This window comes from Xenopus tropicalis, chromosome 4, assembly GCF_000004195.4.
Source record: "Xenopus tropicalis strain Nigerian chromosome 4, UCB_Xtro_10.0, whole genome shotgun sequence".
NCBI lineage: Eukaryota > Metazoa > Chordata > Amphibia > Anura > Pipidae > Xenopus > Xenopus tropicalis.
Genome location: NC_030680.2, coordinates 120,442,456 through 120,564,373, shown reverse-complemented (window position 1 = coordinate 120,564,373; position 121,918 = coordinate 120,442,456). Strand labels below are relative to the sequence as shown.

Genomic DNA, 121,918 nt, shown 5'->3' with positions numbered 1-121,918 from the left:
TTTCACATTTGCAAGGCATGGAAGAGAACATACTAATTCAATTCAAAAGTGTTGTATTGTTTATGGCTTTTTGCAGAATGAATAGGACATAAAACAAGTTCTTCAGCATTTCCTGGATGTTGGTTGTGTATGTTTTGTATAGAGAGTTAAATTGCGTAGTTATTATAAGATATGTTTTATAAATTCATGTTATTCATTATCTGTAACAATCTATAAGGCCTTCTATTGGGGGCTTCCCCGAGTTTCATTAACCACCCCTTGACAACCTCAAATGCTACTCCTCTGTTTAACAGTCTTTCCTCTAACAACTGGTTACATTCTGTGTGCAATTCAGAAACCTTAGGTCCCTTTTTTTAAGAAAAAGGAGAAAAGGCCTGTGTGTGCCATACTCTGCCCATCCTACTCTGCCTGTGTGTGTGCCATACTCTGCCCGTCCTACTCTGCCTGTGTGTGCCATACTCTGCCTTCCCTACTCTGCCTGTGTGCCATACTCTGCCTGCCCTATGCTGCCTGTGTGTGCCATACTCTGCCTACCCTATGCTGCCTGTGTGTGCTATACTCTACTTGCCTTATGCTGCCTGTATGTGCCCTGCTCTGCCTGTCCTATGCTGCCTGTGTGTGCCATACTCCTGCTCTATGCTGCCTGTGTGTGAGATACTGTGCCTGCCCTACCCTGCCTGTGTGTGCCCTACTCTGCCTGCCCTACCCTGCCTGTGTGTGCCATACTCAGTCTGCCCTACCTTGCCTGTGTATCATACTCTGCCTCCCCTACACTGCCGGTGTGTGCCATACTCTGCCACTCTACCTGACCTATGCTGCCTGTGTGTGCGCCATACTCTGTCTGCCCTACACTGCCTGTGTGTGCCATACTCCTGCCCTATGCTGCCTGTGTGTGCCATGCTATGCCTATCCTATGCTGCCTGTGTGTATCATACTCTGCCTTCCCTCAGGCTGCCTGTGTGTGCGCCATACTCTGCCTGCCCTATGCTGCCTGTGTTCCATACTCTGCCTGCCCTATGCTGCTTGTAATGGCCATATTCTGCCTGTCCAATGCTGCCTGTGGGAAATTAACCTGGCAGTGTTCTGGGAGTTTGTTAGCATTTGGAAATAGTTGTGAGGGGGTCCCTAAGGCAGGGATCCCCAGCCTTCTATAACCACGAGCCACATTCAAATGGAAAAAGTTTTGGGAGAGCACCACAAGCATGAAAAAAGTTCCTAGAGGTGCCAATAAGAGCTATAATTGCCTATTTAATAGCCCCTATGTTGACTGGAAGCCTATAGAAGGCTCTGTTTGGCAATTACACTGTGTTTTTATGCAACCAAAATTTGCCTCCTAACCAGAAATTCAAAAATAAGCACCTGCTTTGAAGCCCCTGGGAGCAACATTCAAAGGGTTGGCGAGCAACATGTTTCTGATGAGCCACTGGTTGGGGATCACTTCCCTAAGATGTGTAATTATGTGTTTAGGGTTGCTGTGCTATCCACAGGGGCGGAGGAGCCATATGGGATTAAGGGTATGTCTCAATATGACTTAATAAACTTCTACCACATATGAGCATAGGGGAATATCCCTGCAGTGAGCACCAATTATTTGTTTTTGGTGTGCTACCGCCTTTGATGTGGATATGGTCTTTAAAGCTTTTGTGATAACATACATACAGTGGATATAAAAAGTCTACACACCCCTGGTAAAATGTCAGTTATATGAACAGTTCCAAATACCAGTCAATATTGGCACAAAACCTTCAGGCTTCTGCTAGAAAGCTGAACATGAGGAGGAACTTCATCTTTCAGCATGACAACGACCCAAAGCATACATCCAAATCAACAAAGGAATGGCTTCACCGGAAGAAGATTAAAGTTTTGGAATGGCCCAGCCAGAGCCCAGACCTGAATCCAATTGAAAATCTGTGGGGTGATCTGAAGAGGGCTGTGCCCAGGAGATGCCCTCGCAATCTGACAGATTTGGAGTGTTTCTGCAAAGAAGAGTGGGCAAATCTTGCAAAGTCAAAATGTGCCATGCTGATAGACTCATCCCCAAAAAGGCTGAGTGCTGTAATAAAATCAAAAGGTGGATCAACAAGGTATTAGTTTAGGGGTGTGCACACTTATGCAACCACATTATTTTAGTTTTTTTGGTTTTCTTCCCTCCACCTAAAAGATCTCAATTGAGTGGTACAGTTTATAGGTCACATTAAAGGTGGAAAAAGTTCTGAAATGATTTATCTTTGTCTCATTTTTGTACAGCACAGGAACCTGACATTTTATCAGGGATGTGTAGACTTTTTATATCCACTGTCGTTACATAGGGTTCATCAAGTTTAACCCTTCTAAGTGAACCCAGCACACACAAACCTATACTGACCTATCTATCCACTCACATACAGACCCATACTGACCTATCTATCCACTCACACACAGACCCATACTGACCTATCTATCCACTCACATACAGACCCATACTGACCTATCTATCCACTCACATACAGACCCATACTGACCTTTCTATCCCCTCACATACAGACCCATACTGACCTATCTATACACTCACATACAGACCCACACTGACCTATCTATACACTCACATACAGACCCATACTGACCTATCTATCCACTCACATACAGACCCATACTGACCTATCTATCCACTCACATACAGACCCATACTGACCTATCTATGCACTCACATACAGACCCATACTGACCTATCTATACACTCACATACAGACCCACACTGACCTATCTATACACTCACATACAGACCCATACTGACCTATCTATACACTCACATACAGACCCATACTGACCTTTCTATCCACTCACATACAGACCCATACTGACCTATCTATACACTCACATACAGACCCATACTGACCTATCTATACACTCACATACAGACCCATACTGACCTATCTATACACTCACATACAGACCCATACTGACCTATCTATCCACTCACATACAGACCCACACTGACCTATCTATCCACTCACATACAGACCCATACTGACCTATCTATCCACTCACATACAGACCCATACTGACCTATCTAGGGGGTGTTTAGGGCAGCGTTTTTCAACCACTGTTCCGCGGCACACTAGTGTGCCGCGAGATGTTGCCTGGTGTGCCGTAGGCAGGGCACCAATGTACTAGGGGGGCACTGCTCTTGGCACCAATGTACTAGGGGGGCACTGCTGCTGGGCACCAATGTACTAGGGGGGCACTGCTCTTGGCACCAATGTACTAGGGGGGCACTGCTGCTGGGCACCAATGTACTAGGGGGGCACTGCTCTTGGCACCAATGTACTAGGGGGGCACTGCTGCTGGGCACCAATGTACTAGGGGGGCACTGCTCTTGGCACCAATGTACTAGGGGGGCACTGCTGCTGGGCACCAATGTACTAGGGGGGCACTGCTCTTGGCACCAATGTACTAGGGGGGCACTGCTGCTGGGCACCAATGTACTAGGGGGGCACTGCTCTTGGCACCAATGTACTAGGGGGGCACTGCTGCTGGGCACCAATGTACTAGGGGGGCACTGCTCTTGGCACCAATGTACTAGGGGGGCACTGCTGCTGGGCACAGAGTTAAATTTTTTAACATTTTCTAATGGTGGTGTGCCTCGTGATTTTTTTCATGAAACAAGTGTGCCTTTGCCCAAAAAAGGTTGAAAAACACTGGTTTAGGGGATGCGACCGGGGGCGGACGGTTTTGAAATCCGGCCCTGCCTAGTTCCTGTAGTCAATGCCCTTTTTTTATACAAGACAGCACTTTATTTGCTTTAGTAGCCACTGAATGACACTGCCTTTAATTAAACAATTTGTTATCAACAAAAATCCCCAGATCCTTCTCAATTAATGATGCCCCCAACACACTACCATTTAGTGCAGCGTTTCTCAACCTGTGGGTCGGGACCCATTTGGGGGTCGAATGACCCTTTCACAGGGGTCGCCTAAGACCATTGGAAAACACATATTTCCGATGGTCTTAGGAATAATGTTATGGTTGGGGGTCACCACAACATGAGGAACTGTATTAATGGGTCGCGGCATTAGGAAGGTTGAAAACCACTGATTTAGTGTATAACTAGCGTTTATATTATTTCATAAATTTGCACTTGTCAACATTGAACCTCCTTTTCCATTTTGCTGCCCAGTTTTCCAATTTTGTCAAATCGCTCTGCAGCATTCTGCATGGAAATTATAGTTTTGCACAATTTAGTATCATGAGCAAAAATAGAAACATTACTTTGAATGCCTACCACCAGGTCATTAATAAACAAGTTAAAAAGCAAAGGACTAAGGACTGACCCCTGCGGTACTCCACTAACCACACTGGTCCAATTAGAAAATGTTCCATTTACCACAACTCTTTGTAATTCATCTTTCAGCCAGTTCTCTATCCAATTACACATTATATTACACATATGTTCTGGGTCAGGTCCCCAAATTTTTTTTTTTTTTTTTTACCCGTGAGCCACTTTTAAATATAGCTTTGAGACCACTGGGAGCAACATCCAAGGGGTTGGTAAGCAACATGCTGCTCCTGGGCCACTGGTTGGGGCCACTGTTCTAGGCCAATATTTCTCAATTTTATCATTAATTTTTTTTTGCGGTACTGTAGCATATGCTTTAGCTTCCATTATCGGCCCTCAGTCACAGAAGTTGTACAGCACTGATATAAATTATAGTTTTCTTTCTGAAGCAAAGACATAATTCTTACTTAAAGGAACAGTAACACCAAAAAATGAAAGTGTATAAAAGTAACTAATATATAATGTGCTGCTGCCCTGCACTGGTAAAAGTTGTGTGTTTACTTCAGAAAGTCTACTATAATTTATATTAATAAGCTGCTATGTAGCCATGGAGGCAGCCATTCAAAGGAGAAAAGGCACAGGCACATAGCAGATAACAGATAAAACACTATTGTATTCTACAGAACTTGTCTGTTATCTGCTATGTAACCTGTGTCTTTTCTCCTTTTTTCCGGCTTGAATGGCTTCCCCCATGGCTACACAGCAGCTTATCATATAAATTATAGTAGTGTTCCTGAAGCAAACACACCAGTTTTACCAGTGCAGGGCAACAGTGCATTATATTTTTATTACTTTAAAGCTCTTTCATTTTTTGGTGTTACTGTTCCTTTAAATCAGCACAGAGCGACCGTACATTATATTTTACTTTCTTTAAAACACTTGTTTTTTGGTGTTACTGTGCCTTTAAAATGGGATTATCTAATGACATGAAGTAGTAATTATATAGTTTACATATATTTATATTAGGGATGCACTGAATCCAGGATTTGGTTTGGTATTCGGCCAGGATTCAGCCTTTTTCGGCAGGGTTCGGATTTGGCCAAATCCATGGACCGAATCCTAATAAGCATATGCTAATTAGGATTTGGAAGGGTTAATGTCACCGCATAAACACGGAAGTGTAAAATTTTTACACATTTAACCCTTCCAAATCCTAATTAGCTTATGCTTATTAGAATTCGGTCCATGGATTTTGCTGAATCCGAACCCTACCGAAAAATGCAGAATCCTGGCCGGTATTCTGCCCAATCCCTTAACATGGATTCGGGGGTTCAGGGGGTATATATATATATGAATTTATATGAAATGTCACCGATTGCACACTGAAGAAGTGGGCATGTGATTGAGGCTGGGTTGCCTTGGGCACCTGTCTAAAATGGCCTGGCTCTGCAATAGGCAAGTGACAATTTTTAAAAAAAAAAAAAAGTATATAAAAAATATAAACAAAAAAATATAAATAAAATGCACAAAATATATATGATAATTTGTTCTTTACTGCACCCAAATTCAGTGTATCTCTGTCTCTTTTCCTACATAAAGCTACACATTTCTACGTACAGAGAATCACACATGAGCCTTACTGCCATTTCCTACACTTTGTCTAATAGCAGAATAAAAAAGGCTGGAGCAAAGGGAAGAAGCCAAGCCATGAAAAGTACCGAGTGTGTGGGGCGGGGAACAGTGAGCAAGTTACAGCCCGTTAGATTGGGTTGTTCTGCATGGGAATGATATGGGCTACAAAGGGATTGAGAGCATGAGAGGGAGAAAATGACCAGGCAGAATACAGTGTGACAAGAGGGCAAGGGCAAAAGAAGCAGAGAGCCAAGTATAGAGGTGGCAGAGTCCAAGAATGCCTTGGCAGAGTGGCAGAGAGGCAGAGAGCAGACTGTGGGAGGGGAAGGGCTCACCAGGCAGAAAAATACCCAAACAAAGAGGGGAGGGGGCAAGCAGCAGCATGACAGGATGAAGCAAAGCGTTACTACTAAAATCCAGAGTAGAGTGGAAACACTGGCAATAACAATATTAAAGCAATAGTGGGGCAGCAGCAACTTTAGCGCCTTTATCAGCACAGGCAAGCTTTGCAGTCTGACACTGCAAGGGTTAATGAAACATTCAGCCAAGCACAGCCCTTTCCTGCAGAGACAGAGTGTAAGGGCTGAATGCCTCCCTTCCATTCAAACCCCCCAATCGGCTGCCTTCCTTCCCCCTGACTGCCAGCTGAGTAGGCCAATCACTGATGGGCTTTGAATCTAATGCAGACAGCTGCATCCTAAGTTGACAGCCCAGTGTGTGTGTTTGTGTCACTGTCATCTGCACACTCACCAGGAGAGCACAGAGAGGCACCCAGCCAACGTCACTCACCGCGCTTTCTCTTCCTCTCCTCTCACTGTGGGTTTCATGCTGTGTTTACTTTTTAATGTGATCCTTATAGCCTGCCAGCCTCCTGCATTGTTCCTTTAACCATTACCTCGCTACTTAACATTGCTTCTTTATCTGCTTTGTCGTTATTACTGCAACCCACACTCCTGAAGCCGCTCATTGCTTGCTCGTTGCTTTCTCATTGCTTCCCTCAGCCGTTTTCACTTTGTACACCCTATTTTTTGCCTTTTATTTATTTCTTTGTGTCACAATAGAAAAGATCTGCGTGTTTTTCTCATTCTCCACTCACTATTTGTTTTAAAGTTAAAAAAAAAAATTCCATGCTATATTGTGTGTTTTTTTCTTTGCAGAAGCTGAAACATTTTCCATGCACCCTTATACTGTGCCTCCTCCCATTTGTCACGGCAGTGAATTTGCATACCGGCAATTTGATTATCTCTCGACCGATTTGATCTATTTCCTTTCTTCATCCGGGGAGAAATGATGAAAATTTGAATTCATAAAGGATTGGCGACATTTGGTTAAGAAAACTGACAGCAGGGAAACTCTGAGAAGTGAGGTTCTATCTATCTATCTATATATATATATAATATACAGGAGCAGGTAAATAGAATTGAATAGAGGGTGGGGTATTGTTGGGACCACTGGGTTTTCATGCTAGGCAAATAAAGTCCATATACAGTATAACAAAGGCTCAGAGGAGTGTGACTTGCAATCCTTTGTATGGGCTTCAGATTGAATGTAATGTTCCCTCCATTGTGACTTTTATGCTTATTAACAGACATATTTCTGCTGGAAGCAAAACCATGACAAAGAAATGGTGTCTCCAGAACTGTTTCTTGACCCTGCCATTCTCTGCCAGTGTACCCTTAACAATGGGGCTCTAGAGCTGTGTATCCCCTTCTCCATGGGCAAGCAGTAGGCCCAAATTATAAAGGCTGTTTTCTATATACATAAACCCTGTGTGTACTCAGGTCTGGGGCCCTAAAAATTGCACCTTCTGCCTTCTGGGACTTTCTGTATCTGTAAATGCAATTCCTCCACGTGCTGTTTATTACATGTGTAGATAAGACATCCCGGTTTCTGTAAAACTTGCTGACAAATGTATGGGGGCAGGGGGGAAAGAAAACAGACTTGGGGAACTTTTTGTAATAAGCATGTGTCTTTTATGATTTGCCTATTGTTGATTTTGCTGTGGAAGCTGTACCTGTTCAGTCTGGCTATGTCTTCGTAGTGGAAGTTACCACAAGTTTGTGTGTCAGGTTTAGACAAAATAGCAGTGAAGTCTATGAAGTTGGGTTTATAAAAATCCTTAGCTGTGTCTGAAATCATTTACAGCTTCCAAATACAGTGAGGAAATTGTAAGAAATTTAATGGGTAAAAATAGTGGATATGGATAGAACCAGAGACAGGAGCTACTAATACTTTTAGATGTCCCTGGTATGTTCCTGCTACCCATATAGCATTGACTGCCTGGGAAAGAAGTTTTAAAACAAAAAGGTCTGATCTGAAAGAACATTGTTCTACATTTATGCAATTTGGGGGAATGAGTGCTTTCTTAAATGGCGTTCGGACCATTTACGAAGTTTGTAATCAAATGCTATATTAAGTGCTATACCATAAATGTAGTTTATTTGATTAGGTTTGTTATGTGCAGAATACAGCACGTAGGCTAGACTACCAGATCACTGAAAAGCAAAATTCATAAAAATTTGAATTGAATACAGGTATGGGACCTGTTATCCAGAATGCTCAGGATCTGGGGTTTCCTGCATAAGGAGTCTTTCTGTCATTCGGATATCCATAACTTATTTCTACTCAAAAATAATTTAAGTACAAGGTACTATTTTATTTTTACATAGAAAAAAGGGCTTCCCTTAATTCTGAACTTTTTAAATAACTGGTTTCCAGGTAATGGACCTGTATGCTAAGGTGTAGAACAATATTCTCCATTATCCAAGCATGTAGTGAGTGTAGAGGAGGAGATAGGAGATTTTTTTTAAACTTAGTCGAATTGATAAGATCAATCCATCAGTTATAGGAGGAGATATATTGTCTGGGTTGCTTAGGAAAATGGCATGGTGGATCATTACACTTGGTAATAGGCAACCTTTGGGCCTGATTCATATTCAACATTAGTATTTTCATTCAACAACAAATTCCCAAATTATTATCATCATCTTTTTGTTTTCCATGATCAGTTGTTCAGGTATGCACTAACATTTGTAGTCATTATGTAGTATAACATTTGTAGTCATTATTTAGAACTAGCTAATGTTCAGTGTAGCTGGGCACATTGACTGTGCTGTGTTCATTCTTTAAGTCTTGCCCAGTCTTTTGGTGTTTGCACCTGTGCTCAGTACTCTGCATTTAATTGTTATTGGTCATTGGATGTGTCTGTTTGGAAGGGAATGTTTTAATGTCACCATTTATTGTTGGATTATGGTAAATTTCTTAGTCTATGTACCTTGTGCATGAAATACATAAGGGATCTGTGATTTTAATGGGATTTATAAAGATCATCTGATTATATCCTCTTCCTGTGCTTCATTGTTGTGCTGCCAAGTTTATCGATTCCAGCCCATTCAGTAGATTGCTAGGGGTACCATCCTTTTGGTAAATTATTATTTATTAAGTACTGTATAAATCCTTTATTCCTGGATACTGACTTGAGTAGCAACTGAAGGGAGCGTAGAGCCCCCAGGCCCTTGAGCAAAATTTAGTGTTAGGTTCCCTCTTCTTATCACTGCCAAACACCTGTTTCCCCAGTGCCTACCGGGATCTTATTCCCACTTCCTATATTCACCGAGTGAGAACGTTTCCATTGATTACAGTGGCAATGGAGTGAGCAGTGTGTTATGCTATGTACTGTAATGCCGACCACCTCATTGTAACATGGTTTCCATAGGTAGGCGAAAATGTCTCGGCGGAGTAAACGTCTTGGGACAGTGGAGCAAGAGGACGATAGGATCAGCACCAGCAGTATTGAGAGCCATTCCTTATATAAAGAGGGTCCTACAAGGTAAGACTTTATAGGGTTTTAGTATTTGGCCTAATGAAACCATAATTTTAAGGAACATTCAGATTTATATTCACTCAAAAATAGTAATGGTTATTTGCAAATGTAGTTGCATAGCAGCATTTGTTTGCCCCTTTATATACTCTATATACTCTGGTTCTGATAGGGAGGCAGGCCAGTCCCTAGCATTGGCTTGAGGTTTGCAGGCAGGTAGACTATATAACCAAGCTCAGCACTCCTTTATGAGTTTCTGACACCACAAAATGATGCAGTCTGATTGATTAGGTGGGAGAAATGTGATTCTGGGGAAAACAGACAGCAGCCTAAGCTCACACCTTTGGAAATCTCTCCGCCCTTTTCCACAATATCCTGGTCAGCAGGTCTCTGAAGATATTGAGTGGTGGAATCTGATTTGTCAGATGAGAGGTGTGTAACCCCTCTTTTCTTGGCACAATTCTGTAGAAAAGATTCACACTCTCTTTTTTTGGCTGTTTACCTGTATTTGGAATTCAGTAGACTTTGCCCCTATGCATGAAATGTACTGGGAACTGGGATTTACAGTGCAATGCCTCCACTTAATGGGCACTGAGGAGCACACCTCAGGGGAATTCCACCAGGAAAATAAATCACACACAGGTTTGCAGAAACAAAGATTAACTTTATATAAAGATAAATGAAGCATGAAACAGAATTTGTTACAACCCCTGGATACACGTGGGTCTCTCTAAATCCTTGCACTGTGTCTCAAAGTGCCACAGTCCCACAATCAACTCCGGGTGGGCGAATCAATTGCTCAGTTCAGTCCCTGGCAAAGTGTCCCTTCCCCAAGAGCTCTTTTAATACCTCAGCTAGTGCTACCTGCCCCAAAGTACCTTTCCCTTTGGATAAGGCAGGTCCATGTAGCAAGCATACAAGAAATACCTATCCTCACACTGGGGGGACACAAGGATGGCAACAGGCATCCATAGCAGCTGAACAAGATGCAGAACACTCTTTCTCTTTAGGACTGGAGCTCAAAGCTGTGCCAAGCTGAGCACACTGCAGCTTCTCTGATTACTAGCAGATCTTAAACTTCTCTGCTTTCCTCTGTTTCTCTGGATCCGGCTCTGGTTGGCTGCTAAGCAAGGAATCTTTTATAGCTTGATGCCTGATTTCTTGTAAAAGTGCCAATGACACAAGGAAGCGCCATACAAGCTGCTCTGCACATGGACCTGGTGCAAGTGCTATATGAATTGCATGTAGTGTCTCATCTGCTATCTGTGAGATACAAGTGCTGTGTTGCTCGCTTTCTAACATCCTGTGGTGTGTGGGGAGGAAACTGCATTCACACAGGAAGCTGTGTTGTCCCTACTGAGATGCAGGCTCCCCTGCACATACCCCTCGGTTCCACCTGCATCAAAGCACCATAGATTTAGCAATTCAACAAATCTCAAAATCGTTTCTAAACTGCTGTATTCCATAGCAGAACTACCTCCCAGACATAGTCATATCACATGCTGCCCAAATAATCAGAATGCAAATATTATCATAAAGGAGATTGTGTTTACCCAGAGCATAATCTCTCCTTGGAACACAAGCATTAATAATAATGATACACAGGCAGTAATGTGTGTGTGTGTGTGTGTGTGTAGCATGAGGCATAGGATAACATCCTTTTTAAAGGTTATTTAAGGTTATTAAAGTTTTAATTATTTAACAATGCAACAAATATTCATTCCACACTACCCAACCATCACAACCTAGCCTGCCATGCTACAAAGATTTCTATACCTGCACTCAACCAGCCCATAAGCAGTAAACCGGTTGGTCAAAAGGGGGTTGGCATAGTATGGAGGGACTGGGCCGCTTATATGCCACTGGAGAATAAATTGTAAGCCTGAACCTACTCGACCTGCAGTTAAATACATGGGTTTCTGGCTAATCTGCCCACTAATACTTGGGCAAACCTGAGATTGAAGCTACTCTATGTTGCTAACCTTCTGGTAGAGATGTACAGATAACCCCTAGGCACAGTAGCTTCTACTTATCTGTCAGCTTAAACAGTAAAGTTTAGCGTAGGAGTGGCTGGGAAGGGGGAACTACTATACAGCTACTATAAGGGTCCGAGCCCCCAGGGTCTGCTGTATTGTATTTGCACCGCTTAGATAGAGACTTGTTTATTCAGAGCTCAATATACTTAGAATGTATTTGCAGCTTGAAGGAATACTGTCATGAGAAAACATTTTTTTTTTTTTTTTTAAAAATGCATCCGTTAGAGCTTCTCCAGCAGAATCCTGCATTGAAATCTGTTTTTCTAAAACATAAACAGATTTTTTTATATTTAATTTTGAAATTTCGCATGGGGCTAGCAATATTTTTCATTTCCCAGGGTGCCACAGGCATGCATGCATTGATAAACTTCAGTCGCACTTTACTGCTGAGCTGCTGCAAGTTGGAGTGATATCACCCCCCTACTCCCAGCAGCCGATCAGCAGAACATGGAAAGGGAGCAAGATAGCAGCTCCCAGTAGGCAGCACTCAATAGTAAGAAATCCAAGTCCAGCTAACAATAGGTTACCTGAAAGCAGTTCTAATGTGTAGCGCTGGCTCCTTCTGAAAGCTCAGACTCAGGCACAATGCACTGAGATGGCGCCTACACACCAATATTACAGCTAAAAAAAATACATTTGTTGACTCAGGAATACAATTTTAAATGCTTGTATTGAAAAAAAGTATATGGAAAAATCTACTGCCTTTAAATGGCTAATAACTTAAAGTAAAATACTTAATTTACATCATTTAAAGCAGTGCTGTCCAACTTTTGTGGTACAGAGGGCTGGAGTTTTTCTGGCCTACATAGTGGACGGTTGTTAATGGAAGCCAGTTTTGACCACTCCCCTTTTTAAACCACACCCACTTCAAACCACGCCCGTGTTAACACAGGAGCTTTTAAAAAAATATGGCACTAAAGTGCCTAAAACAGCCCCCATAGACAATGTTGGAAGTGTTTGAGGGCTACATACAGCGTTCTGCACAGCATATCTACAACCCTTCTGGAACTTAGCAATGGCTATGGAATAGTTTGTGTATGTATACTGTATAATATATTATATTTCTAAAGCAAGAACAAGGTTTTTGCAACTTCAAAGGGGCTGTACTGTATGTTATATGTAAATTCTTATTAACACCTTTCTAAAATGTTACTGGTTCCTCCATACATTAGTTATACTGAGAACATCCATTTACACAAAGTCTTTTCGTGCCCCTCCACCAATGGCGATGCAGTTTGCAGATGGATGTCTCCAGTAAATGCTAACATGTGACATAGTCCAGATATCAGACATTCAGCTACGTGCTGTTTCTCTACAGGTTTCTGCTGGAAACCATAAGAACTAGTGGGGATGGCAGACAGTTCCTATCCCCTGAACTTCTCCTCCTTTTATAACTGCTAAGGAATTTGAGAGCTTAAAACTTTGCTGCCCCTCAAAATGCTCCTCTGAATTAGGAACAGCATTAATGCCGGCAAGAAAGGGAATTAGCTTTAGGCCTGTGCTAGCACAAACAATGGTTGGTTAATACATAAAGAACATATAAGGGGTTATTATGAAACAAAAGGCAGTGCAGTATTCCCTGGGGCACAGGAACTTGTTAAGTGAACACTAAGAATCACACTCTTGCCCCCTTAGTGCTTTAGCACTTGCAACCCGGGTAAAGTAAATTACCCTTATTATATTTAACATTGGTAGATACTTTAGTATATACATTAGGGCTGTTCAGTCTGTGTCTCTCCAGCTGTTGTTAAATTCCCAAATTATTTTTTTTTTCACTCAGATTGTGGCCCTTTTTGCAATGCCTGAAGCCTCACACCTCGGACCCTACCCCTGTTATTCATTCTTAAACCCAAAATGATGTTCCAGTTAACTCAATATCTCATTCAGCAGAACAGACGCTCCTAAACATCAATGCAATTCACTTTTCAGCAGTACTTTTAATGATTCACCATCACACACCCTCCTAAATCTAAATCTGACACACCCATTATGAGCAATATTACACCCTTCCTATCCCTGTACATCGCACTCCTGATCCATGGGTTTGTTAGCCCCTAACATGGGTTAAGTGCCAACAGCCATCCAAATGACTCACTACAGCATGACGAAAACAGAGCTCTCGTTATTATAGAACCTTTCTTCCTGTAAAGAAGATGCAGTGCTAAGCAGCATTCCTACTGGGACTTTTGTCATGTACCCATATGAACTCTGCACAGGCATCTTTTTCCACTTACCAGCTTATTGGCACACATTCTTAATGAATTATGAGAACCTCATTATGCTGTTGCCCAGGGACAGCCACCCCTTCTCTTTAACTGCATCAGTCACAGCTGAAGTATTAGATGGACCTTCACTGATTCATTAGTTCATAGTTAACTCTAAACATGGTATAACCTTAACAATTAAGTTGGGGACACTTGGCAAAATGAGTTGCCCCATGTGGCCATATTTGGTGTAGCTAGATGCAGTTAGTTAGAGTAACTCATGCAACTAACAAATGTCAATGTCAACCCTCACCCACCTGACTTCAACCCAGTTCAGCCATTTGAGAATGCTGTAAGGCACTTTAAGGACGATGGCCCACAGGGAGATTTGTTGCCTTTCCACCAGCAACAAAGTGAATTGCTGGTGGAAAGGCATGCACGTTTGTTTTCTGAAGGAGCGTGAGGCAAGCCCATCAGCCTTAAAAACTCTCCGACATAGATGCAACGATTAAAAGTGTCTTATCTTGCTTGGCCTTATCATGCTCAATTTATACAGTAGAGTGTTTACAAAGACTGTTATTGTTTATCATGGGCGGCCTTATGGATCTTATAGTGTAGAAGGTGGGCTGATAAAAGCTGCTGGTGGAAAAGGTTGACAGCTTATCGGCATATTTGGGAAAAATTCACTAGTTTGCTGACCTTACCAAATGAGTGGATCTTTCAGTGTATTGGCCAGCTTAAGTTATGTCTCATGAGTACACCCACACACAGGTCCAATGTCATCAGTAGCCATTTAAACTACCAGCAAAGGACTACCCAATGAAAACCCAAGTAAAAGGGGAGTACTTGGGCCACAATGGTCAGTAAGCCTCCTAATGATTCCTGACTTACATTACTGATCATAAAGTTTAAGACAGCTATGAATGTAGCTTTGTGTTTGGTGGGTACAAATATAGTATCTAATTTTTACAGCTAAACTTGCTCTTGCTAGAGATACGCTTTAAACAAATTGCTGTAAGAGCTTGTCAACCCTGTGACCACCACAATCAACATATCTGTATCTGTCTTTTGCAGGAGCCTGAGGAGAAAAGTGACCACCCTAAAACACGCACCAACCCCTCGCCAGTCTGCCCATCACTCACACTACAGTGAGACAAGCTCCTACATCACCAGAGACAAACTAGGGCATACTTCTGAGCTTCCAGAGACAGACTATGATGCCTCCTACTGGGGTGAGACAGGAAAAAAACAAATACAATGCTTTTCTCCTTGTTAAGGCCTGCATAGTGATGTTATCATTACTGTTTTCAGCAGTTTGACAAACATTTAGATTCTCAATGTTTATTCCATCACTAGTTGTAGTTTATAGGAGGTCCCTATTCCTGTGGTGTCCCCTTCTCACTTGAGGTTATCAAGCAGCCAGTGACAGCTAGGAAGTGGTATGTTGCACTTGGCAGCAAATGAGGGACAAGGCAGGTTCTTTGTGATCTTCCAGCTTGTAAAGGGGGCTGCCAGTCTGTCTGCATTACAAGGAGTAGTGTCCTTTGCATTTCCTGGCCTTGAATTTCATTTGCATATGAAAAATGTAACAATTTCTTTTAGCTGGACTACTAAATGAGAGAGGATCCTGTGCCATAGAATTACTATAAGTTCTGTCAACTAAGGTAAATTATTTAAAATATATTCAAGTGAAGGAATATATTAGAACTGCCAATCCTTTGAGGCGGCTGTTTGCATCTTTTAATGCCGCCCTTAAGATATCATGGCTGGATCACATTCCGACAGGTCATCATAGCCAGAATACACTGGAGATCATAGGCTATATTTAATCATGCATTCATTTCTTTCTTTTTTTTTTAGGTGAATTTTTTTAATCAGCTGCTCAAAACAGGGAAATATTTTATCTCAGTGGAAAAGTAGGCAATAACTGACTAGAGTTAATTGTTCACCCATTGTTAAATCTAGCCTTTTTAGTTAATGAAAATTTCTACAAGAGTTGAAATGAGTTTTAATACCATCACCAGGAGATAACTTAGTGCGCTCTCGTGTTGGCTTGGAGAGGTCATACCAAAGCAAAAATGGCGTCTCAGAAACACAACTCTCTTACGACAAGTCTACTTCATCTTCTGGCTATTCCTCTGAGGAAGATTTTACAGGTATTGTATTTCTCCCCTTAGGAGTATTTTATACGTGGCTGATACTGTATACACATACTGCCTGTATTTCACAAATAGACCAATATATAAATATGGAGTGACTGAAGGTACATGATGTTCTTGAGATACTGGGGGCAATTTAATAACAGGTGAAAAGTTTACTTCAGGTCTAGTAAGCCATGGCAACCAATTAGATGTCTACTTTCATTATTCTAACTTCAATACGCTGTACAATGTGATGTGCCGATATACATATGTCTATAGTTATGCAGCCAAAATTTGAAAAGCCATACAATTATTAGTCAAGCTCATATTCACCAGTGGAAATATCAATGTGTGTTTGTGGCAAGATTTATAGGGAGGAATTGTAGGCACAAATTTGTGAAAGTTTTCATGTCATTTATATAAACGTTGCAACAAAATTGCTGCAGTGCACAAGTTGTGCCTATCAATATATATGAGGCAGTGGTGCAAGACCAGTGTCAGACTGGAGTGTCTGGGGCCCACCAGGGCTGCCACCTCAGGGGCCCCCAAGCCAGCCGGGAACTCTTCCCTCCACTTGTCAAACCCACTGCCAGCCTCCAACTCCCCCCTTACCCCATGTGTGCTACATACTTTTTACTTCAGGGGTGGGGGTGGAGCACCAAAGAGCAGGGACCAGCCTGGGTTGGCGGGGCCCACTAGGTATTTCCCGGTGTCCTGTTGTCCCAGTCCAACCCTGTGCAAGGTGCAGAGGGCCAGGGGACTGTATTTTACATATCCCATTGACTGAGCTCCACATACAGGGCTCCCATTAAGCATCACTGTATGAAGCGCAAGGGAGATAATATTTATGGCCACGTCCCTCCTACAACATGCCTATTTCATCTCAGGTGAAATTGCTTACGATTTGCTACCACTGCATAATTTTGTGCCTGAGTTATCGGATGCAAAATTTGTGGTGGGTTTCAGAGCGTGTAAGACTATAATTCTGGGGGAAATGCTGCAGTGTGGGGAAGAAACAATGTTTATTTGTTTTTTGCACTTCACCTATTTTAGTGAATGAGGTCCATTGAGCATTTGTTTCTGAGATCTCTGTTAATCAGTTGGACTAATTAATTCTGTGTATACTATATGCATAGAAATAGGGATATAACTTTGATCGGATATTTAACATAGATATACGTACTTTATTTTACCCTCACTCCCACACTTAACTGTTGTGTTGTATCCAGGCCAGCCTGGGCCCAGTGAAGATGTTACACGGCTTTCCCGTTGGAAAAGCATGGCCAAGAGTGTGGCAAAACTGCCCTTGCTCCTGTTCTACTTCCCAGGTACGCCATATTTAAAGAGGTGATATGATACTCTCCCCAGGAAACAGAATTTGCTTCTGCCTATTGAAAAGTAATTATGAGCATAAAGGTGGCCATACACGGACCGATTTTTTACTTACAAACGACCGATTCCCGAACGATCCGATGCTATCGTTAAGTTATCGTATAGTTGGTGGTGTACGAACGATCGTCGGCCCACTAAACGAGCCGACATTATCGTCCCCAAAATCGATCGGCCAGGTTTAAAAATTTTGGTCGTTTAACGATAAAATCTGCCAGTTGGTGTGAGTGTCAGACATTTGTCTTTCAACGATTGTTCTCTGCGCATGTCACGATTGCCAGCAGCGGAAGTCAACGACATTCGATCGTACGTAGATGTACGATCGTACGTATTTTACGATAATGATGCGACAAAATCTTTCCCGAATTATCGTTGCCCGTGGATGGCATATCGTATGGGAACTCGATTGCCATACGATCGTTTGTCGATATAATCGTTCATCGCACAACGAGCGAAATCGCCTCGTGTATGGCCACCTTAACGGTCAATTTACGAAGGTTTGGTCAGGGATGCTGGGTGTAATGGCTGATGTTCAACAACAGGTAAAAGGCCACAACATAGATACAACGGTTGCTGTTAAAGATTGGGAGCTCAGCCTTATTGCTTTGCCCCTGTACCCAGAGCCTAATGGGTACCCAACTCAAGGCCCCACCACCCAGTCAGCACCGCTCCCACTCCGCCCCCAGCCACTGCTGATCCAGCTTTGCTAAACTACTTAATTCACTGTTAAAATTTAATTTTTAACAGCAAACTAAGTAGCCCTGCAGAGTGGGGAGCAGTGGTGACTGAGGATGACTGGCTTGCAGGAAGGTGACTAGGCCCAACAGGGTCGGGGCCACAAGGAATTTTTCCAGTATCCTGGTGGGCCTGGTAATGGGTATTATTACCCACTATTATCACACAAAAATGGTTTTATAAAAAGGCAGTGGAGTCCACACCTTAGGATTCATTTTTAGTAGTTTCCAAGAAATTATCTGTATTCTGGTTCTGATAATAGGGTTTTTCCCTCAGAGCTGCTGTGCTCTTGTTGCAGGGGTTAATTCATTATCCAAGCAGTATCTTCAAGGAGATGTCTCTCTGCATAGTGCCATCTCTGCCCCCTCTGGATTTTACAGTGGTGCTGACAGCAGCTTCTTCCCTCCAGCTCAGCACAGCTATTAAATGGGTCCTGTGAGTGTCATGTGTTCAGTGTTGATGCAGTGACTGGTCCGATTGTTGTTTCCTAGTCAGGAAGGGACTTTTCCCCAATGAAACAAATTGTTGGAAGTCTCAGACTGTTTTGTTCACCTTACTTTGGATCAAGTTGAAATTATTTGTGTAAAAGTTTGTAATTGATGAACATCAATTATCAACTTTTTTTAACCTCACTTACTATACACACAACCACATATCTGTGTCATTTTCTTGTCATCTTTCTTCTGCTCACTGTCTTTCCCTTCTCCATGGCACAGGGCGTGTGTTTGGTCTCCTGTACTGGTGGTTTGGTACCACATGGTACCGTCTTACCACCTCTGCTTCTCTCCTGGATGTCTTTATCTTAACCAGGTCAGTGATCATGACATAAATGCATAGATCTTTATTAACGGTCAAACATACACACATATGTAGGAAGGCATGTTTTAACATGCCTTAAGGCACAGAATACACAACTAATTGTACACAAAGCACAGTACTGCCAGCGTGATAATAGCTTAGTGCACTACACTGCGCCTTCAATTTCTACACTGCCAGTAGTATAGTGTGCAATACTTACTGCAGGATAGTACACATGTCTGAGTGACACTGACAGATTCACAGGAACTGTACGGTGGGTATGTCACAAAAATCTAAAACATATTTTTTTGTGAAATGACAGAATGAACTATATAACCATTTCCTTTGGATCAGCTAATTGTGTTTTACAAGTGGGATAATAGGCTATTACATATACGCACTCTATAGGAATGAGGTTACAAAGCCTGCTTTAAAACAAGCAAAAACTGTTTCATACTGGTGCACTGAATTCAGGTGCTAGAGTGGGAAAATTACCACTAAGATGTTGCTAAATGCTCCACATTGCTTCACTTCCTGTGTTATTGTCAGTATTTCCTGTTATGTAAATAAAGCAGTACATCTGTATGTTTTCATATGTAAGTGTATGGAAAATAAATGTTTTCTAAAAAAAAGACCAAGCGAGAAAGACTGTTTTGGAGCCATGAGGAGCCTTTCTTGTACACAAAGGTCAGTTTTGCCTAAACCAAAATCATTGAAACATTAAACCCAATAGGATTGTTTTGCCTACAATAAAGATTAATTATAGCTTAGCTGGAATCAAGTACAAGGTACTGTTTAATTATTAAAAACAAATCACTTATAAAAATGTAATTATTTTATTAAAATGTATATGGGAGATGGCCTTCTTATAATTTGGGGCTTTCTGGATAATGTATCCCATACCTGTATAAAGGGGATTTACTCCCCTTTAATGTATTAATGTGAAAGGACAAACAAGTTTAGTGAAAATGAGTTTAACATAGGTGCTTACTTATGCCAGTAACTAACAAAAATTACAGGAGTAAGCAAAGAATTAGCTGTGCCAGTCTGCGAATCCCAATGTTATGCTGCTGTTTAACTTTAGGGGCGATTTACTAAAATAGGATATTTAATAAATAGCACCAGTGCAGTTACTCACTGTAATCTATCAGCAATTAGGTTAATCTAACTAATACAATGCTTCCTTCCCAATTAATTGCACTTTATTTGCTATTTTCAGGAAATATATTGCTTTGTGTGGCTGGGGAACAGCTGTTAAAGTACAATTTCAGCACCTTGCACTAGAGAATACTGGAAACTGTTCAGTAAATGCTAGCTAAGAAGCCTATTATGGGCTCATATATTTAATATTTGGTTCTAGTTAGACTGTGGTCAATAATGCTGTTATGTATATACACATAAAAGCGCAATAATGTTACATGAGAGCAGTGGATTAGTTTGGTTTCTCTGCAAGTGGCACATGTTTGGGATTAATCTGAAGCATTTTTGTATCTACAGGCATTACAGCATGCTAAAGAAGCCTCTGATTATCCTCCTTCTCCTGCTCTTATTAGCTCTGCTTGGTGCAGGTAAGTGCCATGGATGGATGGTCAGCATCTGCTCCCCCTGCTACGAGTATTCTTGTTGGCTGTACTGTTAGACAGGTCACTGGGAGAGCTAAGGAAAGGTAGGACTGGCTTAGTTGCATATAGAGATTATGCACCTTACTCTGCCATTCCTATCTGGTGGGAGACAGGGAGGCCTTTTTTTTCCCTTAAAACTCGTGCATTAGCACAGCCTCTGAGGCTCAGGATTAAAGGATTAAACCAAAATATAAGAGGGGTGGGCATACTTCAGTCTGCCACTTACAAGCTGCTGCTGATATCAAGCTCTTGGCTTCTTCAAAAAAAACCTTGATTAAGGAGCTTCTGGGAGCTGTATCACAACATTTGGAGTGTATTTATTTAAAGACAGCTACTGTATATTGGGGTGTGAGATGCATAAATCCCTTTAGGGGTGGCCATGATGAATTACCTATACATGGGGAGACTGACTATAACTACGATTATTTATAACTGAATGTACTTGCAGTGCATTATATTTGGCTGTAACTGCACTGTCTATGATTGCATGAATTCTGGTTGGATATGACTGCACTCTTATAATAAATGGTTATGCCTGCACTGAATTATAATTGGCTGTAACTGCACAAGCACAGTATTTTGTATTTGCTTTTGTAGTACGAGGGTAAACAAACAAAAGGCCCAGATTAGGGAGGGCAAAGCCTCTAAAATAAACCCATTTTATTCGATTCATTTGTGTGTGTGGCTTTAGACATATGTGTCTATAGAGGATCTTCTACAGTCAAAGTATGTTTTAAGTCATAACTATGTTTTATCTGGCTCACTTACCGCTTGGGACCTATGTCAGCCCTCCTCATCCACCTGTCAAAGCTCAAAAAAGGGTAGCTTTTAAATGGGCTTGGGAAGGAGGAAAGGGTTTGTCTGTAGGATGGGGATCTGTCTCTGGATGGAATTTACTTGCTTATGAAGTACTCAGCAAATTTCTGAAAAGAATGTAGCAAGGTGAGTGTGACCTATTGTGTGTGTAGAAAGGTGCTGAATATGAAAACAAGCATTTGTTATTGTTCATGGCTGCTCAACGCTAAAGGTCAGAACTGAGCCATCACAGGAGAAATATATAGCAGAGAAAGTCAGCTTGTGTATAGGAATCCTCCATGCTCTTTTAGCAGGATGTGTGACCCACTGCTTTGTTTATGATACTAATTTTAACTTAATGTATGTATTTTGCATCTACATTCTTTATATTTTATCCCCCCAGGATTATGGCATTTCTATCCCTATGGGCTTGGTGGTTTGACTATCATCCCTACATCATTATTTTCTGTAAAGCACACACCCAAGGGCGAGGGAATCCCACTGAAACAAGAGGAAACAAGATCACAAGCACAATCTCTTTTATCTGAGGTACCACCAAATGATCCTCTTATTGCATCTCTCACTAAAGAGGTATCACAGCAGTCACAAGTCAAATATGGGACTCATTTACCAACACTGGGCATATTTGTACCTGTGCAATAACCCATGGTGACCAATTGCATGTGGGAATTTGCCAGGTCATACTAGCAAAGCTGGATGAGTCCAGGCCTGGCGGCACTTTCCATGCGCTGGCAGACTGATGCTCACTGTTGCAAAAAATCTTCTTGCAGGATGAACACGTTTATTTTTATTAAGCAATAATTTTGTGTTTGTTTTGAAACTGCTTAAAAATCATCATCAGTCATGGGGTGGTTGCTTTTTTTTACATGCCTTTACATTTTCCTCAACCCAAACATGCTGTTGACATCATAGAGGGGGAGGGGCTTGCCACTGATATCACCAAGTGGGAGGGCCTGCTAAAGCAAAGAGAAGGTGCAGCGGCTGAAGGTGGCAGGTCTAGAAATTTCATCAGCTGGACCTGGCACCTAAACCCATAATGGCAATCCCCTTTGTTACCTGAACCTGCCCAACTCACATATTGATCCACAAATGCCATGAGTATTCGATACACCCATGCATCACTAGACCCTATGCTGTAAGAGTGAGTCTTCATGATGGCTTTTAATTACGTGAGATTTCTTACGAACATTAATTTACCTTAAAGCAATTCATTCCCTGTGTGTAGGCTTATTTAATATATACCCGGGTATACAGGTTCTCCTAGCATATACAGTATGTCCTCCTGGCATACCTTAGTCTTTCTATACTGAAGGTTTCCCACTTCCCTCTAAACTTCCAATAGTCCTATAGGGGCTACAGCTGTTGTTCAACAAAAATATGAGGTAGTTGGTACCTCTAGACATATAATCTCTCTTAGTTAACAGAAATCAAATAGGTGTCCTGTCAGCCCTCTAAAGCTAAGGTCCCAGCATGGCAACTATCCTCACGCCTTGATAGTGTGTAGGGGGTTATAACCTTACATTTCCTTTCAATGCAGGCAGAGTTTATCTCTCGCATGGAGTCATTAGAGAGAAAGTTCCACAGTCTGGAAAAAGGACTGACCTTGCTCCAACAACAGAACATGGCAAAACCCAAGGAAACAGAGGTTCCAAGAGATGTTGGGGTTAGTCGGGAAGAAATTTTTCAGATATTTTCAGAGCTGTCAAGTGATAGGGAAGCTGCACTGATGGACAGCATCCAACAGCAAGAGGCCACAAAGGCCAAGGTATGAGAATGTCCAGATTTTATTGTGAAATAAGTAGAATTTTGTTAATAGAATAAAATTACAGTTTATTTTGTCCCAAATAACAGAATAACTTGAGGAACCTGAGAGAAGAGCAGCAAGGAAACCTTCAGGAAATGGTACAGAAGATGCATAATATGTTTAAGGTATGTGGGGCCTTAAATAGAAAAGTACTTGGTTCCCTCAAATGTTATAGAAATGACTCCCAAACTGCAGGGCTAAACAGAAACAAATAAATACTGTTTTCAATTGCAAATTCATTTATGGCTCACTGAATCTTTGTATCAATGTATATTGGACTGTACCTTAAAATAGTATTTGGATGGAGTTTGCATATAAAGCTTGTGGATAAAAAATAATACAGATGATAAAAAGGGATTTGCTTGCACATTCAGAATTAGTCAAGTGCTGCTTTAAGAAGGCAGGTAAAGGGAAACTACATGCAGACAGATGAGCTCTATCTAAGTGTTATTTCTTTGTTCTTGTAGGATGTGGAAGCAGAGATTGTGCAGCTGAAGACAGATATGAAAAGGTAAAGCCCTTCCTATTTATTGTGCTAAAACCCTAAAAAAGTTGTAATTAAACCCGTGCCCCTATAAGCAGGGGCGTAGATAATAGGGGCACATAGGGTGGGACTTTTAGCATGCACAGAACCCATGATTCTCGGGCACATTAGCAATGCACCGTATGTCATACCGGGGCTCCATCTTTTATGCTCCATTACAGTTCTGCCACAGATGACCTAAACAAGAACCTTGTGGAGGTAGAAGGAAGACTAAGTGGTGAACTTCTGGGGATAAAAGAACAACTGAAGGCTGTAAGAAAGACTCAAGCGGATTTGTCACAGCAAGTGGAAACTGTCCCAAAGCAAATACAGGGTGTAAGAGATGGAGTAAGTTTATTCAGATTGTTGTACTGTTGCAGAGCTGCTGCCTCCTGATTTCCTACATACTCGCTCTGTTTTATTGACCTTCTCTTGTTATTGGTACTCTCTCTACCCCCAGATTTTTCATCTCTTGACCTACATCCATACATCTATATTGAACTCTTTCTTCTAGTCCTTGTTTGGCAAACTTTGACCATGTTAGATCTCCTTTGTCTTCTATTTGCTATTACTTCTTTGATATTTCTGCTGAAACCTGTCCCATAACAAAATAGCATCCTCTAGGCCGGGGATCCCCAACCTTTCTTACTCGTTAGCCACAGTCAAATGTAAGAAGACTTGGGGAGCAACACAAGCACCATAAAAGTTCATGGAGGTGCCAAATAAGGGCTAAGATTGGCTATTAGGGCCTCTATGCACACTATCAGCTTACAGGGGGCTTTATTTGGTAGGAAATCTTGGTTTTTATTCAACCAAAACTTGCCCCCAAGTCAGGAATTCAAAAATAACTCCCTGGTTTGAGGCCACTGAGAGCAACATCCAAGGGGTTGAGGAGCAACAAGGTATACGATAATCACTCTATAGTCCTATACATTAAAACCCTAAATTGGAATGTTTTCTAAGTAGCAACAGTATTATATACAGTAGTATCATTCTGTGTTTGCTTTCTTGATTTTATTCAGTATCCGTTATGATTTCCATAATCCTCTTTCCTTTTCTACCTATTGCAGGTAGAATTGCTCTTTCCAAAATGGCTTCGGACCCAAATGGAAGATGGTAGAACTGGACCTCTTGCTGAGCTCTTTCTACGTCGGGATGAGCTCCAAAAACACTTGGTGGAGCTAGAGAGGAAGATATTGGCAGGCATAGCAACAGAAAGGAATGAATGGGCAGCTCGTGCTCACACCTCTGTAGACAGAGAGTTGCAGGCAGGAGGACTATCTGGTATAACCAGAGAGGTACTGTATTTTACTGTATCTATACCTCATCTTTACTAATGCTTTGTTCTCCATACCGTTCTGTCTACTTTTATAAGTCATAACTTATTTTCACTCGCTTTCTAATGTTTAGGAGGTCCATGAGATTGTAAATCGTGCAATCCAAACATACAGTGAAGACCGTATTGGGATGGTGGATTACGCTCTGGAATCTTCAGGTTAGTTGTGTCTAAACCTTTCTATCACTGTAGCCTAACGAAGTACCATCTAATACATTGCTTTTGTATCTATTTCAGGAGCCAGTGTCATAAACACAAGATGTTCTGAGACATTTGAGACAAAGACAGCTCTTCTTAGTCTGTTTGGTGTCCCTCTTTGGTACCAGTCCCAGTCTCCTAGAGTCATTCTTCAGGTAAAGGGCTGGTATCCAATACATATTTATTTCCTTTACCCTATAATAGGATAATCATGATTGTCTTTTCTTTTTCAGCCGGATTTGAACCCAGGAAATTGTTGGGCTTTTCGAGGGTCTCAGGGTTATGCAGTTATTCGTCTGTCCAGCCCTATCCACCCAACAGCAGTAACTATTGACCACATACCTCGCTCCTTGTCACCTAAGGCCACCATTTCCAGTGCACCCAAGGACTTCTCTGTCTATGTGAGTTGTTGTAGATTATAGGTGGTCGTGTAATGTTAATTGGTCTTGTGATAGAGAAGTAGGATTTCATTATATATATATATATATATATATATATATATAAACCAATCCTCAAGTGATAACCTTGAATCAAATGCATGTATTGCATAGAGCTGCGGCCGAGTTGCAGTCTTTTCCTAGCTATGTATATACTAAGGTTTACTATAATAAACCTGGTGAGTAAGGGCGCCCAGTGTGCATACAGACATGTGTATAGAGAAGAGTTTCCTTTTCTGTCTGATTCTAGTCCTAATCCTAGTCAACTTCTGACCGATAAACCCATTTCTTGGCAATCATGTGACATGAATCTACTACATTCAGTGATACTTTGGTCCTTGGTCAAAGCATTTATATGAATAATACATTTCCTAAGCAATACACATTTATAAATGTACTTAAAATGAAGGCAAACCTCTAAATATTCATTGGTTATAAATGTTGTAGAAAAGGAGTACATTTATAGTGTGCATTACGTATGATATTTCATCGTATAATTCCTTGCCAGATATGGAAGAGTGGCAGTTGCCACGTAATGCAATACAAACATGCAGATACATAATATCCTTTATACAAAATAGACTATGCGCCTATGTTTCCCAGAAATTTCTTAAATAAAGCAAAAACTTGGTCATAAACCAGGATTTTTCCTAGATGGTTCTTATTTATATTTATAATATTTATCAAATACATGTACTGCAGCAAGCATAGGCTTAGGGCTAGAGTTAGCCACCTCACCCCTTTTATACCAGGTACATATTGAATCCACTTCCTGCACGGCTAGTTAGCAATTAATTTAGATGTGTGATACATGGCTGCACATAAATCAGTTCAGTCTGCAGCATGTATCTAAATTAAATTCTAATTAACCATGTAGGATATGAATTCAATATGTGGCTGGTATTAAAGGGGTGAGGATGATTTGCGGATGATACCGGAGATAGAATACCTTTTTCTTGTAGCACCATTTAAGACAGTTTGCAGTTGGTGTTCATTTTTCATTCTATTTTTATTTTTGCTTACTCGGCTTTTCAGGCTGGTATTTTGAACTGATATGGTTACTAGATGCCTACTTACCTTAGTTCTGAGAAATAGGAGAGGGTCGAAAAAGAAATGATAAAAATATTTAAAAACTCTATCCTCCTGATTAGTTGGGTGTTTATCTTTGTCAAATAGGAGGTATTTAAATGCTAACCCTTCTGAGGTGCAAGTAGAATGTCATGGATTTGTATTAGTTTAGATTCCAGCAGAACCAGTTTTAATAGTGTTAAATAGGCCTCCTGGTATTCCAATTGATTGCGACGTATAACTGCATATAGCAGCAGCCACCGGCTGTCATAGTTATACGCTCTGAATCAGCAAAACCTAAGTAATGCCTTTATATCTCTATTTTCCTCATGGCACGCATACATACACTAAGGGGCAGATTTATCAAAATGTAAGATTAGAGGTCACCACAGAAAAACTCACCCACTTTCTATTCATTCCTATGGGATTTTTTGAAGTGTATTTATCAAATATATCAAACTCAAATATATCAATATATCAAACTTTCACCCAGTGATAAATACTCTTCTAAAATTCCCATAGGAATAAATATAAAGTGGGTAGCTCCAATCTCACATTTTGATATATCTTACCCTTATAAGAGTCAGAAAAGGATGGAATGAACTTTCTGCTAGGAAAACATAAGCCTGAGAGAAGCTGGTTGATACCATATTGCTTTGCTCAGTCTTCAAGTCTGGATTGGCTTCAACTGCACATGCTTGGTGTCAATGATCACTTGCAAGAGAAGACGCAAGATGGTGACTCTCAACCCTGCTGAATTACTTTGCTTTTAATCAACTGCCAATGAAACGGGCAGATTTATTTTTTGTGGGGGGGGGGTGCAAATTGCTGTGGTTCCGTCAGGGGAGGGTGAACTCTCCAAAAATACATCCTATGTGATGTGTACCATAAAGCAATGTGATTGGTGACTCTAAAAATAAATCTAAATCTTAAAGGAGAAGAACTAAATAAGCCTTATCACAAAGGTCTATGTAAATACAGCCATAAGCACTTACAGTAATGCTGCACTGAGTCCTCTATGAAAAGAAACACCACATTTCAGGGCACAGCACAAGCCTGCTCAGTTTGCTACTCTTCCCCCTCCCATCTCTGCTGTAATCTGAGCTGAGAGCTGTTACCTGCCTGCACACTGCTGCCTGAAAGTCAGACCAAGCTAAAATGGCTGCTACTATCTTAAACAAATAGAGGGAGCTCTAGGGCCGTTTATAGTAAAGCATTCTGCAGAATAAATATAGTGTTCTAGCTTGCACTATTGTGAATATTATGCATCTATTGGCAATAAAATGCCTTAGTAGCTTTTCTCTCCTTTAAGGTAAACATGGTGATGTGTTTATCAATTTGCAGGGTTTAGAGGAAGAGTCACAGAAAGATGGACTTCTGTTGGGAAATTTTACCTATAATCAGTATGGGAAACCAATACAGACTTTTTCTATACAGGTAACCATTTAATTTCTCCATCATATTAATATATTTTACAAATGTATTTTTTTTCATTTACAAGTGCCAACATAATCCATGGGACAGTACAATGGGAGACAGGTACATACAGGAAAACATGCACACTAGCCATGCCCGCCCAAAAACCAACTTGACCCAGCATGCCACCGTTACGTCTACACCTGTGCCCCCTCTCTGATGTCACCAAAGGAGGTGGGGCGGGGGGAGTGAATAAATGAGCAACAGGCCACACAAGGAATTGGAGTGCACTGACCTTACGGGTGGGGCCATGAGAAAGGTAAACCCATGGGTTTCAGGCCAGCCCACGCACTACTGATACACACATAATGAAAACTGTTGCTGAAATGATTGATTGGATAACATGGAAAATCTTTATATAAATCTGAATATAAATTCCTTACTTGTGCTCCGTTCCCAGCAAAATTATTGCTGTTGTTTTTTTTTCCAAGGGAGGCGACATACCCACTTATCAGCTGGTGGAACTGAGAATTCAGAGCAACTGGGGCCACCCAGAATACACCTGTATTTACCGTTTCCGTGTTCATGGCGAGACAGAGGTGTAGCCAAGTGTATGGCGCCAGACTTCAACAGGAAAACTGCAGCACCATGCGGGAGTTCCACTCTGTGCATCACAGAGCCCACACTCCCTGCTTATTATTACAGGCTTCTCCTATGAGGATCTAGTCTGAGAGCCAGTCATATTCCGCTTTCTGTAACAGATCCCCAGCTTCACCAGCGCTGACATTTAAAGACCAGATCAGAAGGAGCCCCTTTTGCTTCAGCCTGTAATAAGCTTTGAATGCATCTTAAAATCCTACAAAAAGTTATTTTGCTACACGAAGTAAGTTAAGTAAAAAAACAAAGTATTTCTAAGCAATGCCAAGGGATTGGAGGCAAATGTGTAGCTATGTAAGGAGCCCTCCTACAAGCCAGACAGGACATAGGAAAACATTAGGCCTGCATCTGTCCAACTGAGAATAATTATAACATAATGTAACAATGCAAAGTGCAGGGATAACGCTTGTACTTATGGGATGCTCCCCCTACTCACTTCCCTCCTATGTTAGTAGTGCTGCCCTCATGCATAGAATGAAGGGGTATAAACATTTGTGCTTGCAATTGCAGCCAATGGCCATTGATATGACATTATTTTGCCCTCCAGTTGGCCAGTGGCAGGGCTAGCTTTAGGGTAGAGAAGAAAGGGCAGGTGCCAGTGGCTGCCAATAGTGATGAGTGAATCTGTCCAATATTTCCCAAACAATTGCAAAACGCATTGAAGTCAATGGGCGTTTTTTCATGGTGAAATTTGGTGTATAATTTCACTCATCACTGGCCGCTAGTATGAAAGGGGCCCTATGGGGTGGGGGCATAGTAGGTAAAAAGGGCTTTTTGGAACCATTGTTGGATATTTTTATTATATACATCAGGTGCATCCAAACTGCAGTCCCCCAGCTGTTATTGTACCTCAGTTTACTGAACAACAGCTGGAGGGTTGCAGGTTGAATATTACTGACCCATGTAATTTCCCCCCGCTGATATGGGCCCCAGCCTTCTCTTTCTCTGCTCCTGCTAAAAGTATAAAAGATCTTCGTTAATAAGAAATAACAAGTCACATGACTAAGGTAGTTTTAGGAAGATGTTTTTCAAAAGTTGTGGTTTGGTTGTACATGTATATATATGTATTTGTTCTTAATTTGCACTTAACTGCCTGGGTTTATGCACTGGTAATTTAATGACATGGACTGACCTCCCCCCAGGCAGTATTACATGGAAGTTGTCACAGTATTAAATTCCCAGCCAAACTGAAGTTCTGTACATGAAGTTCCAATTGGGTATTCCACACCGGCGCAATAATCATAGAAAGGAATCAAGGCAATAGCACTGGGTCGTTCCCACTATAGGCACATCCGGACTGCTGAATCCAGCTCCAGCTGAACTTCCACCCCATGGCATCCTTCAGCGGCTGGAGGGCCACAGGGTAGAAACCTATAGTATTCTGTTTTTAGAAGCAAATAAGTGTGTTCTTTGTTTAGTATATACACCTGTGGTCCTCCCACATTTGCTGAACTGCAGCCAAAGGCAGTTGTAGGATTCTGTGAGTTTTAGTACAGCAACAGAGAGGGCCGCAGGTTGGGCATTCCTCATTCACACAACTCTGGCCCTGGCTATTTAATGTCATTGTATATTTTATATGTATATGTGTTCCTTTGTGTATCTGGAGTTGCACTGCCCTGCTTATGTTATTCTAGTTACTTCCTCTCCTATTGCCATTGCCCAGTCATAAGTCATTTAGTAAGGTGTCCTAATGTTAATTACCACTGAATTTTTCTAGCCTGTGGCACACCTTGCAGTCTGACATTTTGACAAGGGCTATCGTAAGTAATCATGGGCCCCCATAATACTAAGTTATCAGCTCCCTCCCACCCCAGGAGGACCCAATAATTAGCACTGCCAATAAGCAGAATGAAGCTTCAACAAAAAATAATATCCCATGCATGCATGTTCATGTCCCTGGTCTGCCTGGCCACACCCCATTATGCCAAAACCCCAATTATTCACCCAGACCCCACCCCATTTACAACCTGCAAATTACACATTTGAGTTTCTTCAGGCACCCCTGTGCCATAGCGTCCCACCTTGATAGCAGCCATGATTCTGATGTGCTCTCAGACAGCAACAGTAAAATACTGCCTGGCAGAGTGAGTATCTCTGGGTTCCAAATGTCACTGCCAGCTCCTGCCATGGGCACACTTTTCCCCTTTCTTTTGAAAGCAGCACAGCAGTCTGATCACTCCTACCTGCTGTCAAACCATGGGCATTTAAAGAGAGATAGAGACAGGTATTGGTACATTGTACTCCAACATTACAAGCCCCCCAGGTACCAGATCTTTTACATGAATGGAGTTTGCACTTTTTAAGCAATGATTATATTTCTGCTGTTAAGGAAGAATGTACATATTTTTGACTATATATATGCAGTATTCATGCTATGTATTTAAATACCACACAAGAGTATTTGGTACCAGCTTGTGCAGACTGTTAGTAGGCTGTATGACTTGGCACCACCAATGGACTTCTGCCACCACATCTTAGGTGAACCCTACACCATAATATTTAATCAGGCTTTGTTTATTTGTCAACTTTGGACTGTGCAGCCACCTATTACTTGGTCAAATGCATAGGACAGTGTGACACCGTGCAGGCAGTGAGGGGCAATTAGGAGGTAAGATATAAGCATACCATTTATTCAAGTCATTAGGTATGTGTAAACTTGACAGGGGCAAACTGACATTCAACCCAAAGCTGGACAGGTGGCTGTATCCCAGGGGTGGGCAAACTTTTTGGCTCACGGGCCACATTTACTCACCCCCGGGTCGGGTCAGACCGGGCCAGGGCGGGCAGGGCCAGGCCAGCATTACGCCCCCTTAGTCTCTTTAATTCCGGCCCGCCAATGACACCAAGTCTCGCGTGATGAGACTTGGCGTCGTCGGTGGGCCGGATTAAAAAGGCCAAGGGGCCGGATGTGGCCTGCGGGCCGTAGTTTGCCCACCCCTGCTGTATCCAGTGCCACCTGTCCAGATTTGGGTTGAATGCCAGTTTGCCCCTGTAAAGTTTACATGGGATGGGATGGTAGATATCATCACTTATCTTGGTTGTAGTCATATCTCTCCAGCTTTAATATATGCAGTTTGTGGACCTTGTGGATGCCATTCCAGGAAATGCTGGAAATATCCAAGGCCCTTAAAGGGAATGTAAAACAAAATCTAAACTATAACAGATGTTCTAAATAAATCAGATGGCAAAGCAGTTAAAACAGGGTTAAAACACTGCTATCTAGAGCTCTGTATCCCTCAGTGTCTGCAGCTGAATGAGGAGTGTTTCACTCTCTGCTCATGTCTCACTTCCTTATCTGAGCCTGACTTGCACTTATCAGCAACTGACCAATGACAATCCAGTAAGCAAAATCCTGTCTGGTATAGGACAGTCCCTGTTTTTGTTTTTCTTCATGTTTGGTACAGAGCAGTCCTCTGCTTTTCTCACATCAGGACAGCCACTGGCCCTGTAGGTTTCCAGGAGCTGTGACCGCTCTGGTCACAGCTCCTGGAAACCTACAGGGCCAGTGGCCGTCCTGATGTTCTCATTTCAGGAGAACAGTGTATTAGCTTCTAATTAAAAAACAGTAGAGACGTTTTAATGGGTTTATATTGCAAATTTATTTCATTTGGTCTACGTAACACACAAAAGAATTGATTTTTGACTATACATCCCCTTTAAATATGCAGTTATGTATGATAGTAAAGTCATACAGTAAAGCACCATTCATTTGTGACCACTATAGTTCTGCCTGTTGAGGCTTCTCAAGCCCAAGGTAATATGGTGGATTCATACATACAAGTATTAAGGGCTGGCTGGTCTGTGCACACACATAATAGGATAAGCCATCATACACCCTATGTAAGGGCAAAACATGGGAGATTAACGGATACTTGTCCCTTGCCCCTCTTCTTTAAGGAGGTCAGTTAAGGAGACCCTGGGCAGAAGTGCAAGAACACAGAAAGGAAAAAGTGTGCGCCCCATAGCGTCTCTGCCGAGGGTCTGGCTACCAGATAGTGAACCCCCAGCCCCAGATATGTCTATCTTGGTTATAACGGCAGATAGAATAGGGAAAGATGAATTGTACTAATGCTCCTGTATACAGATCATCTTACAGTATTTACAAATGTGGCACTGCAGTGGTTATAGAGGTGTGGCCTTTCTCCAGAATCTCCCCTACAATCATGCAAAGGCCATCTTCTCTTCCACCTTGCAGGGGCTTGAGTTCTATGAATGTGTTATAAATTATAAATAAAATGTTCAATTCTGACATGCATTCTTGTCATTTTGTTGTGCGGCGCTTAGGTGCAATCATAAACCTGCCCCTAGGACATTCTGTGCACTAAGCTAAGAAATGCCCTTCTCTTTAAGCAAAACAGGATTTGCTTGTCACTACATTGCAATATATTCAAGATGGCCAACTTCAACTTGAATTATCAACCAAAAGATCTCCTCCTTTTGTGCTCATTGCTGGAACAAGCAGAACCTCACAATCCACTCTGCATGGGACTCAAGAAAGAAATCTAGAGATAGATATATTATATGTTAAGTTATATACTTATTTCCAACATAAATAAATGGATATTCTTTCTCCACTTATTAGAAAAGGTAGGGCTGGTAGTTCCCCTGTGACTTTAAGATACTTCATCATCCCCCCTGTTAGCAGTAACTATGGTACTGGTCAGACAGGGATCCATTTGTGCTATAGAAGCATGCTTAATAGTGAGGAGCACATCACATTGCCAAACTAAGTGTAGACAGACAAGGTATATGCCTAGTACCCCCCCCCCCCCCTTCCTCACCCGCCTACCCCTTGTTCCAGCCCTGAATACTACTAACATAGTGGGGCTCTGTTGAGTTGAAAGTTCTCCTAGACAGGCGCACGAGGAGCACTGGTCCAGGTGAAATAGGCAGGCAATGAAATACATTTGGAAGTGACTAACATATTGGCAGCCAGCCCCACAGTATATAGACCTCCCCTTTTAAAACCCATTTGGTGCAAGGTGGTGTGAGAACAAAACCGAAACCCGAAGTAGCAGCTTCACTTGTAAAGTCATTAATTTATTGTCACTTAATTCTTCTCAGTGAATCTACTGTATGTCTCACACAATAAAGAATAGAATCAGGAGCATCAGCGAGCAAAATGTCATTGAGTCAGGGAAAATGACAAATAGCAGTTTCAGCTTCACAAGTTGAGTTAAAGCTGCAATTATAAATCTGACAAATCTTGTACCTGGATAGATTTACATACTGCCCATTTGTAAATGGAAGCTTCCTTTCTTCTTGGTGACACCAGTTTTAAAACTGAAATATACACCTTTTGTTACAGGGAAAGTCGCTTCCCCGGCATCCTTTTGCACAAAATTACAGTACCTATTGCATTTCATTCTGATCTGATTTCTTGTCTCCTGATACTCAGGGTATTGTAACAGACCACTGTATCTGGACCATCAGGCCATAATCACCATTTCTTACTACTTTTGCTCTACCATCAGAATTCACCTAGTCCTTACAATGAATTGTTCCCTCTGGCCAACCTTTCTACCTATTCCAGCTTCATCTTTCTCCAAATTCTCCACCCAGCATGCTTCTATCACACTTAACACTGATGTTCACCTCCCACAGGCAGCATAGGGCAGGTAGAGTATGGCACACAGGCAGCATAGGGCAGGGAGGGTATGGCACACACAGGCAGAATAGGATAGGCAGAGTATGGCACACACAGGCAGCATAGGGCAGGCAGAGTATGGTACACACAGGCAGACTAGGATAGGCAGAGTATGATACACACATGCAGCATAGGGCAGGCAGCGTATGCCACACAGGCAGCACAGGGCAGGCAGAGTACTGCCTGTGTGTGCCATACACCGCCTGCCCTATGCTGCCTGTGGGAGGTGAACCACAAACTAAAAAGGAGCCATAAATTATAAAATGAAAAGGAGCCATAGCCTCCATACTTTTCTTCTGAGCGATCTAGATCAATTAAAAGGGTAATCTGAACTTTTCCATAAATGGCAGGAGAATAATAAACTTCAAAGAAGGACATACGCTTGCAGGTATTACATGGTATATTGACAGATGGACCTGAATGTACAGATACAACATTCACATGTATGGCCATCACCCTCTCACCAAAATGGTGTGTGTGCAGATAAAATCTTTAAGCCTAACAGGTTACCCATAGTCAGGGGACCACAGGTCAGGTCACACAACCTGTCATATGTCCCCAGTAAGGTCAAATGATTCAATCTGACCAACCAAATAAGGATGCAGTACCTGGATAAACGTGTCTTTCCTGCTCATGCTCCGTCAACATGGAGAAAGAATAACCGATGGGTATTCTTCTGCTGGTTCCCAGCCTGGACAGAAGAAATGGTTAATTTTCAACCCTATAAAGCCAACCGCTTCCTCAATAACAATCAGTCTTTTTCTTCTGTCCCAGCCTGGGTATACGGGGGGGGGGGGGGGGGTTCTTTCTCTCTGACTTTGTTTTTTAATATTTTTCTCTTTCTTTTTTAAGGTTTTCAAAGTTACACTCATTTGTAATTGCCGCAGCAGTTCTTTGGAATGTCCCTCTGCCCATAGTCGTATGGAATTAAATCAAATGTGAAAAACTGGCTGTGCAAAAATTTGGGTACTCTTGTAATTTTGCTCATTCGAATGCATGTAACTGCTCAATACGGATTACTGGCAACACCAAATTGGTTGGATTAGCTTGTTAAGCCTTGAACTTCCTAGGCAGGTGTGTCCAGTCATGAGAAAAGGTATTCAAGGTGGCCAATTGCATGGAACATAATAAACTTTATGTCACTGCTGAAATACTACTGTTTCCATAAGACATTTTATATATTAAAAGGAAGTTGCTACTTTGAAAGCTCAGCAAAAACAAAACTCCAAAGAATTAAGAGGGGTTCCCAAACTTTTTCATGACTGTATTTGCACATCCCTATAGCATCAAAAATATCTATTTTTCCTTCACAACCAACAATTCTGTTGCCTTCCATTTGGTCTGGGGACCTCTCCCAGGACCTTCAAAGTTTTGGTGGTAATTATAGCCAAGTTGAGACAGGAATATATTTAAATATACCACTATTTATACAACCTCCTTTTGGCAGCTAGAGACTCCACTACTCTGCCTTCCAACCTTAGCAGGGCCAAGGAAATCCTATAGCTTTGGCTGGAACATATGTATGGCCAACTTAAATTGTTCCATCACAGAAAATGGTGTACTTGGGAGTCCAGGTAGATACTATATACTATGCTGGGACTTATTCTCTCCCTCAGGAGAAAATCAATCATGTTGTTCGTGTCTCAATTTCAGAGGAATTCAGCCACTTTAGTGAGAAATTTTAATTCTGCTGGGTCTTCTAACATGGACCACAGGCCTTGTTAGACTGGCAAAATGGAGAATGAAGGCAGTTTAGCTTTCCTTTCTGAGTCAATGTGACTCAATGAAGCAAGGCTGATCTCTGAAAAAAAAAAAAGCAAGAGGCATTTGGTTTGCCAAACAATCTCCTGGGAGGTCTCACTGTCGAGGGACCAGCATGGATATAGTTATACTATAACTCATCTTCTAGATCTCTCTGTTCAGAGAAGATGGCCAGAGGATCATTTCGATGCCCCTTCCAATATCCTGGAGTTCAGGGCTGTTTTTCAAGCCTTTTATCTCTTGCAAGGAAGTTCTCCTGGGATCTGGAGTGAAGATCAAGACAGATAATGCTGTTCTGAAGCTTACATCAAAGGACAAGGAGCAGGATGTTATTCAAAGAGACGGTCATGATCATGGAATGGGTACAAGTTCACTTTAGGCGTAAAACCATGGGGGGCGGGGATTAAATATGAAAGTCTTTGGAAAACAGGCTAGATTCAGTGAGTCTCAGATAAATGGCCTGGAAGTTAAAAGGAGGATACTAAAAGAACACAGATGTTTCAAAACGTGTTATTAATACTCATCAAAGCTTGGAAGAACAGCACTAAGTCTAAGTACCATAAAATTTAGGACTCTTTCCGCTCCTGGGCCTAGAGAAATCCCTAAATCATTTGGCCCTATCAGTGGTAAATATTCTGTTGTTTCTCTAGACAGGGTAAATAAATGGGCTAGCCCCAAGTATCCTGAAGGGCCAGGTATCAGCTATCATTGAGAAAAAAATGGTCTAAAGATCCACTAACAGTGGTCCAAGCAGTGATTAGAATCTGGCCTCCAGCATCTACCCAGCTTGAGATGTTTCTCTTGTTTTGAAACCTATATCAGCTCCCTTTAAATGAGATCCCTTTATGGCCTCTAACGCTGAAGCTTTCTTCTTCTCACTTTGGCTCTTTGAAGACCTTCTCAGCAGATTCTCCTTACAGTCTTTCACGAGAAGAATGTAGTCCTAACACCAGTTTTGAGTTTCCTGCCAAAGGTCATCTCTAAGTTTCATATTAATGAGCCGATTATTTTGTCTTAATTTGATCCTTTTGTATCCTATCAGGATGAATTATCATGATGACAAAGGAGATTAGCAAGTCCAGAATGTTCTTTGTTATCCCTGCATGGAAGAGAAAAGGAGAGGCTGCTTCCAGAAGTACTTAAAGCTTTTGGATGGTCAAAGCTATTTCTAAAGCTTTTGTAAAACAAGGCAGTACCCCTCAGAAGAGAGAGCTCACTTTACACAAGGTATGGCAGCCTTTTGGGCAGCAGAGATAGGAGTGTCTTCTGTGGTGATTTGCAAGGCAGCAACTTGGATGAACCACAATACTTTCATCAAGCATTAGCAAAATAAAATTCAACATGTTATTTTTCTCTTATCCACATTAACACCCACAGGCATATATTCCGGTGTCAGAGGCTGTGGTGTCATAGCTGAACCAATCTTCTACCACCTGCAAGCCAAGCTCGTTACCTTTTCCAGTCCCTGAACTTTCCCTTCACTACTCTTCTTGCAATAGAAACATACACCTTTACATCTTTGGATGCCTTATATGCCATAGTTAACTTTGCTCCTTCTATTTTTTTGTTAGACTTTCAACTAATTTTTTTCATTGCCTATTAATTTACAATTAATATAAGTTTCATCTCATGGGAGGATAACTTTCTAAATATGACCCTCTTTGAAGCCTCTCTCTCTAAATTCAGCTGTGTCAGAGCCTATTACTTTGAAACAGCGTGCTCTGTGCTTCCTTTGCTTAGACCAGTGCTGTTGAACTAGCAGCCCAAGGGTCTACCCTATGCGGCCTCTGCATTAAAGTCTGGCCCCTGTGACTGCTTGTCTTGTGCAAGCATTAAAAGGTATCAGTATTAGATTAACTAGTCCCTGCATTGTTCACATCTTAGATTCAGTCTGTAAGCCCCAGCAATACTCTGCTATACAGTCTTGTTGGAGATGTTGGAGCAGCCTGGTGGGGGGTTATTAACATATGGAAATAGTTGTCAGGGGGTCGCTAAGGTTTTTTGGTGTGCTACCAACATTAGTGTGGACATGGTCTTAAACATTCTTGTAATAACATTGGCGTGGTTTAAAGACTAGAAGTGATCAACAGTGGCTTCCAATATCAGCCCTCCGCCATGAAGGCCAGATAAATTCCAGCCCTTGGTACTACAGAATTTGGACAGCACTGTCCTAGTCAGTCTATTAAAGCTATGGTGTATTTGACCTGTCAATCAAAATCTGACTCCTGCATGAAGACAAGCCAGACCATGGTGGTAATGTCATGTTTTTAACCAAGACAGTTTGGCTGCTTCAGTCTTTCCATCCGTGACACTTTCAGAAATGGACACTGGTGAGAATAGAGTTGACAGATAGCCAGAACATTTGAATGTTATGCTTTAAATATTACAGCGAGATCAATAAAAGCACCACTCTAATAAAACAATGGTACACATGGTGACTTTTTTTTTAAAAAAAAATTTATTATCTACAAAATGGTGTCAGATGGTTCTCATGACAATTTAGAGAAATGAATTTTAAAAATGTAATAACCACTCCAGCAAACTAGAATGGTAACATTATTTAAAGGTATGGGGCATTATCTGTAACTGAAAAACAAAATTACACCTGAGAGAAATGCAACTATAACACAAAACACAGAAGCTGAAATAACAGTGAGATGAGAGGTACAGACAACCTGCCATGAAAAATAAATCTAACTAATGTGAACTTATTAATGCTTGTTAAAAGAACCTACCTTTGTCTTTGTCACACATGGCAACAAAAATGCCAAAATAGTGTCTATATAGTGGGAGGGTCAATGTATTTAGGAGAGGCATAACACTGTAGATGTCCCCCACCCCCAGAAGAAAGGAGGATTATACACCAATCAAGGGAATTATAAATACAGAGAAAAAAGTCTTGGTGACAGGGAAATAAGGGAGGAATGATGCTTGACAGTCTGGAATTTTACCTACCTGGAATAACTCAGGAGTAATAAAAAAAAGGAAAAAAGCAGCCACAGTAGCTTTCAAAACTTTCTGGCAAAAAAAAAAAAAAAAAACAAAACAGGTAAAAAAAAACAAAAAAAAAAAACCGAAAAGCCCTGCAAATACATCAAGTCATCTTAAGGCTACTGCCAGAACAAAGCACATAGAATCCTGAACACTAACTTTAAAGAACAGCTTCAAAGATTGGAAAAGTCTAATTCCCAAACATTGCTGTGATCAAGATAAAGGAAAAACAAAATGCAACAAAACATAAAGCTTACTGAGGGAAATTGTGTATTACATCAACTGGTAACACAGGCTAAAAGATAAAAAGGCTGAAGAACTCATTTACGTGTAGGTGGAGGTGGTGGTGGAGGAGGAGGGGGATACTGATAACTGGCTGCCTGGTTCATATAGTTCAATAGGCCAGAGGAGCTAGGTGGGGCAAACTGCTGTGACATCAGTGGCTGCGGTGCCTGGGCATATGCTGCTGTGCCATAATTGTTAGCTACTCCTGTGAAGCCACCCTGTCCGTAGCTGTATTGGTTGGGTTGGAAATTGGAAACCTGGCCACCGTAGCTGTAATTTGGCCGGTTCTGATCTCGCCCGGTTGGATTGTTAGAAATAGCACCATCGCGGTTATTGTTCCTCCCATCACGTCTTCCTCCATCTTTACCATGCATTCTTCTGTTACACTCTTCCTGGTACATCATATTTGGATTGTTATTTGTGGGAATGCTGCGATATCTGGATCGGCCACCTAGAGAGATTTAGAGCAGTTTTTAACATATGGTTTAAACACAGGAAAACAGTAAAGAAATACATTTGTTTACACATTACAGAAAGAAGAGACCTAAAGAGGAATAGTTTAAGAACTTTCTTCAGCTTCCAATGCACCTGCCAACATTGTTTATCAGCAAAAGTGGGATGCTACACAATCTGATCCCTCCTGCTGTAATGTAAGTCAAATCAGAAGTAAGATGGTGCGTTTTGTTAACGCATCTACATTGACGAAGAAAACCAACAAAGTCTTTTAGACACTATCAGATTTTACCTTGTCGGACACAACTTGCAGTGGAGTGCCCTGCCGGATGACAAATCTGCCATATACATTACACATCAGATTTTGTTATCAGTCCCATTATATTTTGACCTATGCAAGGATGTAATCAGCCAACCTGCCACCATTCTACATCTCCTGTGTAGCTTAGCTCTAAATCTTCAGGACAGATTTCATCTGCCATCCATCAGGATCACAGGATTGTCAAAAGCTCATCCCTCAACTGACATACACATCTAGATGGTCAGTCAGTAAAGTTGAAATAGGCCAAACTGCTTTAAGCAGGCCACACATGCCCAGAATTGTTGGGTAGTCTCCTTTGTATTGATATATTGCTTTATGCATGTCCCAGCACACACTTGTTATCTAAATATAATTTAAGATTTTAATTGTGAGCTGCGTTTGTCCTAAGGCAGAGGTGAAAGCTGTATACTGCTCTTTATACCAGCCACCCCTCCCTTACACTCTGCTACTCAGGGTGGAAGAGTACATTTAAATTAATAAGTAGTTAAGATTTTTAACACTTGTTACTTAAAGACAACTTCAAATCCAACCATCACATTTAGTTATATACTGTACACAAACCTCAGGGCAATGACCTACCTCCACCACCGCCACGGCCATGGTCCACCAGCTGCATTAGTTTAGGGTTGATTGTTTGATTTGCTTCTTCTAGAACTTTTACCAGTTCTCTGGCTTGTTTGAGGTTACCAGGTGTGAAGAAGGTGTAAGCTGTGCCTTTGTTAGTACTACGGGCAGTACGGCCAATGCGATGTACGTAGTCTTCAGAGCTGTTTGGGTAGTCATAATTAATGACGAACTTGATATCCTCCACATCTAAAAATTGAGTGGGAAATTGACGTGTAGGAAATACACACGCCAGAAGAGTGACAAAGATTAAAGTTAGTAAATGTAGAAAAATCTTGCCTCAAACTATTTCTGATTTCTACTACACTTCAGTGACTAAAGCTTAGAGTGTCTAGGCAAACTGTGATTCCCTGTAATTTCTGTTCCAAAAGCTAAAGCTGCCTTTATCTTGGTTCTTATCTGAAGTCTTAAATTAGAAATCAGAATATTGACCATTTCAGATGGATTAGGGCTTCATATGCAAAGATGCATAATACTATTTACCAGTCACAATTATGTTAGAAAACATTGAAGATAAATTCACTGACAATATAGTTCAGAGAGCTATTCCATAAACTGTAACTAATATAATGCCCAAACTGAACACATCAGATATGAGATGACTGACACTGAACCAGTTAAAATCCTAAAGCTAAAAGAGAAAACCATTAAAGCACTAAAAACCATAAATAATTTAAATTAAACTTAGTGGGATTCTTCCTCAGAAGAGCTGGTGTCCGGACCGATGCACACTCCCTCAGTGAGGTAGGGAAACAGCAGTCGCCAATCCCGTCTTTTTGGCTCATGGCGGTGTCGCCGCCCTTCATCCTTGGATAAGGGGCCACTGGAGCAGGGAGCATGCATCAACGGTCCAGGCGCAGCAAGAGGTCCCAACAGGTGCACTGGTTGAGCGAGATACTTCTGTGGGGGAGCCCTTCTCCCAAGTCCAAGTTTGTGAACCTGTCAATGGGCGAAGAGAGACCCCATCCTCCAACACTCACCATCTGCCATCAATAAAGTTATTAAAATCTTTGAAAGGTGGATGTGGACAAAGCTGCTAATTATCAGATTTTACCAAAAGGGAAGTTTGGATAAATGTCTGTTTCTTATTACAGAAAGGTCACTCACAAGAACTGCAGGTTTGGCTAATTTACAGCATAATATTAATTTAAAAAAAGGAAAAAATGGGAGAACAAAGTTCCACTATTTAGGAGGGAAGAATAACTTTGAAACCAATAGGATGAACAAATTAAATTTTTGCTCTGTCCATTAGTTTAGTGTGTTAAAAGGAAATGACAGGTTTCTAGGGCGCTCACTTTCTTATGTTCTCCATGACAGAATGGGAAGTCACGCACACTGCCACATCCTGCATGTGCAGGCAGGGAGAAAGGAGGAACTAAACAGTTTAGGAAGTAGCCACAAAAGGTCTGAAGAAGGGCAGAAGGGCTATTCTTCTGCTTTGACAGCCAAAAGACTTCCCAACAGTTGCCCAGCAGATGGCATAGTGGGAAGCATCTGTGTGATCTCCCTTCTAGAAAGGTGGTCCTTCTATTCAATAAGGCTGGGCAAGAACATGACACTGAATCAGCAGGCAAATGGGACGTAGAAGTAGCCCAATATCAGTACTCAGGGTGGAATGCCTGCATTGTGCACCACCATGTTGAGTGAGTAACTTAGGGGGCTCGGAGTTGCAGACCCAAAAATTGCCTCTTCAGTACAAGACCTTTGCGAGGGAGGAGTGTAAGAAGCCAGTGCCCTTTAGGGGGGCAGCTTCCAGCGTTCATCCCCCTGTATTTTCGACGGGCCCCTGGCCCTGTACTGAGAGAGATCTGCAGCTTCTGTCAAAAACAAAACAAAAAAAATAAGTTTTAATATCAAATTTTAAATTAAAAATATGAAATTAAATTGCCTACAGTGTAGAAGACTCATGCTCAACTGGAACTTACCTGGCTGCTACCTAACAGCTATAGAACAGGTAGCCATGCAATTTCTTAAGAGCAACAAATAGCCAAAAGACATTTTCAGAGCACTAAAAATAGTAACTACATCCAGAAGATACTGTGCCTAGAAAAGACCATTCCCTACAAGTGAACCACCTTTCCATTGGGGAGAAGGAGACCAGTAAATTTGTGGCAAGTTTTAATGGCAAACTAAAGCCAAACAGTTCCACATCCTCCCACCACAAAAAAACACAGATGGAGGAACTGAGTAACAAGAAACAGACTGTGGTACTCTTCCTGCCTTGAGAAATGCATGGTTTGCATCAGTGGATTGGGGCACAAATTAAAGGATACATATAAGCACAACTTAATACTTAGTTTTAAGCACATTCAAGATTTAAAAAAAATACTAGGAAAAAAAGCTATAACTAATAAAATGAATAAGTTACATACCAAAATGCACAATAACTTCATTTCATTAAAATAAGAAATTCACCACACACCACGGTATGTGTGGGAGGCCTGGCTATCAAAATGGGGAGCAGAAAATCCATGTACACTTTTAGTAGAAGGTACAAATCAAACCTGACTGGATGGATTTGTGAAATAAAAGGTAAATAGACTTCACATATGCTTAGCCAAAGTTCCAAAGATGTCAAAATACATCTAAGGTTTATAACGATAATAAACTTGTATTTCACATATCCGTGCTGTGACAGGTCCAGTATGTGCTTCCTATAAAAATGACATGAATATAATATGTAGTGTGTATATTTTACGTAAAAATGGGATGCAGTTTGCATGCAGTGTGTATTATATGAAGATATTCTAATAACAGCAAGCTAGAAAATACTGCTTAAATATATTAAAGCTTGAACTATAATGTACTGCATAAAGGAAAGCGCAGGGTGGCAGGAGAGTGGAGGGAGGAAAATAAAGAAAACCTCCAAAAATACAAACCTAGACCCCGGGAAGCAACATCTGTTGCAATAAGGATAGGTGCTTTCCCAGTACGGAACTCTGCAAAGAAAATTTTAAGCGATCAGTTCCTGAGCACAACATATATCAGTAACATACTTCTACTTTCCACTTTGAGAGGCACATTTTCACATATCACCATTCTAATATCAAATTTTTATATTTATGGCTAGCTACGATCATGTATAGTCAGGTCCCATTTACTCTTGATCCCAACTAAGATAATTTATTCTTAATATATTCTACCAAAAAAAAATGAGCATTATATTCATGCATCAGCTTAGTTAACACATGGCAGCAGGCAAGCCAAGAATAAATGCAGAACAATAGACTCAAGAACACTAACACAATGCAATGGGGGCTATCTGTGCTGGTAAACTTATTAAAAGGGATACTGTCAATTTTTATGGTGTACTTTTTATTTCTAAATTACACTGTTTACATAGCAAATAATTCACTCTACCATTTAAAATGTTATTCTTGAACCAACAAATATATTTTTTTAGCTGTAATATTGGTGTGTAGGTGCCATCTCAGTGCATTGTGCCTGAGTCTGAGCTTTCAGAAGGAGCCAGCGCTACACATTAGAACTGCTTTCAGCTAAGCTATTGTTTCTCCTACTGCCATGTAACTGGAGGAGTCCCAAGCCGGACTTGAATTTCTTACTACTGAATGCTACTCTGATATCTACTGGGAGCTGCTATCTTGCTCCCTTCCCACCGTTCTGCTGATCAGCTGCTGGGGAGGGAAAAAGAGGGGGATGGTATCATTCCAACTTGCAGCTCAGCAGTAAAGTTTGACTTAAGTTTATCAGAGCACAGGTCACATGGCTGTGGGACTCTGGGAAATGAAGAACACAGCTAAACCCCATGTGAAATTTCAAAATTAAATATAAAAAAAAAAAAAAAAAGATTTCCATCTAGGATTCTGATGACATGTAAATTATATGCTGAATATAATTCTTATCATACAAAATTAAATTTCTTTGTCTGGCCTATAAGTAATTTAAAAGTAGAATCTCACCACATAGAACCCAGTCACGTTCTTGTTGGCTTTTGTCACCATGGATACACATTGCAGGCCACCTTGGGAAAATATAAATTTAGCATAAAGATAACCAGAGCAGGGGAGGGAAAAAAAAAAAAACTAATGAAAATTAAACTTTTTCCTTACCCATCACGCCTCATTCTGCGGGTTAAGTCATCACAGCGGCGCTTTGTTTCCACAAAGATGATGGTTTTATTCTCTTTTTCGGCCATTATTTCTTCCATCAACTGGATAAGCCTACACGCAACATAAAATCTGTTAAGTGCCAGTAATATCCAGAAATAAACACTAAACGCATAACGACAATGTTAATTTACCATCATTAAAATTATGCTTTTTTTAATTTAAATACTTATTTCATATAGTTTATTTTTGCTGAGGTTCAGGGGTGTTTAAACACAAAGGCTCTACTGGATAGGTAGGCCTTTGTTAAAGGAATAGTAACACCAAAAAAAAAAAAAGTGCATGTTTTAAAGTAATTAAATGAGAACGATCACAAAAATAACAATTTAATATAAAATACTGAAATAAGAAACTTTATAAAATAATCAATTAAAAATACTGAAATAATCAAGTTTATTTTTACTATCCCTCTCTCAGCATCTATTTTGCTTCGTTCTCTCTTCATGCAGGAGTAGGGTGTCAGATTTTGACTGACAATTTCAATAAATCTTAATATTTGATCTAACTGTGATTCAAAATCAGACTCCCAACTACCGCATGAAGAGGGAGGATAGACAAATGCCGAGAAGAGGGGTATAGAGAAGTGTATGACTAATAGCTTGACAGGTTTTTTTATTGTTATTTATTGGGCTCCAATCAAAACAGGATGCAGGAGCCCAATGCTACAAAGCATTAATAGTATTTTAAAGGGCAACTGTATGACTGAGTTGTAAGTAAGATGATGAATAATAAAAAAAAAAACTGTCAACCTGTCAAAAAGAATCTATTTGTAAGAATTACTACTCATTCACTACAGTTCAGCTCATATTTATACCCACAAAAATATAAAAGCAACAAAACTAGATTACTTTTTTTTTGCAAAAAAAAAATATAAAGGTTAATCCTTTTTGCCTTTTGACAATATTCCTTTAAAATAGAACACTCAAAATAATAAAATACTGCACTTACTTGTGATCTTTCTCACTTTCCTGGCACACATCTACAATCTGGAGAATGTTGTGGTTGGCAGAAAGTTCCAAATTTCCTATATTTATCTGAACATAGTCACGCAAGAAGTCCTCAGCTAGCTGGCGCACCTCTTTTGGCCAAGTAGCACTCCACATAAGTGTTTGTCTATCAGGCTGTGAACAAATTATTTGCAAAGTTTTTTTATATGAGGTTAAAATAACAGACCACACACCATGGAATTTAAGGACTGAAACATGCTACAAAACAAAAAGTAAGGGAAAAACATCTAGTATAAATAAATCTAAAGCTAAAGTAATCACTGAAGACATTTCACTACTCATCCGAGAAGCTTCTTCAGTTCAACTGACTGGTATGGGAAGTCCTCAGCATATTATGAATGTCTTCAATGGCTACTTAATAAGTCCAGTTGCTTTAGATTTATATTAGATATACCATGACCTGGATGAATGAAAATCCTCATAGTCATAAGGGAAAAACAGACTTTCAAGACATCACAGATCCCAATTCTTACCCTGATTTGGTCAACTATTTTGCGGATCTGTGGTTCAAAACCCATGTCAAGCATTCTATCAGCTTCATCTAGCACAAGGTAGGTACAGCGTCTAAGGTTGGTTTTTCCTGCTTCAAGGAAGTCAATCAGCCTGCCTGGAGTGGCAATGCAAATTTCAACGCCTTTAAGAGAAAATACAAAAAAAATATATATATTTTTGGTCACTTTTGAGAATCTTGATACTTGATCAAATTTTGATCCAATCACTATTTTTTTACCTCTCTCCAGATCTCGTATTTGTGGTCCTTTAGGAGCCCCACCATAGATACAGGTACTTTTTAAGCGAGATGACTTTCCATAGTCATCTGCTACTTGTTGTACTTGCTGAGCAAGCTCTCTGGTTGGAGCCAAAACAAGGCACTAGAAATGAAAATGCAGCAATAAATTATTGCTTCTTGAGTGTAAAATCGATATTGAAATCAATATTTATATGTTACTATCATTAATAGAACCTTATTTAACACAACCCTGCTGACAATTTCTAACACGCTGAACTTTGCAGAACAAGGTTTTTCAGCAGCACTGGGCTAGGGAAGCCTATGGGCTTAATTACAAATGTATACATTACTCTAGGCCTATAACAGGATCACACCGTCAACAGCACAATGTGAGATTTGACTGCTACTCTGCACAGTTCAATGCCGCATCCTCAGGTGACTGGGCAAAAAAAAAAAAAACACCTACAATGACAGTGGTTGTTTGATAATGTCACACACAGCAGATTCTCCAGGAGAACTGTTTGTGACTTCTCCCTGTGGTTCCAGTTCGCTCAAGAGAACATTTCCAGGCAGAAAGGCACTCAACACCTGCTCTCTCCCACAAGTTGATGGGAACCTTTGGAGGCAGCCACAGGTTTTTCTGCTATATATTCTAGCATTGTAATTAGCCAATGATTTGATGAAGGGCTGGAAGCTCTGAAACATTGTCATTATTACCCAGCATGATACATAAATTTCAGCTTTTTTGTTCAGACCCTGGAGTGCCACTATTTTAAAGCAGCAATATACCCGCTTGTTATAAACATTTTTGTTGTAAAAACAGTCAAAATAAAGCATGATGATGTTTGTCATTTCTTAAGATAAACAATATGCACTGGTAACCTAGTTATATACCTCTCAAGCACCAGAGTACCTGCAATTTCCATTTACTTCTTTAATTTAAGAAAAGCTTAAAGGAACAGTAATACCAAAAAATAAAAATGTTTTTAAGTAGTCATAATACAATGCACTGTTGCCCTGCACTGGTAAAATTTGCACATTTGCTTCAGAAACACTTCTATAATTTATATAATAAGCTGCTGTGTAGCCATGGGGGCAGCCATTCAAGCTGGAAAAAGGAGAAAAGGCACAGGTTACATAGCAGATAACAGATAAAACACCATTGTATTGTACGGAACTTATCTGTTATCTGCTATGTAACCTGTGCCTTTTCTCTTTTAAATGGCTGCCCCCATGGCTACACAGCAGCTTCATTTACTAAACTATAGTAATGTTTCTAAAGCAAATACACCAGTTGTACCAGTTATGGCAGCAGTACATTATACTGTAGTTCCTTTTATACACTTTGATTTTTTTGGTGTTACTGTTCCTTTAAGAAATAACCAAAATCATAGGACTTCTATAATAAAACAACGGGCAAACAGTACATTCAGCACAATTCTTCACTGAACCCATGTTGATCAAGGGGGTATACTGCAGTAAAATGAAATGCTGAGATACAAAATAGTTTACGAAATCCTTAACTGTCTTACAGAAGAAGCTGAATTTTTATTGGGGGTGTCACATGGTTGATCACTGCAAAAATCTACTATTATCGCCTGTAAAGGTCGCCCCTAAGTAACTGACTTTATTATCCCTTAAAAATATTCTTTTTAAGTACCAGTAAAGCCAGTTACTGAGGATGCCCTTCACAGCAGATACTAGTAGGTTCTTGCAGTTTGCAATCACAAATTTATTACATTGGGGTTTCAGCATACTTACAATTGGCCCGTCGCCTCGCTCTAGGTAGGGTTGGTGGTTAATATGCACCATGGCAGGCAGCAGATACTTTAAATAAAGGAAACACAAAATTAATTAATATGAAGTATTACAACTAGATCACACACAAGGCAGCATTAGCTAGTCTATGCTGTGTACAGTCAGCATGCAGATTCAACATCTTTGCATTACACTGTACATTTTGTATGCAACTCTTTCTTCTAAAAAATGTATTATGCCTCAGCTTTCTGAGCAGCCACTGTCTGTTTGGCGGTTACGTTATAAGCCTCCTTAACACCTTGCATTAAAACCACACTGTAAGAAGCCATAAAAGTGCATGGACAACTGTACCCTACATTTCTCATAACAGTACAAGACAAAATCTAATTCTATGGCACTATATGTATTCCTCTACAGTAAGCACAATTCTGCAAACGTTAGTAGAAAACAGCGCATAACAGATTATACAGTAGCTTAATATACAGAGTACTACTGAACTACTAATGCGAGGAAACTGTTGGAAAACTAGAGCTTAACATTACAGGCAACATTTTCCAGATTTTATTGCTGTTTTAGACAGGTAATTTTGTGTGGAATCAATTACCGCAAGTGTCTTGCCAGATCCAGTTTGGGCAATGCCCACCATATCGCGTCCGCTTAAAGCAAGGGGAAATCCTTGGCACTGAATAGGCGTGGGCTCCTTAAATCGCTGGTCAATAAGAACATCGAGAACATATTCTATAATCAAGAAATATGGAATTAATGTTAACCAAAAAAACCCACACATTTTGCAAAAGTTCTAGGCAATAATATTAAAAACTTACGTGGAAAATTGGCCTGATGGAAACCATATATAGGTTTAGGGCAGTTTACACCACGGATAGTAATTTCTTTCTTCCTACGGAGCTCCTCCACATCATGCTAGAGAAAAAGAATAATTGCAAGAGATTTTTGTAAACAGGTAAAAAGTAGAGCTTTCCCATAGAAAAAAAAACAAACCATAACAAGCTGCATGTGGAGACATGTATTTTGACCGCCATGGTACGTTAAAAGAAAATCATGGGTGCCCAAACATGCCTATGGTCATAAAAACAGAAGGGGCTCATCCAGACTCACCTGTGTCATGCGTGCCACTTCGGGGTGTTCTGTATAGAAATTCTTTTCGAACTTTGGCAGCTCACTCAGATCCCAGCGTTTCTTCCGGAGACGCTCCCCGGGGTTTCCAAATTTTGGAAAGCGTGACATACCAGCACCACTAGTCATCCAAAAAATAAAAACAAAGTATATCAGGAGACTTTTTTAGCACTTTTTGAATATTATAACCTAAAGCTATTCATTACATCATATAAAAAATGTATACATCCCCAGTTGGAAACAAAAAAGCTGATGCTTAGTGAACAATCCCAAGGGGCTGACTGCTGTTAGGGCTCTGACACATGGGGAGATTACCGTATATACTCGAGTATAAGCCGATCCGAGTATAAGCCGATCCGAGTATAAGCCGAGGTACCTAGTTTTACCTAAGAAAACTGGAAAAACGTATTGACTCGAGTATAAGCCTAGGGTGGGAAATGCAGCAGCTACTGCTAAGTTTCAATAATCAAAATAAATACCAATAAAATTACATTAATGGAGGCATCAGTGGGGTATGTTTTTAAATATTTATTTAAAAGAAATACAGTAAACTAGCTCAATCAGCAACCAAGCTAAAACACAAAGAGTTAAAATCCTTCAAAACTATGTATAGTTTATATAGAATATAAATTGCAATGTCTAGTGCAGAATAGGACAGGTAAGGATGATAGATGAAGATGAATTTGGGACGGGCCAGGGCACTGGAGGGTCTGGTTGCGGGGGGGGCCTAATTTGCACACAAAGGACAGAGGGTGCTGGTCTGGAGGGACCCATGGCAACCGACTCGAGTATAAGCCGAGGGTGACCTTTTTCAGCACATTTTGGGTGCTGAAAAACTAGGCTTATACTCGAGTATATACAGTATTTGCCGAGCGACACATCTTCCTTATCACGGGCGACTTATCTCCCCAAAATGCCATCCCACCAGCAAGAATGTAAATCGCCGGTGGGGTGGCATACGTGGCGCTGTGATTTGCCGAAGTTTCTCTCAAGGAAACTTTGGCAAATCGCAGTGCCACATATGCCATCTCACAGGCGATTTAGGCTGATGCCACACGTGGCGTTTTTTCTCAGCCTCAAAACGCCGCACAAGCCACACAGCCCCTGACTATGGCGTTTTTCAGCTTAGTACTGGAGACGTAGCAAATCCCGTTTCCATGGTGCTAATAGTGTGAAATAGTAAAAAACGCCGTGTATTTCCACTAGGTCTGGCAGCTGTCTTTGTGTATAAATAGGAATAGCTTGCTGTGCAAATACTGGCGTATTTTGGCAAATGCTTGAAAAATCCATGCTAAGGCGTTTTCTAGTGTATTCCCGCATTGTGTGGTTTGCTTCGAGTCTTTTTAAGTTAATTCTATGGATGATGATATCGGGCGTTTTTCAGCCGCCGAGAGAAAAAACGCCTTGTGTGGCATCAGCCTTACCTTCTAGCCAGTGGGATGGCATTTCAGGGAGATTACTCGCCTGTGACATGGAGTATTTGTCGCATAGTGACTTATCTCCCCGTGTGTCACAGCCTTTAGAGTGTAGTGCAGGGGTCCCCAACCTTTTTAGCTGTGAGCAACATATAATTATTAAACAGTTGGGAAGCAACTCAATCATGAAAAAAAGTTCCTAGGGGTGACCAATAGGGTTGTGGTTGGTTATTTGGTAGCCCATAGGGTTGTGATTGGTTATTTGGTAGCCCAATGTGGACAAGCAGCCTACAGAAGGCTCTCTGTAGCAGTTCACATGGCCTTTATGCCTCCAAAACTTCAACTTCAAGTCAGAAATGCAAAAATGGGCACCTGCTTTGAGGCCACTGGTGTAGTGGAAAGGAAGGGGGGTCAGCAAGGACAGAAACATTAATTGATATAATGAAAAACAAGACAGTATCCAAAGTGAATGGATAATAAGCACCTAGAAATACATTCCTACTAATTATGCACAGACAAAAAATATATCTGCCCATGGGTTTGTGCTGAAGGTGCAGGTTACTGGTGGGGGCCCTGCAAAACTGTGTGTGAGGTGGGATCATTTCCCTATTCTCAGGGTTTATTATTGCCCCCAATTAATATATGTCCTGTATAGAGAACTGGGAATTAAACTTTATTTATACACGTTGCACAGGGGGCAGGAGGAATGCAAGTCTATGTACTCTATAAATAACTAAATGGCGCTCAGCTCACGGCTACCCTTGAAATAAAACAGAGGCTTTTACACGTAATGGCGGACACAGCACTGCAAGGAATGGGTGGGAAAACTGCGCTTCAACTCCTGGCGAATTCCAGCTCCCACCAACCGTGAGAGGCAGCTGTCGCACCTATGTGCCTTTGTGTCGCTCCGCTCCGGCGCAGATCGCAAAAACAACGCTATACTGCGTCAACAAACCCGATACCTCTTGAGAACAGTGCGCATTTTCAGCCAATGCTTCGGAGCTTGATGTGCTTATCAAACCTTATATTATTTATGCAGTGCTCAATGCCTCGCCGTCCTAAATGTGCAGCTAAATGCCCGTATCAAAACAACGCTCACCCGCCTCGGTCGCGATCCATAAAACTTCCCCTCATTTTGAAATCTGCTCGTATAACCAAAGAGACACTGGGACACCGTTCAACCTTCTAAACCCTGGGCGTTGCAACGCTGCTTAAACAGTATCCAAAGGCAGGGTTCCTTAGTGAAAGTTAACAGCTGATGTGCTCTAAAACTGAGCAACACGCAAAATGGCGTCCGAGTTCTTTTCCGCTCTCTTAAGATTTCTTGAAATGGAGACTTTACGCAATACGGGCGCAAGGACCGCCTGTATAAATGGCCTTTTCACTACCACTTGCGTACAGATAATAGAGAATAGCGACCAGCCTCCTGTGACGCATCTCACCCTGTTGTTTTGGAAAATGGTGTGATGGCAAGGCGTGACATCTCAACTGGCCAATCAGAGGAATAGAAGGCGTGGCTGCTTTGGAGACCTGCTTTTTGAGACGGGAAGCGATGTTTATTGTTGGTGTTACCTGTTATCGACTTGCAGTTTCTAGACAAGCAAGTGAATAATGCTGGGCGTCTGGAAACGTAGACCCTCATTGACTAATAAAACAAAGCTATGCCCCGTTTGAGTGTATATTAGGTTCTTCCATTTGCAATTTTTGCAAATAATTGGACTAAAGCGTCAGAAAATGTTTTCGTGTCTTGAGAACAGTGTGTTTAGTATGCGTTATAGTAAGTAGTAGTTTTGAACAGGGAAGTTTATTTTTTATTTATTGGTCTATACATATAAAGTGTTGAAATATCTCCAAGGTGCTTAATAAATATTTATGTATGAGGCCCAGCCCCAGCAGAGTTAACTATCTAAGGTACCTATCACATTCACACACACTGTGCTCAGTTTATTCAGAAGCCAGTTAAGTGCCTGTATGTGTTTGGAGGATGGGGTAAGTGGGGGTACAGAAGAACTAATGCAAGAATTTCATGCAGGAAGCACCCTGTCCGGGACTGAACTCAGGACCCCAGCACTGCATGGCAGAGGCGCAACCCCTTGGTGTTGCCAAATAAAATTGTTATTGCCCTTCTTCTTCTCATAAGGACAAATCTGTAATACTTTATGACTAAGATACTAATGAAAATTGGATGCCATAGGGCTTATTTTGAATATCATTCTAAATCTGCTAAATAGTGGGAGAAACCGGCAAATCTGTTTCATAAATTCCCAGTCTCTCTCTGCCAGCCAGGCAGCTTTCCCCACTTATGGCTCTGGCACACGGGGAGATTAATCGCCCGCGGCAAAACTCCCTGTTCGCGGGCGACTAATCTCCCCGAGTTGCCTTCACAACTTACATTGTCGCTGGTGGGATGGCAGGTGAAGGCAACTCGGGGAGATTAGTCGCCCGCGAACAGGGAGTTTTGTCGCGGGCGACTAATCTCCCCGTGTGCCAGAGCCCTTACTGAGCAACCCAATGTAGTTCATATGGGAGGCACAGACAATGGGGCACATTTACTAATCCACGAATCCGAATGGGAAAAATTCGGATTGGAAACAAACATTTTGCGACTTTTTCATATTTTATGCGATTTTTTAGTCGCCGTTACGACTTTTTTGTAGCCGTTACGACTTGCGCGAATTGTCACAACTTTTTCGTAGCCATTACGATTTGCTCGTATATTGACGCAACTTTTTCGTATTGAGTGTTCGGAAACGGCGGCCAAAACTTTCAGACTTTGCATGATTTTGGAAGCCTCCCATAGGACTCAATGGCACTCTGCAGCTCCAACCTGGCCCAAGGAAAGTCTCCCATAGGGCTCAATGGCACTCTGCAGCTCCAACCTGGCCCAAGGAAAGTCTCCATAGGGCTCAATGGCACTCTGCAGCTCCAACCTGGCCCAAGGAAAGTCTCCCATAGGGCTCAATGGCACTCTGCAGCTCCAACCTGGCCCAAGGAAAGTCTCCCATAGGGCTCAATGGCACTCTGCAGCTCCAACCCGGCCCAAAAGTCGCGACAATTTACGGAAAAATCGAAAAATACCGATCATTACGAAAAAAACGCATTCGGACGCTTTTCTGACGTTCGTGGATTAGTAAATGTGCCCCAATGATTGCCTCTGCACAGGCATGCCACTTCCTTAACAGTTCCTGCCAATTAATTAAGTCAGTTAGCTGAACTGTGCCAGCCAATTGGATCAGGGATATGAAAATGAAGTAGTTGTGCCAAGTAGAGATTGATACCTGTAAATTTGAAATGCCAGAGCCTGTGTTGAATCTTTTTTGATCATGTGGCCTGCATCCTGAGTCCAGATTTTAAGTGGTTCTTCACCTTTAAATTCAGTTTTAGTATGACATAGACCAGTGGAGTAACTATATATACAGCAGACCCCATGGTCACAGGGGGGCCCAGACCGCAGGGTCTGCTGTACCCTAGTCCCCCATCCCTGGCACGGTTGGGCCGGGAGGTGCGGCGTGGTTGGGGCCGGGGAAAGAGAGACTGGTGCAACATTCAACAAAACTTTAAATATGTTTTTTTTAATGAAAAACAAAAGGCAGACTACATCTGAAACTAAATACCTGTTTATTGGGCTCATGTTAATACAGACATATGGTGTCTATTTAAAATAACCAATGTTTCTAACTAGTTTTAACCTCCAACAGGAAAAGAAAAAAGCAGAACTTTATGAAACCTCTCTATTATATTGCAGAGTTTTATTATGAAGAAGCAGATTTGACAATATGAAGTCTCTTTTTTCTGCATTGGTGATCACGCAACAATTATTCCTTTGCATCATTAATACCACCAGAAGTTATGGCAAACGTGGCTTCATTTTCTGGCATTTCTGGGCTATAAAGGAAATAAAAATTCTTCAGCTTAATTATTATAATCGTTTATTTATGTAGTGACCTTGCACCAATGGAGCTTAGAGTCTAAGGTCCCTATCACATTCACATTGACCGGTTTTATAAGGAACTAATTAACGTTCCTGTTGTTTTTTGTGTATGGGTCAAAGCCAGAGTAAACCAAAAAATCATAGTGAGCATATACACATTCTAGGCAGATAGCAATACAAAAAAGGCTGTGATTAACCTCAAAAGGGCAAATATTATAAATCCGGATGGGCAAAATGATTCGCGCTGTGGAAAAATTTGCCGCACATCTCATAATTTGACGCAGATGTCACTTTCTATGACGCGCGCAATGGCTTTTGATGCATGTGTAGTTCTTTTTAACGCGTGCGTCATTCCTTTTACTGTCGCGTGAATCATTTCGCCCATCCCTAAATATAAAATAATATAGAAGCCATTTCTTGTAATGCACCTCAACTTTGGGTTTTAATTAAAACGGGACTAAAAGCAATTAACAATACAAGGCTACATATGCAGAGTTAGCTGCAGGATTGTGTATTAATTCGTCTGATGTGTTTAAAGCCCAAATATTCCTTTTTCAAGTGTCTTTGCAGATAGAGCTTGGGCCATAATCAAGCAAAATATTTTAGGGTGGTATATTGCTTGTGAAATCCTGTATGCTGAAATTAGGGTCACACTGCCAAGACCCTATGTAGTCTAGCCACAGCTTACATTGTGGGGTCTTGAAAAGAAGTTGTTGGTAGGCGAGCTTCAATTAATATCACTGCTGAAATCCCTGTATGGCTTGGGGAGACTTGCCACTCTCTTAAGCAGTAATAAATATAGAGCACTCAGTGTTTATACATTATTATGCAATAATGCAACATTCTTTATAGTGACATTTATGGCCATGGGTAAACAGCCAAGAGAGACCCTCCAGTTTGTCATCAGCTGCAGTCTAACAATACTAATTTGGCATATTATAAAATGCAATTACCTGTCATAGATTTTAGCTATACGCAGTTCACCTCTTCCTTTCCTTAAACTTATTCTGGTGGTGGAAGCATGTGCCAGAATATGGCCCCCTATAGGTTTTTTAGGGTCAGCCTGGAACCTAACAAAAAAATGTTAATTACATTTCAGAGATATATACACAGGCAGCCTAGGGCAGAGAGAGTATGGCACACATAGGCAGGGTAGGACAGGACTCTACCTGCCCTATGCTGCCTGTGTGTGCCATACTCTTCCTGCCCTACCCTGCCTGTGTGTGCCATACTCTACCTGCCCTATGCTGCCTGTGGGAGGTGAACCTGGCAGGGGTTTGTTCTGGGAGTTTGTTAGCATTTGAAAATAGTCATTATATGGTCCCTAAGATGTGTAATTATGTGCTGGGGGTTGCTGTGCTATCCACAGGGGAAGAGGAGGCATAGGGATTTAAGGTTGTGTCTTAATATGACATAATATAATTCTTTCACATATGAATGAAGGGTGAGCACTAACCATTTTGGGGTTTTGCTGCCCTACCACAATTAATGTGGGTATAGTCTTAAAAGCTCTTATGATAACATGGGTGTGGTTTTAAGTGGGTGTGGTTTAAAAAGGGGGAGTGGTCAAACTGGCTTCCATTATCGGCCCTCTACCATGTTGGCCAGAAAAATTCTGCCCCTCGGTACCACAGAAGTTGGACAGCGCTGAACTAAGATATAATGGATCCTTATTGGATCAAAAACAATTCTATTGGGTTTATTTAATGTTTAAATAATTTTTTTAGTAGACTTAAGGTAGGAGATCTGAATTATGGACCCCTTATCCAGAAAACCCACTGTCCCAAGCATTCTGGATAACGGTCCCATACCTGTACTGTGAAAAAAATGCTGTTTTACATATTTACTGTACATAACAACCTGCAACAAATCTATTGTAAGGGGCTAAATATGAAATTTTTGTTTATTCTGTTGTTTTGTGCTATCATTTGAAGTGATAAATAACTTGAGGGAACTTACGTCATGGTTGCTCCAGGGTCAGCAGTCATTTGATTTGTGACAAATACAGCTACATTATATTCTGTAATTAAAAAAAATCAAGAACACACAAAAAACCTATTAGGACCTTGATAGAATAAATCACCTGTCATACAGGTCATACAGGTCCAATATTGAGTGTCTTGCTTGCTTCATATTTGAATAGGCCCAATGGTATAAAGTTATTGACACCTGAGTGCATAAAAAGGGACAGGCACATTGGGAGGAAGCCTTGAGGAAAGGCCTTTGAGGGGTTGGGTTCAGGCAGCTATGCCACTGAATGGGCCAAACACAGGACAAATCTCTGAAATGGGCATTCATAGTCCCATTCAGGGCCATTTCTGGTGTTGCTGCTATCTGAGGCTTGCTTGCTTGCTCTTAGGAAAGGGTGAAAGTGGGGGTGCATTCCTAGTGCAGACCGTGCAATTGCAAATGTTTTTGTTAAAAAGTAGAAAATCAGCTTGTAAAGTTCAATAAGTGGCTTTTTGCCACCCCCTGGTAAAATGCTGTCTGACACGAGATTTTCACTTTGCCTCATGGCAGAAACTCCCTTGGTCCTATTTGAGAATCACTAGTAACGACTAGCACTAGTGCTTTCAGCTTAATCTCCTAAGAACATAGCAACTAATAAAGAGGCCAGAGGCCACTAGTTCCCCAGTACATCAAGACAGAAAGCAAACTGCCTTGAAATTGCAAGCACTGTGCTCACATTCATTACAGGGCAAGGAGATCAAAAATCTTGGGCATAACTGCACATAATGAACTTGGTCTACTGGTGAAATAGGTAGGTCCTGAGTAATATTCTACTAGAGCTTTAGCTGGCTAAAGATGAACCATGCCTATCAGGTCCTAGTTATCTTCACACTGCACATGTCAATCACATTGTTTGAAAGCAGCAATATTGCATAAGTGATAGGTAGGACAAGTGGCCAATTTGGGTTAAAAATACAAAGAAGATAATTGTGTTAGCTGAAGCCATCCATTCCACCAACTGGCACTGCTAGCAAGTGGGTTGTATATAAACAGAGGTGGCAGGCCACCAGGAACCCTTTGTTAATACACTGTTATACTACAATATAGTTTTTAATATTTACTTTCACTTTGTTTTAAACTTGCCTTCAGAAATTTTCTGAAGCCTGGACAGCATCTGAGCTAGTTTCTGCTGCCGTTCAGCCAGCTCTCCTCGACCACTGAAATCTACTCTGAATAGAGCCATGATGGAATCAATGATCTAAGGAGAGGTATAACACAAGAACCTCATACACAATACATTATATTGCATTCAATATTAATACAAACAACATTCTCTGAGTAGCAAACTGTCAGTCTGCACAGGTTTCATGTTGCTCCAAGGCCCTATTAGGGGTTGCATATAAATCTACATATGTCACAGAGGTTGTAAGGTACACTTTGTCCCTGTATGAGCCTGTCAAAAAATTGTACATTCATTTTAAAGGGGAACTCATCCAAACACAACTTTTGCTTTTTGAAAAGTAAAAAAATGCAGCCTTCTCATGATTTTCAATGTAATAATGTGGTTTGGAACAGTTATCTAAGCCTGCCCCCCTGTTTTCCTGCTGATCTGGCTGACTACTTTGAGACTCAAATAAAATGTAAGAGTAGTTGACTGTACTCAGACTTCCTTCAGCCTGCATCCTCCAAATCCCACAATTCTCTGCACACGTGATGTCAATAAGGAAAGGAACATCACAGAAGTTGTTACAATTTATAACATCAATATTTTAGTTCATCCTCCCCTGCCAGGATTTCAAATGATGCAAAAAGAGAAGAACTATTTTGCAGCTGGATTTTAGCATATAAAATGTTATTTATTTATACTTTTTGAAGGAACAGATTACAGCGATATGTATTTTAGGGGTTTCTAAATACATACTGAGAATTGCCTCTGCTAAAATACGTCAAGACAAATATCAGTGAATGATAAAAGCATTGTCTATTTTGGTAAAGTAGCTCCATGTGTCTTCACCTTTAGGGCAGTGGCTAGCGATAAATCTTTGCTATTGCGGACGACTAATGTTACAGAGTTGCTGCTCGAATGAGTAGTGAAAAGTTTTCAATGATTACTTAGCATGTTGCTTTAGATTTACTTATACTAGATATTACAGACATTTAGTAGCCGTGACAAGTAGCTGCTACTAAGTAGCTCCATGTGGCTTCACCCTAACTGGAGAAGTCTCATGCTGGACTTAGCTCTTACTATTGAGTGCTATTCTGATATCTACTGGGAGCTGCTATCTTGCTGCCTTCCCATTGTTATGCTGATCGGCTGCTGGGAGGGGGTGATATCACTTCAACTTGCAGCACAGCAGTAAAATGTGACTGAAGTTTTTCAGAACACAGTTCACATGGCTGTAGCACCCTGAGAAATGAAGAATATGGCTAGCCCAGTGTGAAATTCTAAAATGAAATATAAAAATATCTGTTTTTGTTTTTCAAAATTTGATTTCAATGTAGGATTCTGCTGGAGAAGCTCTATTAACTTATGTGTTTTGGAAAAAACATGTTTTCCCATGACAGTATTCCTTTAAGAATGGTGACCTAATGAATGTGACCAGGGAATGACAGTTAATATGAGTGTGAACATTTCCTGTCCCTGTATTATTATCTAAAGTGACAAAATATTGGTAGTAATATTTACCAAAAGCTTAAAAATGCCAGGCTCTTCATGAAATTTAGCTGCTACGTAATCTAAGAGCTCCATTTGATGCTCACCTGAAAACATACATAATATTAGTTAATTGCAATACGACATATAAAATACACCTATCCATAAATACCATTATATATTTACTTCCCAGGATCCCGCTGGTCTAGTCCCACCCTGGCTGCTTTTGCTAGGTCGCAAAATAGTTTATAAATTGTTACTTACTGGTATATGCCCGGGCATATAAAACATTGTCCAAAACTGCATCGTGGTCTACACTGAATCGATCAGCTATGTCATGCAGCCGATCTGGGCGGCTTTATGTAAGGTTGTTAAGAAAGTAATAACACGTAATTATTGGTCATTTTTTTCCTGTTCATTTGGGAAAAAAAATGTTCAACTCAATTGTAAAATTATGCCCTAGTGCTAATGTAAACATTGCTTATATTTTGTTTAAAACAATTTTAGACAGATTTTACTTAAAGGGATTCTGTCATGGGAAAACACATTTTTTACAAAATACATTAATAACGCTCCTCCAGCAGAATCTTGCACTGAATTCATTTTTTCGAAAGAGCAAACAGATTTTTTTTTACGATTAATTTTGAAATTTGACATGGGGCTAGACATATTTTTAGATTCTCAGGTGCCCTCAACCATGTGACTTGTGCTTTGATAAACTTAAGTCATTCTACTGCACTGTAAGCAGATCAGTGGAACAATGAGAAGGTAGCAAGTTAACTGCTCCCTAACACCTGTATTGCTAAAAATGGTCCCATGACCCACATAGTAGTATATACAAGAACAACACTCAATAGTAAAACTCCAAGTCGGGTTCATCCAAGTCGACTTCTCAAGTAGGAGAACCAATAGTTTATCTGAAAGCAGTTCCATTGTGAAGTGATGGCTCTGTCTGAAAGCTCAGAATCAGGCACAATGACCTGGGTTAGCTACCTATACACTAATATTACAGCTAAAAAAATACATTTATTGGTTCAAGAAAAATTTTTAAATGGTAGAATGAATTATTGCATTGTACATGGTGACATTTAATAATTTAAACTATAAAATAAAAATCAGACAGAATCCCTTTGATAAATGAAAATAATATACAAAATATTTGCAGTGCATTCTATATACAGGAACCTTTATCTGGTATACTGGGGGTGTTTCAGATATGGGGATGTTTGGAGCATGATTCTTTAAGAATGCTACAAAAAATGTAAAAATAAAAAAAAAGGATTTGTGCTATTTTAGTTATTATGAAGTAAAATGTACCATTCTATTATTACAGAGAAAGGGAAATCAAATAAGAATTGCTTAAACAGAAAGTTGTGGATAATGATATTCCTATATATGTATAAACTGTTTTTGTTATTCCATTTATATAATCTCTCTTGCTACTTTGCTCAAAACTATGATTTCTAAGTACAGTTGTTCAATCAAATTGTGATGCCTAGATAACTTTGTAGTTTTGTAACCTGTGCAACATACCATGACTCTGTGCCTTTGACTCTTCTTGCTCAATCTGGCGCAAGAAGCACTGCGCAGCTTACCTTGGGGCACAAGTACTTGCTAAATGATCATTAAGGGACATTTTTTCTAAAGGGCAAAAGTTGAAATTTAGCATATTATCACCAAAAATGAAAATTCACCATGACATCAGCAATATACTAAAAGTTGAGCCAGACAAATTTTGCTGAATTAACTTCAGACTGGCAAACATTATCTTTGCATTGGTGAAAATGTACTTCTTTTAGCTGGGCAAAATTTCTATAGTAAATTTTCAGCAATTTCTCTCCAGGTTAGGGGTGCCACTTCTCCAGTTTAACCCAGACAGTTTTTCAAAGGGGCTGTCAGGGTCAAAACTGTCTGCCCGGTTTTCCAAGTAAGGAAATTCGGACAACTGTGAAGTAGCTTCTTGATACAGAGAACTCAAACCACAACAGATAAAAACACTACTGTAAGAGACTGAAAAACGGCTAGCAATCAAGGAATTAAAGTAACAGAACCAAATTAATTCTGAGAAAGCTATTTCATGCATTATGTAAACATTTTAATTAGCGTACATCACCTTTCAGTTAACTTTTAGTATGTTATAGAATGTTCTATTCCTAGCAATTCTGCAATTGGTCTTCATTTTTTTTTTATAGTATTTGAATTATATACATCTTTCAAGCTCTTAAATGGTAGTCACTAACCCCGACAGCAAAAAAACTTGCTCTATGAGCATACAATTTTATTGTTATTATTACTTTGTATTCCTTATCTTTTTATTTAGGCCCTCCCTATTTCTATTCCAGTCTGTCCTTCAAACCCCTCCCTGGTTGCTAAAGTAAACAAGACCCTAGCAACCAGATAGCTGCTGAAATTCCAAACTGGAGAGGTGCTGAACAAAAAGCTACTGTTTACATTCTCGGCACTCATGGTTCTGACTCCTAAACCATGTGCAAGCCAGCTGATTAAAAGACCAAGTGGATGGTGAAGATGTTCCATTGACAGTGGTTTATAATTGTGAAGATTGCTTTCTGTTACACTCTCTCCTTACAAAAAAAGATACAATAACTGTGCAGACTGATGCAATTCATTAATGGTACTTGTGCCTAAAGACAAGCGTCTTTACCAAATGTAATTTTGCCCACCCTGTCTGTTCTGATAAATTGTGCACATCAATCTATGAAGACAGGAATCTCAGGAGCTACTGCCACCCCGAGGGTGGCAGTAATTCTAGGGTTCCCACTGCTTTAAAATTTGCATTTTCTGCCTATAGAAAAAATTGCTAGCATGCTAGCACTGGCAATTAAGCCATGCATCTGATAAAAACACAGTAATGCAATTTCACGTGGTTTACTGATAACTTATTACGTGGGAATTATGACAAAAACTGACGCTCTGTTCATAAATGAGCCCTATCTTGTGACAACAATAACATTTGGTACATTTACATCTACTAGTTCTTTAAGTGGGCCCTAAATATCAAGTTTTTTGTTGGGGTCTAGCAGGCCCAGTTTGACACTTTTAACCCATTAACTGTGCCATATAGTTTTTAAAAAATGCACACAAAAACAATAACACACTATATTAGAAGGATACAATGTGTTTTCTGTATCAATGAAGATTATTTTCCCTCCTGTATATCCATTTGGTCCAGGTAGTTGAGCTGTAACTATGAATAAGAAAGCACATATAAGATTAAAGTAATTGTTTTAACATATTAAAGAATAAACATATAAACAATATATTCATAGATTTATATGTGATATTAGATTCTGTAATATTATGTTCCAAAACACATTATAATTGAAGGAAGGGATATTAAGCTTACAGTTTAAGTGAGTAGTGAGGTGCCTCTTCTGCCTACCCCTAGTTCTGGCTTTGCTGATAACTTTAAGAGCTGAATTTCTGTTTTTCCGGGACCCACTCTGATGTGGGAGAGGTAAGCGTGGAGCAGGTAAGGGGGGGTGGCAGCAGCCCCAGAAAAGCCACTGAGCATGCCCCCTAGTGCTAATTTTAAACCAGCTGCTAGGGGTTTTGCTGTGCTCTGCACCTAACTCCAGACTGGAAATTCAGTGATAAACAACCCCGTCTTTAAGTACATTTTAAGGCATTAAGTACAGGACTCTGTAGCAGTCTGCGACAACCGTTACATCCTAACTTGTGTTTCTGAATGATCTGCAAGTTTGGGGATGGTGGGGGAACAACTACGTACTTCCCTCTGCCCGTCCCTCGTGAATACAGCACTGATAAAGGCAGGCATCACTGGGCACTGCACAAAGAGCAAAAAACTGTGGATTGTGTCTATTTATTTGGACTTTAAATCCTGCCCTACATTTACCAAATGATCTCTATATCTACAATGGGTTTTGGGTTTCTAGTTAAAAAGATGTTCTTTCTGACCACCAGCCAGGCTTATATCGTACCACTGGCCACATATGTGCATGGCTACCTTCCAGCATTTAGGCTGACTGCCCAAATAATTGGAACTGCAAGAGATTAACTCATAGCTCACTACATGAGCAGCTCTTTATTTGACCAGTTTTTTGTCTCTCCATACCCTTCCCCTGCTGGTCTGTGGCTGCTAATAAATATGGCCATACATTGCCAGGTTTGTTTGTCAGTTCAGATATTTTTGACCATACTGCCTGCCAGGTCAGCTGTAGGTGGAAAATGCAGATATCCCAGGACCCAAAAGGGTGTTAGTGCCAAACTTAATCAGAGCTGCCTTTTTGCTGGGTTTGAAGTTGACCAGAGTAGTTACCACTATGACAACACTATGATAACAAGCATGCAATAAATAGGGCTGGTGCTGGAAATGCTTTCTATCTATTTCTTTTTTAATCAAAAAATAAAGTTTTTGTTAATTCTTGCACTAAACCAGGGCATTCCTAATTTTTTTTACTGGTGGGCCACCTTAAACACTTGGTATTTCATCAGGATGCCTAGCATTTAGGAAAGGAATGCCTTTCTTTTGTAAGTGAGCCCTCAGTTACAAAAATACTGAGAAGTTGTATAGAAACCACTTAGTTACTAATATGTGTAGGGCTTTTCTTGTCCAACCAAGCCAATCTGTGTGCCTCAGTCTGTTCTGTGCTGCACTAAGCTTTGGCTTGAATATATATTGAATTAAATTAAATTAGCCTAAAGCTACATCTATACTGAATTTAAACACGCATGCAAGATTTTCATTTCTTTCTGGTGGCACCAGGACTGATGTAAGTTATAAAACATGCATAAGGAAACAGATTTTTCAATCTGCTAGAAGTTCCTATAGAAACGAATTGTAAAAATGTAATTTGCACAAATAAAATTGTGTCACCATTAGAAATGCAGAGATTGTAGTTTCAACACAAGTCCTATACATTGTTTTCATTTTTATCAAAGGTGCCTAATTTTAACAAATCATGCCTACTTGAAAATGAAAGGATACCAATGGATTGAACCAAACTCTTAGCAGTGTGCTTATATAGTGCTGAGAGAAAACAAACTGCATAGTAACCTACAGGTCACTGGTTCAGATCCAGGCAGGATGTTACAGTAGTACAGAAAGAAGGGGAACTTAACATGTGCAGTTGGCACTCAGGTTACCAGAGTTTACATGTTTAAGGATTTTACTTTGTTCTAATAGCTTTAACCCTAAAAAAGGATTCAAGACCGCAGTTTGTTCCTGACTTTGAGTTTATCTCAATGGACTCTACGGCTGGTTCTGACCCAGCCTTTCTGATTAGGCCCCACTCTGTTATTACCAGCTCCTTTCCTGCAGTATATGTTTGACTCCCCTGCTTGCCCCTGTGGGAGGTACTGGATGTTCATGGTTTAAAATCTAGTGGCTCCAGAGTTGCTGATGGCCAGGCAAAATGCGAAAGGTGGTTGTTGCAAGCAGGGGTTTGGGTTTGCCAGGTACAAATAAGTTTTGTAAAGAACTTGAATGGCCTTTACATTTCTATCCTTATTTAATATGATTGCCCTTACTGCCATCTTAGTGGCACACATTCCACATTACATCAAATTTAAACATTTTCATAAACAAACATTTCAGCAATAATTCATATCGTATAATTACAACCTTACATTATTCATGCACATTTTTTCCAACCTTTTTCCGATCTCCATACCTTAAGTCTACTAAACAATCTCTTATATATTAATTAAGCCATATAGGATGGTTTTGCCTCAAATAAGAATTGATTATATCTAAGTTGGGATACAATTAATTAAAATGGAGTCCATAGGAGATGGCCTTTCCATAATTTGGAGCTTTCTGATAATGTGTTTCTGGATAAAGGATCCCATACTTGTACTAATAACCAACAGCTTTTGCATTTTACACTGTTCTTAAGAAGTGGTATGAAAAATGTGTATGAATCATTTACCACTGGTAACACTACACTTATTTGAAGAAAATACATACCACACAATGTATGTGCCAGCTGAGTTTTTCCAGTCCTAAATTCTTGGAAAGGAAAAAACATCATGATGTGTATTTTTAAACTTCAGATCTTCAAGCAAACAACACTTAAAATGATAAGGTAATATATGTAGAGGAAAACATTTTTGTTAATATCAATATTTTACAGAATTAGTAAATACCTCCAAATGTCTCTGTTATTGCCATGCTTTCTATCCCTCCTCCTAGTAATTTGCTGGAGAAGCAAATAGGTTTTTTTAGGATGTAGGCTCAACAATAAAATCAGCAAGCTCAGCAAGAAACTACATTTATAGTAAACGACTACACAAAGCAAACAGTTCATTCAGCAATGAGATGTATAACAGCTGTCCAACTGCTGTCTTACTATGCATGGGTAGATTTATTCAACTTTAACTTATAAAAGAGAATTACTCAAATTCCTGGCTTCCAGTTGATATGTGGAACACCATCCTTCTCTTTGCACTGTATTCAAAAGCAGTGAGAAAACCTGGTTCCTATAAAAGAAGGCATATCACATTAACAGAGTGTTTTAGAATTCGACAGTTATAGTCAAAACATAATCATATTGCAAAACCATTTACACAAATGGGATTTCCAGGATAACATTTTTACATGGTGTAAATGAAAGATGTTGAAATATAACCTGATTGTTTTCGCTGAGACAACTTTATTTTTCCTAAGAAAGGTGAAGAAATAATCACTATCTAACACCTTGACCACCATTTAAATTTGCCCTTACCCTTTATAAATCACTGACCTGTTTCACTTTTCATGGGATGTTAAATGGAGTAGTTCATTAGTATAAATATGATCAAGTAGTGGTATTTGCAACTAGTCTTCAAAACGACGAAACCAGCAAGACTTTTTCCTCAAGCACCAGCTTATTTAAAGAAATAACACAACAGAATAGTGGTGGTTGTGTTTTTTGCAGGGAAACAATTCACACACAAACCAAAATCACATTGTTCCATTCATTTTCAGCGAAGCACAAAATCTTGAATGTTTTATTAAACTGGGAATAGAAAAATAATGAAAACTGACTTCTAGCCACTTGCTGTTTTCTTTTCCTTTAATGAATTTTGACGTTTTTTAAAAAAAATATTTTAAAGTATACTTGTGTTCACATTTTTCCCTCTATTTTTTTTTTTGCATTGCGAAAAATAAAAAATACTGAGGAAAATGAGAATTCTAATAGCTGAGAAATGAGTCTTCCATATTCTATGGATATTTTTTAAGCTGGCCATACACCTAAAGGTCACCTATTGATTTGGCCAGTCAGTACAGTAACCCATAGTAACCAATTGCACATTCTGTTTCATTATTCTAACTGTTCTCATGTAGTGGCTTGAGAATAGCTGATAGGTGAAATGGATTGGGTAGATCAAGGCTGATTTAGGGCCCGTAGGTTCTGGTTACACCCACTGTCCAATATTCAGCATAATGTAGGATTCTAGAGAGCTGATGTGACTTGGAACACTGCATGTTTTGTGCTGAATATTGGGAAGCAGGTGTAACAAGAACCTACTGTGCTTACAATATGATTTGTATATAATGAATATTGGAGGTGCAGCTCAAGGGTTTTTAAATATAGCTTTTAAATATAATAAAAGGAGTTACACTACTGTGAAATCACATGCAAATAGTGGAACACTGTTCTTTTACTACATTTGTCCAGTGTTTAGCATCCCTAATGGTATTAGTGACTAATTCACTTGGCTTGTTGCTTCTGTGGTTGCAAACCATTAACACTGGAGTTGCCTCCAGGTCCACACTGCTGGTAGTTTCAGCGTTCCCTTGTGTCGACAAGTGCAGCTCATATCAGAGCAAGCAGGGCAGAATGCAAGCTTCTAAGGAGTATGTATGGACTGAATACCATCAATACCCACTCAGTTTTACATCCACTTTCGTTTTGCATTTGCATTTTTAACTAGTGACTAGTTATTTGCCAGTTTTTCTAAGTTAGTATAATAACCTATGTGAATGCTCCTCTACATTGCTTCAAAAGTCCAGACAAATATTGCCCTCTCCACCAAAGGATTTAGCAACAAATTGTATAACCTTCTATTATGTATTTATTAAAGAAATTAAAAAATCAATGCCAGAAAAGGGCTCTAATTATAGTTCATGCGTATGTATCTTTAATTTGTCAGTTACCTGTCCAAATTAATGAGCTATGTAATACTTAATTTTATTTATTTAGTTTCATCATTATTAGATTCTTTGATAGATTGTGTGTGTGTGTGCCAGTAATTGACATTATAGAAATTTGGAGGGATTAAAGCGGTTATTCTCCTTTGAGTTAACTTTTTGTATGATGTAGACAGTAATATTCCAAGACAATTTGCAATTGGTCTTCATTTTTTAGTATGTGTTTTTTTTTTATTTCACTTTTTGTTCAGCAACTCTCCAGTTAGGAATTTCAGCAGTTATCTGGTTTCTAAGGTTCAAAATACCTTAGCAACCAGGTATTGGTATGAATGCGAGACTGGTAAATTAAGAATAGAAGAGGACCTGAATAAAAAAAAAAAGTAACAAAAAGTAACAGTAACAATAAAAATGTAGCCTTACACAGCAATAATTTTTTGGCTGCTGAGGTCAGTGACCACTTGAAAGTAGTAAAAAGTCAGATGAAGAAGTCAAATAACTAAAAAACTATGAAATATAAATAATTAAGACCAATTGAAAAGTTGCTTACAATTGGCCCTCCTATTGACCATACTAAAAGTTAACTATATTTTAACCACCCCTTTAACAAGATAGGGTTGATTCACTAAAGTGCGATAATGCTTATCGCATGATTTTTTGCGTTAAAAGTGACATAAAAAAACGTGCAATTTGCTAAAGTATTATCGCATGCGTTAAGTTGCATATCGCCTGCATTAAATAGTGCGCAACCAAATGCGTGAATTTTACCGCATTGCGTTAATTCTTGCACAGAAATAATACTAATGCATGATTCACAAAAACTTCACTAAATATCGCATTAGTCTGTGCAAAAATTAACACCTACTTGGGGCAGGCGGTAATTATAGAAAAGTACAGTTCATGAGCTTTTGGCAACACAATAAGGACTTTGCAGTGGGATTTATTCAAGTCTGTGTTGGCCCTAGAGTGATGCATCCTCCGGTTTGCAAGGAAATGGTCATTTTAAAAAAAAAGTCGTTTTACAAACGTAATAGTGTGTATGGCTAATATGGTGTGCGCGTGATAAGTAGTGCACGTGCGAAAAGTAGCGCAATGTGTCAAATACCGCACGAAAATAGTCTTCGAGACTTAAATAATGCAAACAGCATCCCGTATAAATTAACGCAAATATCCTTTTAGTGAATTGTGCGTTAAGACACAAAAAATAAGACGCGATAACATTTTTAACGCATGCTATAAATAGCACTCGTTTAATTGCACTTTAGTGAATCAACCCTGATATCTGTTACTGGCCTTTAGTAAACAGCTGACATCTTACTATAATTGTAAAGTTGGATGTAACTTGATATACATATAGTAATGTGTGCTGTTTAATGCTATAGGAACAGAAATCTGTACTTTTTTTAATAAATAGAATAATGTGTAACAGGCTGATGCTTGGAAACTTACAATTACTTTATTCGCTGCCTCTTTTATTTTTTCCACTTTTGCTTCAGAAAGGCCCTTAATGTTGCACAAGGCTTTTCTAGTGGTCATCTGTATTCCTTTGATTGTGCAGATTCCTACAGACTTCAGCTTCTTTATGTCTGCCACATTCTGTTGAATAAAGATGTTTCTTTTTACATATTAAAGGGAAACACATTACATTAAGTAGTTAATAATGCGTTTCCATACCTACACAGAAGTCCATGGCCACAGTCTCTAAACCCCTACACCAGTGAAGATCCTATGGGATTCTCACCCCCCCCCCTTCCCCAGTATAAGCAATACTATATACATACAAATGTCTTTTAACATTTATATGCTGACCCAAGTCTGTCATTCAAAACTAAATGGACACTTTCTCTCCATGTTGTAAGATCCAGGAATTTACAGAAATCACAAGCTCCTTTCTCAATGGTATAGAACCCCCTATGCTGTACTGTACTGCAAAACCTTTCCCACGCTTTATATTTTAATTAAATAATAATAATTATTATTATTATTAACATTTATTTATAAAGCGCCAACATATTCCGCAGCGCTGTACAATAAGTGGGTTTCATACATTGGACATACAGAGTAACATATAAAGCAATCAATAACCGATACAAGAGGTGAAGTGAGCCCTGCCCAAAAGAGCTTACAATCTACAAGGAGAAAGGGTTGAGACTGAAATAATGACCTCACTTTGCATGACTTCTTTGTCTCAATTCCTTTTTTTCTTTCTAAAACAATAAACTATTTTTTTTTAAATGCCTATTACACAGAATATGTAATTCCAGGAAAACCTAGAATGATGACTACCTTAAATAAAATGTTACTTACAACTGTGTTAAAGAATAGCAAAACCAAATTTGTGATGGCTTTACACTCAGGGGCAGATTTACTAATCCACGAACATCCGAAAACTGTCCAAATGCGTTTTTTTCATAATTATTAATTCAAGCTTCAGTATCGTGACTTTCCTTGGGCCAGGTTGGAGCTGCAGAGTGCCATTGAGCCCTATGGGAGGCTTTCCTTGGGCCAGGTTGGAGCTGCAGAGTGCCATTGAGCCCTATGGGAGACTTTCCTTGGACCAGGTTGGAGCTGCAGAGTGCCATTGAGCCCTATGGGAGACTTTCCTTGGGCCGGGTTGGAGCTGCAGGGTGCCATTGAGCCCTATGGGAGACTTTCCTTGGGCCAGGTTGGAGCTGCAGAGTGCCATTGAGCCCTATGGGAGACTTTCCTTGGGCCGGGTTGGAGCTGCAGGGTGCCATTGAGCCCTATGGGAGACTTTCCTTGGGCCGGGTTGGAGCTGCAGAGTGCCATTGAGTCCTATGGGAGACATTCCTTGGGCCAGGTTGGAGCTGCAGAGTGCCATTGAGCCCTATGGGAGACTTTCCTTGGGCCAGGTTGGAGCTGCAGAGTGCCATTGAGCCCTATGGGAGACTTTCCTTGGGCCGGGTTGGAGCTGCAGAGTGCCATTGAGCCCTATGGGAGACTTTCCTTGGGCCGGGTTGGAGCTGCAGAGTGCCATTGAGCCCTATGGGAGACTTTCCTTGGGCCGGGTTGGAGCTACAAAGTGCCATTGAGCCCTATGGGAGACTTTCCTTGGGCCAGGTTGGAGCTGCAGAGTGCCATTGAGCCCTATGGGAGACTTTCCTTGGGCCAGGTTGGAGCTGCAGAGTGCCATTGAGCCCTATGGGAGACTTTCCTTGGGCCAGGTTGGAGCTGCAGAGTGCCATTGAGCCCTATGGGAGACTTTCCTTGGGCCGGGTTGGAGCTGCAGAGTGCCATTGAGTCATATGGGAGGCTTCCAAAATCATGCAAAGTCTGAAAGGTTTACCCGCCGTTTATGAGCACTCAATACGAAAAAGTCGCGACAATATACGAGCAAATCGGAACGGCTACGAAAAAGTTGCGCCAATTAGCGCAAGTCGTAACGGCGACAAAAAAATCGCAAAAAATACGGAAAAGTCGCAAAATGTTCGTTTCCAATCCGAATTTTTCCCATTCGGATTCGTGGATTAGTAAATGTGCCCCTTAGCCTTGTGAAGACACCCCAGAGGTGGCAAGGGGTCCCTGGCACCCATGATACCCATCCCTTGTTTTCAGGATGGACATGGATTCTAGTTCTCTCTTTTGTTTCTTTTAAAATAATAAACACATTTTTTTTAAAATGCGTTTTCCACATTACACTGAATATGTAATTCCAGGCAATCCTAGAATTATGACTTCCTTAAATACGAATCATAAAAAAGTAAAAGCATTTTTGTGATGACTTTGCCCTTATGCAGTTCTCAAAAACAATATAACACACAAAAATGCCATCATATTTACTTTTATTTAATCACAGAAAATAGGAACAGATGTAAAGTTAAAAGAATGTAAGGATCCATAGGGTTAATAGCCCATATGGCTTTAAATCCTTACAGGTTTAGTTCCCTTTGTTGCTGGGAAGAAGGGAATGTGAAATTAATTTACAAATGTGTGCTATTTGGTAGCAGGTAGGGTGACCACTTCCTGCCTCACTTTGATATAGTTCTGGGAAAGGAGTGCTTCCTATTTTGTTCCACCCCGGAAACATGGTAAATGTTGCTGCATACCTCCCAACATTCGAAAAATGAAAAGAGGGACAAAAAGATTTTTTTGACCATGCCCCCTTTTGTGGCCACGCCCCAATTACCACACCCTTTAAAAAAAAAAAAATACTCCTTTTATATAGTTGAAATGGCGGGATCAGACGCAAATGTGCTATACCCTCATACTGTACTACCTAAGTTATACGTGAGTTATAACTATGTACCAGTTTTGCCCCCCCCATACACAGGTGCCCCCCCACACATTAGCCCCGCCATACACAGGTGCCCCCCATACAGAGTAGCCCCCCCATACAGAGTAGCCCCCCCATACAGAGTAGCCCCCCCCATACACAGGTGCCCCCCCCATACACAGGTGCCCCCCCCATACAGAGTATCCCCCCCATACACAGGTGCCCCCCCATACAGAGTATCCCCCCCATACACAGGTGCCCCCCATATACAGAGTATCCCCCCCACACACAGGTGCCCCCCCATACACAGGTGCCCCCCCATACAGAGTATCCCCCCCCATACACAGGTGCCCCCATACAGAGTAGCCCCCCCATACATAGGTGCCCCCATACAGAGTAGCCCCCCCATACACATGTGCCCCCCATACAGAGTAGCCCCCCCATACACAGGTGCCCCCATACAGAGTAGCCCTCCCATACACAGGTGCCCCCATACAGAGCCTCCATACATGCTGCTGGCTGCACGTTAGTCCTCCTCTTCAGCGTCTCCTCTATATGCGGCTCCTTGTTCGGCGGAGCCAGGCCTTTTATAAGGTTGCGCCCGTGCGTTCGTGTGACGTCAATACGCACGGGCGCAACCTTATAAAAGGCCTGGCTCCGCCGAAGGAGCCGCATATAGAGGAGACGCTGAAGAGGAGGACTAACGTGCAGCCAGCGCGTCCCGCTGTCGGGATAGTTCCATGAATGTCCCGCATTACGGAAATGCGGGACATTTATGGAACTATCCGGGACAGCGGGACGCGCTGCCAAAACCGGGACTGTCCCGCAGAAAGCGGGACAGTTGGGCGGTATGTTGCTGGGAGCCTGGGCACGGGTCCAATTAAAGTTGGGAAACAGGGCCCCAGGAATGGTGCATTTCATAGTGGCAGGTATTGCTCCCATATCAGTACACTCTAGAAATGTAAGGGTTGATCTAGAGAGAGCAGTTGGATAGGGGTGGCAGTTTTGCAGGTATTTCCCCCAGGCCATATTGCCTGTAGTGTAGGGATCCCAGTGGATAGGCAGTTGGGATAGAGGAATTCCCTGAGATTATCTAGGCCACTACCGTCTGTCGCAGAAGTGAAGTGCCAAGTCTGTCCTCAGGGGAGTGTCAGCCTATATTACACTCTACATGTGATGTTGCCTGTACCACTTCCTCAGAGGAATCATGTGTGAGAAAACCCTGTGAATGTTCAATAAACTTTTTTCTGTTTTGCTGTTGAAAGAACCTTTGGTACTCTCTGTCTTTATTTTTGTAAAGACAAGGTGCCGCTTCTGTATAGCAGTACTTTACTCTTCCACTTAGCAAAGTCCCATTCTTGGTGAGAGTTCAGGAAGGCAGTTATTGTGCCGAAATAGAGGTTACACCATGATGAAAAAGAGGATATTTTTTTTTAAAAAGCTGCCTTTATCCATCTGTCAAAACTACGCACTGACCCTGTTAAAGGGAAAGTAACCCCCCTTTTTGGCATCAGCTTATTTTGTAGGGCTTTATTTAGAAAAGGTGCATAAACATCTAAACTTCCACACATAAGTATAAATGTATTTATATATTACCAGAGCTTTAGACTGTACACAATTGAATAAAAATAAACTATTATACATTATTATTAGTGTTAGTATATTATTATAATCCTTTCACTACAACCGTTTTGCCAGGTTAAGTAGCGTGCTAGTCAATGCAATTTTTTCAGAGCATATCCTCAAGCTATTATTCTGTGACTTTTAATAGGCTCCAATATTTCAACAGACAATTTCCCTTTTCATTACAAGCAAACTAAAAATAAAAACGCATAACATATACATACAATTCCTTGCTTCTGTAACATCTCAATATCGTGGAAAAATGACTCCTGAAATAAAAATAAAGACAAACTATTTAGAACCAGACTTTGCCCATTTGATCTCATGTTCTTTGATGTTCTGATCTTTATCATATGTTTTTTATCTATTTAAAATAAGAAAATATTTTAATGTTCTGCAATTTTTTTTTCTGTAATGCAGAATAATTAGCAATATTTTCTGAACCAGAGCAATGCTATACAAAATTATTTTCAGTTCCATCTCTTAAATATGCCACATAAAAATGACTATAAGAAAAGCAAGGAGTATGCAGGTTAGTTATGGCTATAATAATTAGAGATGCACTGAATCCAGGATTCCTTTTTAGGCACGGTTCGCTTTCGGCTGAATCCATGGCCCTGGCGGAACCGAATCCAAAACCTAATTAGCATATGCTAATTAGCATTCAAAGGGTTAAATGTTAGGTGGGGGGGAAATTTCACTGCGTGCAAATTCGGATTCAGTTAGCACTGCTGCTTTCAGGTGTTTTACATTCAAATCAGTAGGAGGAATTTAGGCTAATACCAGACAAGGCGTAGGGCAGATATTTTCGGCAAGCGGTAAAGCGATTGCTGAAAATTCTGCCCTACGCCTCCTACTTGTGCCTGCACCTGAATGAATGAGATACGCTCGGGTGCAGGCACAAGTAGCGTAAATACGCATAAAAACGCAAGACTTTGCATTATCTCGCGTTTTCATGCGTATATTGGCTACATGTGCCTGCACCCGAGCGTATCTCATTCATTCAGGTGCAAAAAATATCTGCCCTACGCCTCATCTGGCTTTAGCCTAAGGGGGTAATTTTAGCTGCTAGGAAAATGCCTCTGAAACTTGCCCCATATGCCAAAAGCCTTCACACTGCTTGTGGTACTTGTGGTAAATGTCCCATAACAGGACTACTGGTTGAAAGATTTGTACACTATATGAAAACTAGAATGTAAAGTAAAATAAATATTTTTTGGTCCTTTTAGATTGTATAATTTAACTTATTCATCTTATTTTGTGTACCTCATCATGAAATCCTACGTCTTCTTCAACAACCTGATCCTCCATTGATTTCATGACAGCAGTTAATGATTCTGCCACCTAAAGAAAAAACATTTTTCATGCAAAGCACTGTATGAAGTAGACAATTTAGTATTGTAATGAACTAGTATTAATGCACTATTAATGTAGTTTGCAACTTCTTGTAAGGTACATACACATGAGCTCTAAATGGATGTAATGCTGTTCTTCTCCTGGCATTCACAGCACATATGCATGTAGAAATGTGTATGTGTGTAACTATGCACATCTATGTATGCATCTATACTATCTGGGACATAAATAATTCCTATAGATTTTTATCCAAAATATTGGTATCTTGGATTTCCTATTGAAACACTTCTGGAGCTTACTGAATGTAAAAAATGTAAACAAAAAATAGTACAGGTATGGAATCCCTTATCCGGAAACACGTTATCCAGAAAGCTCTGAATTACGGAAAGCCCGTCTCCCATAGACTCCATTTTAATCAATTATTTCCGAATTTTGAAACTGATTTCTTTTTTCTTTTTAGTAATAAAACAGTACCTTGTAACGGGTCCCAACTAAGCTATAAAGAATCCTTATTGGATGCAAAACAATCATATTGGGTTTAATTAATGTTTTATTGATTTTTTTAATAGCCTTAACGTATGGAGATCCAAATTACGGAAAAAACCCATATCCAGAATACCATTGGTTCCGAGCATTCTGGATAATGGGTCCTATACCTGTACTTTTTTTTTTTTTTTTTTTTTACATCTGCTTGGCTTTATGTTGCCATAGATACAGTGGCTTAACTATGGGGCATGGGCCCAGGTGCAAAAGTTGCTATATGTGACTTTGACTCCCTTGTAAAACACACTTTCACTGTCTTATTTTTAATTTATTTCTAAATGTCACAATTTAATTTTCTTAAAATGTTAATAACTCAGCCCATCCAAACATGATTACCTGGAGATTCTGACCCTCCCCAAACACAGGATCACAGGAACTCACTCAGGGCATTCTGAGGGCAATAGAATATGAATGATTTGCCAGGTTAGAGGCAGAAGGCTAAACAGTTGAAATCAACGCCCCATTTACTAATATGGTTCTGTCCTGCACCTTGGTGGACCTTGATGGACAGGTGAACCTTGATGTTTCCAAGCAATAATTACCTGACAGGGGTGCTCCAGCATTTACATATTTAATGAATATCCTGAGAATCCTGAATTTCTCTATAATCAATCATATGATTTTAAAACATTTGCATAAAATGTCCAGTGCTTGAAATTGCCAGTGGAAAATTGATTTATTCCCATTTATTAATGTACTCTACATAATGTATTTATAATCTCTCTCTGCAGGAAAACGACTTAAGGTGCCCATACACAGATCCGCTTGCTTGGCGATGTCGCCAAGCGAGCGGATCTTCACCCGATATCCCCACCTACGGGTGGGCGATATCGGGTAGCAAGTAACTTAAAAAAAAAATTATCCGAATTGGATTACATTTGTGGTTATGGGGCAGTCGGTTTGGGGACCGCATCAACGAGCCGATGCGGTCCCCGATCTGACTGGATTTTCTAACCTGGCCGATCGAGATCTGGCCAATTTCAGGCAAGATATCAGTCGTATCGGTCGAATCGGCAGCTATAGTCGGCCCGTGTATGGGGACCTTTAGACTAAAAATCCAATAGGTAAGTTAGATCACACCAATCAGTATAAATGTTGCCAATTAAATAATAGGCCATAGGATACCATGTAATATATAAACATGGCATAGTTTTGATATAAAAAAAAAACATGTACACAACAGCTGAGCTTTCAGGAGGGGACAAGTAGGTAAAAGTATCAAAAGTAATACATCTGCATTAGGGAGAAAAAAATCCTGTGTCATTTGAAGGAGACATTTGATTCCTTACACAGTAGTGGTGCTGGGAGCTCTTGTAGATGTGCAGGCATAGGTGAAGCGTGATTTTTTGGTTTGTGGGGCTTATTACAGCTATATACTATATACTGTTTGTTTCACAGTCAAATGGTGCAGGAATTAATTGAAACACATACAATGTAGCGCCAGCCTAATACATAATGCCTCAGAATAGTTTCAATTCAATGTCAATGTAAATTGTATCCATGTGGTAACATAAAAAGATAAGGCTAGCTCTGTGTAAAATAGTCCAGAATACCTGGCAAACCTGGTGCCCTAGAACCTATGGCTGGATAGATACAGTGCCAATTCTACTGATTATACCTCACAACACACAGGAAAATATATAGAGCGCAGGTTCTGTCAGTGTGCATGGGCTGTGCTTCATCAGACACTCATACTCAGTCAAGTACACAAACATTAGAAGATTACAAATCAGGAGCTTTCACTGATAATGAACCAAATCACAAGTACCTTATTCCAAACCTGCTGTTTGCAGATATTGCTTGTCTTCCACTCAGTTTAAGTCCTGGTACAGCATTACAGGGATTGGATAAGCTGCAGGGTGAATCCTTCCAGCCTATCCAATCTGTGTTCAGCTGTACCGGGACTTACACTGAGATCAAAACAGCAGTATCTACATACCTACAGACAGCAGACTTGAAATAGTGAATCAGTTCAGGACAATTTGTGGATGCCCATGCCTCGGATCCTGACTGAGGAGGTTACAAGTATAAGTTTCCCGCCAAAAAGACAGAAGCATCACTTCAGCAAATTAACCGGGTCATGTGACCTGTCTCTAGTCCCTCTAGTGGAAGCACAGTTTACCAACCTAATACTTCAGCCATCACAGGACTTGCTAGTTTAGGATGGTGAGTTTTAGATGTTTGATGAGAGGTTCACTGCTTTTTTCTGTTTATGAACTTCAGTACCCAGCATCTTGCCTTTGTTACTGCTGGGAAGCTGCATATCACCTCAGGAGAAGATGCAAAACTAATTTATAGGGGGACCTACGGTACTTTGTGCACTTAACATACTTAATTATTTGAAGGATTTTTCAGACATTAAAAATATAGGTATGTGACCTGTTATCCAGAATGCTGGGGACCCATGGTTTTCCAGATAAGGAATCTTTCTGTAATTTGGATCTCCATACTTTAAGGGGCACATTTACTACCCCACGAACGGGCCGAATGCGTCCGATTGCGGTTTTTTCGTAATGATCAGTATTTTGCGATTTTTCGGAAAATTGTTGCGACTTTTTCGTAGCCATTCCAAAAGTTGCGCAAAATGTTGCGATTTTTTCGTAGCGTTAAAACTTGTGCTAAAAGTCGCGACTTTTTACGAGCGAATCGTAATGGCTACGAAAAACTCACGTTTTTTCGCACAAGTCGTAATGGTTACGAAAAAGTCACGACAATTTCCGAAAAGTCGTAAAGGCGACGAAAAAATACGAAAAAGTCGCAAAATTTTCGTTTTCCAATCGGAATTTTTCCAATTCGGATTCGTGGGTTAGTAAATGTGCCCCTAAGTCTACTAAAAAATCATTTAAGCATTAATTAAACCAAATACAATTATCTCCAGTAAGGATCAATTATTAGTTGAGATAAAATACAAGGTACTGTTTTATTATTATAGAGAAAAAGGAAACCATATTTCAAAATTAGAATTATTTGCTTATAATGGAGTCTATGGGAGATGGTCTTCCTGTAATTTGGAACTTTTTAGATAACGGGTTTCTGGATAATGGTTAAAATGTAATCCTTATTTCCAGGAACAAATAATTCAGGGGTTGCCAAAGGATATTGTGCTCTACTAGCTGATCCTAATACCTTAAATAAGATTTAAGAAATGTCTGTTCAGACAACATTAAAACTTTTCTTTCACCACGTTGCAATAAAGTTCAGCTTTCCATGGCAGCATAATACCTGAGGTGGCTAATGTTTTTTGTGGAAGTGGGTGCAGGTGCATTGTGGGAGAGGAAGTACTAGTACATATGCCCTAAAATATTCCACTAAACATAACCATCCTCATTTATTAAAGATAAGGCAAAGTACAAAGAAGGTATGAAAAGCATCCAATTCTTCTGCATTCCCCCTATGTTGCAGGTTATTCATTCATATGCAAGTTAGAGGGCCCTGTATGGGGTTGTTAATTGATGCACCTTGGAGCTATGGCTCCATCAACAAATCAGTAAAAAATTTGGTGGCAGGTCACTGAAGGAAACTGTTCATTGCTCAAACGATGCATCAGGGGACTACTTCTGTTCGTAATTTTTTTGCACCCACATATTGCATACTGTATATACTCGAGTATAAGTCTAGTTTTTCAGCACCCAAAATGTGCTGAAAAAGTCACCCTCGGCTTATACTCGAGTCGGGTGCCATGGGTCCCTCTAGGCTAACACCCTCTTTCCTTTGTGTGAAAATTAGGCCACCCGCAACCAGACCCTCCAGTGCCCTGGCCTAGGCTCCCACTAGCAATACTTATTCCCCCTTACATCTCCTCCGGGACCCTCTTCTCCGCTTACAGGGCTTACTGTTTTTCTTTGAAATAAATATTGAAAAACATATACCCCACTGATACCTCAATTAATGTCATTTTATTGGTATTTATTTTGATTATTAAAACTTAGCAGTAGCTGCTGCATTTCCCACCCTAGGCTTATACTCGAGTCAATAAGTTTTTCCAGTTTTCTTAGGTAAAATTAGGTACCTCGGCTTATATTTGGATCGGCTTATACTCGAGTATATACGGTATGTTAATTGCATATGTTGCTTTGGTTTCAACCAGCCCAGTAAATCTTTCATAAGGAAAATACTTATCACTTCAAATACATTTGCTCTTCATGTTCTCAGGAAAGAATACACCATACACCAAATTTAAAAACCTAAGACCTGTAAATCTAGAGAAGCAGAGTTGCAGAAATAAAACCAACTGAGGACAGTTGAAACCACAATTTTAACTTGCTCTTTGGAGGAGTTTCCCACACTAGATTGGCATTCAGGTAGACAGGGTTGGGCCAAGCATATGCTGGAATGGGAGCCCACCCAAGACATCACAGGTTGCACTCGAGGTATCAAAAAGTAAGCATGCAGTGTTATGTAGAGTGTAGTGAAGGGTGTATCACTCACTGCAGCTTTGGACAGTTTAGGAGGGCATTTTCACAATTTTTTTAATAGGCTCCAAACTTGGAGTGGAGATAGGACAAGATAAGTCTTGTCTTTATGTAATATTATGCTTCTCATACATTCATTAGGTTTGCTGAATACATACCAACCAGGTTTTCTAATCTGTCATTAAAATAGTTGGTCCCTTGAAAAAGATTTCCCCTGAATTATAAATATATACTGCTTAAAACATCTCATATGTAAAATCCTGCTTTACCTAAATAAGCCATTTTGATAAAAATACATTTTTTGTAGCATGTGTCATTGGGTAAACCTAAATATAAAACTGCCATTTTAAGTATTAATGACTGCCCCCTGGGTTGATATGATTTACAGTGCACACAAACAAATAAAGGGCACACATACATGCTAGGTCAGTCAATGAATGGATACAATTCTGTCTTTTACTCCCACAATTTCTTGTTCCAGTTAGAGCTGCATTATTTCCTGCCAGATGATTTCTGAGGGAGCACCCAGCCCATCACTAAATGGTGGCTCAAGGGAAAGGATGTAAAATTGCAATATTTACTGAGATATATATACATATATATATAATCCAAATAGGTAAGCTTCTTTAATAGGAGCTTAATATGATATAAACTATCTGTTAGTTAGATATTCATTCTGGGGGTATAGTTTTTCTGCTCAATTATAAATTTTGTAAACCAAATTTTATGCAAAGTTTCTTTCTAAATAAAACAGGAATTCTCCTAGGACTTGAACTGGAAGGCATTTTTTTGTAAAATGAAGCCATTTTACCATTTTTCACTATAATTTTTCCAACTGAGCTCACCAGGGCCACCACTAATCATGGGGTTTTGTAGCCTCTGTATGTGATTTAATTTTCTGATGAAAATTAGTTTGATTACTGCTTTTCATATGAGTGAACACTATTAACAGATGATTTATGTTGGCCATGAAGCCTTGTATCCCAAAGCTTTAGTGAGCATTTTTTTTTTTAAAAAAGCGGAAAATTGTGACTATGGGACAGATTTATCAACATTCAGATTTTTGAGGTTTTAGAGTTTTTTGAAACCACAACTAAACTCTTTCCACGAAAACCATGAATGTTTAGTCATTTATTAAAAGATCCAAATGAAAAAAAGCACAAATAAAAAAAAGATGGAGAAAAATGAGAAAACCGCTACTTTTTCATACTGCCTTACAAATGAAAGAGTCAAAAAACCCAAAAAGCTCTAAAATCACAAAGCAAAATAAAAAAGATCTTCCAGTTGTAAAAAAAAACCTGCCATTTAGTTCTACATGTTTTCGACAGCTTTTAAATGGTGTATTTTTTCTTTTGGATTTGTCACAGTTTTGTTGCATAATAAATGGGCAAAAAAAATGGTTTTTTTTCTCAACAAAATTGTATTTTTGTGCAAAAAAATACAAATTGTGAAAAGAAATTAAGGTAAATTCCCCCCTTTATTTATTGCTCTTCTTGGGCAGTTCATGCAGCGTGACATTACAGCTTTCGGTTCTCTTCTTGGTCATTTGAAGACTGGAAAGAAAAAATGTTCTTATTAAAGGCTGGCTCTGCAGTATAGATAAAACATATATAACAAATTTGACTTATAAAATAAAAAAAAAATTATTTGATATAAATAAAATATATGTTTTATCACAATTTACATTTCTGAAATATGTGTGCACCTTTTTATCGTATGTGTTTTAATATTCTTCACTTGCACAGGAAATCTTATTCTACTAATTGGCATAACAGTTAGTAATTACATCCATATGAACGTAAAGGACAAGGAAACCCAAATTCACTTAGGGGGTACCAGTACATTAGGCACCCCCAAAGGATTATATCACATTTGTTTCCCAGCCTGTTCTCCTTTTCAAAACAAACAAAAAAAAGCACTGGCCCTGAGAACTTTTTATTGTAGCACCATGACACCTTCTTAAAGGAGAAGGAAAGTCAAAGTTACTTGGGGGTGCCAAAATGTTAGGCACCAAAAAGTGACTTCAATAGCCTACCTTTTACCCTGGGCTGGTGCCCGGGATGCATGAAATACATATTTTTTAGATTGGGTCGAATATGAGCACAAACTAGAGCTTTCAAGTCACATGTCTTTAATGGTTTTGCTTGGTTCAGCTAAACACATGGGGGCCGATATATCATAATGTAAAATTAGAGCTCACCACAGAAAAATACACCCACATTCTATTTATTTCTTTGGGGTTCTTAAAAGCGTTTTTATGAAATGGTAAATTCTAATTATTCATTCCAGTGAGATGTTTAGAAGCATATTTATCAATGGGTGCATGCTAGAGTTCACCATCTGGTAAAAAAATATGCTTCTAAAAATACAATGGGCATGAATATAAAGTTGGTGATTTTTGCTGTGGGGAGCTCTAATCTCACATTTTGATAAATCTGCCCCTTAAGATTTGGTGAAATTCAAATCCTGCAAAAAGTACCAGGATACAGGTGAATCTTGAACCAATCCTGGATTTGGTACATCCCTACAAAGATTACAGCCTTGCTGTGCTGGGGTCCTGGGTCCAATTACAGACAGGGCACTATCTGCAATGAGTTTGTATGTTCTCCTTGTGTCTCTGTGGGTTTCCTTTAGGTACTCTAGTTTCCTCCCACATTCCAAATATAAACAGACATGTTATTAGGCTCCTGATGTGTGTGAATGTAAATGTTAAATGCATTCTTTAATACATATACATACAGTTGTAGCTGTGCAACTTATCCTCTAGGGAAAATGCCACATTGTGGCAACAAGATGCGTCTGAAAATTGCACTGTGTTTGTAAATTATCCTCTTTTTTACTTAGTTATATTTGATTTCCTTTCCAGCAATGGGCAAACAAACTAATGTCAAATTGCAGTAGGGGACCTAACAGGATAACAAGTCACTTACTTTGGTGTCAGAAAATATCTGTTGGCTAATCCTCTTCACTTCGGCTTTGTGAGACAAAATCTGCTTCTCATTCCTATAGAGGAAATATGCTATTAAATCACTGTTAAAGTATTGTTGGTGTTTGTTTGTTTTTTTTTTACAAAAATTCACAAGGAATGGATCATAAGCAATGATGGCATTATTTGTCTTTTTTGACTTTAAAGGTGATGGCTGGAAACTGAATTAAGGAGGAAGAAGCCAACATTCCTATTTGTGAATGTTACACTGGTTTTAATACAACTGCCACATAAAAAAGACATTTAAAAAAAGTTAAAAGATATTAGGAAATGTTTGTTTTCCTAATTGTAGGTTTCACTTACTTGAGAAATTCTCTCTTAGCATTTTGTAAGCTCCTATCAAATTCCAAGCTTTCTTTCCACCTCTTCCTGAATTTGGTGTTCACTTCAATTTCCTGCTTATGTAGGCGCTGGAACCCCTGTTTGATGAGCTCAGCGTAGGTCATGGAAGATCTTTAATTTTACAAAGGTTAAGGAACTCACTGTATAGATATCAAGGGGGTAGTACAATAGCATTAAAAGGCGTGGTTAAGATGAGAAAGGGCATTATGGATCAGGTCCAATTAAATGGAAAATTTGGTGAGTTGGGCAGGAGAGGGTGCAGAGGGGCAGGAAAGGCCTCCTGGAAGCAGGACTGGAGGTGAAACATTATTTCCGGTAAATTTGCAATAGTGGCACTGGCCTTCGCTGGTATTTTACCAGTTAGGCTGGTGAAATATCCAGCTGTCAAGCCTACATTCAACATGTAGCACATTTTTTACTTGTATTTGTAACTAAATGTCATTTTAAAGGGATACTTTCATGATTTTTATGGTGTACTTTTTATTTTTAATTACACTGTTTACATAGCAAATAATTCACTCTACCATTTAAAATGTTATTTTTGAACCAACAAATATATTTTTTTAGCTGTAATATTGGTGTGTAGGAGCCATCTCAGTGCATTGTGCCTGAGCCTGAGCTTTCAGAAGGAGTCAGCACTACACATTAGAACTGCTTTCAGGTAACCTATTGTTTCTCCTACTCCCATGTAACTGGTGGACTCCCAAGTCGGACTTGGATTTTTTACTATTGAGTACTATTCTGTTATTTACTGGGAGCTGCTATCTTGCAACCTTCCCATTGGCTGCTTGGGGGGAAAGGGAGGGGGTTATCACTCCATCTTGCAACTCAGCAGTAAAGTGTGACTGAAGTTTATCAGAGCACAGGTCACATGGCTGTAGCACCCAGGGAAATAAAGAATATGGCTAGCCCCATGTGAAATTTCATAATTAAATATAAAAATAATCTGTTTGTGCTTTAGAAAAACAGATTACAATACAGGATTCTGCTGGAAAAGCTCTATTAACTGATACTTTTTTAAAAAAAAAAACAAAACATGTTTTTCCATGACAGTATTCCTTTAAGTTCACAGCATTAATAACATGCCTGTTGCTGTTACTGACACAACCTACTAGGGGAATTACTGTCAGGTCCAGGCTGATTATTATTTTAGGGTTCCCTTGCATAAACGTGTTTAGCGTAAGTTCAGCATAATTTATCCAAGGTGAGTGAAGGGGTGCATTTGCTAGTGCAAGTATCAAAGAATCATGTTCAGAAGTACCTTTTTGAGCTTTAATGCATGGTCAAATTCGTATTTATTTTAGCTCTATGTAGTGTCACTCGGCCTTCAAATTTGTGCACAGGATATCACCATCTTGGATACAGTTAGAAGTGTCAGTGACACTGCACATGCTCAGTGTGCTCTGGGCAACCATTGAGAAGCTAAGCTTAGGGGCTGTTGCAAATCATCAGACATAAAATGAGGTTTGAATGTTACAGAAGCTGATGCTACCAGGCTGCTTATTATATTCTGATACAAGTAATTTTTTTTATATATAAACTGTATGTTGTGAGTTGATCTCAAAGCTCAGGAAAGAAAGAAAAGCCCAGAGCAGTAAATAAAATTGGAATCTATTGGGGGGATCTTTCGAGACACAGATCTTCCCTGCTAAAAGGCTATGGATGCCTTGGGCTAGTACAGAACCCCAAACATAATGTGCAGCATTTGTAGCCTGCTTCTTTGTAAAACTTTAATTCATCTTTAAACATGAGCTAACCCTTTTTAAAGTTGTCCCATTATTCCCAATGTGGAAAAAACAGTTTTTAGTTTCAGTTCGTGGGCATGTTCTTGTTATTTAAAAAGATACATAACCTGTTTTTTTATCTCGGTTCGATGTACCAGTATGTTTATTCCAGTTCGTGGCTTGCTGTTGTTTTCCTGCAGGTAATACTGAACCAGGGGACTGTGCCCACTCAGACTGAAGAGTTTGTGTGTAAAAGCTGGCCCACAGCAGGCAGGATGAGACTAAGTTTACAGGTAACAAAGAGACAGGAAGGACTAGTTAAACAATACAAAAGTATTAGTCTGAAGGTACAGGTATGGGATCCCTTATTCGGAAACCCGTTATCCAGAAAGCTCCGAATTACGGAATGCCTGTCTCTCCATTTTAATCAAATAATTCAGAATTTTAAAACTGATTTCCTTTTTCTCTGTAATAATAAAACAGTACCTTGTAATTGATCCCAACTAAGATATAAATAATCCTTATTGGAGGCAAAACAATCCCATAGGGTTTAATTAATATTTTATTGATTCTTTAGTAGACTTAAAGTATGGAGATACAAATTACAGAAAGACCCCTTATCCGGAATACCCTTGCTCCCGAGCATTCTGGATAATGGGTCCTATACCTGTATACTATTATTACATGTATTCATATATAATAACACTAATTATGCCTAGCTTTTAACAAAATAGGTTTCAATCTTAGTTTTGGCATCTGGGTCCAGAGAGTTTAAAGGGAATATCCAAACAGTTTCTACATAATAAAATAAATAAATAGGGTTGAGGAGACTGCCTCATACAGACAAAAGCAAACAAAAGGAATTCCAGACTCTTAAAAAAAATCCCATTTACATGGGTTTATCCTATAGGCTACAGCTCACCCACTGGGTTTGAAGCTGAAGCCAGGACAATAGCTGATAAGATTCCCAACTACAGACCGGTTTTGCCATTCTTGGGGCTCATCAGTGTAGTGCAGGGTTTTCTGATCAGCTTAGGTAGAGTCACCATGTGGTTCTACAAACAAATAAATAGGGTTGAGGAGACTGCCTCATACAGACAAAAGCAAACAAAAGGAATTCTGGGAATGAATTCCAGGCTTTTAAAAAAAATCCCATTTACATGGGTTTATCCTATAGGCTACAGCTCACCCACTGGGTTTTAAAGCAGAAGCCAGGACAATAGCTGATCAGATTCCCAACTACAGACCGGTTTCGCCTTTTTGAGGTTCATCAGTGTAGTGCAGGGTTTTCTGATCAGCTTAGGTAGAGTCACCATGTGGTTCTACAAACAAATAAATAGGGTTGAGGAGACTGCCTCATACAGACAAAAGCAAACAAAAGGAATTCTGGGAATGAATTCCAGGCTTTTAAAAAAAATCCCATTTACATGGGTTTATCCTATAGGCTACAGCTCACCCACTGGGTTTGAAGCTGAAGCCAGGACAATAGCTGATCAGATTCCCAACTACAGACCGGTTTCGCCTTTTTGAGGTTCATCAGTGTAGTGCAGGGTTTTCTGATCAGCTTAGGTAGAGTCACCATGTGGTTCTACAAACAAATAAATAGGGTTGAGGAGACTGCCTCATACATAATAAAAGAAAATGTAATTCTAAGAAACTTTCCATTATACCAAAATTAAATATTTTAAGTGTTTTTAAAGTTATTTGAAAATGCAATCTGAATGCATGAATGCATCTGTAACCAGTATTTGTTTAGCCCTTTCTGTTATTTGCACTTATTTCTAGTTCTGACACTTGAAACAGTGTAGCAGAAGTCAGTATTCATCCATGTCTGTTAATCAGATGAGCTCAAACATCCCAGTAAATCAGTCGTGCCTTAAAATGAATGATCATTGTGATCATTTTTCAATATTTTAACGCAAGATAATTTCTGTAAAAAGACATTTTCTTTTAATTAAGCGGTAACTATCATTACAGTTTACTACAAAAATCCAATAATTTAAAATCAGCCACCGTTAACTTTTAAAAACAAATTTCATGCCATAGAGGTGCAATACCAGGAATCTGGCTGTTGGTATCACTTCCTGATGATTTTAACACAGTTACATTTTGTACTATTGAAACTGTTATATCCTGTTTAGCATTTTTATAGTGGCTTCCTTGCTATGTACTGCCATCTTGTGGCCATTTGGGGGCCTAAATGCCTTAGAAGGAGCAGTACATACAGGTATTTCGAATATTTGCATCTACACTCTTCACCCCATTCTGGAGTTTTAAATCCTCACCTGCACCCCATAAATACTGATACTTTATAATATATTTTTTGCATTACTGTCAAGCCCCACATGTTCTCACTTACCTCTTTTGTTACTCTGTGTATTCTCGTTTGTGTACTTGTAACAAATCCTCCCTGTGTTTTCCCTTCTCCATTAATAATATCTGAAACTACAGAAGGATTCATTTAAAGGCAGTTATCACATGCAATTAGGCATGATTTAAGTATGTTCTTGTGCGTGATCCTAGGGGGGGTGGGTGGTGGAGGATACCAGCCTCTGGGTGGCCAGAAACTAAATCCGGCCCTGCTATTGTTCACGTCTGCTAATCAGTAGTGGAACAGTATGACTGTATCACTGTATTTAGGATTAAGTATTGCAAATTCATCTGAGAAATCTTGTCTGAAACTTGTAGTGCCCTTATTTGTGTGCCAATAAATAATTTGCCTGAAAAACAAGTACCTTGAGTAGTCACTTTTCAGACTTAAAGAGCACTATATTTCTCTAAACCTAAAACTACTGAGTCACTGTATATTACAATCTCCATAAAAAACTGTGATCCTTCAGATGTGGTGAAGTGACAGCTCCCAGAGCAAGAATATACTTTTGGACTCATTAGTTTCAAGACTAATACAAATTTTCTGCATAAAACAGACAGAGCTGATTAACTTCTCTGCGATTGCTTGTTCCAATGGTCATCTTTTTAAAAACATCTTATTGGTTGCTATGCGTTACTTACCCTAAGCAAATGTTTTGACTTTCATTACATATGGGGTAACAAATGGTGGAGCTTATAGAGGTGGATCACAAAGAAATTGTAGGTGTAAAGCACAAGGCATGTGTTGATAACTCAAAATATATAGTAGCGCTTTATAAATAAAGATATACATAAATACATACATACATATTACAGGAACAGACAGGGTCAATACAAAAATAAAATACAAATAAATACAAAATATATTATTATATATATAACAGTTGAGACAGAAAGTGAGAATTCTAAAATCACCAGTAAAATTGTTTGCATGATATTGTCGACATATGTTTGTGCTGGGGTGCTTTGTCCCCTGCAGGAAATTGCATCTTCCGAGCCTGAAAAAGTGCCTGAAAATACTTTCATATCCAAAGCAAATGAAATATCTGCATGTATAACATTATTCATATGAATTTGTGGGGTTGCCACATGTAAAGTGTGGTGTTTTCAGTTGATCCCAAATTTATTGTTAATCTTAACCATTCTGTAACATACCTTGCTTCTGCTTCCCATGAACCATGTCAACCTCTGGCTCCAAAATATGAAAGTCCCATGTTTTGTAGCATCCTGGACTGGGAGATATGCCTAAAACAAAATAAATGTTTGCACTAACATGAATTCAACATCAGTACAAATCTGGACGATAAAATGAGCTAAGTTTTTTATTTCTGTATTTTATATTTTTTATTAACAAATTTTAAGGGGTTTTACATATTTAGAAAGAACAATGAAGAAAAAAAGAACAACCAGAAGAAGAGGGGAAATGCAGAAAGGAAAAGGGCTGAAGATGGGAGATCGAACACTCAGGTGCACACTGCCTATTGTTATACTTATTCTAAGACAATTATCAGATGATAATGATGATCATTTTATATTTGAGGTTTTTTTATTATTTACTTTTTTTGTTTTATAGCTGTCAGGCTAAGAACTCTAGCTCACTGGTTGCTAAGGCTTAATTGCCCTTGCAGCAGTTAGGGAGTCAAAATGGAAGATAATGTAAATAGTAGAGAGCCTTAACAGAAATATCAACAATATCAATAATGATAAAATCAAAACTTAACACTGAATGTGAACCCAACTATGTTGCAGGTCAGAACATGGAAGAAAATAAAAAATAAAGATTGGCTAAAAAAAACTGCTTAGGAAATACCCATCTATAACATACAGGTATATGATCCATTATCCGGAAACCCGTTATCCAGAAAGCTCTGAATTACGGAAAGGCCGTCTCCCATAGACTCCATTTTAATCAAAAAAGTTCAGAATTTTAAAACTGATTTCCTTTTTCTCTGTAATAATAAAACAGTACATTGTAATTGATCCCAACTAATATAATTAATCCTTATTGGATGCAACACAATCCTATTTTATAGATTTTTTTGCAGACTTAAGATATGGAGATACATCCCGAGCATTCTGGATAACGGGTCCTATACCTGTACCAAGTTTATTTATGTGTATAAATGATACAGCTGGGCAGCAGATAGGAGCACTGACCTCCGATCCATTGCCAGAGGAGGTTACATAGCTGCGTTCTGAAGTCATCTGTCTGGAACCGATACAAGGATTGGGGAAAGGAGAAGCAGAAGCTGCTGTATATTGCTTGACTCAACACTGATGGGAAGACCTGTACATAAATATAATGTCACTATGCCAGAATTTGCTTTTCACAAAACTGCAATTTTAAACGCAAATTGCAAATCCTTTTGCAAGTCATCTCCAAGAAAGGCTACGTTTATTTTAAAATACCTACAAGCTGCAGTCTGTGCACAAAATGCAAAGCTTAAAGCAACAGTAACACCAAAACAACTGAAGTTTTTTTTAAAGTTAATGAAATTTAATGTACTTTTGCCCTGCACTGGTAAAAAGTTGTATGTTTGCTACAGTAACACTACTATAGTTTATATAAATAAGCAGCTATGTAGCCATTGGGCAGCCATTGAAGCTGAAAAAAGGAGAAAAGGCACAGGTTAAATAGCAGAAAACAGATAAGCTCTGTAGAGTACAATATTGTTTGATCAATTATCTGCTATGTGCCTGTGCCTTCTGTGGTTTGAATGGCTGCCCCCATAGCTACACAGCAGAATTCTTTATACTGTATAAACTATAGTAGTGTTTCTGAGGTACACACACCAGGTGTACTAGGGCAGTGCAGCAGTACATTATATTGGAATTACTTATATACAATGTTTTGGTGTTATTGTTCTTTTAAGCTAGGATGGCTGAGCAGTCGCTTAACTTCAGGGGCCTGAGCTGAACAGCAGAAATATTTTTTGGGCCCCTTTGCACAAATTTGCAGCTTGCAACATGCCTCCTCAATAGTTACGCCACTGAAACTGAGTTTGCTGGAAACTATACTTTACATGAAGACCACTAGTTTAAATTACATATTAGGAGTATAAAACTATAGAGGTATACTTTCTTGTAAATGCTTAGTTTTACTGATGCAGGCAGCATTTACTGATGCTTTTCTGCACAGTTCTAGCGCTCCTGTCACATTTAGCTATAGCACCAAGGTACAAACTATACATTTTGGTTTGCTGGTTATGGAAGTTTATGTTGTATAACACACTCAATCTGTATTAGTTACAAGACTGAATCTGGAACTGGTCATGCATGGGTGCTGTTAGTCAGTCGCTTTTAGCAGACTGATAAAAACAGCTGATTATGTTTTAATAAAAATGAAAATATTGAACTGCTTGGTATTCCCTAGTTTGGCATTTAATAAATCTACCCTTCTATCATATTTCTATGCTACTAGATATACAACATTTAAAATATTAATGACCAAATAAAAAACTAACCTTGAGAAACGCCTCCCCATGATGCTGGTCAAAGGTAACTCCAAGAAGTTTGATATAATTCTCAGCCACACGGTCAAACAACTGTTTTTGGCACTCAGTGTCTGGCTACAAGATACAGACCATAATAATTATCCTTCCTATTTATCTGTCATGAATCCAGCACTCTCTGAAAAGTTGACATTTCTTCATAACAGTAAATGCCAGTATTCCCAATCTAAGCAATTCATTTGTGCATGACAAAGTTCTGACCAGCTAAAATAAACAATTGTTGAATGAGAGCACAGTACCCCCACCCCCAACAAAACCCCTTCTTTTAGATTTCCTTGGTTTCCCCCTATTAAGAGATTACTGCATTTTACTGGCAACACATGGTAAGATCAAGGACTTCAACACAAACATGCATGCTGCACACTACTTTGTTTCAGTACTTAAAGTGATAAAGACAAAGGTTTCAGATTGCAAACAAAATTAGGGCATACCTTATATTTGTGGAGATAAATCCACCAAAAGCAGTCCAATATCATCTCCTTGGTTACAAGTGAACTAAGATTCCGGCGGACCTCCTTTGGTGAGCATATCTGAGAATGTACACAAAGAACATAGAAGTTAGAAATTTTAACCCAAAGATGACATGTCCCTATTTACTATAAAGCAAAAAAAAGTCTAATCAATGTGTTATTATGTATTTCTCATTATATGCATTTTATCTGCTATTCTGTTAACCAATATGCTGCATTCATGCTACTGTTTGGTGTGTGATAGGACAAGACAAGGTACTGAGGACCAAATTAAAATGCATGGTATACACCCCTCCATCCTATACCAAAGCTCAGTTGGTTTCAAGTGGAGGGCACATGGGCCACAAAATATGTCCAAGTATCCTCAATGTGCAAATTTGCAAATTGACTTTACAAACTTAAAGGGACACTAAACCCTGCTGCACAGCGTTGCTCAACCAAACTTTACTCAGCTGTTGCTGGACTACAGAGGCATGCTGGGAGCTGTAGTCCAGCAACATCCGGGTTTTATTCTTAAAGCAATACTGCACATTAAAACTTTTCAGGCTCTCCAGTGCCCACGACAGAATTGAAATGCAAAAAAATCCTCCAATGAGATTTCCAGCTCATGTGTGTAAATCTGGCTCCATGTTCTCTGTTCCTGCAATTGGAGTTGGGAGCATTAAGCACAGTTTCCCAGCACTGAACAAGTCTGTCCTTTATCCCCATGTCTGATTCCTGTGCCATATAATGAAGGTAAAAAAATGACATAGTTATCTCTATATGTAAGATAACAGCAAGATGCTTGGCATAGTGCTGGGAATCAGCATTCTCATTGGTCAATTGTCTTGCATATTTGATTAAGTTTTCAGTCAGTAGAATTGTTTTTCATCAACTTCTATAGAGAACTAGGGTGCGCAGTGGGACAACTTTATGGTTGGGTTTAGTGTTCCTTTATGCCAGTGCTGTCCAACTTCTGTTGTACCGAGGGCCGGAATTTTTCCGACCTACATGGTGGAGGGCCGATAATGGAAGCCAGTTTTGACCACTCCCCTTTTTGAAACCGCACCCACTTGAAACCACACCCATGTTATCACATGACCATACCCATATTAATGGTTGTAGTACAGCAAAAACCTGCCATACTCTGCCTGCCCTACCCTGCCTGTGTGTGCCATACTCTGCTTCCCTACCCTGCCTGTGTGTGCCATGCTCTGCCTTCCCTACCCTGCCTGTGTGTGCCATACTCTGCCTTCCCTACCCTGCCTGTGTGTGCCATACTCTGCCTTCCCTACCCTGCCTGTGTGCCATACTTGGCTGGTTTGTGCCATACTTGGCCTGTGTGTGCCATACTCTGCCTGCCCTACCCTGCCTGTGTGTGCCATACTCTGCCTTCCCTACCCTGCCTGCGTGTGCCATACTTTCACTGTGTTTGCCATTCTTGGCTGGTTTGTGCTATACTCTGCCTGTGTGTGCCATACTCTGCCTTCCCTACCCTGCCTGTGTGTGCCATACTCTGCTTGCCCTATGATGCCTGTGTGTATGGCACACACAGGCAGCCTACAGTGACACAATGCTGGCACTGCTCCTACAGTCTGCACAATAACTATATATTAAAAAACTTTTTAATTGCAGTACCACCTCAGTATATGTTCTTTTTGTAGTGTGCAGGGATTATTTGTGGGTTTCTACTGCTCCTGAGGTGTGAACAGGGGAACAATATGGGTGATTACAGCCTGAGCCTGAGGTGTGAACACTGCAGGGGGTGAACAATGCAGAGATTAAAAGGTGTGAACAACACATGGAATTACATATTTAAACAATACAGCCTGATTACAGCCTGAATCTGAGGTGAGAACCATGCAGGGGGGGCAGTTACTGATACAATTTAAAGCTTACACAAGAGTAAGCCATCAAAGCAGCCAGACAGGTGGGGGGCCACACAGAGGGTGGTCGCCAGTTGGACAGCACTGCTTTATGCCATTTGGTAAAAAAAAAAAAGTTCTCCAGGTGATAGTCAGGCATCAGTAACTGGATAATCTGCTGTACAGAAATTGAGTGTTTAGATATACTGTAAGTTTAATTAATAAAGGCTATAATTATTGTAAGGTATATACCGATGTGTGGTCTACCCTGAAACTAGGTTTAAACTGTTTGTTAGGATTATGATGTATCTCTGGTTGCATTCTTTTTTGTAGTTTTAACTTCTATTAGTAAAAGTCTATTAGTGAAGACAGCAGAATTAAATCCATTATTATATATTGCTGAGAAACTGCTCTGTAATTTATATTTCCAGGTAGGTACCAAGAAGATGCTGCTGAGATTCCTACAAGGCCTCATGGCATATGAGGAAATTAATCGCCTGTGATAAATCTTCACTACCATGGGCGACTAAACGATTCCAAATGCTTTCCCACCAGTAATAATGTCATCATTTGCAGCCATTCATTTTTCAGGAGCCGTCTGAACTTTGGGAAAGTTCATAAAATGAACCTCCGCATATTTTTTCCCATATGTGATTTACATTTTTATCAGTGGGAAAGCATTTGAAAGAGATTAGTCTCCCATGGTAGTAAAGATTTATTGTGGGTGACTACTATCGTCTCCTCATATGCCATGAGCCTTAGTAAGAATCTCAGAAACCTCCTCTAGGTGTTTATCTGGTAATTTATATTACATTTTATGATTTACTTTATTGCTGGTGAGCAGCGGTGGGCCAAAGCAACCCGGCCACCCTAGGCAACCCCGTTAGCCACCGCACCTCCTGCTGCCCCTCCCTCTGCTCTTGTTTGCGCGCATGCGCAATAATATCATTCGGGGTGGTGGAGCACACTGTGTGAGGCACCAGGAAGCAAGACTGCAGAGTAGGAACAGTTTTAAATGTAAGAAAAGATTTAAATGTATCAGCCAACAAGAAGAGGCAGATTTAGTAAATGATGTGCTATAATGGAGCAACTGCAACTTCAGAGTGTAGACCAGTAGACACTTCATTTGCTATTACTTAAGTAAATGACAATAGACCTTGGCAGAAAGCAGTTACATACATTATGCTCAGTGGCCATACCTTGCCACCAGTGTTTTCATGGGCTGAAACCACCCTGTCAATAATGGTATCCAGAGCAATTCCATAAGGAAGTGGGGTGGGACCGGCATCTGAACGTCCAGAAAACTGATACAGCTCTACCATTCTGGGTGTTGACTTTAACATCTAAAGTCACAAGATAAAAAAAAAAGTTTAACATTTTGTTACACAAATTTATGAGACATCCCACCTGCTATAAATATTTATAAAAGAACTAGTATAATGGTTCAGATAGCTAGGGTTTGTACTATGATTTGTAAACCATAGTGCCTTTGTTTTAATTTTATTACAATGGGAAATTGACAGTGCTTTTATTTGTACCTTAGTCCCTCACCCTTCACTCCCATGCAATCAGTTTAAACTATATTTATACGTGGCGCCGCGATTTGCCAAGGAAACTTTGCCAAGGAAACTTCGGTGACTTCGGCACATCGCGGCACTGCGTATGCCATCCCACCCATTCTAGCCGGTGGGATGGCATTGCGAGATTAGCCGCCCCGACAACAGAGATTTGTCGCAGTGCGACTAATCTCTCTGTGTGTCACAGCCCTTATAATACACAAGAGCCACAAATATCCCATATTAAATGGTGCTTAGTGATGTCATCAGTTATTATTAAAACTTAGTGATGTAATTTCTGTCACTGAAACGTGTGTATTCTATACTCAGTATTCTTATACTTTACAATAGTGGGTATTTTATGCACAATATAATGGTGAAAGAGATGACTGTCTAATTCTTGTAATATTGTATTTTCTTTAATTTGGCTTCTATTTAGATCTTACTAATTCAGCTTGAAGATTTTGGGCAATTGGACATTATGATCATATGAACCCAGGGAGAACAATGGTGATCAAGATGCCCTTCTCTGGTAGAAGTCACTTATTATTAATATATTTTTATAGAGCACCAACATATTCTGCAGTGCTGTGCAACTGAATAAGAAATGTGCATGTTATTAATTGTAATACAGAAAATACTTGGAGCTTTTTAATATTGGTAAGGTCCCATCTTAAAGGAACAGTTCAGTGTAAAAATGAAACTGGTTAAAATTGATAGACAGTGAAAAATAAAATATATTTGTAATATAGTTAGTTGGGCAAAAATGTAATCTATAAAGGCTGGAGTGAGGAAATGTCTAACACAAAAATTGTGCAACATTTTTTATTCGCAACTTTTTGCATTAAAGTTAATGGGCATCTTTTTTGCATCAGCTTTTGTGTCTTGCCGACTTTTTTGTCTCTGCAAAAAATTTATTGCCGTGAATTTTTGTTGCAATTTCGTGAAAAAAATTTGTAGATGGCGAAATGTGGAATTTCCCTGCGAATCCATGCCTGGTGAAACCTATAGAAGTCTATGCATCTGTACACTTAGGGGCCTATTTATTATGCTGTATAAAATGAAATTTGCAGAAAAAATGGTGTAAAAAGCTGTGTAAAATAAATGGAGATGTTTGCTGTCCGAACACCAGATTTTTCACTGTTATTTTACAAGGTTATTGACATTAACTCTTAGTACAAAGCTGATCCGGGGACTGATCTGATTGCCCTCTTGGTGTTATCAGAGGCATATTGGAGATGGCTTTTAATGGTGTTTTTTGCCTTATTGGATCAGTTTGTAGTTAGGCAGGTCTTATTTATACAAAAAGTTTAACTTGATGGGCATGTTCCTATTTCTTTAACTTCTATGTTACAATGTTTTTGACTCTCATATTTTGTATGCCTTACAATTATCCAGATTTTGATATCATTGTCACCAAAATGGGTTGGACAGCATTTTAGGTGGATCTGGGGCACTTTTTGCAAACCAAGCATGGCTGAAGAAGTTCAGGGGCTTTTATTAGGATTTTTGCTTTGTGTGTGTACAAAAATACAAAATGCTATCCTTACTTTTTTGCTAATATCTTGTGTTTCTTGGTGATGTTCAAGAAAGAGGTGCTCATATCTGTGAGTGAATTTCTCTAACACTTTCTGTTCACTTTCTGAAAATCATGAGAATAAGGCAATTGAAAGATACTTAGTTGTATACAAACACGTAAAAATATTGCAGACATACACTCCACTGAGCTCATAGGCTAAGCAAAGAGTAAAATCATTATGATTTGCTGGCAGTGCAAAAAATAGTCTAACTATATTCAATAAAAAAACATACAGCAGAACACTTACCTATTTTGTTTTGCTTCTGCTCTGCTTTCAGTGGTTTTCCTTGTGCATCATAAACTAGTGAGGAGAAGCCTCTAGATCCCTGCCAAAACGTAATATATGACATTGTTAAACACGTATACCTGCAAGTTAGCACATTAATACCCACTGTATGTTGGTCATTTACCTAACAGTAATTCTTTTGATTAAAGCCGTAATATTGCATATACATTTTTGTCTAGTTTACTTGCTACCTCTAACTGTGAAACCTGCCTTTGTTTTGTCTTACATACATAGATAATTGTGTTGGCAAACATATACTGTATTAGGAGAAAAGATGCAAAAGTTGAAGTTAAACAGATAAACAACTATTTTAAACAATTATTTTTTCCTATTCATTTTCTTTAAATATAAAGTGCACTATGAGAATAAACAAATATAAATTATAAAATATCCTTGTGCTGAATATTGATCTGTATGTATTCGGTTATACAGCGGAGGAAGCCATTCTCTTTACTTTACAGTAGAGCAACCCAAGATTTTGCAGTTCCACTTAAAATATTAATATTTTAGTGCTTCAAGCACTGCATTGAGCTCAAAAACATAGCACAAAAGCTGCAGTTCTACTCACCATAGTGTGCAACGCATATACACACTTGTGTCAGTGCATATCAGGGCACAGAAATCAAGAAATGTGGACTCTTGCAAATTGCTGCCTGGTAACTAATCCTTAACATCCAGATTAGGGTTTCCACCTTTCCACCTGGCAAAAGCCGGGCAGGGCAGCAGGTGGTGATGTCACAGGGTGGGTCAGTGACGTCACAGGATGGTGTGATCGGTGATTGGCCATTAGCCACATCAGTCTAGAAAAGTCCTGCCTGTTTTTCTAAATTAGGAAAACTGGGAAGGCAGTTTTGTCCGGACAGCCCTTACAAAAAACCCGGCTGTCCGGATCAAAACGGGACGCGTGGCAACCCTAATCCAGATAGCTGGGAAATTCCAAGTGTAACAAAAAATTTAATATTTAAAAACTAATAATTAATAAAGACTTATCACAAATCATCATAGAATACCACTACATTATACTAACAGTAAACCGAAGGGGAACTACCTCACTAACATCTATAATAATACTTAAATATGCTGAAGTTGTACCAGGATAATTATGTATATAACATCAATACCAAACCTACATATAAATACTATGCTTACCAAATCCTCACTGTTACATTTATTTGTCTTCATATCCAGATGAGCAATCCTTTGGTTTACACTTTCTATAGAGCCAATCAAAAAACCTTGCACAGTTAAGTTAAGGTAGAAGATGAAATTTACATAGAAAACTGTGGAAATGTGAATACTATGATATGCCCATTACTTTTATTATGAAACACGTGCTGGTAATAGATGAAAAAAATATTTTTATATATGAACTGTGGCTGTCTACTATTTTTCTTTTTTTTTTTTTTTTTTTTTAACATTTAAAAACCCAATTCAATTGTTTTGTCCTCAACATTAAAGCCATCTGGATTAGAGATATTCAGTTAATAAATTGCATTCTAGTAATAAAAAATAATAATATTTAAATGAAAGATGAATTCACTGGGAAGGGTGCCGATATGTTGAATTCAATCTCTACATTTTAATTCTGGGTGCTCCTTTTAGGAAAATAATGCACCAGCCCAGGGACAAAATTAGAACAGTGCCTCACCGCTACCTTACTTATCTTTCCCAGGCATTCCTAGTGCAGACACTGAACATTTGAAATGTGAACATTTGACTCTACTGCACATGCATGAGTCTGCTGAGGGACGACTGAGAAAGGTAAAGGTAAGCGTCATGGTGGCAAAACTCTGTGATCATTTTCCCTGGATCTGTGCATATTGTTCCTAAAAGGAGCACTGGCCCAAGGAAACACTGAATTCAGTGAGAGGTGCCTAACCTAATGGTAGCCCCCCATAGTGGGGCATTTTTCTCATTTATTACTACAGTTGCTGTATTTGCAAGTAGCTAAATATTTTTTCTGTCAAATGTCATGATTGTTTCATATAAAACTTGAATTTCATCCTAACTCAAGGATACAGGCTGGTGATTCAGTTATTTCCTTCCGTGCACTCTCTTTGCTTTGATAAATATCCAAATATCCCTTTGTAAGCTCTTCCTCATACGGTGCCATGGAACAACTAAGACGATTTATCCAGTCCATCTTCTCACCAAATGATAGAGAGCTAAAACACACAGGAGCAAAATCCCATTTGAGACTGATAGAATAAGCAAAACTTTTATCAAAAGGGGATGTTCACATTAGAACTGCATAGATCCATAGGTTTCTTCTGCCTGTCAGGCCAGGGGATAGCAGACACCCTGGCTGTGTAAGGTCCTGTCTACGTCAGAACAATAGTACAATCAGTGGAAAAAGTGCAGGTATTGATCTTTTCTATACATGCTCCATGCAGTTTCATGTTTTGATTGTTTTGAACATAAATATAGGAGTACTTGCATTTTCCAGACTAGGGGGCAGATTTACTAAGACACGAATGCTCGGAGCGTTCCTAGGTGTGCAATAGAATAGACCATAGTGTGTGTGTGTTAATAGACTGTAAGCTCCGCTGGGGCAGGGACTGATAAGAATTATGTATAATCACTGGTGATATTACAGACAGAAAGGCAGGCTGGAAGGCTTGTTACATAGACCTTACAGTGAGATTCTAACTACTCTCCGTTTCTCAAGGATAGGTCCTATTTCAGGACTATGGCCTCTGGGTAAAACAGATCTGCTTGCTGCCCTTCCCTTTATTTCATAGCCCCTCCTATTTGACAGCACTGTGGTGCCTCTCACGGCCCCCCCCCCCCCCCCCCGAAAATATCAAAGGGGCTGTAATTTTTAAAGAGGAAAGGCGGCAACCCTGGTAACCAGAGTTTCAAATTTGTATTTAAATGATGCCTACTTTTCTACTTTTCCTTAGCCACATAATAGCCCCACCCCCCTATGATCAATGACCTGCCCCAAACATCACTCACCTACCCCTGATGTCGTTGCCCCCCCCCAAACATCACTGCCTTGCTCCTCGCCCAGAGGCAACCCTAGTCACAACTAAATAAGGACTGGAGGGAGCCCTTTATAAAGTACACACGGATACAGATATTGCGGACCCATTATTATATATTATAATATATATTATTATTTTTTAAGGCATGTCCAGTCTGTAGGAATGTTGTTGTAATATAATGGATGGCTGCAGGTTGAACATCTGAGTTAACCTGCAATTTTCCCACCCTAAAACTGAGCCCCAGCCCTCCTGTATTGCCAGAAGCTCCATCTTTTCCCATTATGTCTGTTCCTGTTTGCATTATTTTACCTCTGTTTGGTGCAGGTGTGTATAACCTGCATTAGCTTACTTAGACTGTAAGCTCCATGGGCCAGGGACCTCCTTCCTATTGCGTCACTTACTGCACTTTTTTTTCATTCTCTACATTCTCATCATCTATGTAGCTGTCTATTTAAATACTTGTATTTATTATAATGCGTGTCCTTCCTGTGGGTACTTTTCTACTCTGTCAGATTGCATGGTGCTGCTTAGTCAATACCTATTATGAGCATGATTTAAATTCATTGCAACTTTCCCTTCGTATGTTAACCACTCACATTGCAGTTATATATGACGTGATCGCTATTGGCTGCTTACGGACTGTCTGGCATGGATTGTTACCTTTGCGCCATGGGATTATCCGAATTCAGATCCCGGCACAGCATTCATTAGCGTCCCTGTCGCCATAGAAACACATATGGGCTAGCCCATCTGTCGAAATTGCTCACCAGTGAGCAAAACTCCCCAGCGAATATTTACAATGTTCCTCGCTTTTTGTCAGTAGGCTGCGATATAAGTGAATACGTAATTAAAATGCTAATGTGTGATAAAGGCAAAAAACCAAAAATGACTCCCCTTATCATGATCCCTTCCGCCGTGTCTACCCATAATCCCATGCAACGATCCGTTTGGCTGTAAGCCGTTGCTATGGCGACGCGCGCCTGCGCATGAAGCAGTTACGCGGGTTGGTTCTTTGCTGGAAGCGGAGAGTAGACATAGCAGTAGGAGTTCGTTCAGCGGTTTGCAGGTAACAGAGAGTTTATTTTTCTTTCTAACCTGGCAGGGGGTATTATTATTTATTCAAAAGCGTTTGTGTGAGAAAGGCAACAAGTCAAAGGTGGTACAGACCAAACAATTAAGTAAACAATAGTGTTTGAGTCATCTAATGAATGGCACTCCTGATTACACTGCACAGTTTTGGAAAGGGGTAATATGGTTACCTATAGTTGTTCTGAAGTGCGGCATGAAACTTTTCTTAACTTTCATTTAACCCTAGGGACAGTCTGTAAACTGATAAATGATTGTTACCTGATGTTTGTTCCATGTTAGTTCCCCCCAGCACAGCTCATGGTACAGCCTCTATGATGATCTCCTGTTTGCTCTCCACTGCTTTGCTGTATTTCTGTTTATCTTGGATATCCACTGGATATCTCATAGACTAATGGCACATGTGGCATTCTGATTGATGCTACTAAGTGAATAAGCACCTCAAACATAATTTCACATATATAACTTCTACTTTATAGTGGCAAAATACAGTATCATACCTGGTGACTTTGCATTGAAGGCAAGAGAAGAAAATACCACAAAAAAAGATAAGAAATACCACAACTGGTCCATAACCCAAGGATTGTACAGGTATGGGATCTGTTATCCAGAAACCCTTTATCCAAAAGCGCTGAATTACAGAAGGCCATTTTACATTTGGATTTGTCCTGGTTTTGTCCTATAATAAATCTCAGGAAAATTTGTTTTGGTGTAAAAAAACCCTAACCAAAAGTAAAGTAACAGCCATAAAATACCAGGTATTACATTAGCCTAAACCCCCTGGGAGACATTTTATATGGCAACAGCAGCAGGAACAGATGGTAGAAGACTGCTGATGGTGCTGATCCTTTGTACCTTGGGTACTACCCAATAGTATTTTTGTTAGCTAATCTCCTTTTGCTCCTGTGAGTAGGTTTAAGGACCACACACACCAATTATAAATAGCAGTCTGTTTTTTGTTTAAAGAGAGTGACACAAGCAAGATTCCAGTTTTGTATGAAATTACCATTGCAAGCAATTCTGTGCACAATAATTTATACCCTAATGCTTGACTGCTATCGTCAAGAAATCTATAAGGGCAAAAAGTCAAGGAATGCAAGATCACTAAGAATGCACCCATAAGTGTTAATACATTTCTGCCAGGGAACTAGCTTCACCACCTTGCATCAGATAAAAATATGGCTTGAGGTACCGAGTATGGCACTGGCGGGCATAGGCCAGCCCAGTCCTTACTATGTTCGGTAGGGCAGGTGGTAAAAAGAGGGCCCCTTTATGGCCTTCTTCCACTGCCATTTTTTTTAAGAAGAACTAAACCCTCAGAATCAATACTTAATCAACAGATAGTTTATATTATATTCATATTAATTAACCTTAAAAGAGGCTTAAAGATTATTAGCAAACTGGGATAATGGTAGGGCAGGTGGTAAAAGAGAGGACCCCTTTATGGCCTTCTTCCACTGCCATTTTTTAAAGAAGAACTAAACCCTCAGGATCAATACTTAATCAACAGATAGTTTATATCATATTAATTAGCCTTAAAAGAGGCTTAAAGAATATTAGCAAACTGGGATAATGGCCTTTTACATCTTGAGCCACCTTTTTGTAATAGTCTTGTGTGCTCCCTCACAGATCAGCTGACAGGAAATAATACAGCTCTAACTGTAACAGGAAGTAGTGTGGGAGTAAACCCAACCCAAAGACCTAACATGTATGTGTGCCTTAGCTTGTTTGTGTGCACCGTGCAAAGGTGGTGTCCCTTAATACTTAAAATGGTAGTTTTCTATTTAGGATCACCCAGTAGTATATTTTTTATGAAAATTGTTTATTTATATAAAGCAGGGTTTCACATATGAGCTGTTTTATATTTTATATTTTTATAAAGACCTACATTGCTTGGGGGTAAAGATTTCTTTTAACTTGCGTGTTTAAATGAAGTGCAAGCTAAGGGTGGGGCTGGAAATGCAAACACGCCTCTCCCCTTCCACCCCTCATGAACACACTGCTGCTGAATACAGGCAATTGCTGTAATTGTGGGGGTGGCTACACAAATTTGTGGCAACTCATTTAGGTAGGAAGAAAGTTTGCATCTGTTTTTGCACTTTGCACCTTGCCTTCCTGTTGGTATTCCTATACAGAATTTGTAGAGGTTATACAAAGACTCACAGGCGTACAGACGTAGATGCAAAATGCCTCCTACCTCTAATTTGCATTAGAAGTGGAAAAAACAACCAGTCCCTGGATCAACATTATACTAATATTAATAACAGTCACCTTCTGTTTTCTCACTTGTTAAAAAGGTATCTTGAAACTAATGTATTTGGCAGTATAAATAATTCAGGGGAGAGAAATATACAAATATGCATGTTAAGTTTATATATCCTCTTAACTTCAGGGGGGCTGTTGTGTCCTTTGGAATGAGCTACTGGTAGATGAAGCATCTCCATATTTTTTAAATGGAAGAACCCTTTTTGACATGAGTGCATTCTATATAAGCCCAACTGAATAAGCTCTTGTAAAAAAGGGGGCATAGTTTCCCTTACATACTGTGACTAGGTCAGTTGCAAGTTGATACAGAGTTAAGGTATGTGGCAACTTTGGTCCCAGTGTACGTCACAACTCCCCCAGTAGAACAGTTAGAATTATTATTGTTATTTTAACACAAGTCTGTAGCTGTGACGCCATATGAAAAAAGCCACTGATTCTGCGCAGCTCAGCATTTTCTAATGAATGTTATTTTCTTTAAAGAATATCTGATGAGAAATGCTTTTCTTTTTGAGTAATTTGTTGACTTTTATTTTCTTTTTTTGTAGAGAACAAATCCTGGACACAACATTTTTTTCAGGCAAGATGCCCCTATTCGGGAACACATTCAGCCCCAAAAAAGTGCCACCAAGGAAATCGGCCTCCCTGTCTAATCTGCACGCGGTATGTCCCTTACATCTTGTGATAGCTTCTACCGTAGTTTACACCCTTACTTCCCTGTAAACAGAGGAGGCAGGAGTTTTAACCCTTAAACTCCCAGTTCTTCTGCACAATTAGTCAAGGATATGCAAAACATTTTAGTGTAAAACTTTGAATTTCTGAAAACCCTTTATTTTGCAAACCTGCTGCCTCTGTGTATGGGACCCTGTACCAGAAAAAGTGTAATAGGTTGAGGCACTGTGCGCACTGTCATGGCATGTGTGGCTCAAATGCACATATTGTGACCAGCATTTGCCTGTACAGTACCAGCATTTTAGGGGGATTTGCACTGTAGTTATTATTATTAACATTTATTTATAAATACAAGAGGTGAAGAAGGCCCTGTCCAAAAGAGCTTACAATCTACATTGGATTTCCATCACCAAAAACACCTTCTTAGCCATGATTCTAAGAGAGTTGTTTGCAGCTAAAGATGGTGTTCTTGTTGTTTATTCATGATTCCCTTTAATACAATGAACATTCCTTCTAGAATAAAACCATATAATTAAACTGTAAACAGTAATACTTTGAAGAATATAAACATAATATGGTTTGCAAAATTGACTACATTTATTTTTTCTTCCTAGCTGGATCGGACAACTAAAGAAGTTGAATTGGGTTTAGATTATGGTTCCCCAAGTATCAACATTGCAGGCCAGAGCTTAAAATTTGAAAATGGACACTGGATCACTGGTAATTTGTATTTTTGTTCTTATTGTTAAGTTTGAGGGATTTCCAGTTTGCATCTGAGTTGGATGTAGGCTTATGCTCTTTTCCTCCTAGTAGCCTAATCCAGGCCTGGTGCATGCCTGCGGGGCAAATGGGCTGACGGAGTACTGTATAGGAGCTAGGTGCAAGACATCTGGGGACAGATGAGATTGTCTGAAATTTTAGTGCAATACAATACTTTTGTAAATTTACACTACAAAATTCACTACATTTAAAAACCTTGCAAAAGACCACTACAGCAGCTTTAGTGAGCAGTCATTAGGTGCACTGGTGAATTTTAAAAAAAACAAAACTTTTTAACACCCCCCCCACAATGAAACTTTTTTTTTACATTTTTACACAAAAAAGGACTGTCACAGCCAATTATTTATATTTTATTGGCAGTTCATGGTGTTAGTGAGCCTTTCACTGATTTTATAGTTTTAATTCCCCATAAATTCCCAAACTTTGTAATAGAGGCCATGCTGAGTCCTGCTCCTTGTATACTGCTAAAAATGAAGGCCTTTGTCTTCATTTAATTGGTTCTTCCCTCCATTATTGCAGAGTCAGGGGGCACTGGATCACAGAGGGAGGTTCAAAGGCTGCGCAAGCGTAACCAGCAGCTTGAAGAAGAAAACAACCTGTTGCGTGTCAAAGTCGAACTCCTACTGGATATGGTAAGAGTGACATTGTCATCTCCGATGAACAATATTATGTTGCAGGTTACAGACAATTACAGTGGATTACATCTGATCTGAGGTGCAGATGTCCTTCAGTATCTAGAAAGTTTTTCTTGTAAAAAAGGGAGCCACAGGGTAGATTTTAATTATCTTATGTGAACATATGTAATGCAGTAGAATTCACTGAGGAGTGAATTGCTTTCACAAAGGATAGGGCAGGTGCTAGCTGAGAAAGACATGTCACCTCTTCCTCATAGGATGTTTTAGCTATCTAGTGAGATCAAAATCTTTTTCTTATTTTTATGTGCTACGATTAGATTTATAAAAGTGAAAAATGCAGTCACCCATTTCCCCTTATCAGATCATGTATGGGTTCATAGGCCTGCTAGAAAGTAGATGTGGCCACTTTCCTCAAGCAGTCATTCACTCAAAGGGTGCCACATTGCATTCTGTCTCTTTTGCCTGGAAGTCTAGAAGAGTCAAATCCAACATATTCCTACCATGTAATGAGAAGGTTATAAACGCTTAGGGAGAAGACACACTGGGCTACTAGTAGCAGCTACTTTTTCACGGCTATTAAACACCAGAAAATACCCTGCCATAGACAATACTGAGAATTGACTCTGCTAAAACACACATAGAGACAGGTATCAGTAAACGATCAGCATTGTCAATTTTAGCAGCCATGACAAGTAGCTGCTACAAGTAACTCTGTCTGTCTTCACCCTTAAGCTGGCCATACACACACATTTAGGGGCATATTTTTAATCATTGGAGACAAACTTAACTGGTGATGTTGATCTTATAAACAATTAGATCTGAACAGTCACTTACAAGTTAGAAAACAAAAGCAAACAGTGTTTGTCTCCACTGTTAGTAAACACACCCAATAGTCTTTTCGGACCTTATGGGGGTTCTGAATTACCATCCTGCTAATTTCCATGCCACGGTGATCAGTTGTTTACTTGATCAGGCAGGTTAGGAATGTTGGTCGGATAAAACCTCATTTTGTTTTTATTTACAAATTATATTTTTTTGTTAATGAGTGTAGACTAGAAATTTTGAACGTGAAATCTAAAAGTCATTGCTTTTTTTTAACATAGCTTTCAGAAGCGGCAGCAGACTCCCACCTAAAGGAAAAAGAAATGGAGGAAATGAAAAATCTTACTGGCAGAAGGAAATAAATTATTGTGTTAGAGCTGGACTGACTGCAATAGTGAGCAGGCACGTGGAGATGATTTACCGTTGATTTGAAAGATCATCAGTGATGTGCAGTGAGAAACACTTACCAAAAAGACCACTTCTAAAAGAGAAAGTCATATGACTTCTTTAATCTGCAAGGCTTCATTTTTGTAGAGATTGTCCTGGAAAGTAAATCAGCTTTATATTATAAGAAGACGAATGGAAAGAGCAAGTCATAGCCCACATAAGCAGAAATGTCTTCCAATGGATCTTCTGTGGCTAACAGACAGGAAATTCAAACAGATGTGATCATAGGGCAATTTAGCATTCAATGGACTAAAGACTAATACACAATTTGTTTTTTTTACCTTTACAGTCTGTTATAATTTTTTATGATGCTTTATTTATATGATGACTACAAATTCCACATATTACACACACGCTATAGTCTGTTTTATTTGAAACTGCTTAATGCTGTGCAGTATATAGAGCTGTGATTTGGGTGTGGTCATGGGGTAGCATGGGGTAGCAAAAAGTTAGTAGTACAAAAACCAAGAAAGACTATAAGTTACTCAGAACAGCGCACACTTTGCATACTGTGCGTAAAGTCATTGTCCAATAGAAAGTTACACATGGTCTAGATATGGTGTATGTTTCTGAACATACACCAGCGCTACAAAGGCAATAGCCATTATCCTGCAAATTTTACTTATTACTACACCAGGGCACTGTTTGTGCTCTGGTGTAGTTCATAAATAATGTATTTTAAGTATAAGCTTTGTATGTATTAACCCTTTTGGGTGCCAGGCTTTAGGCAGGAGCAAAATGTCACCCACATGCGAAGAGCCGACATTATGTTTCATACTCTTTGGGTGGACCTTCTGGTTTACAGCCATAACTGTAGTGCCTGGAACTTCACCCACAAAGAATAGGAGAGGGTGGTAAAGACTTTGGAGACCTTGTTATTACCTTCCAGAAAGATAGAATGTAAATACAATGGGAAAAAATATCAGACAATAGTAATTATTTTAATAAGTCCCAGTGGAGTTTGCAGTCCTTACCTTATGTACACAGATATGAACACTCAGTGGTCAGAAGCCAGTTAACCCACCAGTAAGCTTATGGACTGTGCTGAAAACTGCTCTTTGCATTACGTACATTGATTTCTTTCAAAACCAAAGTTGTCTTTAAGTATAAGTGAATCTTCATTACAAATGAATGATTGGTTTAATTTCATTATACTCCAGATTTGACAGTCTTGTTTAGCTTTTCTGCAGTTGTAATATGTTTAATTATTTCAGAATTGTGCTAGTTTGGATAAAATTTGATTTTAAGCTACTATTGTCTCAACCCAATACTTTGCCACATAAAGGTAATTTTTGATAGTCATCTTTTAGGGATCTTGTAAAGAAATCTGAGCTGTCCATCTTAAAATGGGAGTTCACCTTTAAAAAAATGTTTAGTGTGTTATAGATTATACTGTAAAGGAGAAGGAAAGTTATTTTGGCATTTTACTGCCAATAGATTCGCCACATTAGTGCCACCTAGAACAATATATTTATTCTGCAGAAAGCTTTACTACACCTGAGTAAAGAGCCCTAGAAGCTCCCTCTAATAGCAGCTGCCATTTTAGCTTGGTCTTGGTAGATTCCTGCTGCAGTTATAGCTGCTGGAAGCTCAAATCACACATTCCTAAGGCAGGGGATGTGAGTTCTTATGCATTCCTATGGGAGAGGGGAGCAGGAGAAGGGAGGGAGAGAGAAGCAGGAGAAGGGAGGGAGAGAGGAGAGAACTAAGCAGGCTCAAGCCCCAAACCTGAAGGAGCCCTAAAAGAGAGGAAGTCTGATACCGAAGAACATGTTCCCAAAAACGGAGACAAGAAATCCTGTATTTCATTTGATAGAGGACTCAGTGCAGCATTTCTGTGAGTGCTTATGGTTGTATTTACCTTTCTGATAAAGCTTACTTAGTTTTTACCTTTCCTTTTCCTTTAAGCAACTTTTCAATTAGTCTTTTTTTTATTGGTTTTAGAATTATCCATCTTCCATTCTAACTACCCAACCGATGACTACTTACTGACAGCTAATAATTGCAAAACCACATAAAAAAATTAAAAGAAGACCAATAGAAAACAAATCTAAATACACAATGTTAACATCCAGATGAAACTCCTAAAATTGAGCAAGTAGGTGGGCATTTCCTATGTGAGGGCCACGGCTGCAAGTGACCACACACTACCACAGTGTGAGAGAAATGACATACAAATCGTGGGCATAATAACTTGCTTTCAGATCGGTTAAGCTTTCTCCATTTAACAGTGGCATGTAACACTAAATGATGCTATCCGTGTTTCTGTTTGTGTACAGTTATCCTACAATGCACCATTTGTTAGCATACTGTGTGATTTTCTCTCATCCAATATTCACAAAATTATATTTTTAAAAAAACTTGTCTGGTTTTTATTTTCTTTTTTAGTAGATTTCTGATCTTAGCAACACAAATAACTACAGTAAAACCTCCATTTTACATTTTTCAGGGAACCAGAAAAAAATGGTGCAAAATCCAGGAAAATGCAAATTCAGGGAAGTTTATTATTCTTATTATTAACATTTATTTATAAAGCGCCAACATATTCTGAATCGCTGAACAATAAGTGGGTTTCATATATTGGACAAATACAGAGTAACATATAAAGCAATCAATAACCGATACAAGAGGTGAAGAGGGCCCTGCCCAAAAAAGCTTACAATCTATTTATCTGTGTTATATATTAGTGGGACCACAAATGAATGGTGTAAAATGCAGGAAAACTTAAAATCAGGGGATGTAAAATTGAGGTTTCACTGTATTCTGTAAACTAATGGCTTTGGCACATGGAGTGTTTAATAGCTGTTCAAACATAGGGATTGCTTCCAGTTAACTGCTACGTAACCTGTGCCATACAGCCCTATTTCAATTTAAAGGCCAATGACAGATGAGATTAGTCACCAAGTGATTTATGCTCTAGAGGTGGCAACCAATCTCCTCGAATACTTTTCTACCAGGGAGAATGTAAATCGTCTGTAGGATAACATGTTTTCGTCTTTCTGAAGTTGCCTTGTGAGGCGACTTAGGGCTACTTAGCAAAGCTAAAGCGAAGTGTATGTTTCCTCCCTGGCGATTCACATTACTGCCTGTGGGGAAATGCAGGAGATTAGTTGCCTGTGGTAGAGGAGATCTATCACAGGCGACTAATCACCTAACGTGTCATTGCCCACCATGGCTACGCAGCAGCTTTGTTTATATAAATTTGTCAGGGTTTCTGAACCAAACAGCATCTGTACATTATATTTTATTCACTTCCATACACTACTGTTTTTGTGGTTTTACAGTCATTTGAAATCAACAGAAAATGAGGTTCAAATATAGAAGCTGATGCTGATTATTACATTTGTATGCATATTGCACTGGTTTCATGCTTGTATTGTGACATTTATAGTCTATATATACAGTATATTGTGCCCTATTCAGGTAAGTGCCAGCAGCACAGAGCATGTGCAGGGAATCAGCAGAAAAGAAGATGGGGGGCTACTGGGGGTATATTGGGGGGCACAGATCTTCCCTGCTAAAGGGCTGGGGATGCCTTGGGAGCCCAAACATAATTTTCAGTATTTCTACCCTATTTCTTTGTTAAGCTTTAGTTCTCCTTTAAGCACAAAATAGCTATTTCTTTTTTTTAAATGATCAAAACTCACCTACACTGTTCCGCTTTAATAAGCATTAGGCGTTTAAATGTCATGGAAAGAATCTTTTTTGGGAACTATGTTCTCCCCTTCCTTTCAGCAAGCTAGAAGAACATCACGTTAGTCACATTAGTATTTGTGTCGTTTTTATTTAACATTTCCCCAAAACAGAAACAGTATTACAATGTTAACAAGAATTAAACAAGAATCCTACTATTGCAGATCAGGCCTTGGCTGGTTAATTCTAGGATAGTATTACACCGTACCCTGTGTGGGAATATGTACATACTATTTACCTATGAGAATTTGGACGGAAATGATATAGAGGACGGGAACATAACCCGCTGCCATTATCCCAGGCCGCCCGTAACAGAACCTGAACGCTCTAATCGCAGCTTCCAACTCTATGGTAGTTCGGCGGCGGTTTGTGGTGACGCACATCCGGCAGCCTGACCCCTGTGTGTTCCCGCACGCTGTACAGACATGTCCTCTCCATCAGATCTGCCGCTTGAGACTGTAGCGAGAAGCCCCAGCATTGAGGAGGAAGATGAAGATGATGAAGAGGTGATTATCTGCTCCGAGCGCCCCGTTAGTAGGGACCCTATCCGCTCACACAGGGGCACCCCTGGCCCTGTTACCCCTGCTGTCATATTGGAAGGTCCCTGCCCGGGCCCCAAGGGATGGCTGCTCATTTGGCTGTAGGAGATGTTTGGGAGTGAATCACGTGTTGCTGTTTGGTGATATTAATGAGGGCAGGAGTGCTGGTGATACAATTTCACGGTCTGATATACTGAATTTCTGCGTAAAACCTCTCATTTCCACATTGTCTGCATAGTCTAGGGCAGGGATCCCCAACCTTGTTTTACCTGTGAGCCACATTAAAATGAAAAAAGAGTTGGGGAGCAACACCAGCATGAAAAATGTTCCTGGCGTTACAAATAGGGGCTCTGAATGGCAATTTGGCAGCCCCTATGTGGACTGGCAGCCTACATGAGGCTTTGTTTGGCAATATACCTATTTTTTATTCAACCAAAACTTGCCCAAAAGCCAGGAATTCAAAAATAAGCATCTTCTCTGAGGCAACTGGGAGCAACAACCAAGAGACTGGGGAGCAACATGTTGCTGATGAGTCACTGGTTGGGGATCACTGGTCGGGGATCACTGGTCTAGGGGGTTGGAATGGTGCAGGATCTCAGTCACATGGTGCTGCACCATTAGTACAAAGTGGCACAGAGAGGGCTCCGCGTGCATTACTATGGATTCCTAGGGGCACAAAGGCGTATTTACAAATAATGTTGCTTTGTCCAAAACCAAGGTTCAAGTCGCCATTCTTTTAGTTCACAGACTAGTATTTTCCCTACACCCAAAAATATTGGCTCTTGACAATGAATGAAATGTTTGTTTCCACAATCTGTGCCTTCGATGGAAGGTGTGCAGCAAAAAAATCCAGTAGCACACTGAAGATGCAAGCCGTGAAAAAATTGTATTTTATTTGCCCAAGTACATATAAACAAGCAAAGAGCAACGTTTCGGGACCCTCCAGACCCTTTCTCACCGGAGGGTCCCGAAACGTTGCTCTTTGCTTGTTTATATGTACTTGGGCAAATAAAATACAATTTTTTCACGGCTTGCATCTTCAGTGTGCTACTGGATTTTTTTGCTGTTGGATATTGACCCCCATGCAAGGTGAGGTTCTTCCAGTATTTGCGCCTGATACCTGTTTGGGTAAGTTAACAGAGGGTTGAGCTCCCCAATACTGCTATTTCTATGGAAGGTGTGGGCCGTGCCTGTTACACCCCCCAACTGCACATCATTCTCAAGGTGCCTGTCAGATCTAAAGTGCTTTATCTAATGCCTGTTTATTGGCATGTACAGCTCTGCCAGTTGTGCCCATTATACTAACATGGGTGCCAGCCAGTGTTTTTCTGTACTAGACGGTGAGCACAAGCAATGTGTGCAATGTGCCCAGTTCAGCACCTATTAATATGTGTGGTACTTGTGTGAGTCGTTTTTGCATTGCATCTGCCTTTTCTCTTTCATGTTATTTGAATGGACAATCAAATGTGTAGTTTACTGAATATTAAAGTCATGTCTAATTACTGCTCCTATTAGTGTTAATGGTAAAATAACTAGTGTATTTAACTTCTCATTGATAAAAAGATTTTTTTTATCATCTTGGGAAAAACCCCCAGTCCCTCCACTGCCTTCAGTCACATCGACCTCCAACCTGTGATCTGTCCTCTTGTACATAACTTGACAGCTCTCCTTTAGCTACTTCCTGTGAGTTTTTCTGAGGCCAGTGTGTAAGTCAGCAGTGTGCAGCAGAGGTGGGGGCAGTGGGTGGGTGTTGTGCATGAAGGAGCAGCAGGCAGGCAAGGGCACAAGTATGACACAGTGTGGGGTGGGTGAGTGGAGATATTGGTCATCAGGTGCATAGGGAGGCATGATGCTGTGCAGTGTGAATAAGGAGGTGCGGGTTATGGGGAAATTCTAGGGAACCCGCTAACTACTGTGTGTGTTTCTTTTTGTTATAAACGCTGTTTATAACGTAAGGATATCATTTACAGCTTGGACCATAGGAAATGGCCAAACTGTAGGTTCTATTTATAATTATATGTATATAGCATAGTAGAAATTATATCTTTCGTCCTTTTATCTAATTATCTTCCCTCAAGGAAATGCTGAGTGCTTAAAACATACATTTCTGAACAACCCTTACAGTGTGTGAGCACAAGCTATATAGAGTGTGTTATAGCATTTTTTCCTAAATTATGATCTTTTTCTACAAATAATAAGTAACTTAAAGAATTCCAGATAGGTTAAGCAGCTTTTCTTCTTGGAATTGTAAGTGCAAGTAGTAGGGATTTTCATCTTGTGCACTGGATTGTAGTGTAAACCCAGTCTAAGGCTTGCCACATGAGCACCAAATGGTTTAGTCTAGTCCCCTCGTCTAAAGTTGTAATTCACGTTTAAGTTAACTTTAAGTATGTTATAGAATGGTAGATTTTTGCCACCTTTTCCTGTCTCTTCCCAGCTTTCAAATGAGGGTCACTGACCCCAGAAGCCAAAAACTATTGCTCTTTGAGGTTACAATTTTATTGTTAATGTTACTTTTTTTTACATATCTTTTCTAATCTATTTCTCGACTATTTATATTCTTGTCTCTCATTAAAACCACTGAGCAACCAAATAGCTGCTAAAATCCCAAGCTAGAGAACAGCTCAACAAAAAGCTCAAAAAATCAAACACCACAGAAAATTTAAATTGAAGGCCAATTGCATATTGCCTTAGAATATCAATATCTACATCTTTCTAAAAATTATTTTTTAAAGAGGATGAACAACCACTTTAGAAGCTAATTCTAGGTTTTTCTTTGCCCCATATCCCAAGTGAGAATGCTAAGACAGTTGGCATTTTATATTTGTTGTGTTTTTTAGGAAAATAATTTTGTTATACTTTTGTTATACTTGTAGTTAGTTGCTAGGGGTTTAACTACCCTACCAACCATAGAGCAATTTTAAAATTGAAATGGAAAACAGGTAGTAGAGCACCTGAAAAGGAAAGCACTTAAATATAAGAATTAACTGTAAAATGAAAACATCAGTCATTGTCAGGGTCAGTGTCCAGACAACCAAACAGCATTTTCAGTTACTGGTTGTTACAAAAAGGTTAATGGAATACAGTCATGGAAAAACATAATTTATTCAAAACACATTAGTTAATAGAGTTTCTCCAGCAGATATTTTAATATTTAATTTTAAAATTTTACATGGTGCCCCAGCCATGTGTCTTGTGATAAACCTCAGTCACACTTTACTGCTGAGCTGCAAGTTGGAGTGATATCACCCCCTCCCAGCAGCCGATCAGCAGAACAATGGGAAGGGAGCAAGATAGCAGCTTCCAGTAGGTATTAGAATAGCTCAATAGTAAGAAATCCAAGTCTGGCTTGGGACTCCTCCAGTTACATGGGAGTAGGAGAAACAATAGGTTACCTGAAAGCAGTTCTAATGTGTAGCGCTGGCTCCTTCTGAAAGCTCAGACTCAGGCACAATGCACTGAGATGGCGCCTACACACCGATATTGCAGCTAAAAATATACATTTCTTGGTTCAAGAATAACACTTTAAATGGTAGAGTGAATTATTTGCTTTGTAAACAGTGTAATTTAGAAACAAAAAGTACCCCATAAAATCATAACTAGTGCACTAGGGAAGAGCAGATATATATGTTTGGAGTAGACCTAATGATAAAATAATAAGTCAATATATAGATCAGCGTCCCCTTTAATTTAAAAAAAAAAAAAAAGGGTGCATCATTTAAAAAATATATGTATTTAGTTGGCTCTATCAGCAGCATTCCCACTGCTCTGTCCCTTGGACCTCTGTAAAGGTTTATAGCAGAAGGCACCTCTATTCCAAAGCCACTGCGCAGCACAAGCGCCTCCTGCCAATCAAATATAACTGTATAACTGATCTCTGACCACTAACAATCCCTCCTCTTACCCAGCATAATCTCTGATGCCTTTCCTATTGCTTTGCCACTTTGCTCCCTTTTTCTGTTGTTGTCAGCACAACCTTCCCCATCTGTCTTAACAGCAGAATGTCTCTGCCCTGTTTGCATTATTTTATGTGTCCAGGTAAAGGGGTGGTTCACCTTAAAGTTAACTTTTAGTATGTTATAGAATGTCCTATTCCTTGCAATTTTTCAATTGGTTTTCATTATTTATTTTTTTATAGTTTTTGAATTGTCATTGTGTTCTGCCTCTTTCTAGCTTTCAAATGGGGGTCACTGACCCCAGCAGCCAAAAACTATTGCTTTGTGAGGCTACAATTTTCTTATTATTGTTACTTTTATTACTTATCTTTCTATACAGGTGCTCTACTATTCATATTCCCATCTTTCATTTAAACCTGGTTGTTAGGGCAAATAAGACCCCAGCAGATAGCTCGTAAAATACCAAATTGAGAGCTGCTAAAAAAAAAAAAAAAAATGAAATAACCAATTGCAAATTGTTTAAGAATACCAAAGTCTACATCATATTAAAAGTTAATTTAAAGGCAAACTACCCCTTTAAGATCCAAAAGCCTTGTCCCTGCTTGTTTCCATGAACCATTTTGAATTTGATTTAAGGTGGCCATTCATAGGCTGATAAATGTTGCTGACTCGCCCCACACCAAACCATAGTTTATCCTATGGGGATCTGCTGATGGGCTGCCCTACTAATATTTGGTTGAAAATCTGCTATTTATCAATTGGGTACAATAGAAAATTCCACGGGAAAGAACCTAAGTTAGTCCAGGAGACAAATGATTACATTAACCTGATTTCGCCCAACATGTAGGTGGCCACACTCAGCAAAAAACTTATTTGGCGACCTCCCCAGACAAGCAGATCTTTAGGCGTATGGCCAACTTTACGTTTCCTTTGATATTGACTAGTGTTGTGCGGGTCAGATTGAAACCCAGGGGTTTATTCACAGGTTATACAGTGACTCTATAACACATCGCAGGAGGGCCAAACTCTATCCACTGCCCACCTCACCAGCAACATAGTCCAATTCTTCCTCCTTCTGTTGCCTACTTATATACACACGTGTGACCCGCCCCCTCTGACATCAGTGAGGTTGGGCACAGGTCTATAAATAATAGCGGGTTGGGCTGGTTTTGTGTCAAAAGAGGGAAGTTTAGGGTTGGGCGCTGGCTGACGTTTTGTCAACTCTCGTTAGCTCTGTTAAAGATCCTTATGTTTAATTGAATATCACATTATCTTATGTATAACTATATTAATTAAAACAGGACCCAGCATGGATCCCTGAGCACTGTATTTAGCCAAGAGTACCACAGGCCTCTGAGATATATCTGCATTTCTGACAGAACCTTGTGCTGTTTTGTTAGTGGGATGCTGGCAGTTATAGTTTTTCAACAGGGTGAGGGTCACAGATTGGACTTTGCAGAATGATGGCACCGTTGCCTCTTAAGAGTGTGGTATAATTCATAATCCTTTACTGACGGCTGTGTTGTTTGTTCTCTCAATTAGCTGGAAGAGACTTTATCCGAGAGGCTCTGGGGACTGACCGAAATGTTCCCTGAAAGTCTCCGAACTGCGGCTGGTGCCTCAATGGACTTATCCATCTGTGCTGCCAAGAAGTTCTACAGGTAGGTGGCAAATAGCAAGGGCTGCTGGTGGTGTTTCATTTAATGCAGTATTTGGCACGTTTTCTTCAGAAGCTGTTAGACCACAAGCTTAACAGGTACAGGAGGAGGAAAGGCATGATCATCAGAAGGTGCTACAATGTTAGACAACCCCAGTGATTATAACCTCTCTACAGTCTGGTCCGGGTTAATATGCGCAATAAAGTAAAAATCCAAATTTAATAGGTGCACATACCCAGTCTCCTGGGTATGCACACCCAGCCCAGGCTGCGGAGAAGATCCAAGAACAAGGACCAGACTGAAGCGTTACCTCATTCATTTCAGGCTCAGCCCTTAATCATAGGCTTGCTGTGTTAAAGGAGACATATAGTATAACTAAACTGCCCCCCCCCCCCAGACTTGTGAGCAATAATGAGAACTATATGGTGCTGATTTCACTCTTAAGCTAAAAATTATCATTATCTTTAAAAATGGCCCCTTTATTGGAGCTCCCCACAATCTGTATTTTAAATAAGGGTGGGTGTGACCTAATGGTCCCTGCCTAAAGAAAAGTAGCCATACAGCCACACAAGTAAATACAGGCTTTAGTTCCCTGTCAGGTCAGCCTAACTGCTGACTGGTTCTTGTTCTACAGTACAGAGTGCTGAGTGCTGCTGGCCTCCCTGCGCAGTCTGGGAAAGGAGGCAGCAGGAAGTGGAACAGATGGGCAGAAACATTTTCAATAAATTGGCCAGAAACATTACTTTTTTTTAAGCACATTCTGTCTATATTAAAGAGATTAGAATACACATTCTTGTCTCATTTTATGAACTACACCGCTGTGGCTTGTTCTAGATGTGTGAGTGTATATATAGCTCAGTAGTCACACCTAACTGTGCATGACATGATTGTTTCACCCTCTCCTTTCCTTTTAGTTTTTCACGCTCTGCATTGTGGATAGGAACCACTTCTTTTATGATTCTGGTTTTGCCAGTAGTGTTTGAAACAGAAAAACTTCAAATGGAGCAGCAACAACAGCTACAACAAAGACAGGTGAGCAACAGCAGTGACTTACCTGCTCGTCTGGTGAGGTTGCATATGAGCGGATCTCCGTTGTGCCCACCTAAAGGTGGCCATACACAGGCAGATTTAAGCTGATGATTCTGGGTCCTTCAGACTGATTCACAAGCTTATATGCCTGTGTATGGGGCCCCCCTGACTGATATCTGGCCAAAAATCATTTGCTGTTGGACCAAGGACTATATCAGCTCATTGACATGGTCCTCGCTCTGACTTTTCGTATCTCCTTTATTGTAATGCAGGCCAAACGATTCCATAAGCACAGTATCGCCCATAGCATATTGGCGAAAATATTTGCTTTTTTGGCAAGGTCGCCAGATGAGCAAATCTTACTATGTATGCCCACCTTAAGTGGGCTGATATCAGGCCCTAGGGCAAAACAATCAGAGCATAACAATGGGGATACAGGCCATTGGGGTGAGGACCACGTTAACAAGCAGATGCTGTCCTCCATTCCGTGGGAAAATCAAACTTGTCCACTGATTTTCAGCCAGATATCAGTCTGGTAGGCTTGTCAGAAGGCCCAATCACGGACAGATAAGCTGGTGAATTGGTCCAAAGGGGCAAAATCAGCAGCTTAAATCTGCCAGTGTATGGTTTAGTATTCAAAAATATACCCTTCAAAATCCTTTAGTATTTTGAAGGGTATAGTACATACAGGTTTCACTGTATTGTAGAAGAACAAGCTATAGTAACTTATTCCAGTGGTTGTTTTTGGCTAAAGGCTTATTTCAAAAGTTTGAAACATTGGATTGGAACAAAAGTTTTGAACATTGGATGCTTTGCAGCAAAGCCCCCAGCTGGTGGTGTTATTCTTACAAATAATGCAATGTACTTAGCTGTGCCCACTTTGTAGGTACAGCCAAAAACATTCACATTTTATGCTTTATTTTCATTGCAAATGGATAAAATAATCTTCATTCAGTGTCCTGAAGCTTCACTAGTATAGTAAATAATAATAAAGCATAATAATAGTAGGGATGCAACGAATCCTTTCTTTAGGGATCCAGCCAAATCCATTGTGAAAGATTCAGGCAAACTCTGAACCGAATCCAAACCCCAATTTGTATATCCAAATTAGGCTACAGAAGAGGCAAAGAGAGAGGGTGCGTGTTAAAAAGTTTTCGACTCACGGTATATCATACATTGATAATGTGGATGTTATGTTAATTTTACTTTTATCCCCCACTGTTCCTCCCTTCCCTCTCTCCCTTCTCTCTCATACCCCATGGGCCCCTCCTCCCAACAGGTCCAACTGCTCCCACCCCCCCCCCCCCCCCCCGTTTCCTATTCCCTTCTCTCTCCCCTCCCCCCCTCTTCCTTCCACACCTGATGAGCCTCCCCCCTTCTCCTGTTTTACAACAAAGCAATTTATAGAAATGTAACTATAAGCATAAAATAAAACACAAATAAAGAGTTAAAAAAAAAAAAAAGTTTTCGACTTTGTGTTTATGTGATGAAAAGTCACGATTTTAAGGATTCAGATTCAGTTTAGCCAGATGCTTGGATTTGGCCAAAATAATGCAAATGCTGAAAAAGGTTGAATCCTGGATTCAGTGCATCCCTAAATAGTAAAGGGTAACAGTAATGCCCAGGACACAAGTGCTATGTACATCAGCATTTTCCACCTCTTACTGAATGTTTTAACATTGCACAGTGGTGAGTTAAAGCCAAATACTGAATGGGAAATATAAATATTTAAGTTTTAAGAAATATCCCAACAATTGGGTCCCAGCAGTTTTAATGTTACTTTTAGGTGTTGTATTAAAAGCTTTTTCTCTTTCTTTCCGGCACAGATACTCTTAGGCCCTTCTACTGGAATGTCTGGTCCTCTCCCGCCACTTCCAGGAAAAGCGTAGGACACAAGCACCCTAGTCATTTGAATTTTTTTTTTTTTTTTTCTGTTTGATCATTGATCATGGTTAGCGAAAACATGGAAGACCAAGTCTCCTTGGCCAACATCAACCTTCTTGAGTGCTGTGCGTGGAATTCACCTTATCGGTGAACTTGCTCTCTTAAAGCTAAGGGGCCAGAATCATAAATGACCCTCTGCAGTGAGAAGTTTGCACTGGAACATCTTCAGCCGCTCTCTGTAACATATGCTGTGACTCTGGGGTGGAAGGAATAACACCTATTAGATGGCCCTATGTGGATGACATGCAAATGGCCTCAGACAAGTGGCTGTTCAATAAAATCGTTACTTTTCTCTCGCATGGCATTTCTGAACTTTTCATTGTGCCCCATGGCCCCGCTAACAGCCTGTAAGCCTTCTGCCAGGGAAAGGATTGTTTCATTCTATGAAGCTTTACTGTGATACTGAACAGCATTCCACAAAGGGGTTTCTGGGGGGAAAACGTAACTTTTGAAGGAGTTAGTTACAGAAATGTTTGATGTTACAAAGAGATACATCAAACAGCCCTTGCTCAAAATGATGTAATTCCAGAGGGGGTTGTAAGTTAAAGGAACAGTAACCACAAAAAATGAAAATGCAGTAAAAAGTATTTAAAATATAATGTACTGTTGCTAAGCACTGGCAAAAGTTGTGTGTTTGCTTCAGAAACACTACTGTAGTTGCTGTGTAGCCTTTTCTACTTTGAATGGCTGCCCCCAAGGCTACACAGCAGCCTTTTTTATATAAACTATTGTAGTGTTTTTGAAGCAAACACTTTACTTTCATTGTTGGTGTTACTGTTCCTTTAAATAAACAGGTTTCAGTTAATGTCTTGTACTTGATTCAGTGTTTTTGCTATCAATGACAGCCCTGTATACTACCATATACTATGTCAGCTGTCACATCCATTATTTCTGGAATACTTCTGGCCACCCCCTGGTATTTGTTCTTGCATTAAAGGTACATTGCATTCCTAAATGTTGCAGGGCACTTTGATCATGCAGAAGCCTCCTTTAAAAGAATGCACGTATAGATTGCAGCATTCGACTGTCGACTGCCTTCTGAGGGTGTCACATTTAGCAAGCAGTGCCCCTTGAACTGTGGGACTACGCCAGTGGATGGGATATCCACTAATATTTGCCTCCAGTGTTAATAATCCTTGAACTGCAGCCAACCTGACAGCACAGCATGGAGAGGGAAGACTGAAGTCTGAAAATGAGTTCATGGCCAATGGTTTATTTTTTAGATGCTATACTGTGTACAGACATCCTACGTCTGCAGGACTTTTAATGCCTGGTGATTTTGTGGAACTGGTTAATATGCCTCTGTTTTTATTTCTCTTGTTTTTCCACAAATTAAAAAAGAAAAAATGAAAGTAAACCTTGTATTTGTGATATGTCTTGTAACACACCTTTTATCTTCTAAATTAAACCTAATTTGTTAGGGCCGTGACAGATGGAGAGATTAGTCACCGCGCGACTGGCGATTTGCATTCTAGCCGGTGGGATGTCATATCGGGGAGATTAGTCGTCCGCGACAAGGGAGATTTGTTGCGCGGCGACTAATCTCCCTGTCTGTCACAGTCATTACTGTTGCTTTAGCAGGGCATTATGGTTCTTTTCTATTTTGACTTTTGCTGGCTGAAGCAGAGTGGAGTTATATGTACAAATACTTTAGTGCTCCTCCTCACTAAAGCTACTGCCATACCAAGCTGATTCTCGGCCTGCAGAGCATCCGTCCCTATGCTCACTTCAGCCTACCATTGTGACTGCACCGGGAGCCAGTGTCAACCCAGGTACACACAGATTGTTGCCAAAATGCATACTGGCGAGTTTCAGCACTAATATCCACCGTGTACCTGCAGCCAGGCCAAACCAGTGACTTTGGGAGCAGGCACAGCAATTAGCTTTTTAGAAAGTGTTTAGCATTTGCTTAACTAACGGCAAGTCATGTCTGTCACATGACATGTCACTGTCATGCTGCCTTAAGTTACATTGTTTTAAATTCCAGAGCCATCAGGGCAGAGAATAGAAAAGGACAGGCAAACGCTGCTTTTAATAGTAATTATATATACATTATATGCACCAAATCCATTTTAGGATCGGGCCGGACCCCAAATCCTTTGTGAAAGATTCGGCAGAATACTGAACCCTAATTTGTGCTTCACGCGTGGTGAAAAAACTACCATGTTTGTGACAAAAAAAATCACGTGATTTTATGTATTTGTTTAGGCATGGATTAGTCTGAATCCTGAAGTGAATCCTGGATTCGGTGCATCCCTAATATGCATATACAGTTATAAAAATATTTCTATGATACATCATTTTCTCCCTTTTAAGTTTCACAATTTCAGATTCAGTTGCTCCGAACCCTAAAAATCACTTTTGCCCACATGAAGAAGCCAATAGTTAGATTTTTTTCTCGCACACTGCATGCAGTTCTTTTTAACCCTTGGGTTTGGGATTCGCTGAAATCTTTCTTTAAAAATTCTTGATTCATCTAAATCCCAAAATAGCAGATTTGGTTTTCATTGTACCAAATGTTTTGATGTTTAGTCCATATATTTATATTATCTTGCCCCCACCTTATTACCCAACATTGTGGCTGTTTGTTTTGCTAAAAATAAAAGAATAATGACTGAATCCCTATTTAGAATAGGGATTTGGGAATATTTCACTGCTATAGCTGAATTTCTCCACCACAACTCCACCGACATTCCTTCAGCTTTGATAGGAATAACTTAATGGTTTCTGAACAGGGATTTCCAAAAGGTGATGAAATGAATAGTACTACTTTATAAACAGTTGTGTGATACTTCAGGGTCGAGGTAATTTCAGGTTTGCCTGTGTATAATTGCAAGATAGCCCAG

General features: G+C 39.9%; 6 protein-coding genes across 9 annotated transcripts; 3 read left to right on the top strand and 3 right to left on the bottom strand.

The window, feature by feature from the left end:
- Window positions 1–6,550: 6,550 nt before the first annotated feature.
- Window positions 6,551–31,167, top strand: sun2 (Sad1 and UNC84 domain containing 2). Its single transcript, XM_012962518.3, has 19 exons — window positions 6,551–6,703; window positions 7,045–7,248; window positions 9,603–9,716; window positions 15,022–15,179; window positions 15,972–16,103; window positions 17,318–17,416; window positions 18,929–19,022; window positions 20,508–20,578; window positions 21,831–21,976; window positions 22,986–23,213; window positions 23,300–23,377; window positions 23,720–23,763; window positions 23,958–24,123; window positions 24,846–25,073; window positions 25,186–25,270; window positions 25,349–25,464; window positions 25,543–25,710; window positions 28,159–28,251; window positions 28,722–31,167. Exons 3-19 carry the CDS (start codon window positions 9,613–9,615, stop codon window positions 28,833–28,835), a joined length of 2,124 nt encoding a protein of 707 aa, XP_012817972.2. The 5' UTR covers window positions 6,551–6,703; window positions 7,045–7,248; window positions 9,603–9,612; the 3' UTR covers window positions 28,836–31,167.
- Window positions 31,168–39,198: 8,031 nt separating this feature from the next.
- Window positions 39,199–52,417, bottom strand: ddx17 (DEAD-box helicase 17). The gene is given in 13 exon segments (NM_001016781.2): window positions 39,199–40,022; window positions 40,926–41,159; window positions 43,850–43,909; window positions 44,891–44,952; window positions 45,041–45,151; window positions 46,046–46,218; window positions 46,578–46,738; window positions 46,835–46,976; window positions 48,596–48,661; window positions 49,197–49,330; window positions 49,417–49,513; window positions 49,709–49,847; window positions 52,241–52,417. Coding segments are annotated over 13 exon segments (1,830 nt in total). The 5' UTR covers window positions 52,276–52,417; the 3' UTR covers window positions 39,199–39,606.
- A 2,325-nt stretch (window positions 52,418–54,742) lies between these two features.
- dmc1 (DNA meiotic recombinase 1) lies at window positions 54,743–77,391 on the bottom strand. 2 transcript variants are annotated; one of them, XM_018093651.2, is made up of 14 exons: window positions 77,310–77,391; window positions 74,909–74,986; window positions 73,867–73,911; window positions 69,235–69,381; window positions 66,052–66,134; window positions 65,802–65,854; window positions 65,623–65,664; window positions 62,808–62,880; window positions 59,940–60,031; window positions 59,709–59,782; window positions 58,166–58,280; window positions 57,032–57,092; window positions 56,026–56,142; window positions 54,743–55,026 (listed from the first exon to the last, which is right to left on the bottom strand). In XM_018093651.2, exons 2-14 carry the CDS (start codon window positions 74,960–74,962, stop codon window positions 54,957–54,959), a joined length of 1,026 nt encoding a protein of 341 aa, XP_017949140.1. In that variant the 5' UTR covers window positions 74,963–74,986; window positions 77,310–77,391; the 3' UTR covers window positions 54,743–54,956. The 2 variants fall into 2 exon arrangements, with proteins under 2 accessions (XP_017949140.1, XP_031756936.1); XM_031901076.1 differs by lacking the exon at window positions 77,310–77,391 and adding an exon at window positions 75,878–76,286.
- Window positions 77,392–80,509: 3,118 nt separating this feature from the next.
- fam227a (family with sequence similarity 227 member A) lies at window positions 80,510–100,534 on the bottom strand. Of its 2 annotated transcripts, none has more exons than XM_012961438.3 (15): window positions 100,206–100,534; window positions 98,642–98,787; window positions 97,772–97,857; window positions 96,584–96,662; window positions 96,308–96,399; window positions 94,401–94,544; window positions 91,319–91,417; window positions 90,840–90,944; window positions 89,533–89,662; window positions 88,531–88,620; window positions 87,365–87,450; window positions 85,129–85,286; window positions 83,243–83,392; window positions 82,884–82,956; window positions 80,510–81,506 (listed from the first exon to the last, which is right to left on the bottom strand). In XM_012961438.3, the coding sequence occupies exons 2-15, from the start codon at window positions 98,763–98,765 to the stop codon at window positions 81,471–81,473; spliced, it is 1,452 nt and encodes a 483-aa protein (XP_012816892.2). In that variant the 5' UTR covers window positions 98,766–98,787; window positions 100,206–100,534; the 3' UTR covers window positions 80,510–81,470. The 2 variants fall into 2 exon arrangements, with proteins under 2 accessions (XP_012816892.2, XP_002933807.3); XM_002933761.5 differs by having other exon boundaries at window positions 100,270–100,534.
- Window positions 100,535–100,556: 22 nt separating this feature from the next.
- cby1 (chibby homolog 1) lies at window positions 100,557–107,503 on the top strand. 2 transcript variants are annotated; one of them, NM_001016253.2, is given in 6 exon segments: window positions 100,639–100,675; window positions 101,175–101,286; window positions 103,506–103,620; window positions 104,244–104,349; window positions 104,929–105,041; window positions 106,148–106,592. In NM_001016253.2, coding segments are annotated over 4 exon segments (378 nt in total). In that variant the 5' UTR covers window positions 100,639–100,675; window positions 101,175–101,286; window positions 103,506–103,542; the 3' UTR covers window positions 106,229–106,592.
- A 2,784-nt stretch (window positions 107,504–110,287) lies between these two features.
- tomm22 (translocase of outer mitochondrial membrane 22 homolog) lies at window positions 110,288–120,429 on the top strand. Its single transcript, NM_001045787.1, is given in 4 exon segments — window positions 110,288–110,512; window positions 115,984–116,102; window positions 117,014–117,131; window positions 118,955–120,429. Coding segments are annotated over 4 exon segments (381 nt in total). The 5' UTR covers window positions 110,288–110,431; the 3' UTR covers window positions 119,018–120,429.
- The last annotated feature ends 1,489 nt before the right edge of the window (window positions 120,430–121,918 follow it).

Coding starts and splice junctions, on each gene's coding strand:
- sun2 (XM_012962518.3), top strand. CDS start 9,613: ATGTCTCGGCGGAGTAAACGTCTTGGGACAGTGGAGCAAGAGGACGAT. Junction 19,023..20,507: donor GATGTCTTTATCTTAACCAG/GTCAGTGATCAT, acceptor TTGTATCTACAG/GCATTACAGCATGCTAAAGA. Junction 25,074..25,185: donor TATCTGGTATAACCAGAGAG/GTACTGTATTTT, acceptor TCTAATGTTTAG/GAGGTCCATGAGATTGTAAA.
- dmc1 (XM_018093651.2), bottom strand. CDS start 74,962: ATGAAATCAATGGAGGATCAGGTTGTTGAAGAAGACGTAGGATTTCAT. Junction 73,912..74,908: donor ACGTAGGATTTCATGATGAG/GTACACAAAATA, acceptor TTTTTATTTCAG/GAGTCATTTTTCCACGATAT. Junction 60,032..62,807: donor ATTGATACAGAAAACACATT/GTATCCTTCTAA, acceptor CCTTACATAAAG/CCGCCCAGATCGGCTGCATG.
- fam227a (XM_002933761.5), bottom strand. CDS start 100,313: ATGCTGTGCCGGGATCTGAATTCGGATAATCCCATGGCGCAAAG. Junction 87,451..88,530: donor TCATGGGAAGCAGAAGCAAG/GTATGTTACAGA, acceptor ATCCTTCTGTAG/TTTCAGATATTATTAATGGA. Junction 82,957..83,242: donor GCTAAGAGAGAATTTCTCAA/GTAAGTGAAACC, acceptor TTTCCTCTATAG/GAATGAGAAGCAGATTTTGT.
- cby1 (XM_012961077.3), top strand. CDS start 100,596: ATGAAGCAGTTACGCGGGTTGGTTCTTTGCTGGAAGCGGAGAGTAGAC. Junction 100,676..103,505: donor GTTCGTTCAGCGGTTTGCAG/GTAACAGAGAGT, acceptor CTTTTTTTGTAG/AGAACAAATCCTGGACACAA. Junction 104,350..104,928: donor AAATGGACACTGGATCACTG/GTAATTTGTATT, acceptor CCATTATTGCAG/AGTCAGGGGGCACTGGATCA.